The sequence below is a fragment of the Hemiscyllium ocellatum genome, chromosome 38, assembly GCF_020745735.1.
Source record: "Hemiscyllium ocellatum isolate sHemOce1 chromosome 38, sHemOce1.pat.X.cur, whole genome shotgun sequence".
NCBI classification, from domain to species: domain Eukaryota; kingdom Metazoa; phylum Chordata; class Chondrichthyes; order Orectolobiformes; family Hemiscylliidae; genus Hemiscyllium; species Hemiscyllium ocellatum.
In genome coordinates this window covers 29,480,217-29,605,165 of record NC_083438.1, presented here as the reverse complement: position 1 = coordinate 29,605,165, position 124,949 = coordinate 29,480,217, and the positions used below count along the sequence as shown (strand labels likewise).

Genomic DNA, 124,949 nt, shown 5'->3' with positions numbered 1-124,949 from the left:
CTCACATGCTTGGTATTGTTAGATACTCTACAGTGTGAATACGGGCCCTTCGGCCCAACAAGTGCACACCAACCCTCCAAAGAGGACCCCACCTAGACCCATTCCCCCCCCACCTTATGTTTAACCCTGACTAATGCACCTAACGCTATTTTTTTTAATTTCCAAAAAATATAATGTGGCCAATTCACCTGGCCGGCACATCTTTGAGTGATGGGAGGAAACCCACACAGACACAAAGAGAACGTGCAAACTCCACACAGTCAGTCGCCTGAGGCAGGAATTAAATCACAGTCCCTGGCACTGAGAGGCAGCAGTGCCACCTACAATTTATTGTTAATTAAAAATTGCTCCTTGAAGTTGTGGCCCATGGATTAAGCTGAACCGCACTGTATGCAAATATGGAAGAAAGATCTGCTACCCTGCCCAATACAGCATGACCACATAAGAAACACAGAAGCAGGTCTGCCAACACACGCGGAACACACCCACAATGCCCCAGTCTTGGACAAACAGGCTAACAAAGAAACTAGACGCGGCCAAGCTACTCCCATATTAAACCTGCCAGCACCTTCCATTCGAGGAAGAGCATTCTGGCCATCTGTACAGAGAATCAGTTCTGTGCCAGCCTGGTCAATTTCTCTTCTGCGATATCGCTTTGTTTAATAAACCGCTTGTCAATTTCACCGCCATCCACGTGTGTGGTCTCTGATTATTGGGCTGAATTTCTCCAACTGCAAGTTTTAACCAATTCTGAATGCCAACATCAATTCTGAATGCCAATTGTCCTTAGCTGATGGCCCCATTAGTTGCCCATTTCTGCTCCCTCTTTTGGATTTAAGAGTTATTGTTGGACCACTTTAAATTGTAAAGTGAACGTTCTCCCACAAGGGAATCAAGTGCTCCACATCTCCCCTGTCAAGTCCTCTGAGAATCTTCTATGTTCTAATAAAATTTCCTCTCATTCTTCAATATGTCAACAGACACAGCTGGCTCCAATAAGACAGTCCCTCCATACCTAGGAACCTTCTCTAGATGGCCTCCAGTGCCAGTGTATCTTTCCTCAGATAAGCAGGCCAAACCTGTTCACAGATTGTCTGACTAATGTCTTGCACTATTTTGGCTAACCCTCTGTATTTTGATATTCCATTCGGTCACACTGTTAGGTCTATTCTAGGACTCCAAACAGTCAGTGACAATTGATGGATGAGGTGTGTCATCTATTCTCCAAGGTGTGGAAAAACAGTAAATGTGAAATTATATCAGGGGATATGAACTATCCCAATATTAGTTGGGATAATCATAGCAGAGAAGGTTTACAAGGTTGTCATCTGGTATGGAAGGAGCTAGCCATGAAGAGAGGGCGAGTAGGTTAGGATTGCTTTCATTAGGAAAAGGAGATCGAGAGGGGACCTGACTGAGGTCTATACAATCATGAAGGGTATAGACAGAGTGGATAGAGATAAGTTTATTTCCCATGGTGAGGGACTCAATAACAAGAGGTCACGCATTCTAGGTGAGCGAAGAAAAGTTTAAGGGGGATACATGCAGGAAGTACTTTACACAGTGGGTGGAGGGTGCCTGGAATGCATCGCCTGTGGAGATAGTAGAGGCAGGCATGGCAGATTCATTTAAGGTGCGTCTGGACAGATGCATGAGTAGGTGGGGAGCAAAGGGATACAGATCCTTAGGAATTGGGCAATAGGTTTAGACAGTGGATTTGGATTGGCACAGGCTTGGAGGGCCGAAGGGCCTGTACCTGGAATATACATTTCTTTTCTTTCTTCATAAAGGTTAAAGGGGGCAGATTTCTTGGAGAGTATTTTAATTTGACATAAATTCAGTGATACAAGCAAAAATGCAGTGCTCTACCTAACTCTGGGAAAACAATTGATCGAGGTGATGGAGGCTCATTGTTGTGACAGAAATCACTGTACAATTTGAATTTGTTATGATGAAGGAGAAAGATGGTCTTCAAAAAGGATTGTGGATTGAGGGAAGCCAGGTGACCTAGGTTCTGGACAAAATTGGTGGAAACAGGCTGATCCAACACTGATCCTTCTGGCACATCACTGGTCACAGGCTTCAAGTCTGTGACTGTATGAGTGGTGATATGGTTCCAAGTGAGTGTGTTGGAGTTGAACTTGTAGCTTATTGTGTGCCAAATCTTTTGCATCCCCTGACTGTCCAGGTCATGGGTTGGGAAGGGTTTTCTGAATCACCCTTGTTTTGGTACTGCATTGCATCTTGTGCCAGTGTTGTTACAGGCATTTTAGATGGGTTCATGAGCATTGCAATATCTTGTCCCTTCAGTCTTCCTTGATATCACAGGGACTGAATCAAATTGGCTCATGGCTGACATTCATGATGCTCGGAATTTCATGGGAAAAGACCGAGATGGATCCCCACTTGGCACTTTCGCTGAAGGCATTGCAGATGATTCAGCATCATCTTTTCCATTAGAAAGGAGACCAGAATTATACATAATATTCCAAATGTGGCCTAACCAATGTCCTGTACAGCCGCAACATGACATCCCAATTCCGATACACAGTGCTCTGCCCAGTACAAGAAAGCATAACAAATGCCTTTTTCACTATCTTATCTACCTGTGACTCTACTTTCAAGGAATTATGAACCTGCACTCCAAGGTCTCTTTGTTCAGGAGCACTTCTGAGCTCCTTACCATTAAGTGTATAAGTCCTGCTAAAATTTGCTTTCCCAAAATGCAGCATCTCACACTTATCGAAACTAAACTCCATCTGCCACTCCTCAGCCCATTGGTCCATCTGATCAAGATCCCATTGTACTCTGAGGTAACCTTCTTCACTGTCCTCTACACCTCCAATTTTGGTGTCATCCACAAACTTATCAGATGTACCTCCTACGTTCACATCCAAATGGTTTATATAAATGATGAAAAGCAATGGACCCAGCACCGATCACAGCCGTAAATGTGCTGTGGTTTCTGTGCAGAATGTTTACAGTGAGAGACACCAGGATTGTTGTCTATCCTGGCAGGCTCCTCACATCTCTCCCATACGTCAGCTTTTGGCAGTGATGAATGATGGAGATTTCTGATTGAGATTCATAACTACTGCCAGTACTTTGTTGTATTTTAATTGTCCTCAGGGTCAGCAGAATTGGAGTGGTCAGGAATCTGGGTGGTGGAACATGTCAGAGTATCTGGGAGTTAATGCATTACAAAAGGAAGCCTTTGGGCCCATCATGCCTGCCCCTGCTGTCCCAATAAACATTTCCCTCACTGCCATCCTCCTCCCTTCACCCCGTGACTCTGCTCATTCCTTCTCAAACATGTCCCCTGCCATTTTGAACACCTCCGTGGAATCTGCCCCCACCACACTCCGGGCCAGTGCACCCCAGAGTCTCACCTTTCTCTCAATGAGTCAATGTTTTCCCTCCGCTGCTCCTGCTTCCTTTACCAACCACGTGAAGCCTGTGCTTTCTCCCACCATTGGTACAGCACAGGGTCTCAGTGGTTAGCACTGCTGCCTTTGAATACCAGGGACACGGGTTCGATTCCACCCTTGGGTGACTGTCTGTGTGGAGTTTACACCTTGTGTCTACTTGGGTTGCACCTGGGTGTTGTGGTTTCCAAAGATCTGCAGGTTTAGGGTGGATTGGCCACGCTAAATTGCCCCATAGTGTCACTGGGATGTGCAGGATAGCTATATTAGCTGGTGGGATGCTCTTCAATGGGTCAGTGTGGACATGATGGGCCACATAGTCTGCTTCCACACTTGAGAGATCCTATGACCCTTTCTTCAGTGTACTGACCCCTCATGATTGTGAACACCTCCATCAAATCTCTGCTCAGCTTTCTCCTCTCTGAGGCACACAGATGTAACCTTTCCAATCTATCGACAGAACCACGCAGCTTGTCCAGAATTAAAGCTGAATCTATTACAGTATGCCTGTGATAACAGGAGATGATACGCATTTAGCTGCCTGCACTGGACAACTGAACATTTGACCAAAGTCTGAGAAACAATCTTTTGGAAATTGCATTTTGGTATTTTCAGTTTGTAACTTTGCTGAGTGGTTTCCCGTGTTCCTGTCGAATTGTTCAATCCCACAATCAGGAACCCCATGATCACTGTACACTTCCTCCTCATGACATGCTGACCTCTTTTAATCGTCCCCAATCAGCAGACGGGTGTGCTGTGATATTCGCTATCAAATAATCGTCTCAGAAAATGGCTTATTTATTTCCCTAGTTCAGCATGTTAGGCTCCTGACTGAACTTACACATGCTCTTTGTCACACAGTCATACAACCCAGAAGAGGCCATTCAGCCCAGGATGTCTGCACACACCTGTTGACACTAATCCCACTTTCCATCCCTTGGCTCATCGGCCATCAATGCTGAGACATTTCAATTGTTCCTGCATGTTCCTTTAAAAAGTTGCGAGGTTTTCCACCTCGACCACCCTCCAGCTGTGACTGACTGTCCCTGTGTCTGATTTCCCGATACTCCCAGTTCCCAAGTAGCACTTAGAAACATCTGTTTCTTGAAAAACTGTAATACATAGTCCAAACGTGCAAATATTTATGTACATGTCAGTTCACATTCTGCAACACCAGGGCTCTGCCTGTGTCTGCAATCACCAGTCCTCCCATTGTTCACACATTTTGCTTTAGGTTGCGTCTAAGAGATCAATGTTAGAGGTGCACAAGTTAAATCAGTTGCTGCTGCCTCTAGGTATTACTCAATCAGGTGTCCTATTTGTTGATATAATCACAGGGTTCAGTGAGTTTGTTGATGCGGGAACAGCAGAAATTCCTCCAATGTTTGAACCATTAGGCAGAGCAGCTTATTTTTTTGCTTGAATTTCCTGAAGTTTATAGAGTCATAGAGTCGTAGAGATGTACAGCACAGAAACAGACCCTTCGTTCATGCCAACCAGATATCCCAACCTAATCTAGTCCCACCTGCCAGCACCCAGCCCATTTTCCTTCAAACCTTCCATATTTATATACCACCCACGTCCCTTTTAAATGTTGCAATTGTACTAGCCTCTACCACTTCCTTTGGCAGCCCATTCCACACATGCACCAACCTGTACGCAAAAATGTTGCTCCTGAGGTCTCATATCTTTCCCCTCTCATCCTAAACCTATGCCCTCCAGTTCTGGATTCCCCCACCCCAGGGAAAAGACCTAGTCTATTTACCCTATCCATGCCTCTCATGATTTTATATAAGGTCACCCCTCAGCTCATCATTAAGTTCCGGGTTCTGTGGGAGCCCATTCTCCGATCTCCCCCACTCATATATAAAAGAAATGTGACTGTGATATCTGCAGGACATGCAGCTTGCAGAGAGGAGCCAGCGGTCATATTGTTGGACTATGAATCTAGAGACCCAGCTGAAGTTCTGGTGTTCAAGTCCCACTACAGCAGATGGTGGGATTTGAATTAAATCTGGGGAGGAAAAAAGATCAGGAAGTAAGAATCAGATGATGATGATTGGAAAATCCCATTGGCTTCACTAATGTCCCCGTAGGGAAGGAACTGTACTGTCCTTACCTGGAATGGCCGACATGTGACTCCTGACTGCCTTCTTATAATAAATGCCTCTCCAGTGACACTCACATCGTGTGAGTGAAAATGGTTTTGAAAAGTAATGCCTTCTCAGTGCAGTAACCCTACAGAGGGTGATATTTCATCACCAAGTCACCCTTTATTTACACATGAGTAGTACTTGATGATAGTACTGCCTCATATGGAGTCAGTCACCAGAGTGTAAGTATCCCTGATTCGTCACCTTTTTTATATCAGCCATGGTTCCCCGACTGGATCAGATTCACAGCCTCAGTCAGGGAACTCATATTCTATGAAGTCCCCCTGACTGACCTCATTGCAATCATTACACAAAGGCAGTCAAGCTGTCAGCTTCTTTTTAATTCATCTGTGAGATATGGGCATTGCTGCCTGGGCCCACCAGTTATTGCCCGTCCCTAGTTGCCCCTTGAGAAGGTGGTAGTGAGCTGCCTTCCTGAGCTGCTGCAGTCCATCTGCTGAGGTTGACCCACAATGCCCTTGGTGAGGGAATTCCAGAATTTTGTCACAGCAACAGTGGAGTTATGGTGGTATGTTTCCAAGTCAGGATAGAGAGTGGTTTGGAGGAGTACATGCAGGGGATAGTGTTCCCATGTAACTGCTAGCCTTGTCCTTCTAGATGGAAATGGTCCTGGGTTTGGAAGGTGCTGCCTGAGAACATTTGGAGAATTTATGCAGTGCAACTTGTAGGTGGCACAAACTACTGCTACTGAATTTTGATGGTAGACAGAGTAAATGTTTGTGGATGTGGTGCCAATCAAGCGGGCTGCTTTGTCCTGGATGGTGTCAAACTTCTTCAGTGTCATTGGGGCTGCACCCATCCAGGTAAGTGTGGAATATTCCATCACATTTCTGATTTGTGCCTTATAGATGGTGGACAGGCTTTGAGAAGGCAAGATGTGATTTACTTGCTGCAGTATTCCGAGCCTCTGACCTGCTCTTGTAGCCGCTGTATTTAGGTGTCACATCCAGTTGAGTTTCTGGTCAATGATAATCTCCAAGATGTTGATGGTAGGGGATTCAGTAATGGTAACATCATTGAATGTCAACGGGCAGTGGTTAGATTGTCTATTATTGGTGATGGTCACACCCTGACATTTGTGTGGTGTGAATATTACTTCCCAATTGTCAGCCCAAGCCTGGATATTGTCCAGATCTTGTTGAATTTGGACGCTTCAGTCTCTGAGGAGTCATGAATGGTGCTGAACATTGTGCAACCATCAGTGAATATCCCCACTTCTAACCTTATGATGGAGAGAAGGTCATTCATGAAGTAGCTGAGATGATTGGACCACGGACACTACCCTGAGGAACTCCTGCAGAGATGTCCTAGAGCTGAGCTGACTGGCCTCCAACAACCATGACCACCTTCCTACATGCCAGGTATGACTCCCAACCAGTGGAGAGATTGCCCCCTGATAACATTGATTCCAGTTTTGCAAGAGCTCCTTGATGCTACACTCGGTTGAATGCAGTCTTGATGTCAAGGGCTGTCACTCTTCCCTCACTTCTGGAATTCAGCTCTTTTGTCAATGTTTGAACCAGGGCTGTAATGAGGTCAGGAGCTGAGTGAGCCTGGCAGAACCCAAACCGGTTGACGCTGAGCAAGTTATTGCTGAGCAGGTGCTGCTTGATAGCACTGTTGATGAACACCTTCCATCACTTTACTGATGATCGAGAGTAGACTGATGGGGTGGTAATTGGCTGGGTTGGATTTGTCTTGCTTTTTCTGTACAGGACATCCAAGTTCTGCAATTCTATGAATTCTGCTAACTACCCAGTCATTGTGTTGGTACACTATTCATGCAAGCATATAGACCTACAACAGAAAATACGCCCTTTGATCCCATTGAGTTTATGCCAGTAAAAAATTACCGCCTAACTATTTGAATTCCCATTTTCCAGCACTTTGTGTGCTTTGGCAATGCAAGTAGACATCCAAATATTTATGCAATATTATGAGGCTTGGATGTAAGTGTCGAGTTTACCTGGCCAGATGTGGTAGCTGTTTTTAGTCATAGAATCATAGAGTCCTACAGCACGGAGAAATGTCCTTTGACCCAAACTGGTCCATGCCGACCGAAATGTCCATCCACAATGACCCCATTTCCCTGCACTCGGCCCATATCCTTCTAAACCTTTCCTATCCATGTACTTGTCCAAACACCTTTTAAATGTTGTTAATGCACCCGCCTCAATCACTTCCGCTTGCAGCCCATTTTACATGCATACTACACTCTGTAAAAAAAATTGCCCCTCAAGTTCCCTTTTATTCTTTCCCATCTAACTGATGCCCCCTAGACCTCGATTCCCCAACCCTTGGGAAAAGCATTGAATGCATTCACCCTAACCATGTCTCTCATGATCTTATGCACTTCTATAAGACTCCCCCCTCAGTCTCCTACGCTTGAAATGAAAATGTCCTAGCTTGCCCAACCTCTGCCTGTAACTCAGTCTCTTCAGTCCTGGTAACATCCTTATCAATTTCTTCTGCACTCTTTCCAGTTTAATAACATTCTTCCTATAGCAAGGTGAGTAAAATTAACACAATACTCCAAGTGCAGCCGCACCAATGCCCTGTACAACATAACTTCACAACTTCTATACTCCACGTCCTGACTGATGATGACCAGTGTGCCAAAAGCCTTCTCCACTGCCCTGTCTACCTGTGACTCCACTTTGAGAAAGCCATGAACCTGAACTCCAAGGTACTTCCATCCACCATGAAAGTCCTACCTCGATTTGACTTCTCAAAATGCAATACCTCACACTTATCTCAGCCCACTTCCCCAGCTGATCAAGGTCGATTTCTGATAACCGTCCGCACTGTCCATGATGCCGCCTATTTTACTGTCATCAGCAAACTTACTAATCATACCTTGTACATTCTCATCCAAGTCTATTTGTTATTTCAGACTCATCTGCTGCTGATGTTTGCTGTTGTGTCTGAGGCACGTCTCATCTGAAATTAGATTAGATTAGATTACTTACAGTGTGGAAACAGGCCCTTCGGCCCAATAAGTCCACACCGACCCGCCGAAGCGCAACCCACCCATACCCCTACATTTACCCCTTACCTAACACCACGGGCAATTTTAGCATGGCCAATTCACCTGACCCGCACATCTTTGGACTGTGGGAGGAAACCGGAGCACCCGGAGGAAACCCACGCAGACACGGGGAGAACGTGCAAACTCCACACAGTCAGTCGCCTGAGTCGGGAATTGAACCCGGGTCTCAGGCACTGTGAGGCAGCAGTGCTAACCACTGTGCCCACTTTCTGGTTTTGTTTCAGTTCTGCAGCACCCACGATTCTTTGTCCTATTTGATGTGGAAACAAAGATATGGTCAGTTCTTCTACAACGTGATAGTTGCATTGTTGTGCAACCCCACATTATAGAAAAATCGCGCTTTAAATACAGTGCTTCAACTGTTAGCGATGTTATCGCGTTACAGCCAACACACGTTTTAAAGGTTCATGCTTTAGGACCAGCATCCCCCATTCACTTTACAGGGCATTCGCATCGACCAAACACAAGTTATAGCAGAACTACCTGTAGGTTGTTCAGCCCATCAAGTCTGTCCTGTCATTCATCATGTTCATGGCTGATTGAACACTTTAATGCCTTTAATCCATCTCGTCCACATCACCCTGTACACCACTGGGAGTCATAAGTCTACCAATCTATGAATTAAGCATACAATCATTTATTTCATATTGCGATAGCCATGTTATTGTTCGACCCCGCTCTAGACAAAAATCGCACAATGTAAATGATGATGTAATCATGCGGTAACCAACGCATGTTTTAAAAGTTTGTGCTTTCGAAACAGCACCCCCTATTCGTCAATCACGTTGCACCGAATTTGTGTTGAAGAAATATGTGTTATAACGGAACAATCTGTACTCAGACTATGTGAGATCCCACAACTTTTTGTGGTAGAGGAGAAGACTGACTTAGTTCACACACACATCTGACTTGGCGTTCACAAATCATTCGTACGCTGTGTGAGGACCAGGAATAATTTTTTTAAGAATAAGTATTATGGTGGCTATTCTTAAGTCTATGTCAGGGCTTACTGGGCCAGTATCCATTGAAACCCGAACATCATATAGCAGGGAAACAGACCCTTTGGTCAAATTGTCCATGCTGACCAGGTTTCCCAAGGCAAACTAATCCCATTGCCTGTGTTTGGCTCACATCCCTTTCCTATCCAAATGGCTTTTAAATTTTGTAACTGTACCTTCCTCTACCACTTCCTCTAGCTGTTCCTTCCATATATGCACTACCTACTGTGTGAAAAAGTTGCCCCTCAGGTCCTTTTTAAATCTCTCCTCTCTCACCTTAAACCTACGCCCTGTAGTTTTGAACTCCTCTGCCCTAGGGGAGAAAACTTTTGCTATTCACCTTATCTATGCCCCCACGTGATTTTATAAACCTCAAGAAGGTCACCCCTCAACCTCTGACACTCCAGGGTAAAAGATGCTAGCCAATCCAGCCTCTCCTTTAAGCTCAAACCTCCCAGTTCTTGTAAACCTTTTCTGCACTCTTTCCAATTTAATAACATCCTTCCCGTCTCAGGATGACCAGACTGTATGCAGTGCTTCAAAAGCAGCCTCACTAATGTCCAGTACATCTGCAACATGGCATCCTCAATGCTCAATGCTCTGACCAATGAAGGCAAGTGTGCTAAATGCCTTTTTCACAAGCCTGTCTATCTGTGACTGCACATTCAAGAACAATGAACCTGCACCCCGAGATCCCTCTCTGTTCGACAACACTCTCCAAAGCCCTAATATTAGGATTCTGGGTAAGTAGAGGATGAGAAAAGTTTCTGGCTGTAACAGGTTGATCCTTTTTGAGGTACTTTTGGTGTCCTCGAATTCCAGGAACAGCAATTATTGTTTTAGATGCTGTTGCATTGTTTGGAACTTGGAGGAAAAAAAGTCATAACCTCGGCATTTTTAAAAGGGAGAGGACAGACAAAGGCAGCACATGGTCAGGTCAGTGCAGGAGGGAGATAGCAAAAGAAACCCACACTGCTCCCTAACACAGCGTGAACCTGCGCAGTTACTGCCTTTGCTGTTTGAAGTCATGTATCACTGGGCACTGGAGTTCACCTTGGATAGTTAACAAACAAGGAAATTGACAACTGATCTTGAAGGAACCTGTTTGGGAGAGGTCACGGCACAGAAACAGATAAGTGAGCAGTTTTAAGTATGGCCTTGCTGTAAGTCTGCAGTAGTGAGTAGAGTGGGTTCTTTCTTGATTATGTGTTTTATTGACAAAAGTTTCTTGATTAAAATTAAAACTGTAAGACATAATTATTAAGTTAGCCTGGAGCAGTATTTTGTAGAGGAATATGACAATGGTGTTTTCTAGGTCTGTAGTTTGAAAGAAACAAAAATGGTCTTTAGTAGAGTGATATACTCTTTTTGTCGAATGTGGGAGTTTAGGGAGCGTTTATGGCTTACTGAGGATTATGTCTGCAATAATTGCTGTTGGTTATGAATCCTATCATATCAAATGGATTGATTGGAGGAACAGTTAGAGGCAATGAGGAATTTTCAAGAGCTAGGGGCAGTGATGGATGGCAGTTATAGGCAGGGAGAAAAGCTGCAGATACAGTCACATAGAACTCCAGGCAAGGTAAGAGAGGTAGGAGAAAGTGAGGACAGCAGATGCTGGAGTAACAGAGTTGAAAAATGTGGTGCTGGAAAAACACAGCAGGCCAGGCAGCATCCGAGGAGCAGGAGAAACAATGTTTCGGGCATAAGCCCTTCTTCAGGAATGAGGCTAGTGTGCCAAGCAGGCTGAGATAAAAGGTACGGAGGAGGGAATTTGGGGGCGGGGCGCTGGGAATACGATAGGTGGAAGGAGGTGGGGGTGAGGGTGATAGTCTGGAAAGGGGGTGGGGGCGGAGAGGTCGGGAAGAAGATTGCAAGTCAAGAGGGCGGTGCTGAATCCGAGGGTTGGGACTGAGATACGGTGGAGGGAGGGGAAATGAGGAAGCTGGAGAAACCTACATTCATCCCGTGTGGTTGGAGGGTTCCTAGGCGCAAAGATGAGGTGCTCTTCCTCCAGGCGTCGTGTGACCAGGGTCTGGCGATGGAGGAGGCCAAGGGCCTGCATGTCATTGGCGGAGTGGGAGGGGGAGTTAAAGTGTTCAGCCACAGGGCAGTTGGGTTGGTTGGTGCGGGTGTCCCAGAGGTGTTCCCTGAAACGTTCCGCAAGTAGGCGGCCTGTCTCCCCAATAAGAGAGGTAGGCAGGTAGTGCAGGATCAAGAATGTTTTCAAGGGGGAGAGGGCACAGCAGAAGTTATTGTACACATTGGAACTAATGACATAGGAAGGGAAAAGGATGAGATTATGAAGGAAGAATGTAGAGTGTTAGGCAGAAACTTAAGAAGGAGGTCCTCGAGAGTAGTACTATCTGGATTACTCCCAGTACTACAAGCCAGTGAGGGTAGGAATAGGAGGATAGAGCAGAGGAATGCATGGCTGAAGAGCTGGTTTATGGATTCACATTTTCGGATCATTGGAATCTCTCCTGGAGTAGAAGTGACTTGTACAAGAAGGATGGATTGCATTTGAATTGGAAGGGGACTAATATACTGGAAGGGAGATTTGTTCAAGTTGCTGGGAGGATTTAAACTAGTAAGGTGTGAGAGGGAGGACACCCAGGAAGATGGTGAGGAAAAAGATCCATCTGAGACTGGTACAGTTAGGAAAAGGAGAGAGTCAAACAGTCAGGGCATGCAGGGACAGAGCAGAGAACAAGGTAGGACTGATAAATTAAACTGCACTTTTTTCAATGCAAGAGGGAAGGCAGATGAAGTCAGGGCATGGTTAGGAATATGGAACTGGGATATCATAGCATTATAGAAACATGGTTCAGGGATGGACAGGACTGGCAACTTAATGTTCCAGGATACATGCTATAGGAAAGACAGAAAGGGAGGCAAGAGAGGAGGGGGAGTGGCATCTTTGATAAGGGATAGCATAACAGCAGTACTGAGGGAGGATATTCCTGGAAATACATCCAGAGAAGTTATTTGGGTGGCGCTGAGAAATAAGAAAGGGATGACCACCTTATTGGGATTGTATCATAGACCCGTAATAGTCAGCAGGAAACTGAGAAATACATTTGTAAGGAGATCTCAGTTATCTGTAAGAATAATAGGGTGGTTATGTTAAGAGATTTTAACTTTCCAAACATAGACTGGGACTGCCATAGTGTTAAGGGTTTAGATGGAGAGGAATTTGTTAAGTGTGTACAAGAGGATTTTCTGATTCAGGATGTGGATGTACCTACTAGAGAAGGTGCAAAACTTGACCTACCCTTGGGAAATAAGGCAGGGCAGATGACTGAGGTGTCAGTGGGGGAGCACTTTGGGGCCAGCGACCATAATTCTATTAGTTTTGAAATAGTGATTGAAAAGGATAGACCAGATTAAAAATTTGAAGTTGTAAATTGGAGGAAGGCTAATTTGACGATATTAAACAAAAACTTTCAAAAGTTGATTGAGGGCAGATGTTCACAGGTAAAGAGATGGTTGAAAAATGGGAAGGCTTCAGAAGTGAGATAATGAGAGTCCAGAGACAGTATATTCCTGTCAGGGTGAAAGGAAAGGCTGGGGAACGCTGGATGACTTTTGTCATTTACATAAATGATTTGGATGTGAGCATAAGACGTACAGTTAGTAAGTTTGCAGATTACACCAAAATTGGAGGTATAGTGGACAGCGAAGAGAGTTCCCTCAAATTGCAATAGGATCTGGACCAGATGGGCCAATGGGCTGAGAAGTGGAAGATGGAGCTTAAATCAGATAAGTGTGAGGTGCTGCATTTTGGGAAAGCAAATCTTAGCAGGACATATACACTTAATGGTAAGGTCCTAGGGGGTGTTGCTGAACAAAGAGACCTTGAAGTACAGGTTAATAGCTCCTTGAAAGTGGAGTCACAGGTAAATAAGATAGTGAAGAAGGTGTTTGGTATGCTTTCCTTTATTGGTCAGAGTATTGAGTACAGGAGTTGGGAGGTCATGTTGCGGCTGTACAGGACATTGGTTAGGCCACTGTTGGGATATTACGTGCAATTCTAGTCTCATTCCTATCAGAAAGATGTTGTGAAACTTGAAAGGGTTCAGAAAAGATTTACAAGGATGTTGCCAGGGTTGGAGGATTTGAGTTATAGGGAGAGGATGAACAGGCTGGGGCAGTTTTCCCTGGAGCGTCAAAAGCTGAGGGGTGACCTGATAGAGGTTTACAAAATTATGAGAGGCATGGATAGGGTAAATAGGCCAAGTCTATGAATATGAAGAGTTTGGAGGGATATGGATCGGGTGCTGGCAGGACTGGATTGGGTTGGGATATCTGGTCGTCATGGAAGATAGGACCAAAGGGTCTGTTTCCGTGCTGTACATCTCTATGATGCTATGAATCTAAATTGACGGTTTGATTAAGAAAAAAAGGAAACATATGTCAGGTATAGATGGGATAGATAGAGTACAAAGGAAGTAGAAGTATACTTAAAAGGGAAATCAGGAGGGCAAAAAAGGGACATGAGATAGCTTTGGCAAATAGAATCAAGGAGTATCCAAAGGGTTTTTACAAATACATTAAAGACAAAAGGGTAACGAGGGAGAGAATAGGGCCCCTCAAATATAAGCAAGATGGCCTTTGTGTGGAAATGCAGGAGGTGGGGGAGATATGAAATGAATACTTTACATCAGTGTTAATTTTGGAAAAGGACATGGAAAATATAGACTGGAGGAAAATAAATGGTGCCATCTTGAAAAATGTCCATCTTACAGAGGAGGAAGTGCTGGATGTCTTGAAAAGCATAAAAGTGGATCAATCCTCAGGACGTGATCAGGTGCACCCTAGAACTCTGTGGGAAGGTAAGGAAGTGATTGCTGGGCCTCTTGCAGAGATATTTATATCATCAACAGTCACAGCTGAGGTGCTGGAAGACTGGGGGTTGACTAACACGGTGCCATTATTTCAGAAATATGGTAAGGAGAAGCCAGGTAACTATAGACCAGTGAGCCTGATGTCGGTCGTGGGCAAGTTGTTGGAGGGAATCCTGAGGTTCATGATGTACATGCATTTGGAAAGACAAGGACTGATTCGGGATAGGAGAAAGTGAGGACTGCAGATGCTGGAGATCAGAGCTGAAAATGTGTTGCTGGAAAGGCGCAGCAGGTCAGGCAGCATCCAAGGAGCAGGAGAATCAGCGTTTCAGGCCTGAGCCCGATTCCTGAAGAAGGGCTTATGCTCAAAACGTCGATTCTCCTGCTCCTTGGATGCTGCCTGACCTACTGATTTGGGATAGTCAATATGGCTTTGTGCATGAGAAATCATGTCTCACAAACTTGATTGAGTTTTTTTGAAGAAGTAACCAAGAGAATTGATGAGGGCGGAGCAGTAGACATGATCTATATTGACTTCAGTAAGGCATTCAACAAGGTTCCCCATGGGAGACTGGTTAGCAAGGTTAGATCTCATGGAATGCAGGGAGAACTAGCCATTTGGATACAGAATTGGCTCAAAGGTAGAAGACAGAGGGTAACTGAGGACAGTTGATTTTCAGACTGGAGGCCTGTGACCAGTGGAGTGCCACTAGGATCAGTGCTGCGTCCACTACTTTTCGTCATTTATATATATGATTTGGATGTGAGCATAAGAGATAAAGTTAGTAAGTTCACAGATGACACCAAAATTGGAAGTGTAGTGGACAGCAAAGAAGGTTACCTCAGATTACAATGGAATCTTGATCAAATGGGCCAATGGGCTGAGGAGTAGCAGGTGGAGTTTAATTTAGATAAATGTTATTTGCTGCATTTTGGGAAAGCAAATCTTAGCAGGATTTATACACTTCATGGTAAGGTCCTAGGGAGTGTTGCTGAACAAAGAGATCTTGAAGTGCAGGTTCATAGCTCCTTGAAAGTAGTCGCAGGTAGATAGGATAATGGAGGAGGCATTTGTTATGCTTTCCCTTATTGGTCAGAGTAGTGTATACAGGTCATGGCAGGTCATGTTGTAGCTGTACAGGACATTGGTGAGGCCACTCTTGGAATATTGCATGCAATTCTGATCTCCTTCCTATTGGAAGGAAAGTGTGAAACTTGAAAGGGTTCAGAAATGATGTACAAGGATGTTGCCAGGGTTGGAGGATTTGAGCTATAGGGAGAGGTTGAATAGACTAGGGCTGTTTTCACTGTAGTGTCAAATGCTGAGGGGTGATCTTATATAGGTTTATAAACCATGAGGGGCATGGAAAGGATAAATAAACAAAGTGAGAGAGTCCAGAACTAGACTGCATAGGTTTAAGGTGAGAGGGGAAAGATATAAAAGAGACCTAAGGGACAACGTTTTCACGCAGAGGATGGTACGTGAATGGAATGAGCTGTCAGAGGAAATGGTGGAGGCTGGTACAATTACAGCTTTTAAAAGGCATCTGGATGGGTACATGAATAGGAAGAGTTTGGAGGGATAATGGCCTCCCACTGGCAGGTGGGACTAAATTGGGTTGGGATATCTTGTCGGCATGGACGGGTTGGACCGAAGGTTCTGTCTCCGAGCTGTCCATCTCTATGACTGAGTCCTGCCCTGGTTCATCTTATCAAAATGCAAAAGTTTGCATTTGTCTAAATTAAACTTCATTGGCCACTCCTCAGCCCAGTCTCCCAGCTGATCAAGATCTCATTCTACTCTTAGATATCCTTCTTCACTGTCCACTATACTGCCAGTTTCCAGATAAATCAGAGATAATCTTGTTAGGACATGTAAGGACGCATCAGGACGAGGAGCAGGAGTAGGCCATTCAGCCCCTCAAGCATGTTTTGCCATTCAATATTATCATAGCTGACACCATCTGAACTCCACCTCCCTGCCTCTCTCCCTGCCCCTTTAACCTGCTGCTCATTGAAAATCTGCCAGAATCCTCCTTAAGTTTATTCAGTGTCCACCGTACTCTGGGGTAGTTAATTCCTCAGATTCAAAACTGTTTGAGGGAAGTAATTCCTCCTCATCTGTGTTTTACATCTGCCTTCTCCTCATACTCTGACCAACTTTCTGTATTGCCTCACATGAGGAAACATCCTTTCTTTGTCAACTTTGTTCATGCTTTTAAACAACTTGTATCTCTGAATTATGTCACTTGTCATTCTTCTTATCTGTAGTGCGTTTATGTCTAAACAGCTCAATCTCCCTTCATAATCTTCCTCATTTCTGGAATCAATCTCGTGAACTCCCTCTGAATTAGCTCAAATGTCAGATAGTAAGGAGACTGGATAGATCCCTCCAGGTGTTGTCTGTCCCCCCATTTAGCAGCCCCTTCCCCTCACCCAAAACCCTCCCCCAGCCACTGTCTTATTGCCCCTCCCTTATCCCCACTCCTGCACCTTTATACCCCTCTACATCCTGCCCGCCCAAACATTCCCCACCTCCCCCATCAAATTCCACCCCAATCTTTCTGCCCTCTCCACCCTGAAGTGCCCACAAGTTAACATCTCCCAGCCGTTCCCCATCCTCCCTCCTCAAATCGTATGCCCCGCCCCCAACATTTTGCCTCCTCCCTCCCACACCCATCATCACAATCTTACCCCTCCTGATCTGGGCACCCAGAGTTGAGGAGGGGGGGCGAGTTAAGGATCAAAAATGGGGGTGTGGGAACAGAATTGCCTGCATTATGTAAGCTCCCTTTATTTTTCTGTCCCCTTCCCCAAGTCTTGGCCCCTGCACCAATTATATCACCCCCTTTCCCATTTGTCACCCCCTGCATTTTGCCTCCACCACCCCCCCCCGAGAGTGTAACTCTCATTTTGCCCATGACCCTTCCTTCCATTATCCCCCTGATATAAAAGCCCCTCTTCCCCTCCCTCCCTGTCCTCTATATCCCTCCCCCTCCCCCTGATGAGACCCATTCCCTGGGCTTTGGGTAAATGAGTCTGTGTGGGCGCACCAGTCTGTGAGTGCACCCCACCCCACACCATCGACGCACAGCAAAATCCCAGTCCCAAAGGCCCTCACTCACCAGGAAGAGGTCGCTCGGCCCATCGTGCCAAGCACGTCCTGAAATGATAGGGGTCCTGTCCCAGGCTCCTATGGATTTGCCCCCGAATGGCCCCCATTAAAACCCCACTTCCTGTGGGCACCTCTTCTCCCTGTTACCCCCATCCTACCCAACACACACAGAGCGCATGCCGAGGCTGGCCGTGGGGGTGCACAGCAAGATCCCAGTCTCCCGTCACCTCTCCACTCCCTGAGAAAGGGGCTTTATCTGATTCCCCCGCACAGCCTGACCCTTCCCCAAATATTCCCCAATTATGGTTCCCATGGGATGTTGTGTCTGCCCCCAGTCTGTTCCCCCTTCCCACTAAATCCCCCCAACCACAGCACGCCCTCCTGTCTAAATGTCCCCTACCACCAACTGACCCCCCTCAATAGACACCCCCTCCCTCCCTCATATGTTATGCCCCACCCCCCCGTACCCTCTATTTTACGTCTCTCTCAGTTTTGCCCCTCAACAATGTTGCCCCCTACCAATTGTGCCCAGAACTGAGAGCAGAGTCAAAAAAGAGGGGGGGGAATGGGAGCGGGGTGGGGTGGGGCGGTGGAGCGGAAGATCATTTCACTCATTTTGTTCCCCCCCTCTGTTTTTTCTCCCTTCCCCAGGATTTGAACCTGCCCCAACTCAGCAACTTCCATACCCCCACCTGGACCCCATCCCCATTTTCCTGCCCCTGCATTTCTGCCTGTCCCTGGACTTTCCGCCCCGCCTCGATCCAACTCTTGCACTTTCACCCAAACATTTTGCCCCCTCAACACCTTGTCCTGCTCTAATTCCCCCTCCTGCAAATTGCCCCTGTTACAATGCACTCTCTCCCGCCCACCCCCCCCTCCAATCTAAAAGCTCCTTCTGGGTCTCCATCGTCTACAATTGCCTCCCTCTTCGCACCCCCACCCCACCCCCCGATACCCCCCTCACTGAGTCCTAGCCCCTGGGCTGAAGGGGGTGGGGTCAGAGGGCGGATGTGCACTGACTGACTGGCCTTTTGACTGTGTCTCTCTTCATGCACAGCAAGATCCCAGGCTTTCCCCAGCCACCCTGCTCAGTGAGAAAGGGGCTTTATCTCTCCCACCCCCACCCACCGTTTGGACAACAATGGGAGACACAGAGAACAGCAAGATCCCACAGTGTTAACAGCATGTACCGCACCAAGTGGTACTGAGGCCAAATCTAACCCAAGGGGCAGGAACAGTGAGACAGGGGGAGGGAGGGACAGATAGGGAGGTGGAGGGAGAGAAAGCAAGTGAGGTGAGGGACAGAGACAGAGGGAGGGACACAGACAGAGAGAGCAAGCCAAGGACAGAGAAAGATCCCGGGGAGAGAGAGAGAGAGACAGACAGACAGACAGAGGACAGAGCTGCTGGGGGAGAGAGAGAGAGAGAGAGACGGAGAGGGAGTGACACAGTGTGAAATCAGGGAGGGAGAGAGAGAGAGAGAGGTGAAGGGAGGGGCCAATGATGGTATTAGACAGATAGAATGATCCTCAGGCAGGAACAGCAAGATCCCGCATGGCTGACAGGGAGAGGTGGGGGTCAGCTGGGAGGTTGGAGATTAAACAATTCAACAGTTCCCGAGAACGAGGGAGTGTCCAGAGAGCTGTAGGAGGGGAATGTACAGGGGAATGTGAACAGGGTGGAGACAGGAAGAATGAGGATTAAAGGAATGTTGTGGGATAGACAGAGAGAGAGAGAGTTGGGAACACAGAGGTAGAGATGGGAGCTGGAGTGAGAGAGGGAGGCAGTGACATCTGTGGGATCAGACTGTGCAGCAGCTCCCTCTCCATCTTTTTGTCCCTTTGTGCCCACCCCAGCCCAGAACTCGGTCCTTGTGAGAAAAATCCCAGAGACGGCCTGAACTCCGCAATTCCTTTCCCCGGTGTGTGTCTGTGTGTGTGTGGGGTGGGTGGGTGTGTGGGTGTGTGTGTGTGTGTGTGTCTGTGTGTGTATGGGTGGGTGTGTGTGTGTGGGTGGGTGGGTGGGTGTGTGTGTGTGTCTGTCTGTGTGTGGGGGTGTGTCTGTCTGTCTGTGTGTGTGTGTGTCTGTGTGTGTATGGGTGGGTGTGTGTGTGTGGGTGGGTGGGTGGGTGTGTGTGTCTGTCTGTCTGTGTGTGGGGGTGTGTCTGTCTGTCTGTGTGTGTGTGTGTCTGTGTGTGTGTGGGTGGGTGGGTGTGTGTGTGTGTCTGTGTGTGTGTGTCTGTGTGTGTCTGTGTGTCTGTGTGTGTGTGTGTGTGTGTGGGTGGGTGTGTGTGTGGGTGTGTGTGTAAATGAACGACAAGGAGACAGGACAATTTCTGATTATTTTCTCTCTCTCTCTCCCTCCCTCTCGCTGTCTTTTTCTCTCTCGTTGTCTATCTCTCCCTCTCACTGTGTCTCTCTCTCCTTCGCTGTCTCTCTCTCTCTCTCTCTCTCTGGTTCTGGCTCTGGTCTGATGATTCCTCGGGGCAGAAATGATTTGATTCCCTCTGTCTCTGCACCGTCCTGAATTTCAGCTCCTGGATCTAATCCCCTCCTCGGGGCGGGGGGAACAGACTGAGAGGGAAATAAAAAGCGATTTGAAATAAAATACAGCTGCGACACCAAGAGCACAGCAAGATCCCACTGCTCTCTGCCTTCCCCAGTCTCCCACTTTACCCTGCGATACTGGGTCAGTTTAATTACTGCATCATTAATGTTCTCTGTTCCCCTCTCTCTGTTCCCCCTCTCTCCCTCTCTGTTCCCTTTCTCTCCTTCTCTGTTCCCCGCTCTGTCTCTGTTCCCCCTTTCTCTCTTCTCTCTCTCTCTCTCTGTTCCCCCCTCTCTCTGTTCTCCCCACCCCTGTTCCCCCCACTCTATTCCCCGTGCTCTCTGTTTTCCCCCCACTCTCTTTTCCCCTCTCTCTCTGTTCCCTCTCTCTGTTCCCCCCCTCTGTTCCCCCTCTCTCTCTCTCTGTTCCCCCCTCTCTCTATTCCCTTTGTCTCTGTTCCCCCTCTCTCTATTCCCTCTCTCTCTGTTCCCTCTTTCTCTCTCTGTTCCCCGCTTTGTCTCTGTTCCCCCCACCTCTATTCCCCCCCCTTAATTCCCTGCGCTCTCTGATCCCCCCCGTCTGTTCCTTCCTCTCCCTCTGTTCCTTCGTCTCCCTCTGTTCCCCCCCTCCCCCTCTCTCTGCCCCTATCTACGTTTCCATCTCTGCTCAGCTTTCTCCTGCTCTCGAGAATTGATCTATGTCTCTCCCACACCCCCTCTGTCCTCTCTCCACCCCAACCCCCACCCGTCCCTTCTCTCTCCCCCTCCCTCGCTCTCCATTCCCCCTCCGTTCTGACAGAAATGCCCTCTCCTCTCCTCCCTCCCTCCCTCCCATTTAAAGTGGGTCCCATCTCCTTTTCCTGCAGCCATTAACCAGGTCAATACCACATTCTGAGGGGAGGGGGAGGAGAGGATGAGTCGAGGGGAGAGTGCGGTCTGTCTTGGGGGAAGGGGGGAATAATACACCCCCTCCCACTGTCAAACCATCAGCAAACAGAGCCCGGGCTCTGTCCACAGGCTGCTCTGATGTGTAAGGGGTGACCCACAGGCAGAGGGGTGCACAGCAAGATCCCACAGGCAGCTGGGTGTGGCACCCCTGGGGTATTTCACTTTCTTTGTCCCACGCCAGAACACTCCACCCCATCCCCAGCAACAACCCCTCCATAAGCACGTTACCCTCCCCCATGTACTTCTCACACAGCAAGGTCCCAATAGTGCCAGCAATTTCACAATTCAGTTTGTGACTGGGGGTCTCCCTGACTCGCTCTCCCGGCCTGTCTCTCTCCTGGTCCTGTCTCACTCTGTGTCACCAAATCCCCCTTCTCTGTGTCACCATCTCCCTCTCTCTTTCTCTGTTACCACCTCTCTCTCTGTGTTGCCATCTCTCCCCCCCCCCCGCCATGCGTCACCATCTCCCTCCCTCTCTCCATGTTGCCATCTCCCTCTCTCTTTCTCTGTGTCGGCATCTCCCCCCCTCTCTGGGTCACCATCTCTCTCTCTCTCTCTCTCTCTGTATCGCCATTTGTCTCTCATTGCCATCTCCCCGCCCCCTCCTTCCCTGTGTCACCATTTCCCCCTCTCTCTCTGTCACCATCTCCCTCTCTGAATCTTTCCATCTCTCTCTCTCTCTCTCTCTCTCTCTGTGTCTAATCTTTATTTGTTTGAAAAGTCCAACCAAAGAAAACTGGAGAGGGTTCAAGAGAGGGGACAGAGAGAGAGAAAGACAGAGAGAAATCCCCTTACAGATACTCAGTGAATTGAAATGAAATGACCAACATGTGCCTTATTTCTACAATTATCACATTTTATCCCCATAACCTATACACAGATCACATTAGAACAAGTCTATGGAGAGAGTTTCTCATTTAAGCTTTCAATTTCCTCCTTGGGACGTCCTCTGTCTGTCAGACACTCACTGGCAATTGATGTGTTTGTGTTAAAACCCAAGGTGAAAGCGAGGTCTGCAGATGCTGGAGATCAGAGCTGAAAATGTGTTGCTGGAAAAGTGCAGCAGGTCAGGTAGCATCCAACGTCAAATCTCCTGTTCCTTGGATGCTGCCTGACCTGCTGCGCTTTTCCAGCAACACATTTTCAGCAGTTAAAACCCAAGGTCCCAGTTACTTTAAGCCCAGGCTTCAAACCTGTTTTAAAACTGATAGGGCCACAATCTGACAAGACCCAATTAACCAGAGGCCCTATATAAAGCCAGTCCACCCCCAGGGAGGGGATTAAATCACAGGGTAATAAGCAGACAAAACTCTCCTGGGCCCCCACAGGGTGCAGCCTGTTAAACAGGCCTCAGGGCCACGTTCCCCACTGGAGAAAGGTCTTGTTCGAAGATTTCCTGGTCCCAAACTCTCTCTTTCTTTGAATCTTCAAGTGGCTGGAAAGATCCCTCTGGGAGGAAAGAGACACCATTAGTTGAAAGGCTAAGCAGGAAAATCTTTTACAGGGAAATGGCACAGCAAAATCCCAGGGTTTTTCCCCTGTCAGTGACGCAGACAATCTCTCAGCAACATCCAAACACAAACATGGTGGGTGATGAGTTGAGTTTTCATGTCAAAAAACTTTTGAATTAATGAGTTAGCTGATTAAAACACTTACTACCTGCAACGATGGCTTCAAGGCAACTGATGCACAAAAAGGTCCCACATGTGACAATTCTGCAGCAGCTCGATAATCTGATCGTTTTTCTTTCCCTCTGTCAGCCCAGAATTGAACATTACAGCTTTTTCACAATCTCACAATGCCTCTCTCTCCCTCTCTCTCTCTGTCACTCTCTCCTGTTTCTCTTGCTCTCTCCATTTTTCAATTCTTTTTCTCGCTCTCTTTCTCTCCCTGTTGAACTTTAGCATCCTGCCCTCTCTATGACTCATACTCCTCTGACAGTGTGACAAGTTTTCACAGACAGTCAGATATTTTGGATTTTAATTCCCTCCTCCAGGACTCCTGCCTCCCAGACTCTGGGGTTGAACCTGTATGAGTCACGATCCCGAGGCCCGGTTACTTTAGCCACAGGCTTCAAACCTGTTTTAAAAATGACAGGGCCGCAATCTGACAGGACTCAGTTAACTAGAGGCCCAACAAAGCAGGCTCTTACCCACCACACTCCCCACCCCCAGAGGAGATGAAACCTTGGGGTAATAAACAGGCCACAACTCACCTGGGCCCCACAGGGTGCAACCTGGTGAACAGGCCTCAGGCCTCAGGCCTGTGCTCCCCCTCTGGAGGTTGTTCTTGTCCAAGGCTTTCCTGGCCCCAGTCATTTTGGACCTTCACTTTACAGCTTTCCCAACAAAAGTTCTTCGGGTTAAAGGAGAGAAAAGATGAGTTGAAAGTGGGTGGGGGCGGCGAATGAGAGCACTTTGATGCAACATTACACAGCAAGATCCCAGGTTTAAATCCAACGCTCGCACCGTCCCTAATACATTGCATAACATCACAGCAACAGCGAAATACAAACCAATCATAAGAAAGCAATCAACCAGAGACACACACACACACATTCTCTCTCTCAACCAGACTGGGAGAGCTGCTCATTCTCAATAGAGCGAGAGACAAGAGAGTTTCGGAATGAATCTGACAATTCCTTGTCCACATTTATTCTCAGTAAGAGGTTTCTGAACTGCACCCCTGCAATCTCTGTCAAAATCTGTTCACCTGCTCCCTGGGGAGGGCTCTGTGTGATTGGAATGTTAATTCCCAGCACAGGAGCCTTGCTGGATCTTGTTGCCCACTGAGATGTTAATTCTCAGGCAGCAAAGACTCTCATGTGCATGCACGCACTCTCTCTCTCTCTCGTGTTCATTCACACACTCTCACATTCACTGGCACACTCTCGTGCATTTGCGCACACACTTTCGCATTTACACACTTCTTGTTTTTGCGCAAACCCTCCTCGTATTTGCACACATTCTTTGGCGTTTGTGCACACTCTCTTTCACGCATTCACGTACACACCCTCACTTTTGCACACTCTCTCTCCTTCACACACACTCTCTCTCTCATGTTCATTCACACTGTCACACATGTGTTTGTGCACACTCTCTCTTTGATTTTTGCGCACACTCTTTCATGTTTGTGCACACTCTCTCTCACAATAGACAATAGACAATAGGTGCAGGAGTAGGCCATTCTGCCCTTCGAGCCTGCACCACCATTCAATATGATCATGGCTGATCATCCTTAATCAGTATCACGTTTGCATACAGTCTCTGTCTCTCTCGTATTAGCGCACATTCTCTTTCTTGTTTTTGTGCACACACTCTCTCTTGCGCTCACTCATACTCTCGCATTCACAAGTCCACTTGATCTCACATTCACACACACTCCAACTTGCCCATTCACTCAGGCACTCTCTTGTGTCCACGCACACTCTCTCTCTTGCATTCGTTCACATTCTCTCTTGCGCGCATACGTACACTTTCTCACGTTCACGCACACTCTTATGTTTACTTATGTGTTCGCGCACACTCTCTCGCATTTGCACACACACTCTCACGTTCGCGACATTCGGTCTTATGTTTGTGCATATTCTCTCTCACATGTTTGCCTACACACTCTTGCTTTTACACACTCTCTCCTTCCCACTGTCTCTCTCTCTCACATTTGCGCACTCTCACACTCTCATGTGCATTTGTGCACACACTTTCTAGCATGTGCGCGCACTCTCTCTCCCATCTTCACGCGCACACTCTCTCTCACATTTACACACTCACTCTCTCTCACATTCACGCACGCTCTGTCTCGCATTCGTGCATACTCTCACACTCTCTCTATCTATCTCTCACTCATGCACACATTATTCCTCTTGCACACACATTCACTCTCTCTCGTGTTCATGAACTCTCTTTCTCTTGCATTCGCACACGCACTGTCTTACGTTTGTGCGCACTCTTGCGTGTGCGTGCACTCTCGCGTTCATGCACTCTCTCGTGTTCACTCGCACTCTCTCGTGTTCACGCACACTCTCTCGCATTTGCACACTCTCTTGTTTTTGCACAAACTCTCTCCTCGTATTTGCACACATTCTCTTGCATTTGTGCACACTGTCTCTCTCACATGTTCACGTACACACTCTCACTTTTGCACACCCTCTCTCCTTCAAAATCCCTCTCTCTCGCGCGTTCATTCGCACTGTCACTCTTGCATTTGCGCACACTTTGTCTCTGATGTTTGCGCGCAGTCTCTCTGATGTTTGCGCACAGTCTCTCTGATGTTTGCGCGCACTCTCTCTCACATTTGCGTACATTCTCTCTCACGTTTGCGCAAACTCTCCTCGTGTTTGCATAAAGTCTCTCTCTTGCATTAGCATGCACTGTCTCTCTCACATTCACGCGCGTACTCTCTCTTGCGCTCGTTCACGTGCACATTTTCTCTCGCATCCGTGCACACTCTCACTTCGATGCACACTCTCTCTTAGGTGTTCTGCACTCTCCCTCACATTTGCACAATCACTCTTGCTTTCACACACACTCACTCGCTGGCATTCACTCAAATTCTCTCGTGTATGCACACTCATGCACGCACACACTCTCACACTCACACACACTCTCGTGCTCACTCTCGCACACTGACACACACTATCTTTCTGTCTCACACATGCACACATTGTTCCTCTTGCGCACATACTAAATCTCTCTCGTGCGTTCACACACAGTCTCTTGCATTTGTGCGCACTCTCTCTCTCTCACATTCACGCACAGTCTCTCTTGCATTTGCACACACCCTCGCTCTCTCTCTTGCATTTGTGCACACTCTCTCTCACAGTCATGCACACTCTCTTCGGTTTGCAAACACTCTCCTCATTTTTGCGCACACTCTCTCTCTTGCATTCGCACACACTTTCTCTCTCGCATTCATGGGCGCACTCTCTCTCACACATTAGCATGCATACTCTTTTTCTCACATTTGCGCACACACTCTCTCTTGGGTTAACACGCCCACTCTCTCTTGCATTCACGTGCATACTCTCTCTCTCGCAATCATGCACACTCTGTCTTGTGCATTCCTGCACACTCTCTCATGTTCACATGCACACTCTCTCTCTCTTGCATTCACGTGCACACTCTCTCTCTCTTGCCCCACACACACACTCTATCTTTCTCTCTCTCACTCATGCGCACATTGTTCCTCTTGTGCACATACTCACTCTCTCTCATGTTCATGCACACTGTCTCTCTTGTTACAAATAGGGAGAGGCAAGAAAGAGTGGGGAGTTGGGGAGTGTGTGTGTATCTGAGTGCAGTATAGATTCTCCAGAATGATAACTGGACAGGAAGGGGTCACTGGGGAGGGAGGGAAGTGACCCAAACCCAGGGTTGTCTCCCTGGGATTGAACAGGACCAGAGAGAATGAACATATTAGAGACAATAATGGAAACTGCTTAAAAAGAGAGAGAGAAAGGCTTCTTGCTGCTTCTGGGTCCAGGATTAGAATCAATGTCTGAAACTCGAACAATACTCTGAAATCATTTCAAGATTAACGTGAAGGAACAAAGCCTCCCATTTCTCTCTGTGATACTGCAAAGACTATGCCTTACTGACTCACTCAGCGAACCTGTCCAACTCCCTTCCCAGCCTTTCTGCGTCCGCCTTTACTGTCCCACATCACTTTGTATTATCAGTAACTGGAACACGGGATCCCATCATCTCAGTCATTCACAGAGACTGTGTCCAGCGCACTGTGGGTCCCAGCGAATAATTCACTCCCATCTGCTAGTGTACAGCTCGTGTCTGTCTCAGAGTGAGCTCTGAAACATCTCCAGGACACTCCCATCCTGCCTCTGTGTGTGTCTGGCTCTGTATCTGTGTCTGTAACTCTCTCGTTATCTGCCTCAGAAATTAGTTTCCCTGTTCCCTCAATCACACACTGAGGACACTACAAAACTGCTCCATTCCCTCGAACCCAGTTTGAGATGACACTGAAGGCATGGAATGTGATTTATAAATGTCCATCCCTCAGTTACTTTGTGGGGTTGCAGTGTCAGGCTGTGATTTGGGTTAAATCCAGGCCAGGCCTCTTCCCCCAAGGACATTGGGTGACCATTTTGCTCTTTATGACAAACAGAGAAAGCCCTCAGCCCTCACAGGCCTATTTCACTGGAATTCTGTGCTTCATATTCATTGGCCAACAACAGGAAGGAGGTCACTCTGTGAGTGTTTTACTGAGATGACATCATCAATCCTGTGGACCACTTTCATCCTCAGACATCTTCCCAACGACAGTAAACAGCACCTGCTTGTATCCTCCGAAAGTCTACTGCTCTTCCCTGTATACTCCATTGGCAATTTGTGTATAATCTGCACATTCCAATGATATGTCCTGTTTAATGGGGGGAGATACAGAGTAAAGCTGTCTCGACACTGTCTGCATTAATGACTCCCAGAACAGGTACAGCATGGGGAGAGCTCTCTATGATGTCGCAGTCACATAGCTGAAAGCAGAGATGCGGAGTCAAACTCAGTTTAAATTGTCTCCATCACACACCCCCACACACAGACACACAAAAAAACACAGTCCTGAACTCTCGAATGTGCTACAACAGAGTCAGTATATCACTGACTCTACATTCTCTACTCTACACTTCCACTAATTCAACACCAAGTTCTTTGTTTGATTCTCTCTGTTCTGTTGTCATTCTCTGCTGGATTCCTGGTTCTGAGCATCCTGATGAACAGATGTTCGAATTCCACCGGCCATGTCCTGCTCCTAAACACAGCGTCTGATTTCATTCTGGTGTGTGATACAGGAGCCCCACACTGTCAGGGAAGGTGAATCTCTCACATACTAACTCTCTTTCTATCTCCGTCTCATGCACGATCTCACTGTTTTTTTCTCTCTCTCTCTCTCTCATGTAAAATCTCACAGTTTCTCTTTCCCTCCTATGTGCAATCTCACTCCCTCCCTCTCTCTCAGCATCTGTCTCATACGTAATGTCAGAATCTCTTCCTCTCTCATACATAATCTCTCTCTCTCATATATGATCTTGGTTTCGTTCTTGTCTCTATATGAAACAAGAAATATGAGGGGGGAGGGTTAGATTCAGGAATTGAGCTCCACCATCTTCTTGATCATATTGAATGACAGAATGTGAGAAGTGGCAGATGGAGTTTCGTTCAGATAAATGCGAAGTACTGCATTTTGGGAATGCAAATCTTAGCAAAACTTATACACTCAATGGAAAGGTCGCTGAACAAAGAGACCTTGGAGTGCAGCCACAGGTAGATAGGATAGTGAAGAAGGCGTTTGGTATGCTTTCCTTTAATGGTCAGAGTATTGAGTACAGGAGTTGGGAGGTCATGTTGCGGCTGTACAGGACATTGGTTACGCCACTGTTGGAATATTGTGTGCAATTCTGGTCTCCTTCCTATCGGAAAGATGTTGTGAAACTTGAAAGGGTTCAGAAAAGATTTACAAGGATGTTGCCAGGGTTGGAGGATCTGAGCTATAGGGAGAGGCTGAACAGGCTGGGGCTGTTTTCTCTGGAGCATCAGAGGCTGAGGGGTGACCTTATAGAGGTTTACAAAATTATAAGGGCATGTATAGGATAAATAAACAAAGTCTTTTCCCTGGGATCAGGGAGTGCAGAACTAGAGGGCATAGGTTTAGGGTGAGAGGGAAAAGATATAAAAGGGATCTAAGGAGCAACTTTTTCATGCAGAGGGTGATACGTGAATGGAATGAGCTGCCAGAGGATGTGGTGGAGGCTGGTACAATTGCAACTTTAATAAGCATTTGGATGGGTATATAAATAGGAAGGGTTTGGAGGGATATGGGCCAGGTGCTGGCAGGTGGGACTAGATTGGCTTGGGATATTTGGTCGGCATGGACAAGTTGGACCGAAGGGTCTGTTTCCATGCTGTGCATTTCTATGACTCTATGAATGTGCTTGAGGGGCCGAATGGCCTCGTCATGCTCCTATCTTCTATGTTTCTATGTGATGTCTCCAGGGTCACTGACAAGACTCATGCTCGGTGAGAGAGAAAACTGTGGGGGCACGGGGTGAGAAAAGAGGCTGTGACCCAACATGGACAACCTCTCTGAGGGGGCAAGTCATTGGCAGATGGAATATAATGTGGAGCAATGTCCATGTGCAGCACAGATCTCCAAACTAACTCAGTGACAGCTTGAAATCCCTGTTCCCTGCCCAGTCCACACTTTCAGACCCAGACAGGTTTCTGACAGTGCAACACGAAGCTACTGAGTGTAATACAGTTGGCTACCTCCCATCATATCATCTACTTTGCTGTTTTGTGTTGTGTGAGTTATATTTAAAACATTGACAGGTAGACTACAGTGTGGTGGAATGTGATTTGCAAGAAGAATACAAAAAGCAGAATTTTTGCGTTTAAAATGGTGAGAAATTCTGAAATGTTTTTGTCCTGGGGGTTTGGCTGATCTTGTACATAAATGTCAGAAAGGTCACAGAGATGGTCGTGCCAGTAGATAGGAGGACAAGTGATACATTGACCTTTCTTGCCAGGAGATTGTGTTAAAGACATGAATAGTGGGCGGCACTGTGGCATAGTGGTTAGCACTGCTGCCTCACAGAGCCAGAGATCCGGGTTCAATTACCGCCTCAGGTGATTGACTGTGTGGAGTTTGCACGTTCTCCCCGTGTCTGCGTGGGTTTCCTCCGGGTGCTCCGGTTTCCTCCCACAGTCCAAAGATGTGCGGGTTAGGTGAACTGGCCATGCTAAATTGCCCGTAGTGTTAGGTAAGGGGTATATGTAGGGGTATAGGTGGGTTGCGCTTCGGCGGGTCGGTGTGGACTTGTTGGGCCGAAGGGCCAGTTTCCATACTGTAAGTAATCTAATCTTAACATGAGAGTTTAGTGAGTGACACACTGGAATCAGATTGCTGGGTTCAGGGTGGTTTATATACGGAATAACAGATATCTGGCAGTGAGTTATAGGCTGGAAGGGGATTGTGGTGCTGTTTATGTTGAATAATGGATAACCAGGAGTGAGTCACCAAGTGGAATATAATTGAAGGTTTTGTGGTGTTTTATACACATATACATGGGATTGAGTTAATCATTGAAATCTAATCGAGGGGGTCAGGATAGTTTATCTACAAAATAACAGATACCCAGGAGTGTGTTACAGATGGAATCTAATCAAAGGTTTGGGGTGTTTCATGTACAGTCCCTGATAAATGAAAGTCAGTTACAGATTGGAATTTTATCGAGGGGATCGGGGTGATTATATATAGAAGAATAGCTACCCAGGCATGCGTTTTTGACTGGAATTGAATTGAGGGGATTAGCTGATTGTAATACAGATTCTGGATTAGTGGTGCTGGAAGAGCACAGCAGTTCAGGCAGTATCCCTGGATGCTGCCTGAACTGCTGTGCTCTTCCAGCACCACTAATCCAGATTCTGGTTTCCAGCATCCGCAGTCATTGTTTTTACCTGATTGTTATACACAGCAAACAGATAGGAGTGGGAAGTAACCAGGAGAAAACATACCCAACATGAATTAACTAAAATATAAGCCGAGCCACACAGAATTCACCTGTTGCATGTGGAGGTTTCAATGTGTTCTGAAAGATGGGAGAGAGAAACAGGCAGGCACTCAATCTGTGACCAACAGTCAAGAAGGGACTGAGGGAGACTTGGATTTCCAAATGGCATCAAATCAAAACAGTCTTTAATTTAAGCAGTGACTCAGCAGGAAAGGAAATTGGAAAGAGGACAATTCATGGTCAGTTAACCATTACCCAACGTTTGAAGAACAAATATCATGTGTTCCCAGATTTCACTCAAGGACTGAAGTAGGATAGTGAGGAAATGGCATCAGATTATTGGAAGTGTGCATTGAACAATCCAAATTGACCTGCGATCAATTTCTTCTGCTGAAAATAGTTCCAAATCTTTCCTTACCCTTTATGTGTTGAAATCATAAACTACACAACTTCACTGACTCCTCACTGTCCTACTTTGAAGTCCATCTCCCTCTGTTTTCCCCTTTCACAGAAGATATTATAATTCTTTTATAAAGACACTGTGTTATTGGTTACAGTGCTGCCAATCTCACATTGTCTCATTTATCCTCAATCCCGTTTAAAGACACTGAAACCAACAGATACCCATAAACTTCCATAAAGAGCTTTGATTAATTGTAGGTGCATTAATTTCTTTTATTTGTAGACAACACACAATTTGAACACACAGCAGATCAGTGTGGGTTGTGATAAACACTTGATTTAGGCATGGGGCCTAGCCACAGAGGATTCTCACTGCGACAGATTCTGATCCAAAGCTGCACATTTACAATTCAGTGACTGAGCTGTTTCAGGTTGTGTATATTTGAGTCTTTCAGATATTTGAAGCTTTCCAGCTTTTTGAGATGAAGTTTAATCCAGACAAATGTGAGGTGATGCATTCTGGAAGATCGAATACAGGTGGGAAATGGCAGAACCCTCAGATGCATGAGCATACAGAGGGACCTCAGAGCGCAGGCCCACAGTTCCCCGAAAGCCGCAACAGAAGTGGATTGGGTGATCTGGAGGGCTTATGGCAATCTTTGAAGGATGGAACAGGCTTGATGGGCTGAATGGTCTATTCCTGTCGCGATGTTCCCAAATGAAGTTGACAATGTGGCATTTGCTCTGTCATCATCGCACAAGTGGGCATGAACCTATGGAGAATCTCACCTCCTGCTTTGTTGCTTTCATCAGTGCATCGCAATGGTATGGCCTTGGGTCGTGTTGCCGCACTGAGGTTCAGGTCCATCATTCCTGAAAGTTTGCGTCACATGTCGACAGGGTGGCTAAAAAGACGTTTAGTACACTTGCCATCATTGCTCAGTCCTTTGAGTGTTGGAGACGGGCCATCGTGTTGAGGTTGTACAGGAAGTTGGTGATGCCTCGTCTGGAATACCCATCTCCAGTTCTGGTCTTCCTGTCATGGGAAGGATATTTTTAAGTTGGAGAGGATCCAGAGGAGATTTACCAGGATATTCCCGCATATGTAAGGTTTGCGTTATGAAGAAAGGTTGGATAGGCTGTGTCTTTTTTCACTGTACCTTAGGAGGTTGAGAGGTGACCTGATTGAAGTTGATAGAATCATGAGGGATATAGATAGGGTTAATGGAAGTTCCCTTGGGTGGGGAATTTCAAGACCTGGGAGCATATTTTTAAGGTGAGAGGAGAGAGATTTGAAAATGAAATGAGGGGCAGGTTTTTCTTTTACACAGAGGGTGCTTTGCATTTGGAATGAACTTCCTGAGGAAGTGGTGAATGTGGGCATCATTACAATGTAGAGACAACACTTAGATAAGTCCATGAAAAGGGAGGGTTTGGAGGGATACGGACCAGGAACAGGCAAGTGGGATTAGTTTAATTTGGGATGATGGTCAGCATGGACTGGTTGGACCGAAGGGTCTGTTTCTGTGCTGTATCGCTCTGGCACTCAGACTGCTTGGAGACAGAGCCAACAAGGAACCATCCATTTCACATTTGTTTCCCTCCATCTGATACTGTCGCTGGAGTTGGTCAATACCTGATCCGTGCAAGAGGTAAAAACACACATTGATTTGGATCCAACAATATCTGATCTGGCTCCCCGACCAGGAAATGGTCTCACTCAGTGTGGCAGGGACATTCCCCAGAATTGCTTGAATCTGGTTCAAGGCACATGGTTCATGGGTCATTTCTGATCGACGAGAAATTGCTTTGGGATGCTGTGTAGAGTTTTTTTTTAACTCAGGCTGTGCCCTAACACAAACTCATTTTGACAGGGACCATTTTGGTCAAAACCTAACCTGGGAGACTGATGGTCATGTCATATGAATTGGGATCGATTGACATGCCTTTAGGAGTGTGTACCAAAGAGCTACATGAGAGGTCAGGAAAGGAATCCAGAGATGCTGAGGAGCCACTGGTCTCAAAATTCTGTTTTCTCTCAACAGTCGCTGCCAGACTTGCTGAGTTTCTCTAGCAGCTTCTGTGGTTTCTTTATAAAGAAGCCAGCAAACGTGGATGGTGTGCAGGAGACTTGAGTCAAAATCCCAACAGTGTGAAAGAGGCCATTCTGCCCATCGAGTCCACACTGACCCTCTGAACAGCATGCCACTCAGATCCACACCATACCCTATAACCCTGCCTTCTCATGGCTAACCCACCAATCCCTGGACACAATGGGACAATTTAGCATGGCCAATCCACCCTAACCTGCACATCCCTGAACACTATGGGACAATTTAGCATGGCCAATCCACCCTAACCTACACATCCCTGAACAATATGGGACAATTTACCATGGCCAATCCACCCTAACCTGCACATCCCTGAGCACTATGGGATAATTTAGTGTGCCAATCCACTCTAACCTGCACATCCCTGGACACTATAGAGCAATTTACAGCAGCCAATCCACCCTAACCTGCACATCCCTGAACACTACGGGCTACTTAGTGTGGCCAATCCACCTGAACCTGCACATCCCTGGACACTATGGGACAATTTAGCATGGCCAATCCACCCTAACTTGCACATCCCTGGACACTATGGGACAATTTAGCATGGCCAATCCACCCTAACCTGCACATCCCTGGGCACTATGGGACAATTTAGCATGGTAAAAACAAGGACTGCAGATGCTAGAAGCCAGAGTGTAGATTAGAATGATGCTGGAAAAGCACAGCAGGTCAGGCAGCAGCCGAAGATCAGGAAAATCAATGTTTTGGGGAAAGGCTCTTCATCCTGAATGCCATTTCTTCACCCATGTCTCCAGCCTATCGATATCCTGCTGTACCCTCGGGCAATCCTCCTCACTATCCAGTCTTTGTGCTATCCCCACATTTAATGATCAGAGCACCTATATTCGCCTCTAGTTTCTGCAGTGCGTTTTGTAAATCCTGAGTTGTGAAGGGAGTGGATGTGTGTGGATGATGATAGGCTTTTTTGTTTAGTTTACTTACAGTATGGAAACAGGCCCTTCGGCCCAACAAGTCCACAGCGACCCGCCAAAGCGCAACCCACCCATACCCCTACATTTACCCCTTACCTAACACTACGGGCAATTTAGCATGGCCAATTCACCTGACCCGCACATCTTTGTGACTGTGGGAGGAAACCGGAGCACCCGGAGGAAACCCACGCAGACACGGGGAGAATGTGCAAACTCCACACAGTCAGTCGCCTGAGGTGGGAATTGAACCCAGGTCCCTGGCGCTGTGTGGCAGCAGTGCTAACCACTATGCCACCGTGCCGCCCCTTCAAAGGCTTCTTGAGGCCTTCGGAGCTGCATCCATCCAGGGGCAAGTGTGGAGTATTCCATCACACTCCTGACTTGTGCCTTGTCGATGGTGGCCAGGCTTTGGGGAGTCTGGGGGTGAGTTACTCATTTCAAGATTGCTGACCTCTGACCTGCTCAGGAGATGTTAACATAAATTCTTGAGCAGTGCTCCCATTATCAACATTCTGCCTGCTTTTGGTGAAAGAACAAAGATCAAAGAAAATTTACAGCCCAGGAACAGGCCCTTCGGCCCTCCAAGCCTGAGCCGATCAAAATGTTAATGTCTAAACCTGTCGGTCAATTCCGAAGCATCTGTATCCCTCTCCTCCCCACCTACTCATGCATTTATCCAGACGCATCTTAAATGAATCTACCGTGCCTGCCTCTACCACCTCTGCTGGCAACGCATTCCAAACACCCACCACCCTCTGTGTGAAGTATTTGCCGCCTGTATCCCCCTTAAACTTTCCACCTCTCATCTTGAAAGCATAACCTCTCATTATTGAATCCTTCACCCTGGGAAAAAGCTTGCGTCTATCCACCCTGTCTATACCCTTCCTGATTTTGTAAACCTCCCTCAATTGAGGTCCCCCCTCAATCTCCTATTTTCTAATGAAAATAAACCTAATCTACTCAACCTTTCTTCATAACTAGCACTTTCCATACCAGGCAACATCTTCATGAACCTTCTCTGCACCCTCTCCTAAGCTTCCACATCCTTTTGGTAATGTGGCGACCAGAACTGTACACACTATTCTAAATGCAGCAGAACCAATGTCTTGCACAATTTTAATATGACTTGCCAGCTCTTATACTCAATACCCCGTCCAATGAAGGCAAGCATACCATATGCCTTCTTGACCATCTACCCACCTGTGCAGCAACCTTCAGGGTGCAATGGACCTGCACTCCCAGATCTCTCTGCCCGTCAACTTTTCCCAAGACTCTTCCATTCATTGTATAATTCACTCTCGAATTAGTCTTGCCTAAATGCATCACCTCACATTTGTCTGGATTGAAAATCATCTGCCACCTTTCCGCCCAACTCTCCTCCTATATTCTCTGACAGTCCCTTATACTTTCTGCTACTCCACCAATCTTCGTGTTGTCTGCAAACTTGCTGATCATACTAACAGTGACCTCTTCCAGATCATTTAGATATATTACAAATAACAGTGGCCCCAACACTGATCCCTGTTGAACACCACTGGTCACCTTTCTCCATTTCGAGAAACTCCCTTCAACTACTACTCTCTGTCTCCTGTTGCTCAACCAGTTCCTTACCCACCTAGCTAGAACACCCTGCACACCATATGACTTCACTTTCTCCATTAGTCTACCATGGGGAACCTTATCAAACACCTTACTAATGTTCATGTATATGACATCAACAACCCTTCCTTCATGTATCAACTTGGTCACTTCCTCAAAGAACGCTATTAAGTTGGGAAGGCACAATTTTTCCTGCACAAAACCATGTTGCCTATCACTGATAAGCCTAAACCTTTCTAAATATAAATAGATCTTATCCCTAGTACCTTCTCCAGCAACTTTTCCACCATCGACGTCAGGCTCATTGGTCTGCAGTTGCCCAGAATATCCCTACTACCCTTCTTGTACAGGGGGACAACATGAGCAACCCTCCAGTCCTCTGGCACCTCACCTGTATTTAAGGATGACACAACGATATCTGTCAGGGCCCCAGCTATTTCCTCTCTCGCCTCCCTCAGCAACCTGGGATAGATCCCATCCGGTCCTGGGGATTTGTCCACCTTAATAACCTCTAGTCTACCCAACACATCTTCCTGACTAATGTCAACGTGATCCAGACTAATCAAACTTCTATCTCTAATCTTAACATTAATCATGTTCCTCCCCTCAGTGAACACTGATGCAATGTAATCATTCAGAATCTCACCCATTCCTTCAGGCTCGACACACAGCATTCCTTTGTTATCCTTTAGTGGACCAATCCTTTCTCTAGTTACCTGCTTGCTTCTTATATAAGAATAAAATGCTTTGGGATTCTCCTTAATTCTGCTCGCTAAAGCTATTTCATGACCCCTTGAAGCCCGCTTGATTCTTCATTTAAGACTTGTCCTACTCTTCCAATATTCTTCCAGGGCCTGTTCTGTTCTTAGCTGCCTAGACCTTATGTATGCTTCCATTTTCCTCTTGGCTAGTCGTACAATTTGTCCTGTCATCCATGGTTCACGAATCTTGCCCCTCCTATCCATTGCCTTCAACGGGACATGCCTATCCTGCACTATCTTTAACCTAACTTTGAAAGCCTCCCACATCTCAAATGTGGACTTCTCTTCAAATAGCTGTGTCCAATCCACATTTCTGAGCTCCTGCCTAATTTTGATATAATTGGCCTTGGCCCAGTTTAGTACTCTTCCCCGAGGACCACTCTCTTCTTTATCTACGAGTATTCTAAGACTTACAGAATTATGATCGCTATTCCCAAAGAAATCCCCCACCGCAACTTCTACCACCTGGCCTGGCTCGTTCCCCTGTACCAGATCCAATATGGCCCCTTCCCTTGTCGGACTATTGACATACTGCTCTAGAAAACTCTCCTGGATGCTTCTTACAAATTCTACCCCATCCAGACCTCTGACGTTAAGTGTATCCCAGTCAATGTTAGGAAAATTAAATCTCCCATCACCACTACCCTATTGCCTCTATATCTTTCCATAAAATGTTTACTTACCTGTTCTTCTATCTCATGCTCACTCTTGGGAGGCCTGTAATACACCCCAACAATATAACTGCACCCTTCTTATTTCTCAGCTCCACCCATAATGTCTCACTAGCCGTTTGGATACAGAACTGGCTCAAAGGTAGAAGACAGAGGGTGGTGGTGGAGGGTTGTTTTTCAGACTGGAGGCCTGTGACCAATGGAGTGCCTCAAGGATCGCTGCTGGGTCCTCCAATTTTGTCACTTAGGTAAATGATTTGGATGCGAGCATGAGGTACAGTTAGTAAGTTTTTAGATGTCACCAAAATTGAAGATGCAATGGACAGCGAAGAGGGATACCTCAAATTACAACAGGATCTGAACCAGATGGGCCAATGGACTGAGAAGTGGCAGATGGAGTTTAATTCAGATAAATGTGAGGTGCTGCATTTTGGGAAAGCAAATTTTAGCAGGACTTATACACTTAATGGTAAGGTCCTAGGGAGTGTTGCTGAACAAAGAGACCTTGGCGTGCAGGTTCATAGCTCCTTGAAAGTGGAGTCACAGGTAGATAAGGTAGTGAAGAAGGCGTTTGGTATGCTTTCCTTTATTGGTCAGAGTATTGAGTACAGTTGTTGGGAGGTCATGTTGCGGCTGTACAGGACATTGGTTAGGCCACTGTTGGAATATTGCATGCAATTCTGGTCTCCTTCCTATCAGAAAGATGTTGTGAAACTTGAAAGGGTTCAGAAAAGATTTACAAGGATGTTGCCAGGGTTGGAGAATCTGAGCTGTAGGGAAAGGCTGAACAGGCTGGGGCTGTTTTCCCTGGAGCAATGGAGGCTGAGGGGTGACCTTATAGAGGTTTACAAAATTATAAGGGTCATGGATAGAATAAATAGACAAAGTCTTTTCCCTGGTGTCGGGGTGTCCAGAAATAGAAGGCATAGATTTAGTGTGAGAGGGGAAAAATATAAAAGAGACCTAAGGGGCAACATTTTCATGCAAACAGTGGTATGTGTATGGAATGAGCTGCCAGGGGATGTGGTGGAGGCGGGTACAATTGCAACATTTAAAAGGCATCTGGATGGGTATATGAATAGGAAGGGTTTGGAGGGATATGGGCCGGGTGCTGGCAGGTGGGACTAGATTGGGTTGGGATATCTGGTCGGCATGGACGGGTTGGACCGAAGGATCTGTTTCCATGCTGTACATCTCTATGACTCTGTGACTCCCCAAGACCTCCATAGTGTGCACCTTTAGCGCAGCCGTGATATCTCCTTGACCAGCAATGCAACTCCATCCCCCACCCCACCCTCACCCCCTCTTTTACTTAATAAAAGCAAATTACTGCAGACGCTGGAATCTGAAACCAAAAGAAAAAATGCTGGCAAATCTCAGCCAGTCAGGCAGCATCTGTAAGGAGAGAAACGAGCTGATGTTTCGAGCCGAACTGACCCTTTGTCAAATCTGAAAAAAAGGAGAAATAGGGAGGTATTTATACGAGGCTGTAGGCTGTATTTCTCCCTTATTTTAGCTTTGACAAAGGGTCAATTAGACTCAAAACGTCAGCTCTTTTCTCTCCATACAGATGCTGCCAGACCTGCTGAAATTTTCCAGCATTTTCTCTTTTGCCCTCCCCTCCTTTTCCTTCCCTCCCTGTCCTGTCTGAAGCGTTTACATCCTGGAATATTTAATTGCCAATCACCATGCCTTTCCTCCAACCAAGGCTATGTGACTGCAATAACACCAATCCAAGCCCTAAGTGCATCTGCCTTACACACTATACTCCTTGCATTATAGTAGATGCATTTCAGGCCACCAGTTTTTTTGCGCACGTCTGCTCTCTGCCTCCTCTTCCCTTTATTAATGCTCTCTTCATAATTCTGACAGTCTCCAGTTTCCACCTCGCTGCCTACTTATTTTCTCTTCAGGTTCCCAGCGCCCTGTCGCATTAGTTTAAAACCTCCCCCACAGCAGTCGCAAAACCTCCCCCAAGGACATTAGTTTCGGTTTGTTTCAGATGTAGACCGTCCATTTTATAGTAGTCCCAACTTCCCCAGAACCGGTCCCAATGTCCAACAAAGCTGAACCCCTCCCTCCTACACCATCTCTCAAGCCATGTGTTTATCCTACTTATTTTTTCATTTCTACACTGGCTAACGTGTGGCACTGGTAGTAATCCTGAGATCACTACCTTTCAGGTACTCCTCTTTATCTTCTCTCCTGGATCCCTGAATTCTTCTTTCAGGACCTCATCTCATTTTCTACTTATATCGTTGGTGCCTATATGCATCAAGACAATTGGCTGTTCACCCTCACCTTTTAGAATGCTCTGCAGCCGATTGGTGTCATCCCTGACCCCAGCACCTGGGAGGTAACACACCATCCGGGAGTCCTGTTTTCGGCCACAGAACCGCCTATCTACTCCCCTCACAATAGAATCCCCTCTGACTATGGCCCGACGAGTCTTTTTCCCGCCCTTCTGAACAGCAGTGCCCGCTACGGTGCCATGATCCTGGCAACTGCTGCCCACCCCTGGTGAGCCATCTCCCCCAACAGTACCCAAAACGGGATACCTGTTTTGGAGGGAGATGACCGCAGGGGATACCTGCACTGCCTTCCTACTCATTGTTTCTCTCATTTTGGTCACCCATTCACTGTCTCCCTCAGCAATTCTAACCTGCGGTGTGACCAGTTCACTAAACGTGCTGCCCACGGCCTACTCAGGATCGCAGATACTCCACAGTGTGTCCATCTGCAGCTCCAAAGCCATCATGAGGTCAAAAAAGAGTTGCACCTGGACACATTTCCTGCAAATGTAAGAGTCAGGAACGTCAGAAGGTTAGTCAACCCTAACCCTAACCCTAATCCTAATCCAAACCCTAACCCTATCCCTAACCCTAACCCTAACTGTAACCCTAACCCTAACCCTAACCCCAACCCTCGCCCTAACCCTAACTCTAACCCTAACCCTAACCCTAGCCCTAACCCTCGCCCTAACAATAACCCTAACTCTAAACCTAACCCTAACCCCTAACCCTAAGCCTAAGCCTAACCCTAACCCTAGCCCTAACCCTAACCCTAATCCTATCCCTAACCCTAACCCGAACCCTAACCCTAGCCCAAACCCTAACCCTAACCCTAACCCTATCACCCTAAGCTCCCACATCAATCAAGAGGCATATGTCACGGGTCTGAGGTCCCCTGCTATTGTAAGCTTAGCTTTATATGAACTAACTAAAACCAAGCAATGCCCTTAAATATATGAAAAAGAAGGATAAAGAAAAAAAATGCCTTACCTTACAGTCTTTTTCTTCCGACTAGAGGTGTGGGGGGGAGGGAGATGATATACGTGTAGTATCTCGGGTTTAGCCACTGCCTAAATATAAATGAAGCCCTTACCGTCCCAGCAACCCTCGCTTCACTCCACCTTCTCTCCTCACCTCTCTGTCAAAATGTTATAATCATTACTTCACTACTCGTGTTGTCAGCTCCAGATGTTGAACTGGAAGAGTCCCTACATTAATATTCTAACTCTCACCCAGTCCTTGCAGTGAAGTAACTCTGACCCAGTTCAGGGCCATGTTTGCTTTAATTAAAAATTAACCTGGTTCATTGACCAGGGACTGCAGGCTGGACACTGTTTAGTACAGGGAGCGACACTGCTCTGACAGGATGGAGAGAGCCCGACTCACTGCCATTACTGTCTGGTCACTTCTATCTCTTGGTGAGAGTGAATTTCTCATGTTGTTATTGAGGGTTATGTAGGAAGGCTGTGGGGTGGGCGGGGGTGCTGGTGAGGATATGTCAAATACAACGGATTTCACAGTCTTTCCCTGTCTCCATTTGGAGTTAAGCTGGCTGAACATTAACCTGGGATTCTTCTTCCCCTTGTAGTTGGCTCTGAGGCTTTGACCATCTCAGTGAGTGAGAGGCTGATTAATGCAGCAGTCGGAGACCCTGTGCTCCTGTCAGTGAGACCGTCGGAGAGGGTGAGGAGTGGGTCTTGGAAACACAAATTGGTCAGATATACTTGTGTGGATTAACAAAACAGCAGGCATTAATAATGTTTACAGGGGACGGGTGGAGTTCTTACAGAGTAACAGCTCCCTCCTGCTCAAATCAGTCACGGCTTCAGACAGCGGAGAGTACAGCGTTACCATGAACTCATTCAGTGATGCTGTAGCGAATGCAATAATCATCCTTTCTGTGTTTGGTGAGTAACAGGAATGTTTTCCTTATCCAAGTCTTTATGAAATGATGAACCTTCCCATCACTGATGACCTGGTGAGATGAGAGAGTTTCACCATAAAGGTTGACTTGGGGGAGTGGGGTGGTGGGGAGAGGATGGAGCGATTGGCAGACTGATTTGTTGATCCAAGTTTGAAGTCGACTCTAAAAGGAGATTGGGCAAACACTGAAAGCAGGTATCATTACCTGGCTCCGGGGAAAGGGTTGAGAAGGAGGGCAACACACGGGCGATGGTTTAATTGACTATTGTGTCTCCCTCTCTCTCTCTCTCTCTCTCCCTCCCTTTCTGTCTTTCTACTTGAACATGTTTGAGTTCAGTTTCTCCATGTCTACTCAGAAACTGGTGGAAGGCTTTTCATCACGTTCGCCTTCTCTCTTCACTTTCCTTTCCCTCAGTCAGCCTTTACGTTAGAGATGTTTTACCCACTTGAAAATATCAACCCAAGGTTTCTCTGCTCGACAAAGATACAGGTTTTTTTAGGCATGACCTCCCCTTCATGAACCCACCCTATTTTACCAGGGACTTCCACACACTCCGCAATCTGATTCTGAATAATGGACTCGAAAATCTTCCCAACAACTGAGGTCAGGCTAACCGGTCGACAATTTCCTGTCTTCTGCCTGCCTCCCTTTTTAAACAGTGTTGTTACATTACTCATTGACCAGGCCTCTGGGATCATCCGTGACTCAAGTGATTCCTAAAAGGTCAACACTGGTGCATCTACAGTCTCCTCAGCTATTTCCTTCAGATCTCTGAGGTATATCCATCTGGTCCAGTGATTTATCCAGCTTTCCCCTTCCCCAGCACGTTATCCCTTGTGATATCCAACTCACTCCTGACCCCTGACACTCTTGAAACTTTGGTGTATTACTGATGTCTTCCACTGTGAAAACCAACGCAAAATACCTATTCAGTTCCTCTGCTACTTCTTTGATCCCCACTTCAACTTCTCCAGCCTCATTTTCCAGTGTTCCAATGTCCACTCTTAGCTCTACCTTTCAGATTGCTAACAACGCTTGCAATTTTTAAAAAAGATTATGAGCTACTTTACCCTATATTTCATCTTCTCCACCCCCATTACTTTTTTTTTCCGTTATCTTCGGCCGGCTTTCGAAGACTTGGAGAAAGGGAGGTTTGCAGATGCTAGAGATCAGAGTCAAAAAGGCTGGTACTGGAAAAGCACAGCAGGTCAGGTAGCAATTGAGGAGCAGGAGCGTCGACGTTTGGAGCCTAAGTCCTTCATCAGGAATGATATCCTGTAAGGATGTTCCAATCCTCTGGCTTCCCACTAATCTTCACCATATTGCATGTTTTTCCTTTTATTTTAATGCTGTCCAACTATGCCCTGTAGTTCTAGAATCCTCAACCATTGGGAATAATTGATCTTTATCGACGCTGTCTCTTCCTGTTAATGTCTTGAAGACTTCAATCTGGTCACTTTCTGAGCCTTCGAAATGCTACAAAAAAAGTAAAAGCAAGTGGACTTATCCCTTTGCTGTTGACAAGACTCCCATTGAAGAGCCAAAAAATTGTTTTTTTAAGTATTGTTGTGGAATTAGAGCAGATGGAGTTTAATTTGGATATATGTGACAGAAGCAAGGGCAGGACTTGTCCAATTAAAAGTAGGACCTTGTGTAATCATGTGGAACAGACAGACCTAGAGGGATTCTGGGATATATTTCTATGAAGTTTGCGTCACATTTGGGTTGGGTGGTGAGGAAGACATTTAGCATGCTTACCATCTTTGCTCAGACTTTAGCGTATAGGCTTTAGAACATTATACTGGGGTTGTACAGGATGTTGGGGAGGTGCCTTCCAGCGTTCAATGTGCAGTTCTGGTCACCTTGTTATAGGAAGGATATGACTATGTTGGACAGTGTTCAGAAGCGATATACCAGGACCTTGCTGAGAATGGAGGGTTTGAGTTATAAGAAGAGGCTGGATTGGCTGGGAGATTTTTTTCACTGGATGTTTCTTGAGATTTATAAAATCATGAGGGGCATGGATAAAATGGATGGTAGGTGTCTTTTCCCTATAGCTGGGTGATTCAAGACGTGGGAGCACAGTTTAAGGAGAGAGGAGAAAGATTTTAAAAAGACAATATGGGCAATTATTCGACACAGAGAGGGTCTGGAATAAATTTCCAGAGGAAGGGATGAATCTGGGTACAGTTACACCATTCAGAAGACATTGAGATCAGGACATGTTTGGAGAGATATGAGCCAAGCGCAGGCAGACGGGATTAACTCAGTTTGGGAATATGATTGGTGTGGATTGATTAGACATGCTGTAGGACTCAATGAGGTTATCATTCATCATCGATATATCATATTTCAGAACAAAATTACTTGAATGTTCTGTGCAGGATGAGTGATTAATTCTTCTGTATTACATTCACAGAGCCAATCTCCTCTGTGTCTATTATATCCAACGTTTCGGACACAGTGAGAGAGAATGACACTGTGTCCCTGAGGTGCCATGTACTGGGAGATTGGAACGAAATCGTTTGGCTCTTCAATGGGAGTCTTGTCAACAGCAAAGGGAGGACAACATTTTCCTCAGGAAATGCCATGTTGACGATAGTTCATGTTGACACAAGCAATACTGGCAACTATCAATGTATTGCACGTAGCCCTGTGAGTGAAAAAGCAAGCGAGCCCTACTTCTTGAGCTTGGACAGTGAGTACATCGGATTCACATCGATTCACAGTGAACAGCACACTAACATTTGTCTGTAATGGTGTCTGGGATATTTACTTTGTTAAAGGCTCTTATGTTATGTGAAGGTTGATGAGGTCACATTTGGGGTATTGTGTAAAATTCTGGTCACCCTGCTACAGGAAAGATGTCATTAAACTGGAAAGGGAACAAGGATGTTACCTGGTGTGGAGGGTTGGGGTTAAATGGAGAGGTTGGATAGGCAAGGACTTTTTTCCCCAGAGCATCAGAGGTCTGATCTTACAGAGGTTTATAAAATCATAAGGGGCACAGATAAGGTGAACAACCAAGGTCTTTTTCCTGGAGTGTGGGGAATCCAAAACGAAAGGGCATATGTTTAAGGTGGGAGGGGCAAGTTTTATAAAAGACAACTTTTTCACCCAGAGGGTAATGTGTGCATGTAATGAGCTGTCAGAGGAAGTGATGGTGGCCGGTCCAATTACAGTATTTAAAAGGGATCTGAGCAGGTACATGAATAGGAAGAGATTAGAGGGATATGGGCCAAGTGCTGGCTCATGGGATTCGGTCAGATTGGGCATGTCTGGGTCTGCCTGGACGAGTTGGACCGAAGGGTCTGTTTTCATGCTGTTTGACTCTATAAATGTCACTTGATAGCTGCTGTCACATGTGAACCACTCTGCTGGTGATCAGGAGGAGGCTGCTGGGGTTGGAGTTGCTCTGCTTTTGGTACATCGAGGCAACATTTCACATTTCCAAGTAAATACCAGTGCTGTATCCGTTTGGGAACATGGGACTGAACAAGATCCTGCTCCCACTGGTTAATCCTGTGCAATAACTGTGTAATCTCATCGTCAAGGTCACTTGCAAGTGAGCAAGAGCAATGAGGGCACTGACTTATGTAGTTCTTTCTGTTTTGCAGTGACTCCCACCCAGTCAGATAGCTGCAGTGTTCATGAATGGGAAGCTGCAGTTGTGGTTCTCGCTGTGATCTCCATCGCAGAACTCACGGGTATCGCTGTTTTACTCTACAAAATCCAGAAAATGTCTCATTTGGAACCACGTAAGTGAACGGGGTGATTAAATCCATTTTATTCCCAAACGGAGGCCATCATGAATGGTGTCAACACAGCCGTCGGAATGGGATATTGGGCAGGGATGAAAGGAAAGGATGAGGGGGCGAGATACAGCAGAGAGGGAGAAGCTGTACCTGCTCCCAAAAGGAAGACGAGTCAGAGCCTGTAGGATTAAAGTTTTGTGCAAAACAAGGGGGGGATGTCAGAAAAAGACTGTTTCACCCAGGGAGCAGTTCGGGTGTGGAATGCACTGCCTGTAAAGGTGCTGGAGGCAGGTTCCCTGGAGGCAATCAAGAGGGAACATTGGTGTGCAAGTGGATATGGGGGAGAAGGCAGGCGATTGACATTTCCAGCAGGAGACCCACATGATGGGCCGAATAACCACTTTCTGCTCCAGAACAGTTCTGTGAAGGGACCCATCTGGGGGATAGTTTAATTCATCCACCGGTTCAATACATCCGTGTTCAACTTTGTAAGCTGTTTCCATTGTAGGTCAGTAATTCTAGTGAGGCAGTGCAACAAGTGAAAACAAGGACAGTAACTGGTCTGTAATTACACCTATTCTATTGACCACCTTCAATAAAAGATGGATTAAGTCTATTCCAATATAAATAGAGTACACCCACCTTAAGTATCTGCTCTTGGAGTCACAGCTCCTATTAAAAGTTGCAATGGAAAAGGGAGTTTAAGTGTTGATTGATCCTGCATCTGATGGATGGGAGCCTTTACCTTAAACACATCAGGGGATTAATACCGAGACAAGGTAGAGATTCTCTTAATCCATCTGAGGAGCAGGAAAATCGTCGTTTCGGGCAAAATCCCTTCATCGGGAATTCCTGATGAAGGTCTTTGTCCAAAACCTCGATTCTCCTGCTCCTCAGATGCTGTGTTTCTCCAGCACCACACTCTCGACTTCAATCTCCAGCATCTGCAGTCCTCCCTTTCGCCTGTGCTCATTATCCATGACAACCAACACTTGGTTCAAACGTTCCCGAGAGCAGAGAGTTCGCCAGAGAAGGTCAGCTCAGCAGTTCCTCCAAACAAAGTGAACTACTGTGGAGGTTAGAAATCTGAGAAGCAGAGCTGTTTGGAAAAACCCCAGCACGTATGGCAACATGACGAGAAACAGAGTTAACGTTTTGAGCCCAGTATGACTTTTCTTCAGAGCGAACAGACGTTGAAAAAGTTTCCAATTTCTAGATGTAGGTTTGCTCACTGAGCTGGAAGGTTCAGTTTCAGACCTTTTGTCACCATACTAGGTCACATCTTCAGTGAGTCTCCAGGTGAAGCACTGCTAATGATTCCTGCGTTTTATTTAGATGCTTGGGTTTCTTTGGGTTGGAGGTGTCATTTCCTGTGGTGATGCCATTTCCTTTGGTGATGTCATTTCCGACAGTGATGTCATTTCCTGTTCTTTTTCTCAGAGGGTAGGAAGTTTCCAATTTCTAACGTCTTTCAGATCTGAAGAGGAGCCCTATTGGACTCAAGGCATTAACTCTGTTCCTCTCTCACAGAGATGTTGCCAGACCTGCTGAGTTTTGCTAGTATTGTCTGCATTTATTTCATCAAATTATCTTCCTCCTTAGTTTACTCATCCCTTGTTGCTGGATTGATTTCAGAAAGATACATTCTACCAACAGTTAGTGGCACCATCAGCGCGCCGACGTACGAAACCTTCCTGCCTTCAGTAAATGACGAGGTAAGTGTTCACTTTAACGCAACTATTATTGATCAGCTAAACAAGAGATGTTGCAATTACAGTAAGTTTTAAAACAAGAGAACTCTTGTGAAACTGTTTCCAGCCGCAGGAGCTTCAGTGACAAGTCGAAAAATTTCAAATAATTGGAAAGAAGAAGGATGGTGGGTAATTATTACCAGATGCAGCTTGTCCTTTCTGACCTGTGAATCCCTGTCACAAACATCACCGTGCTATGGCATGGAGAGGTATATCTGTCCTGGTTTCATTTAAGAGAGAGAGATTGAACGAGAGAAGCCAAACAGTCTGTGGGAATGTAAACAGCATGTGATTCCTTGGAGGTTTTCTTTAAAGTTGGAACAATCAGTCGAGAGTGTGGTGCTGGAAAAGCACAGGAGGTCATAGAGTTATAGAGATGTACAGCACGGAAACACACCCTTTGGTCCAACCCGTCCATGCCGACAAGATATCCCAACCCAATCTAGTCCCACCTGCCAGCACCCGGCCCACATCCCTCCAAACCCTTCCTATTCATACACCCATCCAAATGCCTCTTAAATGTTGCAATTGTACCAGCCTCCACCACATCCTCTGGCAGCTCATTCCATACACGTACCACCCTCTGTGTGAAAAAATTGTCCCTTAGGTCTTTCCCCTCTCACCCTAAACCTATGCCCTCTAGTTCTGGACTCCACGATCCGAGGGAAAAGACTTTGTCCATTTATCCTATCCATGCCCCTCATAATTTTGTAAACATCTATAAGGTCACCCCTCAGCCTCGGACACTCCAAGGAAAACTGCCCCAGCCTGTTCAGCCTCTCCCTGTAGCTCAGATCCTCCAACTCTGGCAACATCCTTGTAAATCTTTTCTGAACCCCTTGAAGTTTCACAACATCTTTCCAGTAGGAATGAGACCAGAATTGCACGCAATATTCCAACAGTGGCCTCACCAATGTCCTGTACAGTCACAACATGACCTCCCAACTCCTGTACTCAATACTCTGACCAATAAAGGAAGTGCCTTCTTCACTATCCTATCTATCTGCGACTCCACTTTCAAGGAGCTATGAACCTGCACTCCAAGGTCTCTTTGTTCAGCAACACTCCCTTGGACCTTACCATTAAGTGTATAAGTCCTGCTAAGATTTGCACCTCACATTTCTCTAAATTAAACTCCACCTGCCACTTCTCAGCCCATTGGCCCATCTGGTCCAGATCCTGTTGGAATCTGAGGTAACTCTCTTCACTGTCCGCTACACCTCCAATTTTGGTGTCATCTGCAAACTTACTAACTGTACCTCTTATGCTCGCATCCAAATCATTTATGTAAATGATAAAAAGTAGAGGGCCCAGCACCAATCCTTGTGGCACTCTACTGGTCACAGGCCTTCAGTCTGAAAAACAACCCTCCACCACCACCCTCTGTCTTCTACCTTTGAGCCAGTTCTGTCTCCAAATGGCTAGTTCTCCCTGTATTCCAGGAGATCTAACCTTGCTAATCAGTCTCCCATAGGGAACCTTGTAGAATGCCACAGGAGCAGGAGAATCGACTTTTCGGGCTATAGCCTTTAATCAGAAAATCTGGGCAGATTGATAGCAGGCCTTGCATTTCAGCATTGTTAATGCTCAGAACATTTAAATTATAGAATCAAAGCTCCCAAGAAATAGACCTGAAACTATTAAAACTCTTCTGCTTGAACGTTTTATATCTCTCCCAACCCCATGAATGCACTTGATTCCTTAAATTTGTAAACAATAGATTGATTTAAAAATTGCAGTCAGGAAGGGACAGCACAGTGGGTTAGCATTGCTGCCTTACAGTGCAAGGGACTTGGTACGATTCCACTCTCGGGTGACTGTCTGTGTGGAGTTTGCACATTCTCCCTGTGTCTGCGTGGGTTTCCTCCGGGTGCTCCACTTTCCTCCCACAGTCCAAAGATGTGCAGCCTTTCTGTGGATTGACCAGGATAAATTGTCCGCAGTGCCCAAGGATGTGTAGGCTCAGGTGGATTGGCCGTGTTACGTTGACCCATAATGTCCAGGGCTGTGCAGGTTAGTGTGGATTGGCCGTGCTAAATTGCTCACAGTGTTCAGGGATGTGTAGGCCAGTTGGATTAACCAAGAGAAATACTGGGTGACAGGGATAGGGTAGGGGTGTGGGTGTGACACTCCTTGGATGGTCAGTGTGGACTCTATGGGCTGAAATGCCTGTTTCCACACTGTAGGGAATCTTTGAGAATGAAAGGCTGCTTGTTACCCTCTCAGCTGCTTCCATACAAAAGTGACACTCTTAACATTTAACGTAATAATTATCTTCACAGAAAGAATGTGGAAATCAGGATCAGTCCAATTCAAACTACACAGTACGTGTCTCTGCATTTCAATCATTTCAGACACTATTCCTGTTGAGACTGATATGAATTGGCTGTGATATCTTTTATTTTCCTTCCAGGACCTTCAGATCAGTAACATATCAGGCTATGAGCAGTTGGAAAGGTATGTTTATCTTTGTAATTCCCGAATAATGGATTCAGATCCCCAGTGAACTGTAACAAAGGTCAACTTGCCCCACACCTTAAAACAGACTTTGAAATTGATCGCAATGAAGATCGTGTTGTTCCTCGATCCAATGGCATTGTGGCCCAAATCAAAACAGCATATCAAATCATAGAGATGGACAGTACTGAAACTGACCCTTCAGTCCAACTCATCTATATCCTAAATTAATCTAGACCCATTTGCTAGCATTTGGCCTGTATCGCTCTAAACCCTATTCATATTCCCACCCAGATGCCTTTTAAATGCTGTTATTGCACCAGCCTCCACCGCTTCCTCTGGCAGCTCATTCCATACATGCACCAATAGCACTGGTTAGCACTGCTGCCTCCCAGCGCCAGGGACGTGGCTTCGATTCCAGGCTCAGGTGACTGTCTGTGTGGAGTTTGCACATTCTCCCCGTGTCTGTGTGGGTTTCCTCCCACAGTCCAAAGATGTGCAGGTTAGGGTGGATTGGCCATGCTAAATTGTCCCATAGTGTCCAGAGATGTGCAGTTTAGGGTGGATTGGCTGTGCTAAATTACCCATAGTGTCCAGGGATGTGTTAGTTAGGGGCAAATGTAGAGTACTAGTGCAGAGGAATGGGCTCAGATGGTTGATGGGGACTTATTGGGCTGAAAGGCCTGTTTCTACACTGAGGGATGCTATTCTATATAAAGTTGCCCCTTAGGTCCCTTTTAAATCTTTCCCCTCTCACCTTAAACCTACGCTCTTTACTTCTGGACTTCATCATGATTTTATAAACCTCGATAACCTCTTTGACTCTATGACTCTATAAGGTCACCCCTCAGCCTCTGACGATTCAGGGAAAACAGCCCCAACCTATTCAGCCTCTCCCTCTCACTCAAACCCTCCAACCCTCGCAATAAACATGCAAGTTTAACAACATCTTTCCAAAAGCAGGGAGACTAGAATTGAATGCAGTAATCCAAAAGGGGCCTTACACATGTTTGGGTATACGGATGAAATGAAACAACGAACTGCAGATATTGGAAATCTGAAACAAACAAAAACAGAAATTGCGGGAGGAACTCAGCAGGTCTTGCAGCATCTACGAAGCAGAGTTAACACCACGAGTCCAGTGAGTCTTTTTCCACACGGTGTGTTCTGATAAACTGGGGTGCTGTGTACAGTTCCACTCACCTCATTATAGGAAGGATGTGATTGCATTGGAGAGAGTGCATTCACCAGGATGTCACAGTTTAGCTATGAAGAGAGGCTGGATAAGCTCAGGTTGCTTTCTTGAGAGCACAGAAGGTTGAAGGGGGTCCTAATACAGTTTAGAGAATCCCGACGTTGCAAAAAGATCCCGAACAGCTCAAAGAGCTTGCACTGAGCCTCCAAAAAGCACCCTACTCTTAGAGTATTCCAGGCTCCTACCCTATCCCCGTAAGCTCGCATTAATCATGGTTAATCCTCCTGGCCTGCACATCCCTGGGCACTATGGGAGCAATTTAGCATGGCCAATCCAACTAACGTGCAGGGCTTTGGATTGTGGGAGGAAACAGGAGCACTGGGGGAAAGCAACGCAGATACGAGGAGAATGTGCAAACCCCACACAGACAGTTGCCTGATGGTAGAATCAACCCCAGGCGCTGTGAGGCAGCAGTGCGAGCCACTGTGCTGCCTAAGGGGTGTACACGATTATGAGGGACATGGACATGGTGGTAAGAAGCAGTTGCCTTGCTGTGCTGAAGAGACAATAGCAAGTGGGCATCATTTTAAGATGGGGTTGGCTCAGTGTCTCTGTAGTTAGCACTGTTTCCCCATAGTGCCAGGGACCCAGGTTCAATTCCTGCCCCGGGCGACTGTCTGTGTGGAGTTTGCACATTCTCACCATGTCTTCATGGGTTTCCTCCGGGTGCTCTGGTTTCCTCCCACAGTCCGAGGATATACAGGTTAGGTGAATTGGCCAGGCTAAATTGTCCATAATGTTAGGGGCATTAGTCAGGGGTAAATATAGGTTAGGGGAATGGGTCTGGGTGGGTTAGTCTTTGAAGGGTCAGTCTGGACTCGTGAGGCTGAACAGCCTGTTTCCATACTGTAGGTAATCTAATGTAGGGCAGAAGGTCTTGAGGGGATGGAAGGAAATTGTTTTTCACTCAGTGAGTGGTGGGTGGGTCTGGATGTGCTGCCTCAGAGGGTAGTTGAGGTGGGAAACCTCACAACCTTTAACGAGTGCCTGGATGGAATATCCTTGGGTCAAATGGAATTCAGGAGGATCGGAGATGGTTTCTCCTTTGGTCAGTGCAGACTCAATGGGCTGAAGGGCCTGTTCCGCGCTGTCCATCTCTATGAGCCTATAATCAACCACTCCAAGTAGATGCAGGCTGGGGGAGCTTGAGGACAACACCCATCAACCACTCCTTCTCATCCATTCAGCCCAAATGGTGTCAGACCAGTCTTGTCCATTTTGTTTGCAATCTGAGTCAATGGCAGTAGTGTGGGAGTGCTGTAGTGTTCTTTGGGTGAAGATATTTTACCAGCAATGCCCTCAGGTCAGCTCTCTGGATCCCCGGGCACAATTCTGAAGAACAACAGATGCCTTGCCCCGTCTTTCAATCAACATCTGCCCTTTCTTGACTTGGGGAGTATGAGGCAGACAAACCACATGCTTCCTGGAGGTGGTCACCAGAGACTAATGCTTGGGGGAGGCACTGTCACAAAGCAAGCCTGACTTACAGGAAGCTCTCACATAAATACTGCCTCCTGCAGGCAAGGCTGAGGGACATAGAAAGTCATTCCGAATGTGCATTCATTGGACGTCAAGGCCTGGAGTGGGTCTTGAACATGAAACGTCAGGTTGAGGGGCTTGAATGCTCCCCCATAGTCTCGACCTCAACCCACATTAATTTAAAGTGAAAACAAACCTCAGATTTCCTGTTTGCGACTGTGCACACGTATTAACCTCTTGCCCCTCTTATTGTTACAGCAGGGAAGCTGCTTCAGAAAAGCCCTTGCCATTTGCCAAGCAAGACGGAACGCCCTGAGGATGTGCAAGGCGCTATGCGGATGCAGGTATTTCCTTGGCCATTTACTCACCAGCTGAATCTGGCACCAATTGGACCGATGAGTACTTTTTGATGATTTCATCATGGTGTGTGGGTCGCCCCATTGAGTAGCTGTGTCCTGGAATACAGTGCCTGGAAGTGTGGTGAGGGGACAATGCCATTGTTGCAGGGATGGGGAATTGCAGGGTTTCTGATGAGCAGCAGAGGGCGCCTGTTGCTCGGGGTTTGTGGGGGGGGGCATCAGCTTCTCACTGATCTGCAGTCTCCAGCTCCGCCTTGTGGCTGCAGTAAGGGTTGCAGCTCTCCTCCCTGCACACTTCAACTAAATTCGACGCAAGTTTCATCAAGTTTTCACAATGAGCTTCATGGGAGTCTTTGCACGATGAATGTTCAACGCCCGGTTTCACCCAAACACGGCAAAATAAAAGGAAGAAACTAGAAGAAGATGTACCCACAATCGGCTAAAACCCAAAGCTTGCAGACCTCAGTGATACATTGGAGTTTCATTAATCTGTGCAAAAATTTTAGATTAATCAGTGGAATAAATTTGAGCAAAAAAAAAATCGATGTGAATGAAAAAGTGTTACTTGTGCAAACGTGCACCTAACACTATGGGCAACTTAGCATGGCCAAATCACCTGACCCGCACATCTTTGGATTGTGGGAGGAAACCAGATCACCCGGAGGAAACCTACGCAGACATGGGGAGAATGTGCAAATTCCACACAGTTGCCTGAGGCAGGAGTTGAACCCTGGGCGGCAGCAGTGCTAACCACTGAGCCACCTTGCCACCCACCTTTTAACTGAGTTCATGTCCCACAATCTGTACTAGCAGGATTTGAACCTGCTTTTCTGGAAAATTGCACCGATTTCTGGACCCCTCACCCGGTGACAATGCCAAAGGGTACCAGCTCCCCACAGCACTGCCAACAGAACACCCCGGTGATGAAGAATCACCTCCTTTGGGACACTTGGCATGGGGTGGTGGGGGAGATTTGAAACTTCTCAGGCGAAGGGGAGGAAGCGGATTTGAGGTTACAATCCAGGAACTGCCCACTGAATGGCACAAGGTGCCAAGTGGTCTATTGGCCATCTGTGTGTACGTCATTCTGAGAACAGAAGACTACTGTCGGGACAATCACAGTGGACTCTGATAGTTACAAACCAACCAATTTATTACATCAACAGAGAAAAACACAGGGGAAGAGTCATACTGAAGTGAACACACCCATCAGTGAGAAACCATTTCATTCGTGCCAACTTGGAGAATACCCGTAAATCTTCGCGGTTAGGCAGTGTATCCCTTCGTTATTTCTCGGTTGGAATATTTTCTTTTGTGGTGAAGCAGAGAGGCAGAAGTTAAAGGTTGGTAACTGGTATAAATTAGGTTAACGCTCTGACAAAACTCAACTGCAAGCCTGTCACAGCAGCAACCTGTCCCTTTGAGGAGAAAGGTCCAGTTGCCGAGCAAGCAAAGCGAAAGGGTCTTCTCCACGTTGCCCCGGTCCCTCCAGCCAGATCCATCCACCAAGATGGAGGCGATGTTCAGTAACCCCGGGGTCTCAGCAGGTGATTGACATCCCAGAGAGAGAAATTGTCAGCGTGTTTGTTCCTTCGTGAAGGTTGCGAGCTCTGTCAGAGTCTCTCACACCTTAGCTGCCTGTCCGACAGAAAGGAGAAACATCATTCACTTGGGTGGGGGAATCAGGGACAACATTGGTCACCTCATAGCAGTTTCTGGCTTTATTCGTTCATAGGATCAGGGAGCCATTGGCCAGGGCAGCACTTATTGCTCACTCCTAATTGCCCGGAGGGCAGTTAAGAGGCAACCACATTGCTGTGGGTATGGAGTCACATGTAGGCCCAGACTAGGTCAGGATAGCAGTTTCCTTCCTGTGTCTGTGTGTGGGTTTGCATGTTCTCCCCGTGTCTATGCGTGGGTTTGCATGTTCTCCCTGTGTCTGTGTGTGGTATTGCATGATCCTCCTGTGTCTGTGTGTGGGTTTGCATGTTCCCCCTGTGTCTATGCGTGGATTTGCATGTTCTCCCCGTGTCTGTGTGTGGGTTTGCATGTTCTCCCCATGTCTATGCGTGGGTTTGCATGTTCCCCCTGTGTCTGTGTGTGGGTTTGCATGTTCTCCCCGTGTCTGTGTGTGGGTTTGCATGTTCTCCCCATGTCTATGTGTGGGTTTGCATGTTCCCCCTGTGTCTGTGTGTGCGTTTGCATGTTCTCCCTGTGTCTGTGTGTGGGTTTGCATGTTCTCCCTGTGTCTGTGTGTGGGTTTGCATGTTCCCCCTGTGTCTGTGTGTGGGTTTGCATGTTCCCCCTGTGTCTGTGTGTGGGTTTGCATATTCTCCCTGTGTCTGTGTGTGGGTTTGCATGTTCTCCCCGTGTCTATGCGTGGGTTTGCATGTTCTCCCTGTGTCTGTGTGTGCTTTTGCATGTTCTCCCCGTGTCTATGCGTGGGTTTGCATGTTCTCCCTGTGTCTGTGTGTGGTATTGCATGATCCCCCTGTGTCTGTGTGTGGGTTTGCATGTTCCCCCTGTGTCTATGCGTGGATTTGCATGTTCTCCCCGTGTCTGTGTGTGGGTTTGCATGTTCTCCCCATGTCTATGTGTGGGTTTGCATGTTCCCCCTGTGTCTGTGTGTGGGTTTGCATGTTCCCCCTGTGTCTGTGTGTGCGTTTGCATGTTCTCCCTGTGTCTGTGTGTGGGTTTGCATGTTCCCCCTGTGTCTGTGTGTGGGTTTGCATGTTCCCCTTGTGTCTGTGTGTGGGTTTGCATGTTCTCCCTGTGTCTGTGTGTGGGTTTGCATGTTCCCCCTGTGTCTGTGTGTGGGTTTGCATGTTCTCCCTGTGTGTGTGGGTTTGCATGTTCCCCCTGTGTCTGTGTGTGGGTTTGCATGTTCCCCCTGTGCCATTTGGCCCAACAAGTCCACACCGACCCTCTGACGGGTAACCCACCCAGACCCATTCCCCTACCCTATTACTCTGCATTTACCCCTGACTAATGCACCTAACCTACACATCCCTGAACACTGTGGGACAGTTTAGCATGGCCAATCCACCCTAACCTACACATCCCTGAACACTATGGGACAATTTAGCATGGCCAATCCACCCTAACCTACACATCCCTGAACACTATGGGACAATTTAGCATGGCCAATCCACCCTAACCTACACATCCCTGAACACTATGGGACAATTTAGCATGGCCAATCCACCCTAACCTGCACATCCCTGGGCACTATGGGACAATTTAGCATGGCCAATCCACCCTAACCTACACATCCCTGGGCACTATGGGACAATTTAGTATGGCCAATCCACCCTAACCTGAACATCTTTGGACTGTGGGAGGAAACCGGAGCACCCGGGGGAAACCCACACAGACACGGGGAGAATGTGCAAACTCCACACAGACAGTTACCCGGAGCTGGAATGCTGGGAGACGGCAGTGCTAACCATTGATCCACCGTGCTGCTCCGAACGTACCCCCCTACTCCCACTCCCATTTCTTGTATCCTCCCCACATCACCACCGCTGGGCAGCTTTTTCTGCAGCGCAATAGTGGCTGCAAAACGCACTTGTGAAAAATCCTGGAGAGATGGTGTTTCTGTTGGCACCCTCCCAGCTTTCAGAGGTAGATTTGGATATTCCAGCACCCTGCCCGATGAGAAAGCAATTTTGGTTTGTTGGGTGAATCTTGAGGAGACTGAAAATCACATACCTCGCTGTTTGAAGATGATGCAGGCGCAGATTGCAATCAGGGCCAGGATGCCAACCACGGCTGCGGCAATCCACGACTTGTTCTTATAGTCTTCGAGATCATTTGATTCTAACAGAGAGGAAACAATCCATTGTCACAAGTCTGACAGTGAAGGAAGAGGAGGAACTCAGGGGAACATCCAACAAACTCTGCATTCACACTGAGGAGCAGCAAAGGGACAGTCATCGGGCGCGGAAGCAGACCCTTCAGCCCAACCCGTCCATGCTGACCAGATAACCTAATCTGGACCCGTTTGCCAGCACTTGGCCAACGTATCGTTCTTTTGGGGAGTGTTTAGAAAAATTATCATCTCTCCACAGCCATGCCCTCTTGTGTAAACACAAACTCACATCTATTTGCAGGACACCCACTCACTGGCCCTGTACATTCATAAAAAAGTTGGTATCCGTCAATAAACTGAGTGGTAATGCTCCCACTACACCATGGAACTGGACAGTACATGAATGGGCCTTCACGCTGTATCGAACATGACACCAAATTAAACCAATCCCATCCGCCCCACCTTTGGTCCACATCCCTTGCATATTCATGTGTGTTTCTCTGAAACGCCCCTATCGTATCTGCCTCCATCACCAGCGCTGACAGCACCCTACCACTCTCTGTGTCATTAAAAACTCAAGTCTCCTTTGCAGTCTCCCCCTCTCACTTTAAACACGCGCCCCCACCTCCAGAGCCCAGTAATAGACATTCCAGCTCTGGGGAATAGATTCTGACCTGTCAGTCCCATCTACGCATCCAATAAGCAACTGGGAAGAAGCATTTCCTGTGAATTACTGAAACCGGCTTCATCCGAGTCAAATCTCGAATGGGTCATGGCAGTCAGGTGGAAGGAACTAAACATTGTGTGAGAGCTCCTGACTTTCCTAGGCCCTCAGGAAGCAGTTGAAAATGTGTTGCTGGTTAAAGCACAGCAGGTATGGATGAAGGGCTTGTGCCCGAAACGTCGAATTTCCTGTTCCTTGGATGCTGCCTGACCTGCTGTGCTTTAACCAGCAACACATTTTCAACTGTGATCTCCAGCATCTGCAGTCCTCATTTTTTTACCCTCAGGAAGCAGGCCAAGACATCAGCAACTTACTCAAAACGGCACAGCTGTGGCTGTCTTCTCCGGTTTTGCGCTGGAGAATTAGACGTTTCCGGGGTCATGTGTTCCCTCACAGCTGCCTCTTGTGAAATGGTGCCAGGCGATGGAATGGAACTCCGGAATTGAGGAAGTTAGGACTGCAGATGCTTGGGGATCAGAGCTTAAAAATGTGTTGCTGGAAAAGCGCAGCAGGTCAGGCAGCACCAAAGGAGCAGGAGAGTCGACGTTTCGGGCATGAGCTCGAAATTCCTGAAGAAGGGCTTATGCCCGAAACGTCGATTCTCCTGCTCCTTTGATGCTGCCTGACCTGCTGTGCTTTTCCAGCAACACATTTTTAAACTCCGGGATTGACCCTCACATACAACACGTCCCACCCCACCTTGCCACTCCGGGTGTTGTCCCAGGCTTGGCACCGTTTCCAGTGCCAATGTTACATAACGCCAGTGTGCATTAATTGCACAGAGCCTTCTTTTTGTCTCTCCCTTCCCAGACTGGTGTGTTTCCCAAGTTTTGTCGCTGCCCTTGGTGCTGAAGGTGATTGGTTGCTGTAAAGTCAGGAACTAGGTGTGGGATATCAGCCAGTCATGGGCCCAGCCTAAGGGGTAAAGGATCCCAGCGTTTCGACCTTGGCACTCAGATCAGGAAGAGGATCAATGTCAGTGCAGAGTAGGGAATACATGATGGGACTCGAAACGCTTGGACCCAATGGTGGCAAGCTACTGGGAAGTGACTGCTGAAAAGTTACGATCGGGAAAGATGCGAGAAACTCTGAGGGGAGCAACTATTTACACCAACTGAGAAAAGGCTGCTGATTGGATGGAGTGTTGACTCTGGTCAGTCGCCAATGGTTACCGCTAACGACCTGCCCATGCAGTATGAATTGTTACTCTCCGTGAAATTGCACACAAGATGAAAAGGTTTTGCAATGCACAGGTTGTATTAAAACACGTGAGGGTCCACCAACCGGAAGTTCACACTTACCCAATGGAGAAAGATGTATGGTATTTTTTTTCTCCATTCTGGTTTGGACATTGTAGCCCTGACAAGTGTAATTGCCAGAGTTGCCTTGGGTAATGTTGCTGACGACCAATACCTTTCCATGATGCGGGAGCTCTTCCCCATTCAAGAACCATTTGTAGTTTGAGGGCGGAAATGATTCGATTTTGCACTCCAGGGTAACGTTGGCTCCGTAAGAGACTTTTTGCTCTTTGGATGTTATTACAATCTGGGCTTCATCTGGTCCATCTGCAACCATTACAAATGTAGGCGTGAGACATCAGTCTTTAGCTGGGTGTCTGATGACTGCGGAATAACATTTCACAGCCTTTCCTTATTCTTTCATGGACAAGCCCAGCACGTGTTGCTACCCCTAACTCACCTTCAACTGAGAGGCTTTTTGGACCATTCAGAGGATCGATTGCATTGTTGGGAATTGGGAATTCTTGTGTCGGACAAACCAGATAAGGACATCAGTAACAATTTACAGCAGCGATCGTGAAGTGGTTGAGTGGTTAGCACTGCTGTCTCACAGTATAAGGGATCTGGGTTCAATCCCACCCTCGGGTGACTGACTGTGTGGAGTTTGGGTGTTCTCTGCGTGGGTTTTTTTCTCTCTGGGTGCTCCGGTTTCCTCCCATGATCCAAAGAGGTGCAGGTTTGGGAGATTTGTGGGCGGCACGGTGGCACAGTGGTTAGCACTGCTACCTCACAGCGCCTGAGACCCGGGTTCAATTCCCGACTCAGGCGACTGACTGTGTGGAGTTTGCACGTTCTCCCCGTGTCTGCGTGGGTTTCCTCCGGGTGCTCCGGTTTCCTCCCACAGTCCAAAGATGTGTGGGTCAGGTGAATTGCCTGTAGTGTTAGGTAAGGGATAAATGTAGGGGTATGGGTGGGTTGCGCTTCGGCGGGTCGGTGTGGACTTGTTGGGCCGAAGGGCCTGTTTCCACACTCTAAGTCTAATCTAATCTAAAAAAATAATTTGGCTCTGCTAAATTGCCCATCTTGATCAGGGATGTGTAAGTTTGGGGAAATGCAGAGTTGCTGGGATAGGGGGATACTTTTTGGAGGATTGGTGTGGGCTTGATGGGCTGACTGGCCTGCTTCTGCAGTTCAATATCACTACAATTCTAGCGATAGCTTCGTGCTTACTATTATTGATAACAGCTTCATATAACAGATTCATTCGAGTCACACAGCATGGAAACAGACCCTTCGGTCCAACTCGTCCATGTTGACCATAATCCCAAACTAAACTGGTCCCAACTGCCTGCACTTGATTCATCTCCCTCCAAATATTTCTTATTCATGAACTTAGCCAAATGTCTTTTAAAAATTGCATCTGTACCTGCATCACCCACTTCCTCTGAAAGTGTATTTGACACACACTCTCTCTGTGTAAAATAATTGCCCCTCGTGTCTTTTTAAAGTCTTTCTCCTCTCACCTTAAAAAAATATATCTCCCAGTCTTGAAACCTCCTCACCCTAGGAAAAAGATGTCTGCCATTCACCTCATCTATATCCCTCATGATTTTACAAACCCCTATACAGTCACCCCTCAACCTCCGACGCTTCAGTGAAAAAGTCCCAGCCTAACCCTATAACGCAAACCCTCCATTCACTGCAACATACTGGCAAATGTCTTATGAACCTTCTCTAGCTTAATGATGGTCTTTCTATAACTGGCCAACCAGAACTAGACACAGTACTCCAGAAGAGGCATCTGAGGAGCAGGGAAATCGATGTTTCGGGCAAAAGCCTGATGAAGGACTTTTGCCCGAAACGTCAATTTTCCTGCTCCTCAGATGCTGCCTGACCTGCTGTGTGTTTCCAGCATCACTTGGAATTATACCGACACTAGCAGTCGTTCCATCACAAATAACGTCAGGTACTCACAGTAAATGACCAGTGGGAATGGGTCACTCTCCTTGCTACTGATCAGACTCTCCACTGTGCAAGTGTAGTTCCCCGCGTCGGATCTGTTCACGGCTTTGATGGTTAATGTCTTGTTCCTGTCCGAAAGTTCCACATTTTCACCGGGCAGCAGTGCATTCTGGTCCCGGCTCCACCTCAGGGAGTGCCAACTGCCAAATACACCACACGTCAGGACTGCTGTGCCATTGTGCTCCACCAGTGACAAAGCATTGGCTGTAATCTCTGGTTTTGAAATATCTTCTGAGACGGAGAGATAGAAAAACATGATGGTTAGTCAGGGAGGGCAATCATGCTTAAAGTCGCACAAGCTTAACATCAGCACTGGTGGCTCAGCGGTTAGCACTGTTACCTCACAGCTCCAGGGGCGCGGGTTCGGTTCCACCCTCGGGCAACTGCCTGTGTGGATTTGCACGTTCTCTCTGTGTCCGCGTGGGATTCCTCCCCCCCGGTCCACAGATGTGCAGGTTAGGCAGATTGGCCATGCTAAATTGTCCCGTAGCATCTAGGGGTGTGCAGGCTGCAAGGAAAGGCAGGGTTACAGGAATAGGATGGGGGTTTGACTGGATGGGATGCTCTGTGGAAGGGCCAAATGGCCTGCTTCCCCGCTGTGAGGAGTTTGTGAATTGGCCTGAGGAGTTGAGGGTGAACTGCTGCTGTGTCTGTGGTTTAAGGACACTCATGGTCCTGCCAGGGAAGAGGAGTTGCACAGTTTTCATTAAGCAACACTGAAGGAACAGTTCTCTAGCTGTAAACCACAGTAGTATGGAGCTCCAGGGAATGTGCAAGGGGTGATGGTCCCTTATATCTGCTGGCCCATGTTCTTCTAATTGTTAGAGGTCATGCTTATGGAAGGTGCTATTGGAGGAACCTAGTTGGGTTAGTGCATCTTGTAGATGGTACCCACTGTTGCCACTCTATGTTGGCAGTGAAGGGCATTGAGTGCACTGTCCCTGAGAGGATGATGAGTCACAAAGCTGGAAGTACATCAAAGGGTTAACTGATGATAGTGGTGGCACCTTCAATTGACACATTGAACAGGGAATGGGAATTGTCTGAAAAGGAAGAAGCCGCAGTGTTAAAGGGAGAGGAATGGCACTGAGTGAATCACCCACTCAGAGAGTTCCCGCAGAACCAATGGCTGCATGTCATAGAATCGCTACAGAGTGGAAACAGACCATTTGTCCCAACAAGTCCGCACTGGCCCTCTGAAGAGTAACCCACCCTGACCCATTCCTCTGCATTTACCCCTCACTAATGCACCTAACCTACACATCCCTCAATACTATGGAGCAGGTTAGCATGGCCAATCCACCCGAACCTGCACATCCCTGGGCACTATGGAGCAATTTAGCATGGCCAATCCACCCTAACCTGCACATCTCTGGGCACTATGAGGGAAGTTAGCATGGCCAATCTACCCTAACCTGCACATCCCTGGACACTAAGAGGGAGGTTAGCATGGCCAATCCACCCTAACCTGCACATCCCTGGACACTATGGGACAATTTAGCATGGCCAATCCACCCTAACCTGCACATCCCTGGACACTATGGGACAATTTAGCATGGCCAATCCACCCTAACCTGCACATCCCTGGACACTATGAGGGAAGTTAGCATGGCCAATCCACCCTAACCTACACAACTCTGGACACTATAGAACAAGTTAGTATGGCCAATCCATCCTAACGTATGCATGCCTGGACACTATGGGACAATTTAGTATGGCCAATCACCCTAACCTGCATATTCCTGGGTACTATGGGACAATTTAGCATGGCCAATCCACCCTAACCTGCACATCTTTGGACTGTGGGAGGAAACCGGAGCACCCGGAGGAAACCCATGCAGACACGGGGAGAACATGCAAACCTCATCCAGACAGTCACCCCGAAGCTGGGAAACGAACCCGGGCCCCTAGCGCTGTGAGGTAGCAGTGCTAACCCTCTGAGCCACCATGCTGCCCTCAACCTCTCTTTGTAACTGAAGCCCTCCAGACCAGGCAATATCCCGGTAACCCTTCTCTGGAGCAGGGTTGAGTACGGACTGAGCCCGGGGTGGTCAGCCTGTCACCGATGGCGACCAGCGGCTTGTGAACACGGTTGGGATTGGCCTCGCGCTGGGGGGACAGCAAGACCATGTATGGAAATCCCCCTGCATGGAGCAACCACAGTCTATTGAGGGACTGTCTTTTGTAACTGGGCACTTTGTACCTCAGATGGTGCCATGTGTGGCGACACTGTACATGTTTCATTGTCCTCCCGCACCTTTGCACTTGAGTCCACATGAATTCTAATTCTGTTGTCCTAACCTTGCACCCAGTCTGTCAGAACGTGACTCTAGACCATCCACGTTGACTGAACAAGCCACCAAGGGGCAATTATGGATGGACACTTGATGGTAGCCTTGCCAGTCATACCCACGTCCCAAGAAAGAGTAGTGAAAAAACTCATCAGATCAAATCACATTGCCAAAGACTCGAATCCAGCCATGTAAGGAACGTCAGTCGTTCTTATTGTGAACGTTATGTTTGTAGATCTCAGTGACTCAGTGGTTAGCACTGCTGCCTCACAGCTCCAGGGACACAGGGTCGATTCCACTCTCAGGCAGCTGCCTGAGTGGAGTCTGCAGATTCTGCCCCCATGGGTTTCCTCCCTTAGTCCTAAGATGTGCAGGTTCAGAGGATTGGCCATGCTCAATCGCCCGTAGTGTTACGGGGATGTGTCGCTTAAATGGACTTGCCATGGGAAAATGTCTAGGGAGCTGCAGGCTGGGTGGATTAGCCATGGAGAATGCAGGGTCACAGGGCTAGGGTGGGTCTGGATGGAATGCAAGGTTGGTTGCGAACTCAAAGGGCCGAATACACTGTAGGGAGTCTATTAAAAAAAAAACCTGGCCCTTGTATTGCAGGAGCTTTGTGTGTGCTATCCATCCAAAGCCTCTGTTGCAAAACAAATACTTTGGGAGTCTGAAAATGTGAATACTTCTTGGAACAAAGCCAAGGGAAACAGTTAGGAATGTAAACTGTAACCACCAACATCTGATACGGATTCTTATTTGGAAAAGCAGACTGTGGTTCCTTCCATAGATTTTCACAAGCCTTCCCACCAGTGCCCTCGGGATGTTCGTCCCCAGGTCTCAGTGTGGGGGGGAGGGGGGGTTTGCGTGAAGAGGAATGCAGTAATTCAGCATGAACAAAGACAAAGGTCAAATCCTATCATCAAGTGGAGCTCAGAGACAGTATTCCACAGCGTGAACAAACAATGCAAAATTAGTGTTCAAGTGAACAGTGATGGTAAACCAACAGAGGTCATTCCCAGGGATAAACCTGATACAACATTCAATGCTGGTCTCCCTGCTGTAGGAAGGATGTTGGGGAATTTGAAAGGATGTTGTGGGTATGAGCTATTGGGAGAAGCTGAATAGGCCGGGGCTGTTTTCCATGGAGCATCGGGATCTGAGGGGCGACCTGTCAGAGCTTTCTAAGGTCATGAGGATAGGGTCAATGGACAGTCGTTTCCACAGCATAATGCGAGTCCAAAACTAGGTGGCAGAGTTTTGAGGTGAGAGGGGAATGACTTAAAAGGGACCTGAGGGTCATATCGAGGGTGGTGCACGTATGGAAAGAGCTGCCATAGGAGGTGGCGAAGGTTGATACAATTACAAAGGTATCTGGATGGGTACACGAACAGGATGGTTTGGAGGGATGCGGGCCAAGTGCTTATAAATGAAACTAGACAAAGTTAGGGTGGTGCAATGGTTAATACTGCTGTCTTACAGCGCCAGGGTCCCAGGTTCAATTTCAGCCTCAGGCTGTATGGAGTTTGCACATTTTCCCGTGTCTGCGTGGGTTTCCTTCAGATGCACCAGTTTCCTCCCACAGTCCAAATATGTGCAGGTCAAGTGAATTGGCCAGGCTAAATTGCCCATAGTGTTAGGTGCATTAGTCAGAGGGAAATGGGTCTGGGTGGGTTACTCTTCGGAGAGTCCGTAGGGACTGGTTGGGCTAAAGTGCCTGTTTCCACGTTTTGGGAATCTAATCTGATATCAGGTCAGCATGGACAAATAAGGCTAAAGGGTTTGATTCTGCACTATACAATTCTATGAGTATGAGTTTAACTATGGCAGAACATGTACTCAACAAAAGATGCTGTTTAGTTCTGCCTGAACATTGCAGGTCTCGAAGTCTGAAGGATGGGGGTAACTTAGACTTCAATAATGGAGCATCAAGTAGTTTATTAAGATAAAACCTTCCAGTCCCAACTCAACAAACAAAGCATGAGATTAAACTCGCAAGTAAAGTAAAAACAGGCAGTAAGAGCTTCTGTATGCATGTAAAAAGGAAAAGTCTGGCGGAAAACAAATGAAGGCCCTTTACAGGAGATTTGATCAAGGAGAGCAGGGGAATGATGGAGTAATTATTCAACTATGTTAGTTCGAACTTCAGAGAAAAAGACACAAAAACTTCCCAGAAATGTTAGCGATGCAATGGTCTTTTAGGAAGGAGGAACTTTTTTAAAAGTGCTGGGGGAATCAACGGGAGTAAAAGCTGAGGAATCCCTGGGGACCTCCGTATGCATCGTATCATCCTCCGCCATTTCCGCCACCTACAAACCACCAGAGATATATTTCCCTCCCCACCCCTTTCCGCTTTCTGTAAAGACCGTTCCCCCCATGACTACCTGGTCAGGTCCACGCCATCCCCGCCCCCAACAACCCACCCTCCCATCCTGGCACCTTCCCCTGCCACCGCAGGAATTGCAAAACCTGCGCCCACACCGCCTCCCTCACCTCCGTTCAAGGCTCCAAAGGACCCTTCCACATCCATCAAAGTTTAACCTACGCATCCACTAATATCATTTATTGTATCTGTTGCTCCCGATACTGTCTCCTCTACGTTGGGGAGACAGGACGCCTTCTCGCAGAGCGCTTCAGAGAACATCTTCGGGACACCCGCACCAACCAACCTCACTGCCCGATGGCTGAACACTTCAACTCCCCCTCCCATTCTGCTGAGGGCATGCAGGTCCTGGGCCTCCTCCATCGCCGCTCCCTCACCACCGGACGCCTAAAGGAAGAACGCCTCATCTTCTCCTTTGGGACCCTCCAACCCCAGGGCATCAATGTGGGCTTCACCAGTTTCCCCTCCCCCCATCTTACCCCAGTTCCAACCTTCCAGCTCAGCACTATCCTCATGACCTGTCCCACCTGTCCAACTTCCTTCCCACCTATCTGCTACATCCTCCCCTCTGACCTATCACCTTTACCCCCACCTCCATCCACTTTTCGCACTCTCAGCTACCTTTACCCCAGCCCCAGCCCCCTCCCATTTATCTCTCCATCCCTGAGGCTCCCAGCCTCATTCCTGATGAAGGGCGTTTTCCCGTAATGTTGATTCTCCTGCTCCTCGGATCCTGCCTAACCTGCTGTGCTCTTTCAGCACCGCACACTTATCTCTGATAATCTACATCCCAGGGTATTCAAGGAGGTGACCATGGAGATAGTGGATACATTGACTGATAACTTGCAAAATTCCGTAAATTCAGGAACAGTTCCAGCTGGCAAATGTAACCCCACTACTTCAAAGATAAAGGGGGTGAGAGAAACCTGAGAATTCCAGACTCATCAACCTAACATCGATGGTAGGGAAAATGCTAGAGTCTGTTATAAAAGAAAGTTATAAAAGGGCACTCTGAAAATACCACAAAGTTATTACGGAGTTCTGAAAGGGAAATCATGTTTGACAAATCCCCTGGAGCTTGGTTGAAGACATAACATGGAGAATAGATGAGGGAGGCGCAGTGGATGTGGTTTATTTGGATATTCAGAAAGCTTTTGATAAATAAGCCGTGATTGTGCTGAATCAGTGTGGGTTTGGCGGTAATATAATTGGTGGCATGGATTAGGAATTCCTGGCCACTTCATCTTCTCGTGTTACACAGCGTTGGAAGGCGATCAATGAGTGGATAGTCAGAGGTAGTTTCATTACTCAGAGAGTAGTAGGGGGATGGAACGCCCTGCCTACAACGGGAATAGACTCGCCAGCTTTAAGGGCATTGAAATGATCATTGGATAAACATATGGCTGAGAATGGAAAAGTGTAGGATAGATAGGCTTCAGATTGGTTCCACAGATCGGCGCAACATCGAGGGCCGAATGTGCTGCAATGTTCTATGTTCTGATACACAGCACGCCTTCTATTGCAACCATAGAATATGCACACAAGCAATTATTAACACCAAATCCCAGTGTACACCCTAGCAGCATATTTTTCATTTCTACATGGGGAACACAGAATTAAATCCTCACCGATTGCTGTTATTTTCTTTGTTGTTTCTGCATATAACATGGTGCGGTTGTTATAAGCCTTACAGGTGTAATTCCCAAAGTCGCTTATGTTAACTTTGGAAAGGGTTAGCGTTTCACTCGTCTGCTGGAGAGAGATGCCGTTCAATAGCCATTCGAACGTTGCAGGAGGAAAAGAGTCAGCAGTACACCGGAGAACGATATCGGATTCCCGTGCATACATTTCCTTCTCGTCTTCAATAGTCAGCTGAGGTGTATCTGGTCCATCTGGAATGAGAGAGAGAGTATTGCTATGAGTAACAGGAACACGCAGGAGTGCTCTCTGTCTCTGAGCTCTGGGTCACACTGTTAGGACTTGATGGCTAAGGGAAAGACATTCATAAAAATGGCCATATGTGTATCAACATGAAAATCTTCACATCGCATGTGGAAGGAGAATGGGAGAGATTTCTGGTCAGCTGTGTGTGGGGAGAGATTGGAGTCTCTGATATCCACAGCAGATGGAATGTGTGTGTCACCATGGCAACTCAAGTATCTATGGTGTCTTATTTGGTGGCGCGCTAGTGTGGACCAGATTGGCGCAGGATTTGATGCCCCTTTCAGCTGGGGGGGGGGCAGCTCAGAACCTGTGCCCTTGCCCTACCTCAGGTGCTGCATGTTGGACTTGACTTTGGGCACAGATCTCATCATGTCCTAACTTCACACAGCACGGAAAAAGAGCTTTTGGTCCAACCAGTCCATACCGAACACAATCCCAAACTAAACTAGTCCTACCTGCCTGCTCCTGGCCCATATCCCTCCAAACCTTTCCTATTCATGTACTTACTCAAATTTCTTTTAAACATTGTAAGTGTACCCACATCCACCACTTCTTTCACTCCACGTGCGGACCACCCTCTGTGCAAAATGTTTGCCCCTCGCATCTTTCTGAAATCTTTTTATTCTCACTTGAAGAATGAACCCCCTGCTCCTGAAACCAGCCCCCCTCCCCCATCCTAGGGAAAAGACAACACCCATCAACTCTGGGGTGGCACAGTGGCTCAGTGGCTAGCACTACTGCCTCACAGCTCCAGGGTTCGATTCTGGCCTCGGGCCACAATGTGTGTGGAGTTTGTACATTCGCCCCATGGGTTTCCTCCCACAGCCCAAAGATGTGCAGGTTAAGTGAATTGACCATGCTAAATCACCATGGATACTTGAGTTGCCATGGTAACACACACATGTTCCATATGCTGTGGATATCAGAGGCTCCAATCTCTCCCCACACACGGCTGACCAGAAATCTCTCCCACTCTCCTACCACACGCGATGTGAAGATTATGGCCATACTAATTATTTGAAGAGGTGACAAGTAGGTTAGACCAGGGAAACCCAGTGGATGTGGTCTATCTAGACTTCCAAAAGTCATTAGTGTTAGGTACATTAATCTGGGGTAAATGGAGGGGAATGGATCTTCAGAGGGTCGGTGTGGACTTGTTGGGCCTGTTCCACACTGTAGGAAATCTATCTATGCCCTTCATAAACCTCCATAAGGTCGCTTCTCAATCTCCTATGCTCCAGTGATTAAAGTCCCACCTTTCTTTATAACTCAGAACTTCCATACCCGGCAACATCCTGGTAAATCTCTTCTGAATTCAAGGAAAAGAAGGAACACACAAAATGAACGAAGAACTCCATTTTATAAATGAACATGCAGATTCGATGGGCCCAACGGCCTCTTTCCACACTGCCGGAAATATTTGGAAGAATATTTGGCCCAGGCTCATCCTTTGCACCTGGAAACAGGGTAGATTTTCAGCAATGGAATGGGCAGCAGACTTCTAGCTACTTGACAGAGGAGCAGTGCTCTGAAAGCTAGTGCTTCCAAATAAAGTTATTGGACTATAACCTGGTGTTGTGTGATTTTTAACTTTTTCCACATCTCATAGTGGTTTCCTCACCCATTTTCAAGGGCTGCATCTACTGCTACCTCACAGCACCAGGGACCCAAGTTCAATTCTCGACTTGGTCGACTGTCTGTGTGGAGTTTGCACATTCTCCCTGTGTCTGCACGGATTTCCTCTGGGTGCTCCAGTTTCTTCCCACAGTCCAAAGATGTACAGGTTAGGGTGGATTGGCCGTGCTAAATTGTCCCATAGTGCCCAGGGATGTGCAGGTTAGGGTGGATTGGCCATGCTAAATTGTCCCATAGTGCCCAGGGATGTGCAGGTTAGGGTGGATTGGCCATGCTAAATTGTCCCATAGTGCCCAGGGATGTGCAGGTTAGGGTGGATTGGCCATGCTAAATTGTCCCATAGTGCCCAGGGATGTGTAGGTTAGGGTGGATTGGCCATGCTAAATTGTCCCATAGTGCCCAGGGATGTGCCGGTTAGGGTGGATTGGCCATGCTAAATTGTCCCATAGTGCCCAGGGATGTGTAGGTTAGGGTGGATTGGCCATGCGAAATTGTCCCATAGTGCACAGGGATGAGCAGGTTAGGGTGGATTGGCCGTGCTAAGTTGTCCATAGTGTTAGGTGCATAGGTCAAGGGTAAATGTAGGGTAGGGAATGGGTCTTGGTGGGTTATTCTTCAGAGGGTTGGTGTGGACAGGTTAGGGCAAATGGCTTGTTTCCACACTGTAGGTAATCTAAAATAATTACTGAGAGACTGGAGTCAGAAGTAGGCCAGATTGAGTGAAGCAGATCAACTTTTATGAATTAAGATACAAGTCTACCATTACTGAGATAAGCTTTTAATTCAAGTTTGATCGTGAACATGTTGGAGTTTGAAGCTATGGTGCAAGATCTTTACAAGCCAAAGTGACCAAGGTAACAGCCGAGGTAAAGTCACCAAACCGCAGGGGGGTGAGGAGGAATGACTGCTGGTGAGGACACGGGGCGAGGATGAGAACGAGATCCTATATCCTGCACTCATAGATTGTGAGAGTTAAAGTAAGGATCACATTGCATTGCAAATCAGCTGCCCAGCCAACTGAGCTAACTAATCCCCAGCAAATGCATGCTGTAAAACAGCATCTACATAGGAACAGAAGGAGGCCATTCAGCCCCTTTAGCCTGTTCCACCATTCAATGAGATTGTGGCCTAACTCCACATACCTTCCTTCGCTCCATATCCCTTAATATCTTCGCTGGACCAAACTCAAAATTAAAATTAACAACTGATCCAGCATCCACTGCTGTTTGTGGAACAGCATTCCAAATGCACCCCCACCCTCTGCGTGCTTCCTAATGTCTCTCCTGAACTCAACTGGCCAGAATTATTCGACTATGCCCCCCAGTTCTGGAATCTCTCACCAGTGGAAATAGTTCGTCTGTAAGTTTATCTGTCTTTTCTTGTTATTGCATTGAAGACTTCAATAAGATCACCCCTTAACCTGCCATATTCTCAAGAAACCAGGTCCAATTTGTATAATCTCTCCTCAGTCCGGGTAACATTCTTGTAAACCTGCACTGTACTCCCTCTGAGATCAATATATCCTTCCTCAGGTGTGGTGTCCATTTCTGCTGACAGCACTCCAAGGGAGGTCCAACCAGGAATTTGTAGGTAAATTAGGATTTTGTACACCGCAGCACAACTTCTGAACCCTTAGACTCCAGCATCTAGATAGAAAGTAATTGGCATATCCAATAATGTGACAAATGACACTTCCTGAATTTGGATCAAATATTTCAATAAATTACCATGGTGTACAAACAGCAAAATTTAAAATTCTATCATACCGTCACTGATTTGTACTCACAGTAAACGTTCAGTTCAAATGGATTGCTGGTTTCGTTATTTCTGTAGCCCCATGCCTGGCACGTGTAATTGCCTGAATCAGATCTGTTCACCGATAATATTGACAGTGTAACATTGCCCTCTGATAACTTCACCCTCTCGTTGTTCTGAATAAACTGGTTCGCCTTCATCCAGTTCAGATATCGCAGATCACCAGTCACGTGACAAGTCAAGGACACCGTGTCGTTGTGTTCAACAGGGTCTGAAACATCTGCAGTAATGTTTGGCTTCGAGACCGGCTCTGGAATAGAGAGAAAAGATTGTTTTTCTATCGTTGCATAGCTTTCCATTTTATTGAAATCAGTGCATTGGCGCTGGTAGCATTTGCATGAAAATGGAAGGTGAAGTTGCTATTGTCCTACTCCCTCATTAGAAAGAGATAACGCAGGCGAGGGATGGGGTTGAAAAGGAGAGGCCTTGGTGTGTGAAGTGAACTCATGCCAATGACATCACTCTGCATTGCAAACTGACTAACCAACTCTCTCCTTGCTTGTAAACACTATGTGTCAAAAAAGATTATTTTAATGCAATTTGGTTGAGGTTAGATTATCCACAGTATGGAAACAGGCCCTTCGACCCAACAAGTCCACACCGACTCTCCGAAGAGTAACTCACCCACTCCCATTTCCCTACCCTATATTTACCCCTGACTTGGAAATTTAGCTTGGCCAATTCAACTGGCCTGTAGCTGGGCGGCACAGTGGCTAGCACTGCTACCTCACAGCGCTAGAGACCCGGGTTCAATTCCCACCTCAAGCAACTGGCTGTGCGGAGTTTGCACATTCTCCCCGTGTCTGTGTGGGTTTGCTCTGGTTTCCTCCCACAGTCCAAAAATGTGTAGGTTAGATGAATTGGCCAGGCTAAATTGCCCGTAGTGTTAGTTGAAGGGGTAAATGTAGGGGTCTGGGTGGGTTGCTCTTTGGAGGGTCAGTGCGGACTTGTTTCCACACTGTAAGTAATCTTTTTGGATTGTGGGAGGAAACCAGAGTAAATCCATGTAGACACGGGGAGAATGTGCAAATTCCACACAGGCATTTGCTCTGAGGTGGGAATCGAACCCAGCTCGCTGGTGCTGTGAGGCAGCAGTCACTAACCACTGTGCCATCATGCTTTCTTTAACGTCAAACTTTCAGAACATTATATTGACCTGATGTCCCCTGCTGACACCTGAATTAAGTTATTGTAGGAGGTTTACGGAACCAGTCAATAAGAAGAGATCATAGCGAGTTTTGAGAAGATTTGGAGCTCAGGTTGAGGTTCTGGATGGAGGTTAGCTCGCTGAGCTGGAAGGTTAGTTTTCAGACGTTTCATCACCACACTATGTAACATCATAAGTGAGCCTCCAGATGGCGCCAGAGGCTCACTATTGGTGTAACCTAGTCTGGTGGCAAAACTTCTGAAAATGAACCTTCCAGCTCAGCGAGTAAATTTAAATCCAGAAACAAGAGGTCATGTTGATTTCAGATAATGTTAATTTCGGCATTGAGAGTTAAAACCAATCTGCCGCTCCAATCCTTGGATTTCAACAAATTCCAACTGTTGAAATCCAAGGATTTTCTGTCCCTGCCTGATATACAATTCCGCTGAAGTCAAAGGAGAAGTATTTCAGGTGGGCTGGCAAAATGCTACTACTTAGAACAGACTGCATAACAGACTGAGGCTATACAGCCCATCAACCCCATCCCTGCATCTGCCATGGCTTAACCCACCAAGCCTGTGCATCGCTGGACGCCACACGGCAATGTAGCATGGGATTGAAGGCCACCTTGTGTAAGTTGCACTGTCTGTTCTTATACTCAAGAGGGGTGGGTGCCAATTGAAATCTGAGATATAGAGTATTCCTCTCTCAGAGGGTTTTGAGATTTTGGAACATCCCCCGGCTACAGAGAGCTGTGGGGGCAACATCCTTGCATGTATTTAGGCTCAAGAGAGATAGATTCTTGATCAGTGGTGAAAAATCAATGAAGTAAAGAATCCCTACAATACAAATCAAGGCCAATTAGCCCATCAAGTCTGCACAGACCCTCTGAAGAGGATCCTTCACCCCTTAACCCTGCATTAACTGGGACAGGATGGTAAACATACTCAGAATGAGGCGAAAGTGAGGACTGCAGATGCTGGAGATCAGAGTCAGGATTAAAGTGGTGCTGGAAAAGCACAGCAAGTCAGGCAGCATCTGAGGAGCAGGAAAATCGACAAAAGCCCTTCACCCTTTTTAATCTCCTGCCCAAGTCAAATATTGCATTTCCAGTTTGATTTTGTCGAATTTTCATTACTTTTCAAAGGTTTAATGCATGATGAACCTTCTTTGCGTCTGCAATTGATGGAATTTGAGAAACAACGAGTCTTTATTCTCGGTCAAGGTATTCCAGAGAGAAATCAATTCAAATTCCACTTAGCACAATGAATAAAATTGGCCTTCCGTTTCCGACATAAAATTTCTGTCCGTTCTGCAGCTCAAGGCAAGTGTGATTGGAACTCAGTAGACATTGCTGTGAATGTCCTGTAAAAAAACAGCTACCCACTTTCTTTGCAATGGCTTCCAATTACACGGCTACAGGACCAGGTCAGAGGCTGGGAATCCCGCAGTGAGTACCGAACTCCCCAAGACTCCCCGAAACCTGCTCATTATCAGCAATGAGAAATATGATTGATTAGTGCGGCTCCAATACTCAATTACACTTGGCACCAAACCCAGAGGCGGTGGCCCACTCAGGAGTTGTCCTAGGAGCCCTTGACGTTGACTCGAGACCCCATGGAATCACGTGGCATCAAGTCAAACGTTGGCAAGGAACCCGCCAGCTACTCTCTGCCACCCCTTGGCTAGTGACACAGTACTCCTCCATGTGAAGCATAGAGGGTGGCAAGGGCACAGAATGCATTGTGGGTGGGGCAGCTCAATTGCCAAGTGCGATTCAGTGGTGTCACCCCTGAGCGAGCCCGAAAAGGCATCACTATCTGCAGTAGGGGAGGGCGCGCGAGGGAACAGATGAGCGAAAAGCTTCCTTGACCTCAGCCGCATCAATGGCGGCATATATTCACACAGGCATAAATGCGCGGGGGGCGACACAGCATGGCACAATGCCCACTCGGAGAGCTGCTGTGGGCAAGACAGGCCTTCTCCAGAGATGTAATTATCCTGTCACATCCAGGATGCAGCCATGCACTTTGATAGCCATTTGGGGAGTGAGATGTCGCTGTAATGTGGATCCCCAGGGTCCAAATCCTACCTTGTTCAATTTCCTCGTGCTGACCTTGTCATCACTGGTTACCTTGGTCATCAGGATTGTGAAACTGGCTTCACATCCCTGACTTGCGGTAGTTACGATGGTAAGATTTGAACCCACAGCCCCCGACATTGCTCAAGGACTTGCTAGTCCAGTGTCAGCACTGCTGCACCACCATCTCCTGCACCTTTGGATAGAGTTCAATTCTTTCCTGTTGCACAAGAGGGCGCTATTTTACTTCTTACCTACAACATGGACCTCTGTGGTTACATTGGCGTATTTTCCGGTCATATTGTTGTAGACCTGGCACATGTAAATGCCGTTGTGACTTGGGCCGTAGCGAGCAATGGTCATCATCTGTCCTGTTTGGTTCAGAGGATGTCCTTGGAAAAACCACTCGAATTCGGGAGTTGGAACTGACTGAGCAGAACAGTTGAACGTGACATTTGACCCCACAGTGATATCTTCCTTGTCAGGATCAATGGAAATTCGAAGGTCTTCAGGACCAACTGCAACGGGTAAAGGATGTAGGTATTAGCGTGGGTTACTCGCAAGCGAAAGAAATATACAGAGTCTTGTAATTAGATTACCAACAGTGTGGAAACAGGCCGTTTAGCCCAATGAGTTCACACCGGCCCTCTGAAGAATAACCCAACCAGACCCATTCCCCACCCTGACTAATGCACCTAACAAAATGGGTAAGGCAGCATGGCCTATTCACCCAAACCTGCATAGGTTTGGATTGTGGGAGGAAACCGGAGCACCCGGAGGGAACCCACGCAGACACAAGGCAGGAAGAGCGGGATTAATGGAGCCACGTGCACGGTCAGTTGAGAATCTGGTGCGCTTGCGTCCAGGTTTGTATTTGCAATGTTAGACCTGGCAGGTTCCCTGGATCCCGAATGGATTTCACTTTTGTCGCTGTCGACGCATAACAGACTAGGAATTTCAAATGGCAGGGATTTCCTGGAGGGACAACGCCTTGCATTCTTTGTCTGCGCACAACAGCAGCTGCAACACTGAGATAAGGCCCAGTCCCCTTCTCCTGAACTGTGAACTTTGTCAGTTCAAGGCCGGGAAACAGTCACCACGGCAAAAGTGCATCTCTTTTCCAGTTACCTTGACGAGTATACAATGGTGAGCCATGCTTGGGAAGAGGCTGTGAGGGGCAAATATTTTGAAATCATCATTCCCTAAGACAGACAATGTTGCAGTTTCTCCAGCAGCCATTTGAAAACATGACATCAATATATTTCATCGAATCCCTACAGTGCGGAAACAGGCCAATTGGCCCAACAAGTCCACACCGACCCTCCAAAGAGTATCCCACCCAGACCCATTCCCCTACCCTATCATCCTACATTTACCCCTGACTAATGCACCTAACGTACATATCTGTGAACATTACAGGCATTTTAGCATGGCCAATCCACCCTCACCTGCACATCCCTGGCCACTATGGGACAAATTAGCATGGCCATTCCACCCTAACCTACACATCCCTGGGCACTATGGGACAATTTAGCATGGACAATCCACCCTAACCTGCACATCCCTGGGCACTATGGGACAATTTAGCATGGCCAATCCACCTTAACCTGCACATCCCTGGCCACTATGGGACAATTTAGCATGGACAATTCACCCTAACCTGCATATCTCTGGGCACTATGGGACAATTTAGCATGGACAATCCACCCTAACCTACACATCCCTGGGCACTATGGGACAATTTAGCATGGACAATTCACCCTAACCTGCATATCCCTGGGCACTATGGGACAATTTAGCATGGACAATCCACCCTAACCTACACATCCCTGGACACTATGGGACAATTTAGCATGGCCAATCCACCTTAACCTGCACATCCCTGGCCACTATGGGACAATTTAGCATGGACAATCCACCCTAACCGCACATTTCTGGGCACTGGGGGACAATTTAGCACAGCCAATCCACCCTAACTTACACATCCCTGGGCACTATGGGACAATTTAGCATGGACAATTCACCCTAACCTGCATATCTCTGGGCACCATGGGACAATTTAGCATGGCCAATCTACCTTAACCTGCACATCCCTGGCCACTATGGGACAATTTAGCATGGACAATCCACCCTAACTGCACATCCCTGGGCACTATGGGACAATTTAGTATGGCCAATCCGCCTAGCATACACATCCCTGGACACTATGGGACAATTTAGCATGGCCAATCCACCCTAACCTCCAAATCCCTGGACACTACGGGACAGTTTATTATGACCAAGTCACCCCAACCTGCACAACTTTGGACTGTGGGAGGAATTCAGAGCACCCAGAGGAAACCCACACAGACACGGGGAGAATGTGCAAACCCTCCACAGACATTCGCCCAATGCTGGAATCGAACCCGGGTCCCTGGCGCTGTCAAACGCCATCCTATTCCTGTAACTCTACATGTCCCATAGCTAATTCACCCAGCCTGCACATCCCTCGATGCTACGGGGCAATTTAGCATGACCAATCCGCCTAACCTGCGCATCTTTGGATTGTAGTAGGAAACCCACGCAGACACGGGGACAATGTGCAAACTCCACACAGACAGTCGGCCAAGGTGGGCATCGAACCCAGGTCCTGGGCGCTGCAAGGCAGCAATGCCATTCAATAGTGTATTAAATTGGAAAGTGTTGTTTATCGCATAAAAGTGGAGAAGTGTTGCTACAACTGTACAAGGCAACAGTGAGACAACATCTGGAGTATTGTACACAGTTTTGGTCCCCTCCACATGAGGGATATCATTCAGAGGCTGACAGTTCAGAGGATTGATTCTAGAGATAAAGGATTTGTCTTAGGAAGACTGAGTAGGATAGACCTACACTCTCAGAATGAAGGGAGGCTGAATTGAGGTATATGATGTTGCCAGGATTAGAAGGCTTGAGCTACAGGGAGAGGCTGAGTAGGCTGAGGCTGTTTTCCCTGGACTGTCAGAGACTGAGGTTTATAGAGGCCTTGTAGAGGTTTATAAAATCATGAGAGACATGGACAGGTAAATAGACAAAGTATTTTCCCTGGGATGGAGGAGTCCAGAACTGGAGGGCGTTGGTTTAGGGTGAGAGGTGAAAAATTTAAACGGGACCTAGTAGAGGGTGGTGTGGTACAGTAGATTGGATTACATACAGTGTGGAAACAGGCCCTTTGACCCAACAAGTCCACCTAGACCCATTCCCCTACATGTAAATGGGAGGGGTAGGTGGGGCTGGGGGGGGGGGAAGGACACTGGGAATGCGATAGGGAAGATGAAGGTGGGGGAGAAGGAGGTAGGTCGGAGGGGAGGTGAAGCAGACAGGTGGGAAGGGAGATGGACAGGTAGGATGGGCCAAGGTGGGACTGGGATAAGGTGGAGGGGAGGGGTAATGGGTAAACTGGTGAAATCCACATTGTTCCAATGTGGCTGGAGATGAGGTGTTCCTCATGTGGAGTGATCTAGACTGAGAGGCCATTGTTCTGAAATGTTGGGTAGCAGATTGATAACAGAAAAGAAATGGAGGAAGAATTGCTATTTTCTCCAGAGGGGGTGAATCTGTGGAATTCACCCCTTCAGAGTGCAGTGGATGCTGGGACAATGAGTAAATGTAAGGAGGAGATAGACAGATTTCGAATTAATAATGGGTAAAATGGGCAGTGGGCACAGGAATGGAATGGAGGCTGGGATGAGATCAGCCACAATCAGATGTAAAGGCTGCATCCGAGAAGCAGGAGAATCGATGTTTCGGGCATAAGCCCTTCATCAGGAATGAGGCTTGTGGGCCAAGGGGGCTGAGAGATAAATGGGAAGGGGTGGGTGGGGCTGGGGGAAGGGAGCTGAGAGTGCAATAGGCAGATGACGGTCCCCCACCTTATCCCAGTCCGAAGCCTCCAACTCAGACCGCCCTCTTAATCTTTCCCGTTCCACCCTCCCCTCCGACCTATCACCTTCTCCCCCATCTTCATCGACCTATTGCATTCCCAGTGTCCTTCCCCTCGGCCCCACCCCTCCTCCCATTTATCTCTCAGCCCCCTTGGCCCACAAGCCTCATTCCTGATGAAGGGCTTATGCCCGAAATGTCGAATCTCCTGCTCCCCGGACACTGCCTGACCCGCTGTGCTTTTACAGCGCCAAACTCTTTGCCTCTGATCTCCAGCATCTACAGTCCTCACTATCACCACATTATAGTCCACACAACACCAGGTTTATTTAAAATCACAAGCTTCTGGAGCACTTAATAAAACAGAGGGGCAGACAGAGAGGGAAAGAGATAGATGGATAGATAAACAGAATGGCAGGCAGAGACATAGATATCCATACTTACAATAGACGATAAGAGACAGGACATCACTAATGTTGCGACTGACAGTGTTGTAACCTTCACACTGATAATCTCCTGTATCAGACCGATTCACTGCTGTTAGTATTAATGTGTGATTGTCTGATGACATATTCATCCTGTCGTTATACTGCAGGTATTGACCGTCCTTGATCCACTGAATGGACGGGGAATGACCAGTCAGGTTGCAGTGCAAGGTGACTGTGCCATTATCCTCCACCACCTCTGAACTGCTCACGCTGATTTCAGGCTTGGAAACAGGTTCTGTAAAAATAGAATCCATATGTCATTAAGACCATCAGCTTAAATCTGATCAGTTAGACCCAACATGCAGCATAAGGCTATAAGATATAGGAATGGGAGGAGGCTATTTGGCCCCTCCACCTGGTGCACCATTCAAAACAATCATGACTGATCTGACTCTCCTAGTATCCACTTTGGTACCCTTTCATAGGATCATAGGATATCTACAGTGTGGAAACAGGCCCTTCAGCCCAACAAGTCCACACTGACCCTCCGAAGAGTAACCCATCCAGACCCTTTACTCTACTACTCTACATTTACCAGCAACACATTTTCAACTGTGATCTCCAGCATCTGCAGACCTCACTTTTTACTCGAAGATTTTAACCTACTGCGAATCCTCTTGCAAGGATGCCTTCCTTGAAGAAGCTCTCTTCCTCCCTCTACAAGGATTTCAGTGAGTCTCTCTCTCACTGCACCCCCCAGGTCATCTCCTCTGCACAGACCTCTCCGCCCCCACCCCACTCCGGCCTATCACCCTCACCTTGACCTCCTTCCACCTATCACATCCCCATCGCCCCTCCCCCAAGTCCCTCCTCCCTACCTTTTATCTTAGCCTGCCTGGCACACTCTCCTCATTCCTGATGAAGGGCTCTGGCCCGAAACGTCGAATTTCCTGTTCCTTGGATGCTGCCTAACCCGCTTTAACCAGCAACACATTTTCAACTACTCTACATTTACCCCTGACTAATGCACCTAACCTACAGGTAATTTAGCATGGCCAATTCAACCTAACCTGCACATCCCTGAACGCTATGGGCAATTTAGCATGGCCAATCCACCCTAACCTACACACCCCTGGACACGATGGGCAATTTAGTATGGTAAGTCCACCCTAACCTACACATCCCTGAACGCTATGACACAATTATTAAGACCAGTCCACCCCAACCTGCACAACTTTGGATTGGGGTAGGAAACTGGAGCAACTGGAGGAAATCCACGCAGACACAGGAAGAATGTGCAATCTACACACAGACAATTGCCCTGAGGTGGAAATCGAACCCAGGTCCCTGGTGTTGTGAGACAGCCCTGCTAACCACTGAGCCACTGTGCTGCCCCACCAGCGCGTGGTCTCACCAGCACCTTTTGCAACTCACACCATCCATACTGTGTGGAAGCAAGCCATTTGGCCCATCCAGTCCACACCAACCTTCTGAAGAACATCCCACCCAGACCAGCCCCTACCCCATCCCTGTATTCCTGCATTTCCTGTGGCTAACCAACCCCCCCCAGCTTACACATTCCTGGACACAGTAGCTTGGCCAATCCATCCAGAATGCACATCTTTGGACTGTGGGAGACAACCAGAGGAAACCCACACAGCCATGGGGAGAACGTGCAAACTTCACACAGTCACCTGAGGCTGGAATCGAACCCATGTCACTGTGAGGCAGCAGTACTTACCTCTGAGCTGCCATTTCAATAAGGCTTTCTATATACCACCCCCTTGAAACAAGGATCAACAATCCATTAGCAAATTACGCACATCAAATCTTGAATCACCCTGTGTAATGCAAGGTCTTTTTTATAATCCTTTGCATTAGGCCTAAAAGAAGCGATTTATTTTGCCAACATCTGCAGCTCTAACAATGCATCGTAAAGGCTTACCAAACAACCACTGCTGTTTAATAATTGCACCTACAAAACAAATCTGAACACAGGAAACAAGAGAGCCGCATTCAGAAATATAATTAGCCTGTGTGGGAAAATGAGGCATTGTTGTTCCATGTTTGTTACTACAAGTGATATATTATGCAAACACATGCTTCTTTACCGATGTAATGAAGGGAAATAACAAATTGTCTCAGTGTTTGGCTTTTGTCTGCAGACAATTGATTGTTCTGCCCTGTGTTGCCTGAAATCGCTGGGGAATGAGTAATCAGTGAGTTTCTACATCCAGTTGACTGACAAATGAAACTGAAGTGGTGAAGTACATACCATTGACAATGTGTGGAGTTCTCTGAGGCTTACCAATCACCACCAAATTAAAGCAATACTGTGTCTGCATTGAATCACTGTGAAAACTCAGCTTTCAACACCAGCTTGGCGCAAGCATTGTTTCAGAATGTCTTCCCAAAATCTCCACTGACACTACATTGCTGACTGTCCCAGGAAGTGTGAGATGGAAGGGTGAAGTCATTCAGGTGTTTCTGCTGTGGTGGCATCAACATGAAATGTCCAACTCTGCCTCATCCTGTGTGCCAACTGCACGTGGATCCTTGATAGACAAATGTTATGTGTCATTATGGTTTGAACTGTCCTGATGGTGCCACGTTCTGAAGATGGGTCCCAGGATTAACCAGGACATTACCAGGGTTGGAGTGTTTGAGCTGTGGGGAGAGGCTGAATAGGCTAGGGCTGTTTTCCCTGGAGCATCAGAGGTACTTGGAAAGGGTGAATAGTTAAGGTCTAAGCCATGATTAAATCGTGGAGTGGACTCGATGGGCTGAATGGCCTTACTTCCACTTCTATGTCTTATGGTCTTACGGCCTTTTCCTAAGACGAGGTGAGTCCAAAACTGGAGGGCATAGATTTTTCACGCAGAGGGTGGTGCGTGTATGGAATGAGCTGCCAGATGAAGTGGTGTAGGCTGGTACAATTACAAAACTGAAGGGCCATCTGGGTGGGTGTGTGACTAGGAAGGGTTTAGAGGCAGATTGACCAAATGCTGGCAAATGGGACTTGATTAATATAGCATGTCTGGTCGGTATGGACAAGTTGGGCCAAAGGGTCTGGTTGTGTGCTGTATTTCTCTATAACTCAATGACAGTGAACCCAAAACATTAATTTTCTCTACAAATCAAAGTTTGTGAGAAGATTTGTAGCTCGGGTGCTCGTTGTTGTGGTTCTGTTCGCCGAGCTGGGAGTTTTTGTTGCAAACGTTTCGTCCCCTTTCTAGGTGACATCCTCAGTGCTTGGGAGCCTCCTGTGAAGCGCTTCTGTCATGTTTCCTTCGGCATTTATTGTGGCTTGTCTCTGCCGCTTCCGGTTGTCAGTTGCTGTCCGCTGCAGTGGCCGGTATATTGGGTCCAGGTCGATGTGTTTGTTGATTGAATCTGTGGATGAGTGCCATGCCTCTAGGAATTCCCTGGCATTTCTCTGTTTGGCTTGTCCTATAATAGTAGTGTTGTCCCAATCGAATTCATGTTGTTTGTCATCTGAGTGTGTGGCTACTAAGGATAGCTGGTCGTGTCGTTTCGTGGCTAGTTGGTGTTCATGGATGCGGGTTGTTAGCTGTCTTCCTGTTTGTCCTATGTAGTGCTTTGTGCAGTCCTTGCATGGGATTTTGTACAACACATTGGTTTTTCTCTACAAATTTTTAAAATTTATGCACAGGATGAGTATAAGATCATGAGAACTAGGAGCAGGAGTAGGCCGTCTGGCCTTTTGAACCTGCTGCCCCCAGCAATAAGGCGATGGCTGATCTTTTTGTGGGCTCAGCTCCCTTTTCCTGCCCTCTCACTGATAAGAACATAAGAACATCACTATGTCACTGGCTAGACCAGCATTTGTTACCCATCCCTATTTGCCCAGAGGGCAGTTAAGAGTCAGCCACATTGCTGTGGGTCTGGAGTCGCACGTAGGCCCAGACCAGGTAAGGACCGCAATTTCCTTCCCTAAAGGCCATTAGCGATGGGTTTTTCCTGACGGTGGTCACCATTGGGACTCTAATTGCAGATTTTCATCAAATTCAAATTCCACCACCTGCTGTGCACAGGATTTGGACCCAAGTCCCCCCAGAACATGGCCTGAGGCTCTAGATGAACAGTCCAGCATAATACCACTGCTGCCTCCCCTGCAGATGCTGTCAGACCTGCTGACATTTTTTCAGCAATTTCTGTATTGATTGCTAAAGTTGGGGGCTGGACACTGTTGCTACTAAATGCTCCAAATTAGGATCTTGTCTACAGTTACCTGAAGGACAGGCTAATAGGGTAATTAAGAAGGTGTACATGACATTTGCCTTCATCGCTCATGGCACTGATTATAGCAGCAGGGAGTTTAGATTACCTACAGTATTGAAACAGGCCCTTTGGCCCAACAAATCCACACCGAGCCTCCGAACAGTAACCCACCCAGGCCCATTCCCCTACCCTATATTTACTCCTGACTAATGCACCTAACACTATGGGACAATTCAGCATGGCCAATTCACTGGCTTGTGGGAGGAAACCAGAGCACCCAGAGGAAACCCATGCAGAACTCCACACAAACAATCGCCCGGAGGCTGGAATCGAACCCGGGTCCCTGGCGCTGTGAGGCAGCAGTGCTAACCCACTGAGCCACCATGCCACCCTATGTTTAGCTATTTAACTGGAGTGCTGTGTGCAGTTCTGGGATTGTCACACTCTCGGAAGTAAGTGATCGTACTGGAGGGGATGCGGTGGAGATTCACGGGATGTTGCCTTGGATGGAATATTTCGGTTCTGAAGAGAGGCTGGATAAGCTCAGGTTTCTTTCACACGGAGAAGGTTGGGGGCAGCCTGAGAGAGATGTATAAGCTTGTGAAAGGCATGGACTAGGTTGGTAGAAAGCAGCTATTCTCCTTTGACAATATTACACAAACAAGGGGGGAGTATGGGAACAATTTTACATTGAAAGAAGGTTTAGAGGGTATTTGAGGAAAATGAGTTCTGCCCATGAGATCCAGAATCCACTGCAGGGAAGGTCATAGAGAAGAGGGAAGCTCATAGCCTTTAAAAAGTACCTGGATGACCACTTGAGGTATCCTAATGTTGAAGGCTTTGGGCCTAGTGCTGAAAAGTGGGATTGGTGTAGATTTAGAGCAGTTTTGTTGCCAGCGCAGATTGGATGGGCCGAAGGGCCTTTGCTGTACTGTATGATTCCTGTCTCGTGTGCTGTGGAACCTATCCCTTCAGTGGAGAATTTTATACTGCGATACATCACAAATCCAGCTGGTTGCAGTCCTCTAAATAATACCCAGAGATGTACTGCGGGAGGATGGAGATTGGAGGGACTGTCGGTTGGTTCCCTGGCTGCCACTTGGCCGAATATCCCGTTACTAGGACCTTCAAACAAGCTTCAAGGCCTAGTTCAACTGATGCTAAAAAAGGCACACCCCCACGACGTTCCTCTGTGTAAAAAAGTTGCCCTTTGGGTTCCCTTTTATTCTTTCCCCTCTAACCTTAAACTGATACCCTGTAGTCCTCGATTCCCCAATCCTGGGAAAAAACACAGTGCATTCACCTTATTCATGCCTCCCATGACCTGATACACTTCTATAATGGCCCACACTGCTCTCCCCAACCCCCCCCCCCCCCCAACACCCCACCCACCCCGCCACCCCCACCCACCCCGCCACCCTCCCCAGTCACCTATGTTCTAAAGAAAGAAATCCTGGTTTGTCCAACCTCTCCCTGTAACTCAGGCCCTTGAGACCTGGCAACATTCCCGTAGGTCTGCTTTCTTTTTCTTATTCAGGAGAGCTCTTATACATAAGTGAATAACGTTTCCAACACTAAGCCCACCATGACTGAATGGCTAGTACATGACACTGGGGGCCAGATTTGATTGTAGCCGTGGGTGCCTGTGTATGTCTGCGTGCGTTTCCTCTCACGCTCCCAAAGATGTGCAAGGTTAGGTGGATTGGTTATGGAAAGTACAGGGTTAGGGTAGGAGTGGTCATTTGCTCTTTGGAGGGTCACAATGGACTTGATGGGCTGAATAGCCTGCCTCTACATTGTACAGATTCTATTACTTCATTTTTTGCACTTTTAACCATTACCAGCAAATTTGACATTTACACACAAAATCTATTACAGACAATGGACGTCAACAAAGTGAGGGAGGGGTAGGACTGGGTCTACTTTATTTGTTTACCCCCATAATCAATCTGTTCAAAGATGGTATTATACACCATTGGAGCAAGGGGGATTTGAACCCAGTCTCTAGATCCCGTGGGAGGCACACTAAAATTGTGCCACAAGAGGGCTTTCTGGGTCTGCCCTTTACCTATTTTGCCTATCAACCTGTTCAGTGATACCCAGGTCTGCTTGACAAAGGGCTCCAGTAATGAGTTCCAGGGTAGGCCTGTACCCGTTACCAAGGGAACTCTCACTCAACAAGCTCCGTGAGGAATCATAGAATCCCTGCAGAATTAATTATAGAATCCCTAGAGTGTGGAAACAGGCCCTTCGGCCCAGCAAATCCACACTGACCCTCCAAGGAATATCACACCCAAACCTGTTCCCCTATCCTAATACTCTCCATTTTGTCCCTCATGAATGCACCTGACCAACACATCCCTGATGAACACTACAGGGTGGAAACAGGCCATTTGGCCTACACCAACTCTCCAAAAAGTATCCCACCCAAACCCATTCTCCTACCCCTCTTACGCTATATTTCCCCTGATTAATGCATGTAGCCAACCCAGCCCTGAACATTACAAGGCAATTTAGCATGGCTAATTCACCTGACCTGCACATCTTCGGATGGTGGGAGGAAACTAGAGCACCCGGAGAAGACCCATGCAAACACAGGGAAAATGTGCAAACTCCACACAGACAGTCGCCTGAGGCTGGAATCGAACCCAGGCCCCTAGAGCCGTGAGGCACCAGTGCTAACCACTGTGCCACCACGCTGAGATTAATTAGTGATTCCCCATTGTCGGGATTACCACATTCCTGAAACACGCTGGTATACCTAGTGCAAAGAGCTGTCCTAAACTAAGTGTTCCAAAGTGTAGAACTACGAGCTAAGGGAGATTTTTTTTCACATAGAGGCTGCTGCGTGTATGGAATGAGCTGCGAGAGGAAGTGATGGAGGCTAGTACAATTAAAACATTTGAAAGGATGGATATATTATTGGTAGGGTTTGGAGGGTTTAGGAACAAGTGCTGGACTAGACTAGGTTATCTAGTCGGCATGGATTGAAGGGTCTGTTTCCACACTCTACATCTCTGTGACTCTAAGCTGAGGGCAGCCTCCATCGGGCTCAATAGGGAAGGGTCTTTCAGCCAGAGTTTTCTGAGGGCCTGGAAACTTTAGAATAAGGTGAGGGTTGTTGGGCGGGGGGGCATGGTAGCTCAGTATTTAATGCTGCTGCCTCACAGCATCAGGAATCCTGGTTCAATTATAGCCTCGAGTGACTGCCTTTGTGGAGTTTGCGTGTTCCCTGCGTGCGGTTTTCTCCAGTTTCCCTTCCCCCCACCCCCCCCAACCCCCCACCCCCACCCCACCCCCTCACACACAGTCCAAGGATGTGTAAGTAAGGTGTATTAGTCAGGCTAAATTGTTACGTAGGGATATGCAGGCTGGGTGGATTAGCCATGCAGGGGTTATGGTGGTGGGGGGGGGATGTTGATAGGGGGTGGTAGGGGGAGGTGGACAGGAGAGTCTGGATTGGATATTTTTCGGAGGGTCATTGCAGACTCAAGTGGCCTCTCCCTAGACCGCAGGCATGATACCAGACCAGCTATTTGTGAACATCAAGAAACTGCACTGAGCACAGGCAATAGTGCATGTGGGAAAGTGTATTTCTGTTACATTTTCCATGATTTTCATTTTGATTTGCTGTCAGGTCGTCTAACTGACTACGGAATATATTATATTAAGAACATTATAATCACATTGAGACACCTAAAAGTGGAAGATACTGAGAAATAGAGACAAGTTGAACTTGATTATAAATTGAATTTTACACAGTTTTCAAGTCAAAATGTTTTGTAATGCACTTTTACAAATCTTACAAGTATAATTTTAGATAAATTTTATCCACAAATATTTATAAGGGTAATGTTCGCTAAACTAGGCATGACCTAATCTGATGGGAGTCCTGGTATTGAAAACGTACACATGAAAATAGTCTGTAGTTTTCAAGTGAGGGGGCTCTGTGTATTTCCTTTGGCAGTATTTGTTTCACTGTGTGCCTGGCGTTAGGAAGAAAGATTGTTGATACTGTCTGAGAAACAATTGGTCTTTGCAGTTTGTGCAAATGACTGCCTCCTGTTTTGTCTTTGGTGAAAGGCACCAAGCATTTGTTCCTGTCAATTTCTACCAGTTCACTGTGTACTTTATTGAACACGGTCGCTCCTACATCGTACTGATTCCCACTCCAAATCTTTGCTCAGGACTATAAAACTAGTGTATTTGAATTGCTTCATAGCATCATAGAGATATACAGCATGGAAGCAGACCCTCCAGTCCAACTCATCCATGCTGATGAGTTATCCTAAATAAATCTAGTCCCATTGGCCAGAACTTGGCTCATATCCCTCCAAACCTTCCTATTCATATCCCAATCCATATGCCCTTTAAATGCTGTAATTTACCAGCTTCCATCACCTCCCCTGGCAGCTCATTCCATACATGCACCACCCTCTGCATGAAAAAGTTGTCCTTTAGGTCCCTTTTAAATCTTTCCCCTCTCATCTTAAACCTACGCCCTCTCGTTTTGGACTCTCCTACCTTGGGGAAAAAGAGCTTGACGATTCAAACTGTCCATGCCCCTCATGATTAATTTTCAAACCTCTATAAGGTCACCCCTCACCTCTGAGGTTCCAGGGAAAATAGCCTAGCTTAATCAGCCTTCCCCGATAGCTCAAACCCTCCAACCCTGGCAACATCCTCGTAAATCTTTTCTGAACCCTTTTCACAACGTCTTTCCAAGAGCCAGGAGACCAGAATTGAATACAGTATTTGAAAAGTGGCCAAACCAATTTCCTGTGTAGCCACAACATGACCTCCCAATTCCTGCACAGCAAATGACAATAAAGTCAAAGACCTCTACAGCACGGAAAAAGATCATTTGGCCTATCATGTCCATGCTGGTCAAAAACAACCACCCAACAATTCGAACCCCATTGTTCCAGCACTTGGCCCATAGCCTTGCATTCACAAGTGCACATCTAATTACTGGAGTCATAGAGATGTACAGCACAGAAACAGACCCTTCGGTCCAAGCTGTCTATGCTGACCAGATAACCCAACCCAATCTAGTCCCACCTGCCAGCACCCGGCCTATATCCCTCCCAACTCTTCCTATTCATATACCCATCCCAATGCCTTTTAAATGTTGCAATTGTACCAGCCTCCACCACTTCCTCTGGCAGCTCATTCCATAATACTGGTATGTTATGAGAGTTTCTGCCTCTCCCACCCTTACAGGCAATGAGCCCCAGATTCCCACCACCCTCTGGCTGAAAACGTTTCACCTCACATCTTGTCCAAGTTTACAGTCCCTTCAATCTCCTGGTATCTCTTTAGGTCACTTTCAGACTGAGAGAGGCACGGAAACTAAAACTTTGCAATCTACATCAGGGACTTGGATAAAGGGACAAATTTGCTGACGATTGCAAGGCAGTGGGTTGTCCGAAGAGTCTGATTACATCAGGAGAGCGGGCAAGACAGAATATGATGTGGAAAAATGAGAGGTTGTCCAAATTGTGAGGAAGAATTCATATTTAATGGACAGTGGGTGCAGAATGATGCAATGCAGAGGAATCTGAACATACTCGTAAATGAATCACAAAAGGTTGGTAATTAGGGAGTGTTCAGATTAAGCATGGAGATCTAATTTCCATCAAATGATTTTTACCCTATGACTTGTCCTCATTCATATGGACATTTAAAGGAGACAGAGTTCATGGTTACATTTTGAAAGGGCGCAATTTAGTTAAGGACTGTCAGTGTGGCTTTGGTCTAGCAAGGTCTTGTTTGAATCATCGGACTGCCCTTACTCTTCAGCAGGTCACCTACCTACAGGTATAACACAGGTACAGAAAAGGAAGGTCTTCACCCAGAGAGTTGTTAATCGATGGAATTCCTTGCCCAGGGAAATAGTTGACACTGCTTCAGTAATCACTGTTAAAGCTAAGGTAGTTACACTTTTGAAAACAAATAAAGAAATTAAGGGATATGGTAATAACTGAGCTGAAAATGTGTTGCTGGAAAAGCACAGCAGGTCAGGCAGCATCCAAGGAACAGGAGAATCGACGTTTCGGGCATAAGCCTGAAGAAGGGCTTATGCCCGAAACGTCGATTCTCCTGTTCCTTGGATGCTGCCTGACCTGCTGTGCTTTTTCAGCAACACATTTTCAGCTCTGATCTCCAGCATCTGCAGACCTCACTTTCTCCTTGGATATGGTAATAATACAGGTAAGTGGACCTGAGTCCGCAAAAAGATTAGCCATGATCTTATTGAGTGGTGGAGCAGATTTGAAGGGCCAGATGGCCAACTCCTGCTCCTAGTTCTTATGTTCTTATAATACAGCCTACTTCGGACACAGTGGCTCAGTGGTTAACATTGCTGTCTCACAGCAGCAGGCATCCAGGTTTTATTCCGGCCTCAGGTGATATTGTACCTTCCCCCCTTTTCTGCGTGGGTGTCCTCTGGGTGCTCTGGTTTCCTCCCACTGTCCAACAATGTGCAAGTTAGGGTGGACTGACCGTGCTAAATTGTCCATAGTTCCCAGGGATGCCGAGGCTGGATGGGAAATGCAGGGTTACGAGGATAAGGTGGGTCTTTGATGGGCCGAATGGCCTGCTTCCACACTGTAGGGATTCTATCTAGTAAAATTCTAACATTCCTCATTTTGGGCTTCAAAACAATTGCAGAAAAAAAGTATCCTTTACTAACCCGTGAAAAGATACAATTTACATTCGCAATAAATCTAGGAGAACAAAAATAACAAGGAGGGTCAGTGGGCGAAGTCTGTTTGATTCATGAACTTTATCAGAGCTTCTAATAAAGCCCTATATGGCATTCCAGTCAGAAAATTACAAGCTCATGGATATCATTGAAACTAATGTTGGAGGCTTGCTCAGATTTATTTCTGGTCCCACTCTTCCACCTATCACAACACGTTTTACAATTAACCACAGAGTGGTGATCTGACCAATCATGAAAGGATTTGATTGCATCTGCTTCAGTCATAGGGTCATGGAATCATACAGCACAGAAACAGACCGTTTGATCCAACCAGTCCATGCTGACCATAATCCCAAACTAAACTAGTCCCCCACCTGCCTGCTCCTGGCCCAGATCCCTCCAAACCTTTCCTATCCATGTACTTATCCAAATGTCTTTTAAACATTGCAATTGTACCCATATCCACCACTTCCTCCGGAAGCTCATTTCACATGCGAACCACCCTCTGCATAAAGCAAAGCCTCTTGTGTCTTTTTTAAAAATCTTTCTACCTCTCACCTTAAAAAAATATGCCTCCTCATCTTGAAATCCCCATCCTAGGGAAAAGACACCCGCAATTAACTCTGTCTATACTCCTCATGATTTTATAAACCTCAATCAGGTCACCTCGCAACCTCTTACACTCCAGTGATTAAAAACTCCCTGCCTTTCCTTATAACCCAAACCTGAGCACGGTGGCTCAGTGGTTAACACTGCTGCCTCACAGTGCCAGGGTTCCAGGTTTGATTCAAGCCTTGGGCAACTGTGTGGGGTTTGCACATTCTCCTCGTGTCTGCGTGGGCTTCCTCCGGGTGCTCCGGTTTCTTCCCACAATCCAAAGAGATGTGCAGGTCAGGTGAACTGGCCATGCTAAATTGCCCATAGTGTTAGGTGCATTAGTCAGAGGGAAATGGGTCTGGGTGGGTTATTCTTCGGAGGGTGGGTGTGGACTGGTTGGGCCAAAGGGCCTGTTTCCACACTGTAGGGACTCTAATCTAAATCATCCTGGTAAATCTCTTCTGAACCCACTCCAGCTTGATAATATCCTTCCTATAACTGGGTGACCAGAACTGGGCATAGTATTCCAGAAAAGGACTCACCAATGTCCTATACGACATCAACATGACATCCCAACTCCTATACTCAAAGGACTGAGCAATGAAGGCAAGTGTGCCAAACACTTTTTTGGTGGGCGGCAGGGTGGCACAGTGGTTAGCACTGCTGCCTCACAGCACCAGAGACCCGGGTTCAATTCCCGACTCAGGTGACTGACTGTGTGGAGTTTGCACGTTCACCCCATGTCTGCGTGGGTTTGCTCCGGTTTCCTCCCACAGTCCAAAGATGTGCGGGTCAGGTGAATTGGCCATGCTAAATTGCCCGTAGTGTTAGGTAAGGGGTAAATGTAGGGGTATGGGTGGGTTGCGCTTCGGCGGGTCGGTGTGGACCGAAGGGCCTGTTTCCACACTGTAGGTAGTCTAATCTATCTATTAGAAAGAGTTCAGCCACATTTTGTTTTGGGAACAAAAAATATGTCACCAATTGCATTTGAAACATGTGACAGACATGCAAAGATTTTAAACCAAAAAGGGGGTTTTGGAGTGTGCAAAGATACACATGTCTTATAGTCTAACATCCATAAATTAATATGAGGCAAAGATGGATAACAGACAAATGGTGTTCGAACACTCAATGGAACGTATCAAAAAGCAAAGGGCAAACAAAATAGATCCCAAAGGAATGCTTAGCAATCATCACCATTCCCTATCTGGAACAAAGGGCTGGCCTAATGGTGATTACATAACACATTGTCAATTTTAGTGAAACCCATCTGGCTCACCAATGCCCTTTAGGAAGGAAATTAGATTACTTACAGTGTGGAAACAGGCCCTTCGGCCCAACAAGTCCACACCGACCCGCCGAAGCGCAACCCACCCATACCCCTCCATTTGCCCCTTATCTAACACTATGGGCAATTTAGCATGGCCAATTCACCTGACCTGCACATCTTTGGACTGTGGGAGGAAACCGGAGCACCCGGAGGAAACCCACGCAGATACGGGGAGAACGTGCAAACTCCACACAGTCTGTCGCCTGAGTCGGGAATTGAACCCGGGTCTCAGGCGCTGTGAGGCAGCAGTGCTAACCACTGTGCCACCGTGCCGCCCACAATTTGATGTCCTTACCTGGTCTGGCCTACATGTGACTCCAAACCCCAAACTAACTGACCTAGTGGATGACATTCACTGCTCACATGTGGTTTCCTCTACAATGAAGAGATGAAATGCAGACTGGATGACTGCACTACAGAACTCCTTTCTGCCTACAAAAACGGCCCTGAATTACCAGTTGCCTTCCACTTCAACACATCACTATGTTACCCAACCAACATTTCTGTCTTGGGCCTATGGTATTGCCCCAGTAAGGCTCAATGCAACTTTGAAGAACAGCATCTCATTTTCCACTTGGGGACCCTGCAGCCATCATGATTCTATATCGGATTCAATAATTTTAGAACCTGAGCACCTTCTTCCATGCCCTTTACCCATACTAACACCCCCGGCTTTGCTTTCAGCACAGCTAACCCATTTTCACCCATTTATGGTTCTTGTAGTGATTGGAACATGTACCTCATAGAACACGCGTTCCCTGATTGGGGCTGTTAACCTTGTCCAATCAGGGAGCCCCAGTTGTTAACCTTGTCCAATCAAGGAGCCCTGGCTGTTAACCTGGTCCAATTAGGGAGCCCTGGCTGTTAGGCTGGTCCAATCAGGAAGCCCTGGCTGTGAATCTGCTCCAATCAGGGACACTGGCTGTTAAACTGGTGCAATCAGGGAACCCTGACTGTTAGGCTGGGCAATCAGGGAGCCCTGGCTGTTAGACTGGTCCAATCAGGAAGCCCTGGCTATTAATCTGCTCCAATCAGGTAACCCTGACTGCTAATCTGGCCCAATCAGAGAGCCCCTGGTTGACAGATGTAAACAGGAGTGTCACGGCTTCTGTTAATGCTGAAAGCTGGCTCTGAGGGAGCCGGGTCAGTGTCAAGGACTCTCCACGTGTAAATAAAGAGTGACTTAGCAACAGAATACCGACCTCTGTGGAGTTATTTCAGTCCCCATTAACAGTATTTCTTTTTCCTTGGCGTACGATCATCCATCCTTTGGTGTGTCTTGATGTCATCACTCTCATGTCACTTCTAGCATTCTGTCCTTTAGTCCATATTTGGACCAAGGTTGTAATGATGCCTGGAGTTGAGTTGCATTGATAATAACCAGACACAGCACCAAAGAACAGCATATCTCTTTGCAAGTACTGACTGTGATTCATTTTATCATTATAGAATTCCTATGGTGTAGAAAGAGGTCATTCGGTCTATTGAGTCTGTAGCAACCCTCTGAACAGCATCACACCCTAACACAGCAAAAGTTTAAGGTGAGAGGGGAAAAGATTTATAAAGGACCTGAGGAGTAACCTTTACACGTAAAGGGTGATGTGTATATAGAACGAGCTGCCAGAGGAAGTAATGGAGGCTGGTACAATTACAACCTTCTGAAATGTGGATGTGCTGGTTTTGGACTGGGATGGACAAAGTTAAAAATCACACAACACCAGGTTATACTCCAAGAGGTTTATTTGAAATTCACAAGCTTTCAGAGCGCTGCTCCTTTGTCAGGGAGCTAGTGGGGCATGATCCTAGGGCACAGAATTTATAGTAAAAGATCAACTGATGTGATGTATTGAATAAACCTAGATTGCTGTTAAGTCTTTAATCACTTAGAATAGATTGCAGATTTCAATTCATTAATATGTAAATCCCAGAATTTCTTTCAAGTCACATCCCGAGATAACTTAAGGATTCTTTTTTACAAAAAAAATGACTAAATCAAGGTTGAGATACAGACAGACTCTAACCTTACACCTGTAATGCATTGTCTGAACTGAGATTTTTTTTAAAAAATAAAACCTTAAGTTATTTCAGGACTGTGGCTTGAAAGATGTTCTGGGATTTACATATTAATTAACCGAAATCTGTATCCCCATTTCTATGTGATGAAAGACCGAACAGTAATCTAGGTTTGTTCAATACATTGCATCAGTTGGATGACACTTTGATCTTTCCCTATGAATTCTGTGTCCTATGATCCTACCCCCAACTAGCTACGTGATGAAGGAGAGTAACACTGAAAGCTTGTACTTCCAAATAAACCTGTTGGACTACAACCTGGTGTTGTGCGATTTTTAACATTTTGAATCACAAAATCGAAATCATAGAATCATAGAATCCCTACAGTGTGGAAACAGGTCCTCCTGATGAAGGGCTTTTGCCCAAAACGTCGATTTTCCTGCTCCTTGGATGCTGCCTGACCTGCTGTGCTTTTCCAGCACCACTCTAATCTAGACTCTGGTTTCCAGCATCTGCAGTCCTTGTTTTTAGCTTTGGCCCATGTCAACACTGACCCTCCGAACAGTATCCACCCAGACCCATTCCCCTACCCCACTACTCTACATTTCCCCTGACTAATGCACCTAACCTACACATCCCTGAAGACTATGGGACAATTTAGCCTGGCCAATTCACTCTAACCTGCACATCTTTGGACTGTGGGAGGAAACTAGAGCACCCGGAAGAAACCCACGCAGACACAAGGAGAATGTGTGAACTCCACACTCAAGGGTGGAATTGAACTCAGGTCCTTGGCGCTGTGAGTCAGTCCCTTCTTGGTAAATGGTGGAGACCCTTCTGTGAGTGGTGTTCAGGCTGTTTCCAATTGGGGTGTGGCATAAGAGCAGAAATAATGGAAGTTTATCAGAGAGCAGATGGAGTGTTAACGGGAGATTTTAACCTGTAAATGGACTGCAAAAGTCAGATGGACAAAGGATTGTGGAGCCCATAGCATGTTTTCGAGATTATTTCTGAGGACAGCGTCTTCAAAAGCCATTTGCAGAACAAGCTCCCTGTATTGTGCAATGAGATAGAATTAATTAATGATCTCATTACTAAGGTATCCCCGGGTAGCAGTGACCAGGATATAATTGAATTTTACATTTAGCTTCAGGGAGAGGGGAGGAGATCTGAGATCATTTTTTATAAGAAAGCTTACAGAAAGCCAATTAATGAATGCCAGCGAAAAGTAATTAGGCAAATTAAGTTGACAGATAGGTCAATCGAGATGCAGAGACATGCATTCAAGAGCATATTTCAAAACATGTAAAACATATTCCAACAAGTTGAAACGGTTACAAAGGACCCACCATCTATATTTTTAGAACATTGATTAAGCGTAAGGAAACTGCATACAATTAAATAACGTGTAAGATGCTGAGGAGTCTTGCTGGGGTAGGTGTGAAGAGGATGTCTCTGCTTATAGGAGCATCTAGAACCAGGGCCTGCTGTTTAGAATCGAGGGGTCATCAATTTCAAACAGAGAGGGTACAAGATATTTTTTCACAGGGTGCAGTAGAGATCGACATCACAGAGAAAGGTCCCTTCAGCCCATTGTGTCCTATCAAAAACAATCACGTGAGTGTTCAAATCCCATTTCCCACCATGTGACCCACAGCCTTGGCATCACAAGTGAATACTTCTTCATTGTGATGAGGGTTTCTGCTACTCCCACCCTTACAGGCAATGAGTTCCAGATTCCGCCCCACCTCTCACTCTGTGGGTGAATATTTTTGCCCTCACACCACTATAGGGTCACCCCTCAGCCTCCAATGCTCCAGGGAAAACAGCTCCAGCCTATTCAGCCTCTCCCTATAGCTCAAACCCTCTAACACCGGCAACATTCCTTGTAAATCTTTTCTGCACCCTTTCAAGTTTCACAATATCTTTCTTTCCTGTAGCAGGGAGACCAGAATTGAGCACAGTATTCCATAAATGGCCTAACCAATGTCTTGTACAGCCACATTCTGACAAGCCCGTCTATATCCTCCATTATTAGTTACAACCCCACCAATTTTCATAGAATCCCTACAGTGTGGAAACAGACTATTTGGCCCAACAAGTCCACACTACCCTCCAATGAGTAATCCACTCAGACTCATTCCCCTACATTCATCCCTGACAGAGACAGCTAACCTACACATCCTTGAACACTATGGGCAATCAAGCATTGCCAATCCACTCGAAACGGCACATTCCTGGACACTATGGACAATCTAACATTGCCAATCCACCCTAATCTACACATTCTTGAACATTATGGATTATTTAGCATGGCCAATCCACCCTAACCTGCACATCCCTGGACACTATGTGACAATTTAGCATGGCCAATGCACCCTAACCTGCACATCCTGGATAGTGTGGGGCAATTTAGCATGGCTAATCCACCCTAACTTGCACAACTTTGAATTGTGGGAGGAAAGCGGAGCACCCAGAGGAAACTCACACAGACACAGGGAGAATGTACAAACCCCACACAGACAGTCAACTCAAGGCAGGAATCAAACCCAGGTCCCTGGCACTGTGAGGCAGCAGTGCTAACCACTGAGCTACTGTCCACAGCCTTACTGACCGACCCTCCTACATTCATGTCTGAATCATTTATACATGCCACAAACAACAAAAGCCCTAACACTGACCCCTGTGGGAGCCACTGGATACATCACTACAGTCACAAAAACAACCTGACTATTGTACTCTGCTTCCTGAAAATCAGCTGATTCTAGGTCTAATTGGGCAAGTTTCCTTGGGTCCCATCGCTTAAAATCAACAATGGTTTTGTGGCCATAGTTAAAAAGACAAGCTTTGCACTCGAGTTTTATCAACTGAGCTTAAATTCAACCAGCTACCACAATGGTATTTGAACGCAGGCCCCCAGAGCATTAGCCTGTCCTATGGGATGGTGAGGCCTGAGTGATATTGCCACTGTGTCACGACCTCTCCCATCCTCTCAATTGTTAACAAAGTTGTTAAATGTTCCCGATTTGCTCTATTCACATTTCCGTGGGCTGGTTTCCTAATCTTTTCTGAACAAGTCCCCAGCTGCTTCTTGTAGGAATTCCAACGCTTCCTCTGATTGTGTCGCTGGTAATTCTGTTAGAGTGAATGGTGGAGTCACTGAGGCCTGCTGCGCAGTCGGCCCTTTGGCCCATTTTAAGCACTAAAATGAACTGGGCAAAAGTGAGGACTTTTGGAGATATTGGAGATTAGAGTCAAGATTAGAGTGGTGCTGGAAAAGCACAGCAGGTCAGGCAGCATCCGAGGAGCAGGAAGTCAAGCCTTTGCAGCTCCTGCTCAGTGATGTTGTAGGTTGGAAGTTTACACTCTCCTTCACCCTCTTCTGACGGGCAGCAGATATAAACGTTTGTGTGCACGTATGAACAGAGTTTCTTCCCCACTGTTATTAGACTTCTGAACGGACCTCTCAAGTTTTAACTTTAATGTTGACCTTCCTCTATGCGCACCATCTCTGTGACAGCAACATTGCATTCTTCGTTCTGTTCTATTATCCTAATGCATTCTGGGTAGTACGATCTGCACACAAAACAAAACTTTTCACTGTATCTGGGTACATGTGACAATAATAAATCAGGTCAAGATTCTCAGGTCCATATTCAAGAGCTCTCCAACATTCTGCCCCTTCCATCCTTTGAGTCAGCGATTCCTATCCCTCGCAGAAATGAGACTTTGGTGGAGCTACAACACAAGATTCATTGCACTCCAAAACAGGAAACGATGGATTAAACGATCCCACATCTAACTAATAGGAACCCTAAGCTCTGTATGTTCTTGCTGCCCACCAGATGGAGGCCACTCAGCCCCTCAAGGCTATCCTGCCACTCAATATGAACACAAATGATCTGTGGCCTTCAGCCTGTACCCTTCACCTTTGACGCTACCCAACTACAACATAGGTCTATGTTTCTGAGCGAGACTACTCAAAAATCCAATAATTTCATTCGGATTCTTCTTTTAAGTCAGGGCACCAACATAATGTTTTTAAAAATTCATTCATAAGCTGGGGATGTCGCTGATTAGGCCCGAGTTTATTGCCCCATCCCTAATTGCCCAGAGGGCAGTTGAGAGATAACCACATTGGAGTCACGTAAAGGCCCAGATCAAGTAAGGACAATAGTCTCCTTCCCTAAAGGGTATTAGTAAACCAGATAGGTTTTTCCTGACAAGTAAATCACAGTTATCATAGAATCCCTACAGTGTGGAAACAGGCCCTTCAGCCCAACAAGTCCACACTAACACTCCGAAGAATATCCCACCCAGACCCATTTCCCTTATTACTCTGCATTCACCCCTGACAAATGCAGCTAACTTACGGGCAGTTTAGCATGGCCAATCCACCCTAACTACACCTGTTTGGACTGTGTGGTGGAGCTACAACACAAGATTCATTGCACTCCAAACAGGAAGCGATGGATCAAAGGATCCCACATCTAACTAATAGGAACCCTAAGCTCTGTATGTTCCTGAACATCCAGTTGGGTATGGTGTTTGGCAATTGGCAGGAGGTGCAGGCTCTATAAAGATCTCAATGATGGAGGGGCCCAGCACATCGGTGCAAAAGATATGGCTGAAGCATTTGCATCTATCCTTTTGCCCACAAGGGCCAAGTGAATGATCCATTGCGGCTTCTCCCTGAGCTTCCCGGCATCTCAGAAGAACCAAATCGATTCACCGTGATATCAAGACGTAACTGAGGGCAGGGTGTACTACATTGTATTAAAGCTACAATAGTGGCATCTGTCCCTACAACGTGCCCACTCTGATGCTGTGGAGAAAAAGGAGGGAAAATTTAACCTCGCCAGTCGCCATCCTCTCAGTCTACTCTCAATGGTGAACAAAACAGTGGCAGGTGTTGCCAACGGTACCACCCAATGGCACTTGCAAAGGAGTTGCCAGCTCACTGGCACTCAGCTTGTGTCCGACCAGGGCCACTCAGTTCCTGCTGTCATTACACACCTTGGTACAAGCATCACCAACAAAAAATCAGAGAGTGATGTCACGCCGTGTTTGATAGAGTGTGGCATCAGGGAGCCGCAGCAAAACTGGAATCAATGGGAGTCACAGGCAAAACTCAAAATTGGCTGGAGTAAGTTCAAAGGGAGATGGTCAGGATCGTTGGAGGTCAGGAGTTCTTCAGCACAGGCACTTCCATCAATAGCCTTCCGTCCACTGTAAGGTTAGACGTGGGGACGTTCACTGATAATTGCACAGTGTTCAGCACCATTCGCAACTCCTCATATACTGAAGCAAACGGTGCCCATGTGCAGCAAACTACATTCACTTCATAAGGGGGCAGTACCATTCATTCCACAAGGCAGTGACCATCTCCAACAGGAGGGAATTTAACCATTACCCCTTGACCCATTCTCAAGCCAAGATCAGCATGCTTACTGTTGATCAGAAACTAACCTGGATCAGCCACATCATGATGGCACGGTGGCTCAGTGGTTAGCACTGCTGCCTCACAGTACCAGGGACTTGGGTTCGATTCCAGCCTTGGGGCAATTGTCTGTGTGGAGTTTGCACATTCTCCCTGTATCTACGTGGGTTTCCTCCCACAGGTCAAATACATTGGCCGCGCTAAATTGCCCCATAATGCCCAGGCATGTATAGGTTGGTAGATTTAGAACAGTACAGGCCCTTCGGCCCTTGATGTCGCAGCAACCTGCGGAATCAATCCAAAGCCCACCTATCCTACACTAATCCATTTTCATCCGTACGCTTATCCAATGGCTATTTAAATGCCCTCAAAGTTGGCAAGTTTACTGCTGTTGCAGGCAGTGCCTTCAACGCCCCTACTACTCTCTGAGTAAAGAAGTTAGCCATGCGAAATGGAAGGTGATCGGGACAGGGAGGTGAGTCTGGGTAGGATGCTCTTCAGAGCGTCTGCATGGACTCGACGGGCCAAATGGCTTGTTTCCACACTGTAGGGATTCTGTGATCCAGTGGTGCATCATCCATGAATTGCACTGCATCAACTCATCGTCGTAGCCTGCACCTTCCAATCTTGTAAGGCAAGTTGGTTAGCCTGAGAGAATCCAAAGGAAAATGGTCCAGGGAGTGAACGTTGGAGTCAGTGAAAGAAATGTGCAATCAAGTGGGCTGCTTTATTCTGCAAAGCCTTTTGAATGTTGATAGAGCTACACCCATCCAGACAAGTGTACTCTGTCACACAGCGGTCTTGTAGTTTGTGCTCACGGATACATTCTAAACAACATGCTCAGAGATATAATTGCACATCTCTTCAGACTTGAATCTGAACCTCCTGGCTCAGACATATGAACACTACTACTACACCATAAGTTCCTTGTTGATTTGTACTCTCACAGGAACTAGTTTCCATAGCTTTTCAACTTTTCGTTCACCGGAGATCTCCGCGAGGGCAAGGGAAAGTCAACCATCGCCTCAAAGGGCTGCTCCCTCATGAGAGAGATAAAGAGACAACCTGCACCAAGGGTCACCAATCTTCAAAGAAGGGGCAAAGATTGAGAAGGCAGGACCTTTGCCCAGTGTGGGAATTGAACCCAGGCTGTGGGCATGACTGACCGGTCATCCAGCCAACAGGGCTAACTGTGGAAGCCATTTTGTTGGTCATGGCTTCCCTCCCAGTGAAGGAACCATTTTGATTAAGTGCCCCTCACCCTGTAGAACGATAGTACTCGGCGTGTGAGCTGTGAGAGGCTGTTCCGCAGTCTCCCGCACATTGCTTAGTTCCTCTCTCACAATGATGTGATGTACTACTGGTGTGTGTCGCTTAACTGCTCAAAGACGCCTCCTCTTGTCTATTAGCTTCTCTCTCTCTGTGATGACTGCTAATGTGTGTTGTTCCTCGAATTAAGGACTTCTGTCCTACATTCGTTACAGATCTCTGTAAACAGCCTCTTAAGTGATAGCCTCCAACCCTTGTCCACTTGTGGAATGTGTAGCATCAATTAGGGCTGACCCCAAGAGCTGACCCTTGATTCGGTGCCTCCTCGGACTATCCTGACAATTTGTGATTAATGGTCAGCCCTTGTCTCAGCCCGGGTCTTGTTCTCGATATAAACCTGTAACTTTCTGTGGTACATCAAGGTCTTACCGAGCCACATGCGTAGGGCAGTGGTCTGCCCATGGTGCATCATGTAATAAACTGGCGAATGCTTAAGATCTGCCTCTCGAGATTTTCTTCAACACTAACCCACTCCATTTTTCCAACGTCCTGGTAACCTTATTCAAGCGGCAGATTGTGCTTCAATACTAACTACAGATAAAGTCACGATCATCCACTGTCAGCATTCCTTCTGAAGAGATTTCCCAATAAATCACCACCCAGGTTAAGCTAACTAGTCTGTCATTATTCTGGATCAAAGGGTTTATTTCGCGACAGTAAGTTGAACAGAGTTGGTGTAACACACTTCCTTTCTCTCAGGAGCGTTAGTCATACAACACAGAAACAGACCATATGCTCCAACCAGCCCATGCCAAACATAATCTCTGACTAAACCAGTCACATCCACCTACTACTAGCCCATACCCTTCCAAACATTTCTTATTCATGTACTTATCCAAATGTGAGGGTGGCTTAAACAGGTTCGAGTGGATTGGCCATATTGAATTGTCCCATAGTGTTCAGGGATGTGCAGGTTAGAGTGGATTGGCCATGATAAATTGTCCCATAGTGTTTAGGAATGTGTAGGTTAGTGTGGATTGGCCGTGATAAATTGTCACATAGTGTTGAGGGATGTGCAGGTTAGGGTGGATTGGCCATGCTAAGTTGTCCCATAGTGTTCAGGGATGTGCTGGTTAGGGTGGATTGGCCATGCCAAATTACCCCATAGCGTTCAGGGATGTGCAGGTTAGGGTGGATTGGCCATGCTAAATTGTCCCATAGTGTTTAGGAATGTGTAGGTTAGTGTGGATTGGCCATGCTAAATTGTCACATAGTGTTGAGGGATGTGCAGGTTAGGGTGGATTGGCCATGCTAAATTGTCCCATTCTGTTCAGGGATGTGTAGGTTATTGTGGATTGGCCGTGATAAATTGTCCCATAGTGTTGAGGGGTGTGCAGGTTAGGGTGGATTGGCTGTACTAAATTGTCGCATAGTGTTGAGGGATGTGCAGGTTAGGGCGGATTGGCCATGCTAAGTTGTCCCATAGTGACCAGGGATGTGCAGGTTAGGGCGGACTGGCCATGCTAAATTGTCCCGTAGTGCAGATTAGGTGCATTAGTCAGGGGTAAAATATAGAGTAGAGGGAATGGGTCTGGGTGGGTTACTATTCAGAGGGTCGATGTAGACTTGTTGGGCCGAAGGGCCTGTTTCCACTCTGTAGGGATTCTATGAAATGTCTTTTAAAGATCATAGCTGGACCAACACCCACGTCTTCATCTGGACTTTCATTCTACACACAAACCACTGTCTGTTTACAAGAATTGTCCCTCATATCTTTATTAAATCTTTCTCCTCTCCCCTGAAAATTATGCCCCCACCATTCCTGAAATGCCCCACCCTAGGGAAATGACACCTGCCATTCACCTTATCTATACCTCTCTTGATTTTATAACCCTCTCTAAGGTCACCCCTTAACCTCCTACCCTCCAGTGAAAAAGGTCCAAGTCTTTCCAGCCTCTCCTTTTAATCCAAGCCCTCAATTCCCAGCAACATCCTGGTAAATCTCTTCTGAACCCTCTCCAGTTTAGTGATATCCTTCCTGTAACAGAGTGACCAGAACTGGACACAGCACTCCAACAGAGGCCTCAACAATGTCCTGTACAACCTCAACGTGATGTCCCAACACAGCAATGGAGGCTTTGTTGTCGAATATATGTCAAGGACGAGTTAGGATTTTTGATTGGCAATTCTGCTAAGTCTTTTGGCAGAGGCACAGAAAGTGGAGCTGAGGCCACAGTGGGGCTAGTTCTGATTTTATCGAACGAGGGTAAAGGGCTGAATAGCCTACTCCTGTTCCGAAGACCTATGCTCACTCGTTGAATCCATGAGTGCGGCTCCAGCAACACTGAAGAGCTTAACACCATCCAGGGACAAAGCAGTCCCGCTTGATTAGCACCACATCCACTCCCTCCCCCACCGGCGTTCAGTAGCAGCAGTGTGTACCATCTACAAGACGCGCTGCAGAAATTCACCGAAGATCCTCAGACAGCACCTTCCAAACCCACGACCACTTCCATCCAGAAGGACGAGGGGAGCAGATAAATGGGAACAGCACCCCCTGCGAGTTCTCCCCTCTGAGCCACCCGCCAGCCTGACTTGGAAACTTTCCTTCAGTATCGTTGGGTCAAAGTCCTGGAACTGCCTCCTTAGGGCACCATGGGCTGACGTACGGCACAGGGACTGCAGAAGGCAGCTCATCACCACCTTCCCAAGGGCAACTGGGGGCAGGCAATAAATGCTGGGCCAACTCGCGATGGCCTCATCCCACAAAAATAATTTTTTAAAAAATTGCCCCATTTCTCAAAAATGATAAAATGTCAATAGCCCTCTTGCATCTTGCCTGTAGACAGCAAGTTTTGGAAAATGATGGTCTGAGTGTCTATAATTTGCCTCCTTGCCACTCATAGTACCCTGGCAGACATTCCCCCTTGACTTAGTTATTTATCTATTTATGTATTTTCAATTAAAGCCTTAATTTTGTTTGCTCTCAATAAATTTAGAGCATCCAACATTTCATATGTCTCCTCCTTAACCTAAATGTCTGCATTTTCTCCCAAATTACTGAAGAACGATGCAAAGTGTTCATTAACAGTCAGATTCGACACACTAATTTTTTTCGTCTTTTCCCTAGGGTGGGAGGATTTCAAGACTTAGAGGCATAGCTTTAAGGTGAGTGGGGTAGGATTTAAAAATGACATGGGGGCAAAATTTACTATGCAGAGAGTGGTTCGTAGGTGTAATGAACTTCCTGAGGAAATGGTGGATACGGGTCCAGTTACAACATTGAAAAGACATTTGGATAAGTGCACAGAGTCACAGAGATGTACAGCCCGAAACAAGCCCTTCAGTCCATACTGAATAACTAGATATCCTAAATTAACCTAGTCCCATTTGCCAGCACTTGACTCATTTCCTATACATATACGCGCCCAGATGCCTTTTAAGTGCTGTAATTGTACTTAAACAGTAAAAGCAGTAGGGTTGGAGGAATATAGGAGAAAGTGAGGACCGCAGATGCTGGAGATCTTATTGTATCCATTGCTCCCGATGTGGTCTCCTCTAAATTGCGGATACTGGACAGAGCACTTTAGGGAACACCTCCAGGACACCCACATCAATCAACCCCACTGCCCCGTGGCCGAACATTTCAACTCCCCCTCCCACTCTGCCGAGGACATGCAGGTCCTGGGCCTCCTCCACCACCGTTCCCTCACCTCCTGGCGCCTGGAGGAAGAGCACCTCATCTTCCGTCTCAGGACCCTTCAACCACAGGGCATCAATGTAGACTTCACCAGTTCCCTCTCCCCACCTTACACCAGTTTCAACCTTCCAGCTCAGCACCGTCCTCATGACCTGTCCCACCTGTCAATCTTCCTTCCCACCCATCTGCTCCACCCTCCTCTCTGACCTATCACCTTTACCCCCACCTCCATCCACCTATTGTGCTCTCAGCTACCTTCTCCCAGCCCCGCCTCCCTGCCCCCTCTCATTTATCTCTCCACCCCTGAGGCTCCCAGCCTCATTCCTGATGAAGGGCTCCTGCCCGAAACATCAATTTTCCTGCTCCTCAGATGCTGCCTGATCAGCTGTGCTTTTCCATCACCACACTCTCCACTTAAAGGGATATAAGCCAGAAGCTGGAAGGTGGGATTGGTTTAGTTTGGAATTATGTTTGGCTTGGATTGAAGGGCCATGTGACTCTATGATTATATTTGAGGCCTTCACGACATTGTCTCTTTCCAGCTCCCTTCTCCCTTCACTTATTTGTTCTCATTTCTTCTATTTTACTTTTACCCTGCCAATTCTCTGCATTCCTAATTTTGCTTGAAATGTATATTCTTACTTTTTGTATTCCCATGTAGGTTGCCCGTGGAATGGTTTTGGAGCACCAAATCTCCTTCCCGTGCCTTCTAACTTGAGCCAGAACATTTCTCACTGTCTGACACCGATTTTATGTCCCAGCAGCTGTTTGCAGTCTGCTTGTTTTGCTGAATTACCTCTCACCTCAATGAAGTTCGTGTTTACCAATCAAAAACTTTTATCCCTGTTCTAACCTTACCTTGTTCCATAATGGCGGATAAATCTAACCAAATATTCATATTTTCATCAAATTAGAGTCACATAGGCATAGAGATGTACAGCATGGAAATAGACCCTTCGGTCCAACTTGTCCATCCTAAACAAATCTAGTCCCATTTGCCAGTACTTGGCCCATATCCCTCAATTCCCACTAGTTCCATGGGGCGGCATGGTGGCACAGTGGTTAGCATTGCTGCCTCACAGCACCAGGGACCTGGGTTCAGTTCTCGCCTGAGGCGACTGGCTGTGTGGAGTTTGCACGTTCTCCCCGTGTCTGCCTGGGTTTCCTCCGGGTGCTCCGGTTTCCTCCCACAGTCCAAAGTGCAAGTGAATTGGCCATGCTAAATTGCCCGTAGTGTTAGGTTAGGGGTATGGGTGGGTTGCGCTTCGGCAGGTTGGTGTGGACTTGTTGGGCCGAAGGGCCTGTTTCCACACTGTAAGTAATCTAATCTAATCTTAACTCCTATATTCCCACTCCACTCAAGGCTATAAAACTGGTTATTTGAATTGTTTCGTAGAGATATACAGCACGGAAACAGACCGTTTGGTGCCTATCAGATATCCTCAATTAATCTAATTCCATTTGCCAGCACTTGGCCCATATCCCTCTAAATCCTTCCTATTCACATACCCTTCTAAATGCCTTTTAAATGGTGTAATTGTACCAGCCTCCATCACTTCCTCTGGTAGCTCATTCCATATGTGCACCAGCCTCTGCATGAAAAAGTTGCCCCTTAGGTCCTTTTTAAATCTTTCCCCTCTCACCCTAAACCTACGCCCTCTCATTCTGGACTCCTCCACCACAGGAAGAGTCCTTGTCTGTTCACCCTGTCCATGCCCTTCATGATTTTATAAACCTCTGTAAGGCCACCCCTCAGCCTCTGACGCTCCCGGGAAAACAGCTCTAGCCTATTGGGTCAGTGTGGATGCGATGGGCTGAATAGCCTGCTTCCACACTGTAGGGATTCTATGCTTCAGTAGAGGATAGACTTTCACTGATTTGACAATGTTTGGGAAGGCAATGTCACAATTTGATTTGAGATGCAAGTAAAATCGTTCCAACTAAATGCAGCAGAAAGTACCAGGAACACCCTCTCAAGTTAAGCAAAGGAAGATATAATATAAACCTTCTCTATCTGTGAAAACACAGATTGTGAATTCACCTATCCGTGCCAAAAACATAAGCAGTGACAAAAATCAACATCCGTGATATCTTTGACCATTTTTAACCCATTTTTAACAAGCTCCTCATGCATAAAATTTATTGTTTGTGGGAACTGTCAGGAATGGCTACGGAGGATTCTGACGAGGATGTTGGGAGACACCTATTTTCAAAGTAAACAGGGGACATTAGTGGGAGGTCATTGAGAACCCAACAGGATTCTTTGAAAGCCTTCAAGCTATGCGTGACCGTTATCTCCCTGACAGGAGATAATGCCATGCCAGAGGCTGGGACAGTGATCCGTTCCAAAATTGCTCCTTGCTCATTCGTTTAGAGGAATTTTTTGAAAGTTTCCTTCCCACTAGTTTCCAGTCACTCTGAAAGAACTAGTTAGCTCTTGGGGGCAGGGAGAGTATCTGAAGGAATGTGTGAACACAGCTGTGAGAGAGAAATGACTGCTTTCCTATCTGTTGTGTATTCCTCTATACAAATAGTTTACAGGTGAATCACCCATATTACAGATTCCTAACCGAACCGCATGCATTGTTGGGCTCTGATACTACTTCCAGCCACGAGGCTTGTATATTGTGTCAGTGAGTTACCCTTTACCCTGCTCACAGTATTTAGGGTCTGCCCCTGCTTGCCCCGGGGGATGTTAAAACCTCCCGTGACTCTGACACAGCGGCGTTCCCCTAGTCTTGGTTCTCCCTCACACTCCGAGCCAAGCGGCTGGCTGCACACAGAGAATGGCAGTGGGCCAACCCAATTCGCAAGCTTGAGATTGAAACAAAAACCCCCGAAAGGGCTGCTGAGAAAGCCGAAAGGAAAACAGAAATTGCTGGAGGAACTCAGCAGGTCTGAGTTTCTCCAGCAATTTCTGTTTCTGTTCAAGTTGTAAGCTCTTTATTCTGATACTCATCCTGTCCTTTCCATGTTCATGTCACATTCTCTCCTTCGGCCGTTATGTTTTTCCTCCAGAGAACCATCAGAGGATTTTAAAATGTTATATGATCAAGGGGGACAGGTCTCTAACCTTAACCCCCTCTCTTACTGTGTAGTTGTCACATTTCACAGACCAGAATATTCGTACCATAATGGTAACCGTTACATTCACCTACACAATGACTCACACAGCTCTGCTTTTTCCTATAGTCACCCAACGTTTTTACTCTTCCTGTATGTATCCAATTCTTTGCCAAATGCATGACTGAACTGACATCTGAGGCACTGAACTCTGGAATATAAAAGGACTCTCTGTCCAGAAAAGCTTGTCCTCCTCTCTCTCTCTCTTACTCTCTACCCCACCCCCAGTTCTTTTGGAAAGTTTGAATCCACACTGCCTCATTATCGTTGATGCTGCCAGTGGAAAAAGTGCCTCACTGATTAGCTCTGTCGAATTCCTCGTGCTGTTGAATTTAACTCCCTGCCCTTCTCTGCTCCAGGGAGGACAGCTTCCCACGGCTTTCAACATACACACCCAAAGCTCACACACACTCCAAACTCACCAACACTCAGACACACGCACACACAAACTCTCTCACACCCATACACCCAAACATACACACACACACACACTCAACACCCCCCCCAAACCATCTCTCTCACACACACACACTCAAACACACACCCCTAAACCATCTCTCACACACACAGACCGAAACACACACCCACACCCAAACACACATACACCCAAACACACCCAAACTCATGCCCACACCCAAATTCACCCACAGCCAAACGCACACACCCCAAACTCACACACACAGCCAAACACACGCCCACACCCAAACACACACATACACCCAAACACACCCAAAATCACCCCCACACCCAAATTCACACACAGCCAAACACACACACACCCCAAACTCACACCCACACCCAGATACACACATACACCCAAACACAACCAAACTCTCACCCACACTGCCAAACACACACATTCCCAAACACACACACACAAACAAATTCACACCCACACACCCCAATGCAAAAGATTTACAAAGATGTTGCCAGGGTTGGAGCTGTAGGAAGAGGTTGAATAGGCTGGGGCTGTTTTCCCTGGAGCATCAGAGGCTGAGGGGTGACCTTATAGAGGTTTACAAAATCATGAGGTGCATGGATAGGATAAATAGACAAGTTCTTTTCCCTGGGGTGGGGGAGTCCAGAACTAGAGGGCATAGGTTTAGGGTGAGAGGGAAAAGATATAAAAGGGATGTAAGGGTGGTACATGTATGGAATGAGCTGCCAGAGGAAGTGGTGGAGGCTGGTACAATGACAACATTTAAAAGGCATCTGGATGGGTATTTAAATAGGAAGGGTTTGGCGGGATAGGGGCCAAGTGCTGGCAAATGGCACGAGATTGATTTAGATATCTGGTCGGCATGGACAAGTTGAACCGAAGCTATACATGGCTATGATTCGATGCGATGTTGTCTGTCAGAAACAGGGTGCCACCAACCTGGGTAAGGAGTGTTTTAATGAGCATTAATCTGTTGCCGTTGCAGATGACTACAGTCCCGCCTGCCCAGAAATCCCACCCCCTCCAACCCCCAGGGATGGATCAAAGGATCCCACATCTAACTAATAGGAACCCTAAGCTCTGTATGTTCTTGCTGGTCACCAGATGGAGGCCACTCAGCCCCTCAAGGCTATCCTGCCACTCAATATGAACACAAATGATCTGTGGCCTTCAGCCTGTACCCTTCACCTTTGACGCTACCCAACTACAACATAGGTCTATGTTTCTGAGCGAGACTACTCAAAAATCCAATAATTTCATTCGGATTCTTCTTTTAAGTCAGGCACCAACATAATGTTTTTAAAAATTCATTCATAAGCTGGGGGTGTCGCTGATTAGGCCCGAGTTTATTGCCCCATCCCTAATTGCCCAGAGGGCAGTTGAGAGATAACCACATTGGAGTCATGTATAGGCCCAGATCAAGTAAGGACAATAGTCTCCTTCCCTAAAGGGTATTAGTAAACCAGATGGGTATTTCCTGACAAGTAAATCACAGTTATCATAGAATCCCTACAGTGTGGAAACAGGCCCTTCAGCCCAACAAGTCCACACTAACACTCCGAAGAGTATCCCACCCAGACTCATTCCCTTATTACTCTGCATTCACCCCTGACAAATGCAGCTAACTTACGGGCAGTTTAGCATGGCCAATCCACCCTAACTACACCTCTTTGGACTGTGGGTGGAGACCAGAGCACACAGAGGAAACCCACACAGATACGGGGAGAATATGAAAACTCCACCCAGACCAGTCGCTCAAGGCTGGGATCGAACATGGGTCCCTGGTGTTGTGAGGCAGCAGTGCTAACTACTGAGCCGCTGTACCACACCATTAGACCATTAACGCCAGAATTATATCTCACTCCAATTCTGGTGTGATGGGATTCGAACCTGGCTCTCCAGAACATAACCTGGGTCTCTGGATTAACAGGCCAGCCCATACCACACCTCCCACTCCTGTAAGTTCAGTTTTTAATTTTATTTCTTTTAGCCTTTCTGTGACCAGAACTAAAGTCCTTCCTTTCGGTTATGAAACGGATACCTCCACACTCACGAAATTGTACAGGCTGGTCTGTTTGTATTCTCTCACATGGGCATCACTGGTCAGGCCTGAACTTGTTGCCCATCCCTAACTGCCCCTTGAATGGTGTGGCATGCCAGGCCATTTCAGAGGGCACTTGGGAAGCAACGACATTGCTGCAGTTTTGGAATCACATGTGGGCTAGTTCAGGAAAGAGTGGCAGATTTATTTCCATATCAGTGAACCGTAAAATGCCTACAGTACAGATTCCACCCATTGTATCTGCACCGACCCTCTGAAGAGCATGCCACCTTATCCCTACATTTACCATGGCTAATCCATGGGTAGCACAATGGCTTACAGCTCCAGGGACCCAGGTTTGATTCCACTCTTGGGCAACTGTGTGTGGTGTTTGCACATTCTCCTCGTGTCTGTTTCCTTCGGGTGCTCCGGTCCCCCACCGCCCCCGCCCCCGCAGTCCGTGTATGTGCAGGTTAGGGTGGATTGGCCATGCTAAATTGTCTCATAGTGCCCAGGGATGGGTAGGTTGGGGTGGATTGGCCATGCTAAATTGTCCCATAGTGCCCAGGGATGTGCAGGTTAGGGTGAATTGGCCATGCTAAATTGTCCCATAGTGCCCAGGGATGTGTAGGTTGGGGTGGATTGGCCATGCTAAATTGTCTCATAGTGCCCAAGGATGTGCAGGTTAGGGTGGATTGGCCATGCTAAATTGTCCCATAGTGTCCAGGGATGTGTAGTTTAGGGTGGATTGGCCATGCTAAATTGTCTCATAGTGCTCAGGGATGTGTAGTTTAGGGTGGATTGGCCATGCTAAATTGTCTCATAGTGCCCAGGGATGTGTAGTTTAGGGTGGATTGGCCATGCTAAATTGTCTCATAGTGCCCAGGGATGTGTAGTTTAGGGTGGATTGGCCATGCTAAATTGTCTCATAGTGCCCAGGGATGTGTAGTTTAGGGTGGATTGGCCATGCTAAATTGTCTCATAGTGCCCAGGGATGTGTAGGTTGGGGTGGATTGGCAATGCTAAATTGTCTCATAGTGCCCAGGGATGTGTAGTTTAGGGTGGATTGGCCATGCTAAATTGTCTCATAGTGCCCAGGGATGTGTAGGTTGGGGTGGATTGGCCATGCTAAATTGTCCCATAGTTTCCAGGGATGTGTAGGTTAGGGTGGATTGGCCATGCTAAATTGTCTCATAGTGCCCAGGGATGTGTAGTTTAGGGTGGATTGGCCATGCTAAATTGTCTCATAGTGCCCAGGGATGTGTAGTTTAGGGTGGATTGGCCATGCTAAATTGTCTCATAGTGCCCAGGGATGTGTAGGTTGGGGTGGATTGGCCATGCTAAATTGTCCCATAGTTTCCAGGGATGTGCAGGTTAGGGAGGATTGGCCATGCTAAATTGTCCCATAGTGTCCAGGGATGTGCAGGTTAGGGTGGATTGGCCATGCTAAATTGTCCCATAGTGTCCAGGGATGTGCAGGTTAGGAAGGATTGGCCATGCTATATTGTCCCATAGTGTCCAGGGATGTGCAGGTTAGGAAGGATTGGCCATGCTAAATTGTCCCATAGTGTCCAGGGATGTGCAGGTTAGGGAGGATTGGCCATGCTAAATTGTCCCATAGTGTCCAGGGATGTGCAGGTTAGGGTGGATTGGCCATGCTAAACTGTCCCATAGTTTCCAGGGATGTGCAGGTTAGGGTGGATTGGCCATGCTAAATTGTCCCATAGTGCCCAGGGATGTGCAGGTTAGGGTGGATTGGCCATGCTGAAAAATGTCCAGGCTAGGTGGGTTTGCAATGGGAAACGCAGGGTTGCAGGATCGTCGGGGCTCTGGGTGGGATGTTCTTCAGAGGGTCAGAGTCGACTTGATTGGGCAAATGGCCTGCTTCCACACTGTAGGGATTCTATGATAACCCATCTAGCATAAATAACAGGGCAATTTAGCACGGCCAACCTGCACAACTTCGAACTTAGGTCACTGGCACTGTGAGGCAGCAGGGCTAACCACTGAGCCACCCTGAGGGGTTCAAGTTGCCTTGGTGGGATTTGAACGTGGCTCCTCCCGGCCCTCTCCTGGATTACTAGCCCAGTCAGATTCCACTGCATCACCACCTTCCCACAAAGAGATGTCATACCCAATGCCAGGGGGCTAACACCGAAACATTCAACCATCCAAGGCATCATCCTGACTTACCAATCACGTTCAGCACAATCCTTGACATTACTGAGGCATTTGAGAAGGGTGGGTTCATGGTAACAATGTAATCTCCACTGTCGTTGATCGTTAGTGATTTCAATGTGAGGGATCCACTTGGAGATAACTCCGCCCGGCCCGAATAGTCATTGCTGATATCCGTGATGTTACTGATCCAGAAAGCCACGTCAGAGCAGTTAAACCTCCAGCTACCGCTCCTCAGCTCTGAAGAATTTGCTAAACTGAGCAAAATCTGGGATCCGACAGCTGCGTCAACCTCTTGCCACCCATCGGAGACGATAATGATCGCTGAGTCAACTAGAAGGAGAGAAAGATACCAAACTGTTGAGAGAGGGGCACGACTTGTGAAGAAACCAACCTGTTTATGATCCAAATATAAACATCATTCAGAACATTTGTAAAAGGACGTTGCAAAAAAGATTTCTACTTCAACGTTATCAAAAGCCCAACAAAATTCACCGTATTTTCTGATAACATGTTGGTCGCCTTATTGCAGGAAGGATATTATTAAGCTGGAGAGGGTTCAGAAAAGATTCACCAGGATGTTGCCAGGAAAATGGAGGGTTTGAGTTATAAGCAGAGGCTGATAGACTAGGACTTTTCCCACTGCAGCACAAGAGGTCTTATAGGTTTATAAGACCATGAGGGGTGTAGATGAGATAAATGGCAGGTGTCTTTTCCCTCAGGTGGGGGAATTTAAACCCAGAGAGCATATTTTTAAGGTGAGAGGAGAAAGATTTCAGAAAGACATGGGGGAAATTATTTTAGACGGAGAGTGATTCGTGTGTGGAATGAACTTCCAGAGGAAGTGATGGATGCAGGTACAGATGCTGGAGATCAGAGCTGAAAATGTGTTGCTGAAAAAGTGCAGCAGGTCAGGCAGCATCCAAGGAACAGGAGATTCGACATTTCGGGCATAAGCCCTTCTTCCTGCTCCTTGGATGCTGCCTGACCTGCTGCGCTTTTCCAGCAACACATTTTCAGATTAAGAAAAGTATATAAATAAATAAATAATGTTTGGAGGGAAATGGGCTAAGTGCAGGCAGATGGGACTAGTTGAGTTTGGGATTATGGTCAACGTGGACTGGTTGGACCAAAGGGCCTGTTTCCTTGCTGTATGACTCTAAATTCTACACTCAAGACATTTGAATACAAACCACAATACTCTTAATATTGATGATTTGGAGATGCTGGTGTTGGACTGGGGTTCACGAGGTTAAAAATCACACAACACCAGGTTATAGTCTGATAGGTTTAATTGGAAGCACTAGCTTTCGGAGCGCTGCTCCTTCATCAGGTGGTTGTGGAGTACACAATTGTAAGGCACAGAATTTATAGCAAAAGTTTACAGTGTGATGTGACTGAAATTATACATTGAAAAATACCTTAATTGCCTGTCCGAATACCATGATAGTTTCACTTCTTTCATGTGTAAATCACCAAACTTTTTTTAAAAAAAGTTGCACTCTCAGGTTAACTGTAACAATTGGTGTTAGCAAGACAATATGTTAAAGGTGTTAGCCCCCGTGTTCACTGTCTTTGCCATAATGTTTAGACCGATTGTAAACAAAAAGTGAGATGACAGAGTTTTACATGAATTCATGCACTTTTTGAGCAAAGTACTATAACTCTGCAAGTACAAATTCACCCCACAAACATATATGTATGTGTGTGTGCATGCATGTGCATGTGTGTGTGTCTATCTGTCTGTCTGGGTTGGGGGGAGTTGAATGTGTGAGAGAGTGTAGAGTGCCTTAAGTCTGTGAGGGGGTGCATGCGTGAGTGTGGGAGTGTGTATGCCTGTAGGAGTGTGTGTGGGTGTCTGGGGTGGGGAGTTGTGAGTGTCTGTGAGATTGAGTGTATATGTGTGTACGTGAGTGTAGAGTGGTCTAAGTCTCTAACTCACACATGCATCCTCTCAGAGACTTAGACCACTCTACACTCACGCACACACATATACACTCTCTCACAGACACTCACAACCCCCCATCCCAGACACACACACACACTCCCACACACACCCCCTCACAGACTTAAGACACTCTACACACACATGCACTATCTCTCACACTCACAACCCCCCCAACCCAGACAGACAGACACACATACACACACACAGACACACACATAAACCCACATGCACATATACACATATACGTTTATGGGGTGAATTTGGACTTGCAGAGTTACATTGTACTTTGCTCAAAAACTGTGTGAATTCATGGATGACTCTGTTAACTCACTTTTTGGTTTACAATCAGCCTAAACATTATGGCAAAGTCAGAGAATACGGGGGCTAACATCTTCAACATATTCTGGATTAGAGTGGTGCTGGAAGAGCACAGCAGTTCGGGCAGCATCCGAGGAGCAGTAAAATCGACGTTTCGGGCAAAAGCCCTTCATCAGGAATAAAGCCTATCTTCAACATATTGTCTAGCTAACACCAATTGTTACCTGAGAGTGCAGCTTTTTAAAAAAAGGTATTGTGATTTACACATGAAAGAAGTGAAACTATCATGGTATTTGAACAGATGAAAGCCTCAATAAACAATTAAGGTATTATTCAATGTATAATTTCTGTAAACGTTTGCTATAAATTCTGTCTGACAATTGTGCCCTCCACTATCACCTGATGAAGGAGCATCGCTCCGAAAGCTAGTGTGCTTCCAATTAAACCTGTTGGACTATAACCTGGTGTTGTGTGATTTTTAACTTAATATTGATAACATATGGAAGGACAGAATCAATAAGGAAGGCTGAATAAGGTGGCACATTTCTCCCTGCTGAAAGGTGACCTTACAGAGGTTCATGAGGGCTGTAGATAAGGTGAATGGCAGGATAATACCTTATCTCTAGGATGGGGGATTTCAAGATTAAGGGGTATAGTTTAAGATGAGAGGAGAAAGATTTTAAGAAGACCTGAGGGGCAGTTTCCTTTACAGACAGGGTAGTTCATGTGTGGAATGAAGTTCCAGGGAAAGTGTGATGTGGGTATGTTTAAAAGACAATTAGCTAAATACACAAAGAGGAAAGATTTGGAGGGATATGAGCCAGGAATAGGCAGGTGGGACTAGTTTAGTTTGGGAATATGATTGTCATGGATTAGTTGGACTGTAGATCTGTTTCCGTGCCGTATGACTCAATGACTCTACCATCTATTCTTATACATCTCAATACAATTCTTAATATTGGTAACATATATTACATGTCAGGCTGAGGGGAAAACAGTTTAAATTGAAAATGCAGAACATTGCAAATAGAATTCAACTTTTCTCGATACAGTGTCTCGAAAGTGCATTCATAACATCTTCAAGAACTCTTGCAAAGCTTGGATCTGAAATAAACAGGGAACACTAAAGAAACTCAGCAGGGCTGGCAGTATCTGTTGAGAGAGGTGCAGAGTTGATGTTTCAAGTCCAGTCTGACCCTGGACATGTGACGGAATATGTGGCACACTCATTATTGAGTCACATGGCCGACAGCACAGCACAATCGCCCTTCAGCCCATCTAAACAAAAACAACCACCTCACAGAGTCTTACAGCATGGAAACACACCCTCTGGTCCAACCAGCCTATGTTGACCATGTTCCCAAACTGATCTAGTCCAATCTGCCTACTCTTGGCCCATATCCCTCCAGAGTCTAGATTAGAGTGGTGCTGGAAAAGCACAGCAGGTCAGGCAGCATCCGAGGAGCAGGAAAGTTGATGTTTTGGGCAAAAGCCCTTCATTAGGAATACATGAAGGGCCTTTGCCCTAAACGTCGATTTTCCTGCTCCTCCAATGCTGCCTGACCTGCTGTGCTTTTTCAGCGCCACTCTAATCTCGACTCCGGTTTCCACCATCTGCAGTCCTTCTTTTTAACCATATCCCTCCAATTTCTGATCATGTACTTATCCAAATGTCATTTAAATGTTGTAATTGTACCTGCACCCATTACTTCCTCGGGAAATTGTTTTCACACATGAACCACCCTCTGTGTAAAACAATTCAGCCTCAGGCCTTTTCAAAATCTCTTTCCTCTCACCTTTAAAATGTGCCCCCTAGTCTTGAAATCCCTTATTTTAGAGAAAAGACAACTATTGTCAAACCTAACTATACCCCTCATTATTTTATAAACTTCTACCAGGTCGCCTCTCAACCTCCTATGTTCCAGTGAAAAGGTTCCTAGTCTATCTAACCTTTCCTTATAACTCAAACTTTCTATTCTTGGCAACATCCAAATAAATCTCTTCTGAACTCTCTCCAGTTTCATAATATCGTTCCTATAACAGGATGACCAAACGTGGACACAGTACTCCAGAACAGGCCTCACCAATGTCCTGTACAACCTCAACATAACATCCCAACTCCTGTGCTCAAAGGACTGAGCAATAAAGGCAAGCATGCTGTCGATATGTGACCTAACTATTCCGATTTCATTTTCTGGCGCTTGGTCCATAGCATCGGAATCGCACAAATACTTCTTGACAATTGCAGGGGATCTGGGCTTGTAACATGCAGATGGGAAAAGGTTGAAGTTTGATAGCAATTACTCACACGGATCGAAAAGTGTTTGTGCGAACTCTTTGAATGAAGGAGCCTGTGGGGAAAAGGAACTGAAAATCAAAACGCACGTCTTAAGGCGATGAAACCCCCTTGGAAAGTTAAGTCTCACCTGAAGAAAAAATGATAGTGCAGACAAACAAAGGCACCCCGCACACTTTCATCTTGAGAGAGCTGGTAGTCTCAGGTCTACACTCCAGGCGCTCCCTCGTTGCTTTGACTCACTGATGGCAACAGCAACTGGGGACATTCGGTACTGAACGAGGAGTGTTGGTCCCGATCCAAGGGAGCTGGGTTCTTATCTCGGATGCAACAGACTGCAGACAGCCCGAGCAACTCCCAAAAAAGGCAGGAAACTTCATGGCTGCTGCGATTTTGTCACTTCCTTTCACAAGATTTTATTTGTTTATGTTGGCGGTTTGAGAAGGCATGTGGGGACTAAATATGACCACCACACCCCTGCATCACTGGCCAGTCTCTGACTGAACAGCCTGTGAATACTGGTTAAAAATATTAAACCAGCCAGAGGCAGGATATATAAATAACCAGTCGCAACACAGAAACATTTCTTGGCTGCTGGCCTCGTTTTTTTTTCTGTTTTCCATTTGCTGGAATATTTTAACTCGGGAATCTCTGCACAGTGCATACTTTACGTGGTACCTCCATGCAGCTGTGGGGGGAGGGGAAGGGTCAATCTGTTGTTCCACTGAGAGCTGCTTTCTCTTTTAAGAGTTTTGTTTGGCAGTTCCTCGATCAGCTCAGGATCTTTTCCCGAACAGAAGGGAAGGATATCAAAGGGCGGTCACCTACCTTGGGTTGGTCGCGGAGTGAGGTCACCGGGACTGGAAATGCAGCCAGCGCAGGGAATCTGTGTCTATTCGGAGAACCGTGACTGTGCCGACGGAGAACGGGATTAATCGCTCCTTCGGCTGTTTCAGTCCTGTTCCCAGCATTCATTGTTTCCAGGGTCTCGGTGGGGTGGGGGCGTATGGGTAGGATTGAGCAGGAGAGGCCAACCCGATGGTCAGAATTCATTCTTGCCCCTCTTGAGTGCAGTCCTAATCACTTAGACATAGTCTCTCACACCATGGGGCCATTAGATAGCGATGGCCGCTGGTGGGTTTAATCTGAGGGTTTTCATGCCTCAAGTCAGGTTAACGAGAGTCCTTCACAGGAACCTCAGACAGTGTTGGAGTTGAACCCACAGTGTCTGCATCGTGTGCCAGACATCGCTTGGCTGGTGGCGATGGGCACTACCTTCATGTATACCTGGCCAGTCTGCGTCAATACACACTGCCCTCGAAGCGGCTGCACTCACATGCACACACACACACACACACACACACACACACAGAAACAGACACACAGAGGCACGCACACACACACAGAAACAGACACACAGAGGCACGCACACACATATATGTGCACACTCACACACACAGGCACGCGCACAGACACATGCAAGCACTCTCAAACTCATAGACACACACACACACACGCACAGATTCACAGACACACACACAGACACATGGATGGACTCACAAACCCACAGACAGACACACACACACACGGACACACAGACACACACAGGCACACGCTCGCATGCACACACCTACATGCATACACACACCCTCATATGCACACACACACACTCAGACCCATACACTCACATGCATGCACTCACACACTCAGACACACATACACATATGCACACACACACACTCACAGAGACATGCGCGCTCTCATGCATGCACTCACATGCACGTACACACACAGACATACACATACACGCAAACACATACACGTACACAGACACGCACTCACACTCACAGACACACACATTCACAGACACACACTCATATGCACTCAAACACACACACATACTCACACAGACACACTCACAGACATCCACATGCATGCAATCACACATACACACACTCACAGGCACACACACACAACGAGACCCAGACTCAGACACATACACACCCTCACAGACACGTACACATACACATGCCCTCATGGATACACAGACACACACACACCCTCACACACACACACACACATCCTCACAGACACACAGACACGCACACCCTCATAGACACAGAGGCACATGCCCTCACCTTCCAGAAGCTCCCTCTGCTGGATACTGTCAAAATCTCTCACTCATGCATGCATATGGCACAAAGTTAGGCGACATTGTAGATGATAGCATAAACTTACATCGGGATATTGTTACACTGAGCAAATGGGAAAAACTGCAGCAGATGGAGCTCAGTGCAAGCAACTGTGTGGACATCCAGTTTGGACCGAAAAGGGATAGATCAAGGTACTTTCTAGATGATATGGTGTTTGACCCAGTGGCCGTCCCTAGAGAACTGAGGGTTCAGGTGCATTGCACCTTAACATACCACGGAGAGGGACAGAAATGCTAATGGATTGCTGATCTTTACATCAAGAGGATTGCAGTAAAACAACTCTGAAGTTATGGTGCGGTTACACACAGCCCGTGTTAGACTTCACTTGGAGCACTGTAAGCACCACAGCTTATTAGGGAGTACATGATGGGTTTACAAGAATGAGTACTAGGCTTTCAGGGGTTACGCTGTGAGGAGAGCTTACAGATGTTAAGCCTGTTTCCTTTAGAATTTAGAATGTTAAGGGAACATCTGATCAAAATACAAAATATTGAAACTAAAAAAAGGAAGGTAAATTAACTTACATTGATTCATAGTCTAAGTTAGAAAATAAGAAATAAAGTTAAAGGTATAAACATTACAGTCCAATAGACAGATTACAGAGAAACATTGCAGTAGATCAGGGCAAGAGGTTTCAACATGTGATCCAACCGGGCTCACACAACACTGACCACTCGGTCCAGTCCCCAGTCCAACAGCTGCCCCAGCTCCACTCCAGGCTGACAAACCCCTCCCCTCTGAGATTCCAGCCCACTCCTCCCAACCCCCAACCCCCAGCCCACTCCCCTCCCAGCCACCAGCACACACACACACACACACACACAGATACATAGAAACAGACACACAGAGGCACGCACACAGACACATGCACACACTCACAAATTCACAGACACACACACACATATATGCACACACTCACACACAGACACACACAAACAGACACACACAGGCATGCGCACAGACACATGCAAGCACTGTCAAACTCACAGACACGCACACACACGCACAGATTCACAGACACACACACAGAGACACGCACACAGACACATGGATGGACTCACAAACCCACAGACAGACAGACACGGACACACAGACACACACATGCACACGCTCGCATGCACACACCTACATGTATACACACACCCTCATAAGTACACACACACACTCAGACCCACACACTCACATGCATGCACTCACACACTCAGACACACATACACACACGCACATATGCACACACACACACTCACAGATACATGCGCGCTCTCATGCATGCACTCACATGCACATACACACACATACACACACAGACATACACATACAAGCAAACGCATACACGTACACAGACATGCACTCACACTCACAGACACACACATTCACAGACACACACTCATATGCACTCAAACATACACATACTCACACAGACACACTCACAGACATCCGCATGCATGCAATCACACATACACACACTCACAGACACACACACACACATACACTCACAGGCACACACACACAACCAGACACAGACTCACACACATACACACCCTCACAGACACGAAGACATACACATACACATGCCCTCATAGATACACAGACACACACACCTTCACAGACACACACACAGACGCATACATACACACGCACACAAATATACACACATGCACACACACAGACACACACACACACACGCACACACAGAGACACACACACACACATCCTCACAGACACACACACCCTCATAGACAGAGAGGCACATGCCTCACCTTCCAGAAGCTCCCTCTGCTGGATACTGTCAAAATCTCTCACTCATGCATGCATATGGCACAAGGTATGGCGACATTGTAGATGATAGCATAAACTTACATCGGGATATTGTTACACTGAGCAAATGGGAAAAACTGCAGCAGATGGAGCTCAGTGCAAGCAACTGTGCGGCCATCCAGTTTGGACCAAAAAGGTACTTTCTAGATGATATGGTGTTTGACCCAGTGGCCGTCCCGAGAGAACTGAGGGTTCAGGTGCATTGCACCTTAACGTACCACGGAGAGGGACAGAAATGCTAATGGATATCTGGTCTTTACATCAAGAGGACTGCAGTACAACAACCCTGAAGTTATGGTGCGGTTACACACAGCCCGTGTTAGACTTCACTTGGAGCACTGTAAGCACCACGGCTTATTAGGGAGTACATGATGGGTTTACAAGAATGAGGACTAGGCTTTCAGGGGTTACGCTGTGAGGAGAGCTTACAGATGTTAAGCCTGTTTCCTTTAGAATTTAGAATGTTAAGGGAACATCTGATCAAAATACAAAATATTGAAACTAAAAAAAGAGGAAGGTAGATTAACTTACATTGATTCATAGTCTAAGTTAGAAAATAAGAAATAAAGTTAAAGGAATAAACATTACAGTCCAATAGACAGATTACAGAGAAACATTGCAGTAGATCAGGGCAAGAGGTTTCAACATGTGATCCAACCGGGCTCACACACCACTGACCGCTCGCTCCAGTCCCCAGTCCAACAGCTGCCCTAGCTCCACTCCAGGCTGACAGACCCCTCCCCTCTGAGAATCCAGCCCACTCCTCCCAACCCCCAGCCCACTCCCCTCCCAGCCCCCAGCCCACTCCCCTCCCAGCCTCCAGCCCGCTCCCCTCCCAGCCTCCAGCCCGCTCCCCTCCCTGCCTCCAGCCCGCTCCCCTCCCAGCCCCCAGCCCGCTCTCCTCCCAGCCACAAGCACACTCCCCTCCCAACCCTCCAAGCCCCAGCCCACTCCCCTCCCAGCCTCCAGCCCACTCTCCTCCCAGCCTCCAGCCTACTCCCCTCCCAGCCTCCAACCCACTCCCCTCTGGGCCACCAGCCCGCTCCCATCCAGGCCTACAGCTCTCTCCCCTCTTGACCCCTAGCCCACTCCCCTCTGGGCCTACAGCCTGCTCCCCTCCTGGCCTGTAATCCACTCTCCTGTGGGCTTGTAGCAAGCATGGTTCTGGGCCTCCAGCCCATGCTGCTCTCCTCCGGGCCTCACAGCTGACGAGTTCAGCTTAACCAGCTGTGTACAGTTGGACTGGATTATAACCTCCATATATACCCCACCACTCGCCCCATCCCACCCAACTAATATTTCATTCTGCATTCATCTCTCCTGAAGACAAACCATCTGATCAGCGTTAGCAGAAACTGATGTACTCCATTACCTCTCCACATCATTATTGGATTACTCTTCAACTAAAGGGACACGGAATTACCTCTCCCTTTGAACTGACATATTCTAGGGCTCTCGTGGTTTGATGCACTTCATCAATAATCAAGGAAGAAGCTTCTTGACTCTCCTGAGTTATCTCTCCCTTCCCTGAGAAGGAAGTAAAGTCACCGTAGTCCTCCTGGACCATTGGAGAGAGATGATTGGTGGCGATTTAACCTCAGGGGAAGGGCAGATGGAAGAAGGAGATGTTGTCATGGTAACCTCAGCTGGTGCAGAACTGAAGCCACGCTGTTGGGAGTTGGAACTGGGCTAACCAACCTCTTCCAAAGAGGTTTCCGCAGGACATGCTGAACTGTTGTTTGCGTTTTAATACCCATTTCCTCGCCAGAAGCTCCATTTTCTGAATATTCTGGAGGAAGATGCAGTGGTTTGTGTCAAGGTTCATCCTGAGACGCGGGGCTCTGCGCTGTACAGTTTGATCCCCCGGGACGCACACTGAGACCAACGTCAACTGCGCCTGGAGGACCATTAACTCAGTCAAAGGCTTCCTCTGGTCTGCTTGAATCTTGGTAGTCTTCCAATGCAAAGAGTCGCCCGTGACAAAGTGTTACAGACTAGCTCATTCCGAAGTCCAAGACGACATGCTGAGGGATGCACTAAAGGTCAGGACAGCTACTGCCAAGGGGCAGTGGGGAAAGACCACCATCCGAGGTCTTCCTGTGAAGTACGATGGGAGTCCATTCAGTTATCTGAGCACACATCCAGGTAAGAGATGTCTTTGTTTTGAATAGACTCAAATTCCAATGTTTGTTTATTTCCTTGATATTCTCCTGCGCAGAAGCAAGCTGCGTTTGTGACGATGTGTAAATATAAAGATATTTTCAGGAATAAAGTATATTTTTGAATAAACAAAATTCTTGAGGCAGCTGCTGCCAAGGCCCAGCAGGGAAAGACCACCATCTCAGGTCTTTCTGCTGAAGTCAATTGGGGGTCCGTTCAGTTATCAGTTGATTGGAAATGGCCAACCTGCATTTTATTGACCTTTCTCTCAAATGATATCGCTCCGCGTGCACCACCACTCCTCCTCCCACGTTACTCTGACATCCACCTGCGCAGTTACTGCCTTTGCTGTTTGAATTATATAGGCCAAATGCAGCAGGGACGAGTTCAGTTTTGGATGATAGTCAGCACAAACTGGTCGGACTGAAGGGTCTGTTTTCATGCTGTATGATTCTATGACTCTTAAATTTGTCTGATTGACCGATTGGTAGCTCAGTGATCGAACATCTTGCCTTTAAAATGACTGAAACATCTTAATCACAGATTTCATAATGAAAGAATTGCTCTATGATTCTTTCTGCTTGTCAATTATTATATTTTCATTTAATTTGTCTGTGTAGTTAACTTCATTTCCCTGTCCACTGTTTCAAAATATATATATTTCTGTTCCACTCACATTGGTTAGTGGAAGAAACAAAGAAAAACTGAAAAAACGTGGGGGGCTCAGTGGTTAGCATTGCTGCCTTACAGCTCCAGAGACCCCGATTCAATTCCACCATCCAGTGACTGTCCATACTGAGTTTGCACATTCTCCCCGTGTCCGCATGGGTTTCCTCTGGATGCTCCAGTTTCCTCCCTCAGTCTAAAGATGTGCAGGTTAGGGTGGATTGGCCGTGCTGAATTGTCCCATAGTGCCTAGGGATGTGCTGGGTAGGGTGGATTGGCCGTGCTAAATTGTCCCATAGTGCCCAGGGATGTGCAGATTAGGGTGGATTGGCCATGCTAAATTGTCCCATAGTGTCCAGGGATGTGCAGGTTAGGGTGGATTGGCCATGCTAAATTGTCCCATAGTGCCTAGGGATGTGCTGGGTAGGGTGGATCGGCCGTGCTAAATTGTTCCATAGTATCCAGGGATGTGCAAATTAGGGTGGATTGGCCATGCTAAATTGTCCCATAGTGTCCAGGGATGTGCAGGTTAGGGTGGATTGGCCATGCTAAATTGTCCCATCGTGCCCAGGGATGTGCAGATTAGGGTGGATTGGCCATGCTAAATTGTCCCATCGTGCCCAGGGATGTGCAGGTTAGGGTGGATTGGCCATGCTAAATTGTCCCATAGTGCCAAGGGATGTGCAGGTTAGGGTGGATTGGCCATGCTAAATTGTCCCATAGTCTTCAGTGATGTGTAGGTTAGGTGTATTAGTCAGGGGAAATGTAGAGTAATAGGGTTGGGGAATGGGTCAGGATCGGTTACGCTTCAGAGGGTCAGTGTGGAATTGATGGGCCAAATGGCCGGTTTTTCCACACTGTAGGGATTCTATGAATTCATGTAACACTGGACATCAGAGCACATCTGGGAAAAGTAATAAACAGTGAAATTCACAACGATCTTAGAGGAACCCGTTTGGGAGAGGTCACAGCACAGAAACAGATAAATGAATTTTTTTTTGTAAATACTTTCATCGAGAAAAAACATCTTAAATTTTTTTCCAAATTACCAAATCACTGCAAAATGGTGTGACAGCTTTATAATATAATGACAATAACAGAAAACAAACTACTACACTACTCCACAAACCACTGAGGAGAGAGAAGAAAAAAATCCCACAAATACGACAATTCAATAAATAACGAAGGAAAAGACAAAAAATAAAATTAAACCAAGTCATAGAGTCATAGAGATATACAGCATGGAAACAGACTCTTCGGTCCGACTCGTCCACGCCGACCAGATATCCCAACCCAATCTAGTCCCACCTGCCAGCACCCGGCCCATATCCCTCCAAACCCTTCCTGTTCATATACCCATCCAAATGCCTCTTAAATATTGCAATTATACCAGCCTCTACCACTTCCTCTGGCAGCTCATTCCATACACATACCACCAAACTGCGTGAAAAAGTTGCCTCTTAGGTCTCTTTTATATCTTTCCTCTCTCACCCTAAACCTATGCCCCTCTAGTTCTGGACTCCCCGTCTCCAGGGAAAAGACTTTTCCTATTTACCCTATCCATGCCCCTCATAATTTTGTAAACCTCTGAAAGGTCACCCCTCAACCTCCGACGCTCCAGGGAAAACAGCCCCAGCCTGATCAGCATCTCCCTATAGCTCAAATCCTCCAACTCTGGCAACATCCTTGTAAATCTTTTCTGAACCCTTTCAAGTTTCACAACAGCTTTCCGATAGGAAGGAGACCAGAATTGCATGCAATATTCCAAAAGTGGCCTAACCAATGTCCTCTATAGCCACATACTAAGGTAAGATTAGATTCCCTACAGTGTGGAAACAGGACCTTCAGCCCAACAAGTCCACACCAACCCTTCGAAGAGTAGCCCACCCAGACCCATTCCCCTACCCTATATTTACCCCTAACCTAATGCAAGAGGCAATTTAGCATGGTCAATTCACCTGACCTGCACATCTTTGGACCATGGGAGGAAACCGGAGCACCCGGAGGAAACCCACGCAGACACGGCAGGAATCGAACCCGGGTACCTGGTGCTGTGAGGCAGCAGGGCTAACCTCTGAGCCACCATGCCGCCGTACTGTAACCTAAGTTAGATTCCGTTAAATTATAACACTCAGTGCAATCCCACCAAAGCTCGACCCCCCACCGGAAGCATTAGAAGCCAACACATATTTTTTAAGGATTCTTACTCCCAGGGCTCCCTGTATTACTGGACATAGCCCTCAAGACTACACAAATTGATTGATATATCCGACAAGTGTGCATCTATATAATTCAGAAAGGGCCGCCATGTTCGATAAAACTGCTCCGTTTTCATGTGCACCATGGTCTGGGAGGACGTGCTCCATGACAAATCTACGCCGGCCTGAAAGTCCCGGGGGATTCTCCGACACCCAGCTCATTAGAACGTTCTTCCTCGCACAGAATGAAAGAATCTTAAATTTAAAAATACATCTTCCAAAACTACCAAATCAAAACTACCAGCTACTTCTACAACATACCGACATACAGCACAAATGAAAGGAGAATTTCCCCCTTGACTACAGGGAGCGCTCATAGGATCCATGAACTCCTCCATGGCTCCTTCCAGCTGAAGCCACGCCTCCACCCCAGACAACACAAAGTAAGGAAAAAAATACACACATCT

At 46.9% G+C, this 124,949-nt stretch overlaps 1 protein-coding gene across 2 annotated transcripts; it reads right to left on the bottom strand.

Moving 5' to 3' along the window:
* Positions 1-53,507: 53,507 nt before the first annotated feature.
* Positions 53,508-115,911, bottom strand: LOC132833953 (carcinoembryonic antigen-related cell adhesion molecule 5-like). 2 transcript variants are annotated; one of them, XM_060852647.1, is made up of 10 exons: positions 115,558-115,911; positions 110,881-111,198; positions 77,804-78,082; positions 73,714-73,977; positions 70,204-70,482; positions 66,467-66,730; positions 60,120-60,395; positions 58,209-58,472; positions 56,084-56,191; positions 53,508-54,010 (listed from the first exon to the last, which is right to left on the bottom strand). In XM_060852647.1, the coding sequence occupies exons 1-10, from the start codon at positions 115,607-115,609 to the stop codon at positions 54,003-54,005; spliced, it is 2,112 nt and encodes a 703-aa protein (XP_060708630.1). In that variant the 5' UTR covers positions 115,610-115,911; the 3' UTR covers positions 53,508-54,002. The 2 variants fall into 2 exon arrangements, with proteins under 2 accessions (XP_060708630.1, XP_060708629.1); XM_060852646.1 differs by having other exon boundaries at positions 60,120-60,398; positions 115,558-115,910.
* Between the last annotated feature and the right edge of the window lie 9,038 nt (positions 115,912-124,949).

What these genes read in the sequence shown, in the direction of transcription:
- LOC132833953 (XM_060852646.1), bottom strand. Translation starts at nt 115,609, where the DNA reads ATGAAAGTGTGCGGGGTGCCTTTGTTTGTCTGCACTATCATTTTTTCT. An exon ending in GATTGTGCTGAACGTGATTG is followed by an intron (nt 78,083 to 110,880) that starts GTAAGTCAGGAT and finishes CTATTTTTACAG; the next exon opens with AACCTGTTTCCAAGCCTGAA. An exon ending in ATTTGAACTGAACGTTTACT is followed by an intron (nt 66,731 to 70,203) that starts GTGAGTACAAAT and finishes CTCTCATTCCAG; the next exon opens with ATGGACCAGATACACCTCAG.